The following is a 144,179-nucleotide window of genomic DNA, read 5'->3' as shown; positions in this document are numbered from 1 at the left end:
GAAACCTTTGCTATAGAATTATCTAGATTAAAGGAATCCCATGATAGAGTTCTTGAGGTGGCTAATTATTTTAGAACTAAAAACAATAAGCTTGAAGTTGCACATGCTAAACTCGTTGAGGACTATGAGCACCTCAAAAATGGCTCAAAGGCTATTAAGAGTTCGCTCATCGAACTCACCGAGTCTCATGCTCAACTTGAAGCTTCATATGCTAAAGAGCTTGCCAAGTTTCCTTCTCCTCTTATTGTTAATAATGATGCTTGTGCTACTAATTCTACTTCTTGTGAAGCATCCATTTTAAAGGAGAATGTTGATCTAAGGGCTCAACTCGAGTTGCTATCTAGCAATTATGGGAAAATGGAAGAAAGTCATGTAATGCTCACAAGCTCTCATGATGATCTTCTAGTATCCCATAATGTGCTAAAATTAGCTCATGAGGCTATTACTACCAAGGTAACATCGAGTGAGCCTCATGTGGACATTAGCACTACTTCTTGTCAAAAAGCTATATTGCCATGTGCTAGTCATCGTAATTCATCTACTCACAATGTTGCTACATCTTGTGATGAATTACTTTCCATGCCTTGTTGCTCTAACAATGAAGCTTATACTTCCTCTAGTACATGTGTTCATACTAACCATGTAGAGGAAATCGAAGAGCTCAAGGCCCAAGTCACTTCTTTGAAGAAAGACTTGGAAAAGAGTCATGAAGGGATGTCCACACTCAACAATGTCTTGTGTGGGCAAAAATCCCCGAATGATAAAAATGGACTTGGATTCAACTCCAACAAGAAGAAGTCCAAAATATTCAAGAAGAAGGGCCAAGAACAAGTCAAGAATTCGGCCAAGATTATTTGCTTCAAGTGCAAAATTGACGGGCACCATGTTAGATCTTTCCCACTAAAGAAGAAGCCCCAAAGTCACAAGCAACAAGGGAAGAGGCCACAAGTGCACTCACATACTCAACTACAAGTTGAAGAAAGGCCCTTCCCAAGAAGACCCAAGACAACACTCCTCATGTTGAGAAATCAATAGGGAATAAATTAAAGGGTAGATGTTGCTACTTATGTCGTGAGAAGGGTCACTTCGCTTCTTCTTGCACGAGAGGTAATTTATCCAACCCAATCATTATTGATGATATATATTCTCTTAGGAAGGATAAGGTTGGCAATGTGTTTGCCAAGTTTGTTGGTACTCAAAGTGGTGTCAAGAAAAGTACCATTTGGGTTGCCAAGCCTATTTTGACTAACCTCTTAGGACCCAACGTGGTTGGGGACCAACATGCTCAAACTTGATCAATAGGTGAATCTGGAGGACATTAGAGACTTGGATACATAATGAAGAATTAAGGGGTCTTCATGAGTCATATTATCTCAAGCCAAGTCATTTGGATTATCGAGTTTCTATCTTATATCCAATGTGCCTCCTTACGGTAACTTGTACTTGAACTGTTTACATTATTAGTTGCTTTCCCCTTTGCATGTTGTGGTTTTGTAACTTGCATGTGTTTGTACATGTTGTGATTCCAACTTGCTTATGTTGAGTAATCGAGTATGTGTATGTTGGTTTGCATACCATGTACATGTGAGTCTTGTATTGAGTCTTATTGCATCTTGTTTGTATCCTTGTTGGCTCTTGTGAGACATTAATGGATTATTCCATTGTGGGGTAGTGATGTGCTTTGCACACCTCACAATCCAATAAATGTGTATACATGGGGAATACCACTTAGTATTGATATTTCAAGATTATCTAGTTTCTATGTGGTATGTCTTATTCATGAGAAATTCAAATTCTATATGGTCCATTAATTATCTCTTATTGGTTTTAATTTGCCACTTGTTAAAATTGTTGGGTTATCACATTATGGGGAAGTAATATGCTATGTGCATATTACAAGCCTAGAAAATTTGTACATTTGAGGTATTGCCACTTAGTGTTGATATTTTAAATTATCTTGTTCCTAGGTGGTATGTTAGCTCTACAAGTGTGATTTGCTTTCGTTTTATGGGTAAAGATGATGTTGGATATATTTTCAATCTACCAATGAGTATTATTTCCAAAATACTTTTTGTCCTTAACAATTGGTATTCCCATCATGTGGTAGGAATTGCTAATCGTCTTTACGTTGTATTTTTTGTTTCGTTTGTCTTCGTTGCCTCTTGTGGATCTTTGTTTTAACATGTCTAGTGTTTTTATAGATATAGAGAAAGTGATGATCCCATCTTGTGCATTTTGTATTTAAATGCAAATTCTTTATAGTGCACATCTCTTGGGGGAGCTATCCTATTTTCTTTAGAACACTCTCTTTACACGCCCATCATAAAATCTTTTGATCCCCATCAAGTGGGTGTTGATGAGAGGCAAGTTTTGCTCTTTATGATGCTTTGTGCCATCATGAAAATTTGTCGAGGGTTTGGTTTGTTGGAACCTAGCTCTCTTTTGGAAACTAGATACCTCGTGCTTGTTTTCCTTCGATTGGTATCTTGTTTCCTTTTATTTGGCATGTGTCAATGGATATCTCATACCTTGAGGTACCTTTTAATTGATATATTTCAAGTGATGGTTTTTCGTTTGGTATCTTATAATCACTTGATACCTTGTATTTTGGTGTATTATCAACTTTGTGTTGAGTTGATTCTTGAAATCCTTGAGCATGCACATTTACTATATATAGCTTCTTTTGCTTGCTTTCTTTCTTTGACCCAATATATAGGGCAAACTCCACCTTGTCATAAATTGGCTAAAGTGTGCATGAAATTCAAATTTATATCTATGTGCACATATGTATGTGGAGTTTTTCCTATGTATTGTTGGTTTTCTAACTCTTTGGTCCCAATGAGTTTGGGCACCATTTTGTTCGTTTTGTTGTTCCTGGAACAATTGGAGATGCATTGGATGCTCGGCTCACCTATAAGGAAGGTGTTGAGACCATGTGATTATTGGATCCAAGTTAGGATGATCAACGAACAACTATCTACTACATCAATCCAATGTTGTCTCGGTAACAAGTATCTACTTCATGCATTCTTTTCTTGCAAAGGCCCAAACCTGTCTTTTCTTTTCAGGTCGCATCATGGCATGAATCTATTGATTCGTTCTTGTACTACTTGTTTCCTTTCTCAAAGCATCTGAACGATGATGTCTTATTACTAGTTGGGATGTCTTTGATGTTCGTATGTTGGAAGTTCATATTGCACAATAAGAAAATATTAGGCCATGTGTTATGCTTCCAAGCAAAGATCTTATTGATATATGTATGACTTCCTTTTGGATATCTAGTTTGTTCCTTCTTGTAACCATTTCATGTGTACATCCTTCTTTGTGGATATATATCATCATGATTGTCTTCTACTTAGAATCTTTTACGCATGAGAGAAGTTACATCTCTTATTGATATCCTCTTTTCTTTCACGTCCACCGTTGCATTTCCTTTTTCAGTTTTTGTTGGCTTCATGAAAGGATTTGTCTTGAGTGCGTATCTTATTTTCCTACATCTTGATGCACTCTTTGGCCATGAAGATTATTTTTCCTCATGCTTGTCTTGATGAGGGTTTTGCCATTTCGATTGGTATCCCTCCTCTTGACAAGGTTCTTACTTCCTATCTTCACCATGGGTTGTCAATAGCGTTGGTTCTTATTTTGTTTATTAGTAAGCTTGTGAACCCATTTCCTAGTATGTATGTGTGGGAATGATATGTCTTGCACTTTGTGTCTCATTTCATCAAGACTATGCTGATATGTAATGCTCATCCTTACCTTAGTCTTCTCAAGTGCTTTGCCATGACTAACACACATTATTTTGGTTGAGCCTATTCTTAAGTTGCTTCTTTTACATGTTGCTCAACCATTTGTTTTGTGCAATTGATATGCTTATTTTCTCATCTATCTTCTTGCACTCATTGTGTGTTTTTATTAACTTTGGGGGAGCAACGATCCTATTTTTTCCACTTGTATCAAATACAAAAATCTCGTATTAGTGCACAAATCATGTGGAGCTTCTCTAGTTTTGATAAAACACTTTGTTGCCTTTATCATAATATCTTTTATTCATGTGGTTCGAAGGACCATATGATTGTTTGTTCCATCTGGTATCTTTTGATTGCTTGCCTCTATTTTTTGTATGTCTTTGTGGCATACGATCATTTTATTTGCAATCTTTGGGTCCTTAGTATAGTTTGTTTTCCTCCAACTACTTATCATTGTATTTGTGTATTTCTTTGCACTCATTTGCTGATAGGTACACACTTTTTGGAGGACCACCTACTATATTGGCTTTCTAAACTTTTTGTCCATTTTGGCAATCGATGCCAATGGGGGAGAAGTTTAGAGAGTTTACTTTGGATATATTTAGAGGGTTTTGCTTTTATTGCATAAGCATTTACATCTTGCACGCATGCATTATTGCTTTGTATGTGTGCGCTTGGTTATGCTTATTTCCTTATATAAACTCTCTTGAAGTGGTTGTCATCAATTACCAAAATGGGGGAGATTGTTAGAACATATATATCCATATGTGGTTTTGATAATTGATGTCAATTCCTATGGACTAATGGTTGCCTTAAGTTATATTTATAGGATTTGTCCATAGGAACTTCTTGAAGTCCATCTGTTGGGTTCAAGGAGTTTATATGATGACCAAGATGGTATTCAAGGTATTATCCAAAGAATGTTCATAGAGACAGAAGGTTGATCAAGATCTCAGACAAAGAGTAAATCAAGATGATCAACACACAAAGCGTACAAGATGTACCGAGAGGAATCAAGTGATCCCATGGTATGGTAAGCATTGTCCATTACGTGTTTGTGTACTAACCCATGGTCTTTGTGAGAGTTCTATGTGGGGCTAAGGTGTGCTTCCATGGGCTTGCGTCAAAAGGAAGATCTCATACAACCCATGAAGGATGACGTCAAGTGGTGATCGTCATCAAGATTGCGGTGTGCAAGTTCAAGTGGATCAGCACGAATATATCATGCTTTATTCTTGTCGTCCAATGTGGTGTCAATGGACTTGTGAAGATATGCTGAAGAGCGGCTCACCCATAGTGTGTATGGGGGAGCAATCAACTAGTCTTCATCAAGCCAACGCAATCAAGAAAGGTGGTCCATCTTGAGGAAGCCAAGATCATCGTCATCTAGTTCAATAGGACGAGGTGCAAGGTATAAGTTTGCCCTTGATAAGTTTTCTGTTTTAGGATAGATTGTCGTACTGTCAAGGGGGGCTCTCAAGTGAGTAGGTTGATCGTATCGTTCGTTGAGAGCTCAAACCATTTGCATCCTTGCATCATACTTCTTGGTTCTTGTTTGTTGTTTCTCTTTGTGAGTTTTAGAGCTTATGTTATCTTCATGACAAGCTCTAGTTCATCGAAAACGGAGTCCATATGCATCTTCTATGATGTTTTCGATGTTGGGAGTTTTTACCGGTCTTATTCGAAAAAGGGTTCTCACCATTTTATTATGGGACTTTCTCACTTGCTTATTATTGACATTTCTATCAAGATTGTGTTAGCCCATGTCGTTAGCTTTCCAACAAACTTGGTTTCGTTGAATTCGGAGTCCGTATGCGAAAGTTACAGCAGTTTCAGTATCCACCGGTAGTACCGCTCCTCGTGCCAGCGGTAGTACCGCTCTTGTAGCGGTAGTATCGCCCCGGAGCGGTAGTAATTTTTTACTACCGCTCCCTAGCGGTAGTACCGCTCCAGGAGCGGTAGTACCGCTCCGTCGGACCATTTTTTGCATACTTTCTGGCCTCAGCATGGTTGGTGAACCTACCGAGGGGTAGTACCGCTTTGTGCGGGTTGTGGGGCTTAACGGTTGGATTTTTCCCCGCCTATAAAAGGGGGTCTTCTTCCCCATTGAACCTTATCTCTCATGTTCTTCCCCCATTGTTGACCTTCTTCGATCTTGCTAACTCTCAATCCCTCCAATGATTCTTGCTAGTTCTTGAGGGAAAAGAGAGAGGAGATCTAGATCCACATTTCCACCAATCACTTTCTCCTCTAAGTGAGGGGAACCCCTTGGGTCTAGTTCTTGGAGTTCTTCGTGTTCTTCTTCATTCTTCCTCTCATTTTCCTCCCTAGCATTAGTTGCTTTGGTGGGATTTGGGAGAGAAGGACTTGGGCACTCCGTGTGCCCTTGCCATTGCATTAGTTGCATCGTTTGAGTTCTCCACGGTGATACGTGGAAGTGAAGTTTGAGAAGCTTATTACCGTTGGTACTTAGTACCCTAGATATTGTTCTTCGTGGATGCTTTGGCGTCCTAGAAGCTTGGTGGTGTCTCGGAGCTCAATCATTGTGGTGTAAAGCTCCGGGCGAGCGTCGGGGTCTCCAATTAGGTTGTGGAGATTGCCCCGAGCAATTTGTACGGGTATCGGTGACCGCCCCCAAGGTTTGCCATTTGTATGGGTTCGGTGACCGCCCTCAAGCGTCCCTTAGTGGAATCACGGCATCTTGCATTGTGCGAGAGCGTGAGGAGATTACGGTGACCTTAGTGGCATCTTGGAGAGCATTGTGCCTCCACACCGCTCCAACGGAGATTAGCATACGCAAGGGTGTGAACTTCGGGATACATCATCGTCTCTGCGTGCCTCGGTTATCTCTTACCCGAAACCTTTACTTATGCACTTTACTTTGTGATAGCCATATTGTTTATTGTCATATATCTTGCTATCACTTAGTTGTTTATCTTGCTTAGCATAAGTTGTTGGTGCACATAGGTGAGCCTAGTTGTTGTAGGTTTTGTGCTTGACAAATTAAATGTTAGTTTTATTCCGCATTTGTTCAAGCCTAAACCGTAATTATTTTAAAGCGCCTATTCACACCCCCCCTCTAGGCGACATCCACGTCCTTTCAATGTTCTGAGATTGATGTTGCTACTACTTTGCCATGCTTAATGCTTGTCACTAGGGCCCGAGTGCCATGATTCGAAATCTGAAATTATTATGTTGTCACCAATATATGTGTGTTTTAGATCCGATCTTGCAAGTTGTAGTTACCTACTATGTGTTAAGATCTGGCAACCCCGGAGTGACAATAACCGGAACCACTCCCGGTGATGACCATAGTTTGAGGAGTTCATGTGTTCACCAAGTGCTAATGCGTTGGTCCGGTTCTTTATTAAAAGGAGAACCTTAATATCCCGTAGTTTCCTTTTGGACCCCGCTGCCACGGGAGGGATGGACAATAGATGTCATGTAAGTTCTTTTCCCTAAGCACGTATGACGACACACGGAATGCATGCCTACATCACATTGACGAACGGGAGCTAGCCACATATCTCTCCGTGTTATAACTGTTGCATGACGAATATCATCCAAACAAATCACCGACCCATTGCCTACAAGTTTGTCCTACTGCTGCTGATACTTGTCTTGCTCTACTGCTGCTACTACTGTTGCTACTGCTGATACTTGTCTTGCTCTGCTGCTGCTACTACTGTTGCTACTGCTGTTACTTGTTTTGCTCTGCTGCTACTGTTGCTACTGCTGTCACTACCGTTGTTCCTTGCCACTACCGTTACTCGCTACTTTGTTGTTACTACTTTGCTTGTAGATACTAATCTTTCAGGTGTGGTTGAATATGATAAATTCAGCTGCTAATACTTGAGAGTATTCTCTCACCTCCCGTCGTGTGAATCAACAAATTTGGGTCGAATACTCTACCCTCGAAAACTGCTACGATCCGACGCGCTGGTGGGCGTCAACAACATTCTTCTAGTTTTGATTGCCTGAGAGTGCTAACAGCATTCTTCTGGTGCCACTGCAAAGGGGAAGAACAGTTGACATCAAGCATTTTTCTGGCGCCGTTGCCGGGGAGGTATTGCTATATTCTCTGAGTCACTTGGGATTTATATCTGCTGATCACTATGAAGAATCAGAAGGATCCGAAGACCAAAGTCTTGCCCTCAACTACGAGGGGAGGTAAGGAATTGCCATCTAGCTCTGCACTTGATTCACCTTCAGTTATGAGTAAGTTTGCGACATCACCTCCTGCTAGAAATCTTGATATGTCGCCTGTGCTTGATGATGCTTATGATGCTACTGCTAGAGATGCTATGCTTGATACTATGCCTGATGATACTATGCTTGATACTATGCTTGATACTATGCCTGATGCTATGCATGATACTGCTAGAGATGTTATGCTTGATACTGCTAGAGATGCTATGCTTGATATTGCTTTGCCTGATGATGCTAGAGATGCTATTTTGCCTGATGATGTTATGCTTCATACTGCTAGAGATACTACTTTGCCTGATGTTCCACTAGGGATGTTCCTTGATGCTCATATTGCTAGAGTTACTGCCAATGCTCGTGATGCTTCTGATGCTGCCGATACTATTGAGATAGAACCTGCTTTTGCTCCTGCTAGATCTAGCTCTCCTAGATATGAATTGCCTGATATACCTGAGGGTTACGTTATGGAGGGAGAGATAGCTGAGGATTTTCTTGCGCGTAAGGATGCCTATGACGCTGAGAAATTACTTCTCAAGTGGAAGGAAAAATCTCGGGAAGCTAGGATGAAATACAACCCGAAGTTTTCCACTTCACCTATCTATATCACCGATAAGGATTATGAATTCTCTGTCGATCCTGAGATAATCTCTCTAGTCGAATCTGATCCTTTCCACGGTTATGAGTCTCAGACGGTCGTAGCCCATCTTGCCAAACTACACGATATAGCCACCCTTTTCACTAATGAGGAGAAGATCCGCCACTACTATAACCTTAAGTTGTTTCCTTTCTCTCTAAAGGATGATGCTAAAGCCAGGTTCACCTCTCTTGATCCTGGATGTGTGAGTAGTCCCTAGGAGATGGTTTATTACTTCTGTGAGAAATATTTCCCTGCCCATAAGAAGCAAGCTGCCTTGCAGGAAATATACAACTTTGCTCAACTCCAAGAAGAGAGTCTTCCACAAGCTTGGGGGAGGCTCGTCCAGCTACAAAATGCTTTGCCTGATCACCCTCTTAAGAAGAACGAGATACTTGATATCCTCTATAACGGACATACCGATGCCTCTAGAGACCACCTAGATAGTTGTGCCGGTTGTGTTTTTAGGGAACGAACTGTAGAACAAGATGAGACTCTACTGAATAACATCTTGATCAACGATAATGCTTGGACTATTCCCGAACCACCTCCTAAGCCAACTCCTAAGCAAAGAGGTATTCTATTCCTCAGTCCCGAAGATATGCAAGAAGCCAAGAAATCTATGCAAGAGAAAGGCATTAGATCTGAAGATGTCAAAAATCTACCACCTATCGAAGAGATCCATGGTCTCGATAACCCGATACAGGTAGTAGAAGTGAATTCTCTGCGTAGGTTTGATGAGAGTGATATTCCTTTTGATAAACCTGCTAGCCTATGCTTTGATGAATTTGACAACTTTGTTGCCAAACAACAGAGTTTCAATGATTATGTTAGCAGACATTTGGAACAAAGTACTCGTATGCTTAGCCATTTAAGTGCTTGTGTAGACAGAAATGTCAACGATCTGAAGCTTCTGAGTAAACATGCCTCTATGATTACTACTCAGGTAGAACAAGTAATTAAAGCTCAGAATTACTTGCTCAATGAATTAAATGACAACTCTGTCAGAGTCATTACTAGAGGACGCAAAATGACTCAGGAACCTTTGTATCCTGAAGGTCATCCTAAGAGAATTGATCAAGATTCTCAAGGAACCAATGTTGATACACCCAGTCATCCTAAGGAGAAGAAGAAGGATGCTAGAAACCTACATGCCAGTTCACCAAATACTGTCACACCTGAAGAACCTAATGATATTTCTGCATCTAATGCAGAAACACAATCTGGTGATGAACATGAACCAGGTAACAATATGGACAGTGATGTTCATAATAATGCTCAACCAAGCAATGATGAGGATGTGGAGATTGAACCTACGGTTAATCCTGATAACCCACAACCTAAGAAATACGATAAGAATGACTTCACTGCTAGGAAGCATGGTAAAGAAAGAGAGCCATGGGTTCAGAGACCTATGCCCTTTCCTCCTAAGCCATCCAAGAAAAAGGATGATGAGGATTTTGAGCGCTTTGTTGAGATGATAAGACCCATCTTTCTGCAGATGCGGTTAACTGATATGCTCAAGATGTCTCCATATGCCAAGTACATGAAAGATATCGTGACTAATAAATGGAAGATACCAAATCTTGAGATCTCCACCATGCTTGCCAAATACACTTTCAAAGGTGGAACTCCTAAGAAACTTGGTGATCCCGGAGTGCCCACTATACCTTGCTCTATTAAAGGAAACTACGTAAGAACTGCCTTATGTGACCTTGGAGCCGGTGTTAGTGTTATGCTGCTCTCTCTCTATCGTAAACTTGAGTCGGATAAGTTGACACCCACGGAAATTTCTCTGCAGATGGCCGACAAATCAACTGCTTTCCCTATCGGCATTTGTGAGGATGTGCCTGTTGTGGTTGCTAACACCACTATCTTAACAGACTTTGTTATCTTGGATATTCCTGAGGACGATGCCATGGCTGTCATCCTCGGAAGACCCTTTTTAAACACGGCAGGGGCTGTTATAGATTGCAACAAAGGCAATGTCACTTTCCACGTCAACGGTAATGAGCACACAGTGCACTTTCCGAAGAAACGATATCCAGTACATTGCATCAATGCTATCGAAAAGACTTCATCGATTCTCATTGGGAGCTTTGAATGCCCTATTCCTCGTGTCAAGATGAAGTATGATTTTCTTGTTGGGGAGATACATATCCCCATTGAGGTGACTTAGTGGCTATTCGAAAATTCTCCATTCTCTCTTGCGATTCGAGAAGGCTTTGTCATGAGGACTTGATCAACCCCATTGATGGATTTCTTTCGATGACCATGAAATGGATGAATCAAAGAGTCACATACCTCTGTTTTAAGCTTTCATTTTCTGTTGCTTAGAAGAAAAATGATAGAATTAGTTTAGCTTTTCCTGTTTTCTGTTTTAGCGTCCCGGAGAAAAATACCTCGAAAATATAAGTTCTCCGATGGTCCTAAAATTTATATGATTTTTTCTGCAATTTTTTAAAATTACTGGGTTTGAGAGCTGGCCTGGGGGCCAGACCAGTGGGCCACAAGCCCTGCCACCACCACCTACCCCCCTGGTAGCGGAGTGCAAGCTTGTGGGGCCCACAGGCACCCCCTCCACTCATTCCAGCTCTCAGCCTCTTCTTCCACCTCCAGAAAAAATTGTTTCGTAGCTCAAACCCGTGTTCTTGCTCATTTGGCTGTGATTTTCGATCTCCTTGCTCAAAGCACCATTCTCCGAACCGTTTTGGGGAAATTACTCCTTGGTAAGTGACTCCTCCAATGGTCCAATTAGTTTTTTGCTCTAGTGCTTTATCCCTCGCGTATTCTTGCTACCTTGGTGACCCTGTTCTTGAGCTAGAAATGTTGATTTTAGCTGGTTCCAAGTAGTTTTAGCGCGTGATACGGTCTCTAGGCACTAGTAGGAGTAGTTTCTACAAGGTGTGGTGGGTCTTTATTCACTTTTCTCTTGAACCTCAAAAATTTCAGCAAAAGGAAATTATGTTCAGGAGGAAGTTTCATGGTGGTTCCTCAAGTAAGAAGGGTCCTCATCTTTCTTTTCGGGAGCCCGAACCTTTTCAACTAAGGGACGCACCGGCACAACCATGTGAATGGCCTTCCGATGAGTTCATGATCGAAGCAGGTTTCAAGGATGAGTTTGATACACTTGTCCGCAATGCCGGGTTAGAAGAATTCCTCTGAGATAAATGTGAACAGTATGCTATGCTCACTGCCTCTTTCGTGCGTAGATTTAAATTTTCAGTTGGCCGTGACTCATCCATACTGTTTGATCTCTACGATAAATCCTATACCGTGGATTTGGAGGATTTCAATAGGATTTGCAAGATGCCCGATGGGGGTAGTATTAATGATCCTTCTAAGTCTTCGGTCAGAGACTTTGTCTCCGGTATAAATGTTGGAGAAACCAGAGATATCACGCAAGACACCATAGGAAGCATCCATTTCCCTGCCTTGCACTACCTTGCCCTCTTCATGGGTAGGTGCATTAACAGCAAGGGTGCACATTGTCACCTATGCGCTTCCGACCTTAGTATCCTTAAGAGCGCAGTAACAGGTGACAGGAGCTTCAATATGGGAGATATAATAGCAAGGAGGCTGAATAAAAATGCCAGTGAGGGGGATTTATTTGGTGGAGTTTATGCTACACGCTTAGCAAATTTTCTTGGAGTATCCATCCGTCCAGAAGACCCTCCTCTCCGTACAGCCTACCTTGATCGTGTCGCTCTAACACGCTACCAGTTCCTTGAGAGAGATCATCGATCCCTCCTATACCGCTTGATATTTAACCGGCAGCGTGTTTTCCATATTACCCTTCCTGCTCCTGCTTTCTTTGACTTTTAGGTAAAACGATGATACTACATAACCATAGGAGAGGCAGAGGAGTATGAGAGGGAGGCGACTGCTGCTCGACTTCGTGAGGCAGCTATTCAGGCAGTGGCTGCAGCACTCCCGTATAACACCCATTATGATTTTGGGTTTCGCCAGGACCATCCATGGGAGTAGACCAAGCTAGACCAAAAGCCTAAGCTTGGGGGAGTACGTGTTCTCACCGACTTTACATTCATGCTTATGCTTTCGCTTTATTAGCCGGTGTTTACACTTTGCCACTGTATTATCCATGCTAGTTTATTTTCGTTTTCTTGTTTTGTGTCCTTTTGAGAAAACCAAAAAAGATTTTTATTTCTTCTTTTGCTTGTTGGGAGCTTTCCCGTGTAAATAGTTTTCTTTTTCTTTGGGTCAAGGTAGAAGATATTGGTTACAATGTTTATTGGTTCTTGCGTCCTTACCTGTTTAGCTTTCAAAGAACCATATTACTTTGTCTTCTCCTTTGTGTTTGCCTGTAGATTCAGCTTAGTCCAATGCGCTTATTATCGTTCACATCGTTCGATCGTGCAAATGAAAGGCAACAATGATGATATATGATGAAGTGCTTGAGACTAAAAAGCTGGTATGAACTCTATCTATTTTGTTTTTGTAAATATGACTGGCTTGTCAACCCAGATTTAGCCTTGTTGTGAGAGAACCATGTTTGCAATGACAACTTAGAGATCATAGTTTTTGATGCCATGCTTATTTAGCTAGGAGCTTATAATGGTTTGTCTTGAATGCCAACATAGATTTTGAGATGACTATGATGTAGTATGATAGGATGGTATTCTCCTTTGAATGTTTCAAGTGGCTTGACTTGGTGCATGTTCATGCATGTAGTTGAAACAAAATCAACATAGCCTCTATGATGTTCGTGTTCATGGTGATTTATATCCTGTTCATGCTTGCATTTAATGTTAGTCAAACTCATTGCGTCTTGATGATTGTTGTCGCTGTCTAGTTGGTCGCTTCCCAGTCTTTTGCTAGCCTTCACTTGTACTAAGCGGAATACTGCTTGTGCATCCACTTCCATAAACCCAAATTTTTTTCCATGAGAGTCCACCATACCTACCTATTTGCGGTATTTACCTGCCGTTCCAAGTAAATTTGCATGTGCCATTCTCTAAACCTTCAAGAAATAATCTGTTTTGCATGCCCGAACCGCTCATGTGGTGACAGGAGGCTATTGGTATCTTCCATGCTATGAGTGTTATCCTCGACATGTGTTTATTCACAGTCATTCACGAGAAAGGGGCCGGTAATTGGAATGACCAATTCCACGCTTAAATCGAAAACATAATTGTAAAACAAGACTCCCCCGGATTGATGTTAGTATGGACGGTACCCGAGGATTCGGCTAGCCGTGGAGTGTGATTGATTGGTGGTGGGGGAGTTAAAACTTTACTTTTCTGTTTGGGAACCGCCTATAGCATGAGTAGCATGGAAGATATTGAGAACTCTTGGTCATTTCGTTGACAATGAAAGCATGCCACCCAAAATTATTATCTCTGTTTTCAAAGCTTGAGCTCTGGCACCTGTGCAAATCAATGCTTCCCTCTGCGAAGGGCCTGTCTATTTATTTTCCTGTTGAGTCATCCTCCTCTTATATAAGCACCAATTAGAGAACACCTCTGTCATTTTTATGCTTTGCTTTTGATTGATATTGAGTATGACTATGACTGGATCTTCGTTGCTATGAATTACAATGTTTAGTCAGCCCTTGATCTTTGAAAGTGCTCTGCATTTATGTTTTGCGGTCTCAGAAAGAGCTAGCGAGATACCACCTATTCATATTGCTTCATGCTTGTTTTGATTGAAGTGTTGGTATTTGAAACTCATTATTATTTGCTCGTTACCTGATTATGCCATTGATATTAGTTTACCGTGAGACCTTTGTGTCACTTGCTTATGTGGTTAACCTGTGATCTTGCTGAAATTCTGGTTATGAGTTAGACATAGTTGCAACAACAAGATCAAACAGAGTTTGTCAAAGTTTTTCTTTTGTCTCTCTCAGTTTGTCAATTGAGTTGCTTGAGGACAAGCAAGGTTTTAAGCTTGGGGGAGTTGATACGTCTCCATCGTATCTACTTTTCCAAACTCTTTTGCCCTTATTTTGGACTCTAATTTGCATGATTTGAATGGAACTAACCTAGACTGACGTTGTTTTTAGCGGAATTGCCTTGGTGTTATTTTTGTGCAGAAATCAAAGTTCTCCAAACGTCCTGAAAATCTACAGGGAGCAGTTTTGGAAAATATAAATAATATATGTGCCAAGTTCCACCTGAGGGAGTGGGCCAATGGGCCACAAGCCCTGGCTCCGCCACCACCCCCCTCGTGGCGGTGGGCAGGCTTGTGGGGCCCACATGGCTCTGCCGCCCCAACCTTAGGTCTATAAGTTCACTTTCGTCCTAGAAAAAATAAAAAGAGAAGTTTTCATCGCGTTTGCGATACGGAGCCGCCGCCAACACGTGTTCTTCATCTGGAGGGCAGATCTGGAGTCCGTCTTGGGCTCCGGAGAGGGGAAATCGTCGCCATCGTCATCATCAACCTCCTTCCCTCTCCAATTCCATGAAGCTCTTCGTCGTTCGTGAGTAATATATTTGTAGGCTCACAGGGCGGTGATGAGTAGGATGAGATCTATCATGTAATCGAGTTAGTTTTGATGGGGATTGATCCCTAGTATCCACTATGTTCTGAGATTGATGTTGCTACTACTTTGCCATGCTTAATACTAGTCACTAGGGCCCGAGTGCCATAATTTCAGATCTGAAATTATTATGCTGTCACCAATATATGTGTGTTTTAGATCCGATCTTGCAAGTTGTAGTTACCTACTGTGTGTTATGATCCGGCAACCCTGGAGTGACAATAACCGGAACCACTCTCGGTGATGACCATAGTTTGAGGAGTTCATGTGTTCACCAAGTGCTAATGCGTTGGTCCGGTTCTTTATTAAAAGGAGAACCTTAATATCCCGTAGTGTCCTTTTGGACCCCGCTGCCACGGGAGGGATGGACAATAGATGTCATGCAAGTTTTTTCCCTAAGCATGTATGACGACACACGGAATGCATGCCTACATCACATTGACGAACGGGAGCTAGCCACATATCTCTCCGTGTTATAATTGTTGCATGATGAATATCATCCAAACAAATCACCAACCCATTGCCTACGAGTTTGTCCTACTGTTGCTGATACTTGTCTTGCTCTGCTGCTGCTACTACTGTTGCTACTGCTGATACTTGTCTTGCTCTGCTGCTGCTACTACTGTTGCTACTGCTGTTACTTGTCTTGCTCTGCTGCTACTGTTGCTACTGATGTCACTACCGTTGTTCCTTGCCACTGACATTACTCGCTACTTTGCTGCTACTACTTTGCTTGCAGATAGTAATCTTTCAGGTGTGGTTGAATCTGATAAATTCAGCTGCTAATACTTGAGAGTATTCTCTCACCTCCCGTCGTGCGAATCAACAAATTTGGGTTAAATACTCTACCCTCGAAAACTGCTATGATCCCACGCACTGGTGGGCGTCAACAAAATTCTTCTAGTTTCGATTGCCGGAGAGTGCTAACAGCATTCTTCTGGTGATGTTGCAAAGGGGAAGAACAGTTGACATCAGGATCTATGCCACTCACATAGCAAATTTTCTTGGAGTACCCATCCGCGAAGGAGATCCCCTGCTCCATACAGCTTTCCTTGACCGCGTCGCTTTGACACGCTACCAGTTCCTTGAGAGGGATGATGAATCCCTCCTATACTGTTTAATATTTAACAGGCAGCGTGTTTTTTAGAGCATATATCTACATATGTGGTTTTGGTAATTGATAACAATTCCTATGGACTAATGGTTGCCTTAAGTTATATTTATAGGATTTGTCCATAGGCACTTCTTGAAGTCCATCTGTTGGGTTCAAGGAGTTTATATGATGACCAAGATGGTATTCAAGGTATTATCCAAAGAATGGTCATAGAGACACTGGGTTGATCAAGATTTCAGACAAAGAGTAAATCAAGATGATCAACACAGAGAGCGTATAAGATGTACCGAGAGGGATCAAGTGATCCCATGGTATGGTAAGCATTGTCCATTACGTGTTTGTGTACTAACCCATGGTCTTTGTGAGAGTCCTATGTGGGGGTTAGCTGTGCTTCCATGGGCTTGCGTCAAAAGGAAGATCTCATACAACCCATGAAGGATGACGTCAAGGGGCGATCGTCATCAAGATTTTGGTGTGCAAGTTCAAGTGGATCATCACGAATATATCATTGAAACTATTGTTAATGATCATGTGTTGATAAGGACAAGCTCATGTGCTAACAAGGACAAGATCAAGATAAGCATTCCTGAGCACTACATGCTTGATTCTTGTGGATGTTCACATGGTGGACAAATGAAGATGAATACATAAGCTAGGCTTTCCACATTGTGTATGGGAGAGCTACTTGAAGATTTCATCATGTCTTGCTTTCAACTTGAGCCAAGAAGGAACAACAACATCAAGCTCAAGTGAAAGGGCTAACTCAAAGGTATCAGTTCCTTTGACGTTAGTTGTGCGGGGTGATGATCAGCGAATTAAAGTATACACTCAAGTATGGATCATTAGTACCCCTTTTATGATTCTTGAGTCTTTAGGGATCCCGCACTATTAAGAGGGGATCACAGGTTTTGCGATGAACTTGCTCAAACTACATCTCCACTGTTCTGCTCAAACCACATCTCGACTGCTCTGCTGTTATCTGAAAACAGAACCAGTGCCTTGGACATCCGGCTTCCTCCGCACGTCTGAGGGCCGGACGACCGACTGCTTCGGAAATCCAGAATCCTATACCAGAGAAATCAGAGCCATATAACTCGGACTTTCGGCTCCCTCCGAACGTCCGAGGCCTGGATATCCGACCAGCTTCGGAATTCCGGAACCCTGCACCAGAAGAACTTGAGCCCTATAACTCGGATTTCCGGCTCCCTCCGGACATCCGAGGGCCGGTCGACCGACCAGCTTCAGAAATCCGGAGCCCTGCACTAGAAGAACATGAGCTCTATAACTCGGATTTCCGGCACCCTCCGGACGTCCGAGGGCCGGACGTTCGTCCCCTTTCGGAAATCCGGAACCTCCCACCAGAAGAAGTTGAGTCGAATAACTCGGATTTCCGGCCTTCTCCGGACGTCCGGTCGCTGTTCAATTCACAGTATTTTCAGTGATATCTACAGGCCTCGGACGACCGACCCATGTCGGACGTCCGACCCCTCGCGGACGCCCGGACTTCCGGAAACTGTCGAACGTCCGGACCCTGTGTGACTTACAGTGTCCCCAACGGCTGTTTTTCTCTCCCCACTATAAATACCCCCTCCCACTTCGTGAGAGGGCAGCCCAACACAGCCTTATCCTCATAAGAACACACTTCTACCTCACACACATTTGCTCACACCAAATCTTAGATCCCAAGAGCATTTGTGAGCCCCTTTGAGAGTTGTTCCAATCAAAAGATAGATCGTCTCCCTCTCCTCCTCTCAACCCAAGCTATTTGAGATTTGAGCAAGTTTTGAGCATTCCCCATGATCTTGTTACTCTTGGAGGTTGGAGACTCCTAGGCGGTAGGAGTTCTTCGGAGAGGAATCAATCCGTGTGATTACCCCCCAGAAAAGTTTGTGAGGGTTTGGAAGCCACCTCAAAGGCTTACCACTAGTGGTTGAGAAACGCCTTCGTGGTGTTATCTCAAAGGGAGAATAGGGTGAGCCTTCGTGGCGTTGGTGTGCCTTCGTGGTAACATCCACCTCTCTAACGGTGACTAGCTTCCCTCCAAGGAAGTGAACATCGGGATATATCTTCGTCCTAGTGACCTTGGTTATCCTTAACCCTAACTCCTTACTTGTGGTTTACTTGTGTTACTTGAGCATACATACATTGCATATTGTTTGTGCTCATTATATTGTGTTGGCTATTTCTTGTACAAGATTAATCATTCAAGCATACCCTCTATATCCACACGTTCATACTTGCAGCCTTTGATATATCGTGTGATATAGTGTGATCTAGTATCTTGTGTTGTTCACCTACTTGTCGTGTGATATAGCTCAAGTAAGTTTGTGTAACTTACTTGTGCTTGTTAGTAACTGTATTGTGTCCATCTTTAATTAGGTTTCACGACCTAGAGAGTATCGATGTCGACTATTGGATTAGTGCACAATGGCATCTTTGACTTTGATGGCACAAATTATACCCTATGGAGAATTCGTATGTTACATCACCTTCGGGCCATGGGCCCAAATACTTTACGAATTGTTCTTGTAGGGATTGCCGACAAAAAGGGTGATGCATCTTCATCTACTAATGAGATGTATCTTGATTGTGAGGCTTTTCTTGCCATTCATCGAACCATAAGTCCTGAAGTGTTTAAGTCTATCTCGACTTGCAAGTCAGCTCATGAAGTTTGGAATAAACTTGAAGATATATATGGTGGGTCCAATCTTGATGAAGACGGTATTATGATGAAGGAGTTGGTGCATGAGCTCTACACTCTTTTCGATCTTAAAGAGTCCACCACTACTTCCATATCCGATTGCTTGCACACCTCAGCATCTTCAATCTCACAAGGTAATGACATGGTGAGTGAAGAAATATATGTTGATGAAAATGTCTGTGGTGATATGCCTGCTTCCTCGTGTCGTCTTGATCAAAATATCTTGTTTCTCCCTAGTTTCTCTATGACTAATCATTTAGGGGAAATCAAGAAATATGAAGTACCTTTGACTAATGAAGAATCTGATTCACCAAAAGAATCATCATCAACTCCTCCAGTTCACGTGTGCCTCATGGCAAGAGGTAATAATGAGGTATCATCTTCCCTGTGCAATAACGATGATATTTGCGATGAGGATGATGATGATGATTTGACTAAAAATATCTATGTGATCAGTAAAATTCTTCATAAAGCTAAAAATAACGCTCTTCAAAGATTCCAAGATGTTCTTGCTTACTTTGAAAATTGTAATGATTCACTTAATCATGAACAAGCTAAAAGTGAACAACTTGAACATGAACTTGAGAAGAGTCATCAAGCAGGTAGAGACTTAAGATCTTCAAAAGGAGAGATTGAAGTTGCTCATGATAAACTTAAAAAGGATTTTTAGGTCCTTCTCCTTGAATGCAATAATGTCAAGGGAGAGCTCATCAAAACCTCTAAGATCTATGAGGAGCTTCAATCTACTCATGAGAAGTCTCTATTTGCTACTTACTCCTCTCATATTGTTGATGATACTTGTACATCTAACTCTACCTCATTTGAAGTATCAACATTGAAGGAGAATATTGAGCTACGTGCTCAACTTGATTTACTAACTAGCAATTATGGGAAGTTGGAAGAAAACCATGTAATGCTCACAAGCTCTCATGTCGATCTTCTAACATCCTATAATGTGCAAAAGTTAGCTCATGAGGCTATCATCACCAAGGTAACATCAAATAAGCCTCATGTGGACAATGGCACTACTTCTAGTCAAAGTACTATATTTCCATGTGTTAGTCCTCGTAATTTGTCTACTCATAATGTTGCTACCTCGTGTGATGAATTACTTTCCTTGCCTTGTTGCTCTAACAATGAAACTTACACTTCCTCTAGTATTTGCATTAAAACTAACCATGCAGAGGAAATCGAAGAGCTCAAGGCCCAAGTCACTTCTTTGAAGAAAGACTTGGAACAGTGTCATGAAGGGATGTCCACACTCAACAACGTCCTGTGTGAGAAAACATCTCCGAATGACAAAAATGATGTTGGAGTAAACTCAAACAAGAACAAGAGTGGCCTAGAACGAGTTAAGAATTTGGCCAAAATCATTTGCTTCAAGTGCAAAGTTAAAGGGCACCATGTTAGATCTTGCCCTTCGAAGACGAAGTCTCAAAGTCACAAGCAACAAGGGAAGCGGCCACAAACTCAATCACACACTCAGCTACAAGTTGAAGGAAGGCCTCTTCCCAATAAGACCCAAGCCAAGACTCCCCAAGGTGAGAAATCAACTGGGAAGAAAACAAAGGGTAGATGTTGCTACTTATGTCGTGAGAAGGGTCACTTCGCTTCGTCTTGCACGAGAGGTAACTTATTCAACCCAAACACTATTGATGATATCTATTCCCTTGGGAAGGATAAGGTTGGCAATGTGTTTGCCAAGTTTGTTTGTACTCAAAATGGTGTCAAGAAAAGAACCATTTGGGTTGCCAAGCCTATTGTGATTAACCTCCTAGGACCCAACGTAGTTGGGGACCAACAAGCTCAAACTTGATCAATAGGTGACTATGGAGGACATTAGAGACTTGGATACATAATGAAGAATTAAGGGGTCTTCATCATTCATATTATCTCAAGCCAAGTCATTTGGATTATGGAGTTTCTATGTTATATCCAATGTGCCTCCTTACGGTAACTTATACTTAAACTGTTTACATTGTTAGGTGCTCGCCCCTTTGCATGTTGTGGTTTTGTACCTTGCATGCATTTGTATATGTTGTGCTTCCAACTTGCTTATCTTGAGTAATCGAGTATGGGTATGTTGGTTTGCATATCATGTACATGTGAGTCTTGTATTGAGCCTTTTTGCATCTTGTTTATATATTTTTTGTTGGCTCTTGTGAGAGATTAATGGATTATCCCATTGTGGGGGAGTGATGTGCTTTGCACACCTCACAATCCTATAAATGTGTATACATGGGGAATACCACTTAGTTTTGATACTTCAAGATTATCTAGTTTCTATGTGGTATGTCTTACTCATGAGAAATTCAAATTCTATATGGTCCATTAAGTATCTCTTGTTGGTTTTAATTTGCCACTTGTTAATGTTGTTGGTTTATCACATTATGGGGGAGTAATATGCTATGTGCATATTACAAACCTAGAAAATGTGTACATTTGACGTGTTGCCACTTAGTGTTGATATTGTAAATTATCTTGTTCCTAGGTGGCATGTTAGCTCTGCAAGTGTCATTTGCTTGCGTTTTATGGGTAAATATGATCTTGGATATATTTGTGATCTACCAATGAGTATCACTTCGAAAATACTTCTTGTCCTTGACAATTGGTATTCCCATCATGTGATAGGAATTGCTAATCATCTTTACATTGGATTTTGTGTTTCGTTTGTCTTCCTTGCCTCTTATGAATCTATTTTAACATGTCTAGTGTTTTTATAGATATAGAGAAAGTGATGATCCCATCGTGTGCATTTTGTATTCAAATGCAAATTCTATATAATGCACGTCCCTTGGGGGAGCTATCCTATTTTCTTCAGAACACTCTCTTTATTTACCCATCATAAAATATTTTGATCCCCATCAAGTGTGTGTTGATGGGAGTCAAGTCTTGCTCTTTATGATGCTTTGTGCCATCATGAAAATTTGTCGAGGGCTTGGTTTGTTGGAACCTAACTCTCTTTTGGAGACTAGATACCTCGTGTTTGTTTTCCTGCAATTGGTTTCTTGTTGCCTTCTATTTGGCATGTGTCAATGGATATCTCATTCCTTGAGGTATATTTTAATTGATATCCTTCAAGTGATAGTTCTTTTTGTTTTAGGATCTTATTATCACTTGATACCTTGTCTTTTGGTGACTTATCAACTTTGTGTTGAGTTGATTCTTGAGAGTCTTGAGCATGCGTATCTAGCTACTATATACAACTTCTTTTGCTTGCTTTCCTTCTTTGACCCAATATATAGGGGAAACTCCACCTTGTCATAGATTGGCTAAAGTGTGCATGAAATTCAAATCCATATCTATATGCACATATGTATGTGGAGTTTGTCCTATGTATTGCTGGTTTTCTAACTCTTTTGTCCCAATGAGTTTGGGCACCATTTTGTTTGTTTTGTTGTTCCAGGAATAACTGGAGATGCATTGGATGCTCGGCTCACCTATAAGGAAGGTGTTGAGACCATGTGATTATTGGAGCCAAGTTAGGATGATCAAAGAACAACTATCTACTACATCAATCCAATGTTGTCTCGGTAACAAGTATCCACTTCATGCATTCTTTTCTTGCAAAGGCCCCAACCTGTCTTTTCTTTTCCACGTTGCATCATAGCATGAATCTCTTGATTCGTTCTTGTAGTACTTGTTTGCTTTCTCAAAGCATCCGAACGATGATGTCTTACTACTAGTTGGGATGTCTTTGATGTTCGTATGTTGGAATTTCATATTATACAATAAGAAAATATTAGGCCATGTGCTATGCTTCCAAGCAAAAGATCTCATTGATATATTTATGACTTCCTTTTTGGATATCTAGTTTGTTCCTTCTTGTAACCATTTTGTGTGTATATCCTTCTTTGTGGATATATATCATCATGATTGTCTTCTACTTAGAATCTTCTACACATAAGAGAAGTTACATCTCTAATTGATATCCTCTTTTCTTTCACGTCCATCATTACATTTCCTTTTTCAGTTTTGGTGGCTTCGTGAAAAGATTTGTTTTGAGTGCGTATCTTATTTTCCTACATCTTGATGCACTCTTTGGCCGTGAAGATTATTTTTTCTCATGCTTGTCTTGATGAGGGTTGTGCCATTTCAATTAGTATCCATCCTCTTGATAAGGTTCTTACTTCCTACCTTCACAATGGGTTGCCACAAGCGTTGGTTCTTATTTTGTTTATTAGTAAGCTTGTGAACCCATTTTCTAGTATGTGTGTGTGGGAATGATATGTCTTGCACTTTGTATCTCATAATATCTTCTATTCATGTGGTTTGAAGGACCATATGATTGTTTGTTCCATCAGGAATCTTTTGATTGCTTGCCTCTATTTTTGTATGTCTTTGTGGCATATGATCCTTTTATTTGCAATCTTTGGGTCCTCAATATAGTTTGTTTCCCTCCAACTACTTATCATTGTATTTGTGTATTTCTCTGCACTCATTTGCTGAGAAGTACACACCTTTTGGAGGACCACCTACTATACTGACTTTCTAAACTTTTTGTCCATTTTGGCAATCGATGCCAATGGGGGAGAAGTTTAGAGAGTTTACTTTGGATATGTTTAGATGGTTTTGCTTTTATTGCGTAAGCATTTACGTCTTCACGCATGAATTATTACCTTGTATGTGTGCGCTTGGTTATGCTTATTTATTATATAAACTCTCTTGAAGTGGTTGTCTTCAATTACCAAAATGGGGGAGATTGTTAGAGCATATATCTCCATATGTGGTTTTGGTAATTGATGACAATTCCTATGGAATAATGGTTGCCTTAAGTTATATTTATAGGATTTGTACATAGGCACTTCTTGAAGTCCATCTGTTGGGTTCAAGGAGTTTATATGATGACCAAGATAGTATTCAAGGTATTATCCAAAGAATGGTCATAGAGACACTAGGTTGATCAAGATCTCAGACAAAGAGTAAATCAAGATGATCAACACACAAAGCGTATAAGATGTACCGAGAGGGATCAAGTGATCCCATGGTATGGTAAGCATTGTCCATTACGTGTTTGTGTACTAACCCATGGTCTTTGTGAGAGTCCTATGTGGGGGTTAGGTGTGCTTCCATGGGCTTGCGTCAAAAGGAAGATCTCATACAACCCATGAAGGATGACGTCAAGTGGCGATCGTCATCAAGATTGTGGTGTGCAAGTTCAAGTGGATCATCACGAATATATCATTGAAACTATTGTTAATGATCATGTGTTGATAAGGACAAGCTCATGTGCTAACAAGGACAAGATCAAGATAAGCATTCCTGAGCACTACATGCTTGATTCTTGTGGATGTTCACATGGTGGACAAATGAAGATGAATACATAAGCTAGGCTTTCCACATTGTGTATGGGAGAGCTACTTGAAAACTTCATCATGTCTTGCTTTCAACTTGAGCCAAGAAGGAACAACAACATCAAGCTCAAGTGAAAGGGCTAACTCAAAGGTATCAGTTCCTTTGACGTTAGTTGTGCGGAGTGATGATGAGAGAATAAAAGTATACACTCAAGTATGGATCATCAGTACCCCTTTTATGATTCTTGAGTCTTTAGGGATCCCGCACTATTAAGAAGGGATCACAGGTTTTGCGATGAACTTGCTCAAACTACATCTCCACTATTCTGCTTAGACCACATCTCCACTGCTCTGCTGTTATCTGAAAACAGAACCAGTGCCTCGGACATCCGGCTTCCTTCGGACGTCCGAGGGCCGGACGACCGACTGCTTCGGAAATCCGGAATCCTATACTAGAGAAATCAGAGCCATATAACTTGGACTTCCGGCTCCCTCCGGACGTGCGAGGCCCGGATATCTGACCAGCTTCGGAATTCCGGAACCGTGCACCAGAAGAACTTGAGCCCCATAACTCGGATTTCCGGCTCCCTCCGGACATCCGAGGGCCGGTCGACCGACGAGCTTCAGAAATCCGGAGCCCTGCACTAGAAGAACATGAGCTCTATAACTCGGATTTCTGGCTCCCTCCGGACGTCCGAGGGCCGGACTTCCGTGCCCTTTCGGAAATCCGGAACCTCCCACCAGAAGAAGTTGAGTCGAATAACTCGGATTTTCGGCCTTCTCCGGACGTCCGGTCGCTGTTCAGTTCACAGTATTTTCAGTGATATCTACAGGCCTCGGACGACCGATCCATGTCGGACGTCCGACCCCTCGCGGACGCCCAGACTTCCGGAAACTGTCGGACGTCCGGACCTTGTGTGACTTAAAGTGTCCCCAATGGCTGTTTTTCTCTCCCCACTATAAATACCCCCCCTCCCACTTCGTGAGAGGGCAGCCCAACACAGCCTTATCCTCATAAGAACACACTTCTACCTCACACACATTTGCTCACACCAAATCTTAGATCCCAAGAGCATTTGTGAGCCCCTTTGAGAGTTGTTCCAATCAAAAGATAGATCGTCTCCCTCTCCTCCTCTCAACCCAAGCTATTTTAGATTTGAGCAAGTTTTGAGCATTCCTCGGGATCTTGTTACTCTTGGAGGTTGGAGACTCCTAGGCGGTAGGAGTTCTTCGGAGAGGAATCAATCCATGTGATTACCCCCCGGAAAAGTTTGTGAGGGTTTGGAAGCCACCGCAAAGGCTTACCACTAGTGGTTGAGAAACGCCTTCGTGGTGTTATCTCAAAGGGAGAATAGGGTGAGCCTTCGTGGCGTTGGTGTGCCTTCATGGTAACATCCACCTCTCTAACGGTGACTAGCTTCCCTCCAAGGAAGTGAACATCGGGATACATCTTCGTCTCAGTGACCTTGGTTATCCTTAACCCTAACTCCTTACTTGTGGTTTACTTGTGTTACTTGAGCATACATACATTGCATATTGTTTGTGCTCATTATATTGTGTTGGCTATTTCTTGTACAAGATTAATCATTCAAGCATACCCTCTATATCCACACGTTCATACTTGAAGCCTTTGATATATCGTGTGATATAGTGTGATCTAGTATCTTGTGTTGCTCACCTACTTGTCGTGTGATATAGCTCAAGTAATTTGTGTAACTTACTTGTGCTTGTTAGTAAGTGTATTGTGTCCATCTTGGTAGATCGTATTGTTGATACACGTTGCAGTGCCTAGTGCATTTAGGATTTGTGCTTGACTAGTACCCTCTTAGTTTATTTCCGCATTAGTTTCAAGCCAAATCCGAAGAAGTTTTTAAATAGCCTATTCACCCCCCCCCTCTAGGCGTCATCGAGGTCTTTTCAGTGTTTTCCATATTACCCTGCCTGCTCCTGCCTTCTTTGACTTTCAGGTAAAACGGAGATATTACATAACCAAAGGAGAGGCAGAGGAGTATGAGAGGGAGGCAAAGGTTGCTCGTCTCCGTGAGGCAGCTATTCAGGGAGTGGCTGCAACGCTCCTGTATGATCTCCATTATGATTTCGGGTGTCGCTCGGACCATCCTTGGGAGTAGACCAACTTAGGCCAAAAGCCTAAGCTTGGGGGAGTACGTGTTCTCACCTACTTTACATTCTTGCTTATGCTTTCACTTTGTTTGTCGGTGTTCACACTTGGCCACTCTATCATCCATGCTAGTTTATTTCTTTTTCTCGTTTTCTTTTCATGTGTATGTCTTGTTTGAGAAAACCCAAAAAGATTTTCTTTTCTTCTTTTGCTTGTTGGGAGCTTTCCCGTGTAAATAGTTTTCTTTTTCTTTGGGTCAAGGTAGAAGACCATGGTTACAATGTTTAGTGGCTCTCGCATGCATATCTATTTATCTGTTAAAGAGCCATATTACTTTGTCTTCTCCTTTGTGTTTGCCTGCAGATTCCAGCGTAGTCCAATGCACGGGCACACTTATTATTGTTCACATCAATCGGTCGTGCAAGTGAAAGGCAATAATGACGATATATGATGAAGTGACTGAGCCTGGCAAAGCTGGTATGAACTCGATTTATTTTGTTTTTGTAAATATGACTAGCTCATCGTTCCTGATTCAGCTTTGTTGTGAGAGAAACATGTTTGCAATGACAACTTAGAGATCATAGTTGCTGATGACATGCTTACTTAGCTAGGAGCTTATAATGGTTTGTCTTGGATGCCAACATGAATGTTGAGATGACTATGATGTAGTATGATAGGATGGTATCCTCCTTTGAATGATTCAAAGTGGCTAGACTTGGCGCATGTTTACGCATGTAGTTGAAACAAAATCAACATAGCCTCTATGATATTCATGTTCATGATGATTTATGAACTACTCATGCTTGCACTCAATGTTAGTTAATCTCAATGCATTTTGATGACTGTTATCGCTCTCTTGTTGGATGCTTCCCAGTCTTTTATGAGCCTTCACTTGTACTAAGCGGGAATACTGCTTGTGCATCCACTTCCATAAACCCAAAGTTGTTCCATATGAGTCCACCATACCCACCTATATGCGGTATCTACCTGTCGCTCCAAGTAAATTTGCATGTGCCACTCTTTAAACCTTCAAGAAATAATCTATTTTGCATGCCCGAACTGCTCATGTGGTGACAGGGGGCTATCATTACCTTCCATGTTAGGCTTGTTATCCTCGATATGTGTTTATTCACTATCATTCACGAGAAAGGGGCCGGTAATTAGAATTCCCAGTTCCATGCTCAAATCGAAAAGATAATTGCAAACAAAACTCCCCCTAGATTGATGTTGGTATGGATGGCACCCGAGTATTCGGCTAGTCATGGAGTGTGATTGATCGGTGGTTGGGGAGTCAAAACTTTACTTTTTTGTTTGGGAACCGCCTATAGCATGTGTAGCATGGAAGATGGTGAGAACTCTTAGTCATTGCATTGACAATTAAAGCATGCCACCCAAAATTATTATCTTTGTTTTCAAAGCTTGAGCTCTGGCACCTCTGCAAATCAATGCTTCCCTCTGCGAAGGGCCTGTTTATTTATGTTCCTGTTGCGTCATCCTCCTCTTATAAAAGCACCTATTAGAGAGCACCTCTGTCATTTTTATGCTTTGCTTTTAACTATGTTGAGTATGACTGTGACTGGATCTTCTTTGCCGTGAATTACAATGTTTAGTCAGCCCTTGGTCTTTCAAGGTGCTCTGCATTTATGTTTTGCGGTCTTAGAAAGAGCTAGCGAGATACCATCTGTTCGTACTGCTTCATGATTGTTTTGATTGAAGTGTTGACGTTCGAGACTTATTATTATTTGCTCGCTAGTTGATTATGCCATTGATATGTGTTTACCATGAGACCTAGATATCATTTGCTTATGTGGTTTGCTTGTGATCTTGCTGAAATTCTGGTTATGAGTTGGATATAGTTGCAACAACAAGATCAAACAGAGTTCGTCAAAGTTTTTCTTTTGTCTCTTTCAGTTTGTCAACTGAATTGCTTGAGCACAAGAAAGGCTTTAAGCTTGGGGGAGTTGATATGTCTCCGTCGTATCTACTTTTCCAAACTCTTTTGCCCTTGTTTTGGACTCTAATTTGCATGATTTGAATGGAACTAACCCGGACTAACGCTGTTTTTAGCAGAATTGCCATGGTGTTGTTTTTACGCAGAAATAAAAGTTTTCGGAATGACCTGAAATTTATGGAGAATTTTTCTAGAATATATGAAAAATACTGGCGCAAGAATCAGCGGAGGGAGTGGAGCTGTGAGCCCACAAGCCCACCAGGCGCGGGCCCCCCTGGCCGCGCCTGGCAGGCTTGTGGGGCCCACAACGCTCCACCGCCTCCAATCTCAGCTCTATTTAGTCCGTTTCGTCTGGAAAAAAAATCAGGAGAAGTGTTCACCGCTTTTTACGATACGGAGGCGCCGCCACCTCTTGTTCTTCATTTGGAGGGCAGATCTGGAGTCCGTTCTGGGCTCCGGAGAGGGGAGATCGTCGCCATCATCATCATCAACCTTCCTTCATCGCCAATTCCATGATGCTCTTCATCGTTCGTGAGTAATCTCATCGTAGGCTTGCTGGACGGTGATGGGTTGGATGAGATCTATCATGTAATCGAGTTAGTTTTGACGGGGATTGATCCCTAGTATCCACTATGTTCTGAGATTGATGTTGCTACTACTTTGCCATGCTTAATGCTTGTCACTAGGGCCCGAGTGCCATGATTTCAGATCTGAACCTATTATTTTGTCACCAATATATGTGTGTTTTAGATCCTATCTTGCAAGTTGTAGTCACCTACTATGTGTTATGACCCGGCAACCCCGGAGTGACAATAGCCGGAACCACTCCCGGAGATGACCATAGTATGAGGAGTTCATGTATTCACTAAGTGTTAATGCGTTGATCCGGTTCTTTATTAAAAGGAGAACCTTAATATCCCGTAGTTCCCATTAGGACCCCGCTGCCACAGGAGGGATGGACAATAGATGGCATGCAAGTTCTTTCCCTAAGCACGTATGACTACATACGGAGTACATGCCTACATTAGATTGACGAACTGGAGCTAGTTACTTATCTCTCCGTGTTATAACTGTTACATGATGAATAGCATTTGGCATAATCATCCATCACCGATCCAATGCCTATGAGTCTTTACTACTGGTCCTTGCTACGTTACTCTGCCGCTACTGCTGTCACTGCTGCTACTGTTACTCTGTTGCTACTGCTGTTACTATGTTGCTACTGCTGTCACTTCGCTGCTACTGGTTACTGTTGCTACTGCTGCTATCATACTACTTTGCTACTGATACTTTGCTGCAGATATTAAATCTTTCAGGTGTGGTTGAATTGACAACTCAACTGCTAATACTTGAGAATATTCTTTTGCTTCCCCTTGAGTCGAATCAATAAATTTGGGTTGAATACTCTACCCTCGAAAACTGTTGCGATCCCCTATACTTGTGGGTTATCAGGTATCTCACTATCATTTTCACAACCAATAGATGACACTCCTTTGGTGTTGCTTGGTATTGGGCACACATACAAACACTCAGCATGATATCAGGACGGGAGGCACATAAATATAGCAATGAACCAATCATTGATCGATAAACTATTTGATCAGTTGGTTTGTCCTCCTTAGTGAGGTCAAGATGTCCACTCGTATGCATGGGCGTTCTCATACCTTCACATTCTTGCATGTTGAACTTCTTGATTAAGTCCTTGGTGTACTTGGTTTGAGAGATAAATGTACCTTCTCTCAATTGTTTGATTTGCAATCCAAGGAAGAACTTCAGTTCACTCATCATGGACATCTCAAACTTCTCTGGCATCAACTTTCCAAACTTTTCACTAAAATGTGGGTTTGTAGAACCAAAAATAATATCATCCACATATATTTGGCACACAGATAGTTCTCCATTAACTATTTAGTGAATAAGGTTGCATAAATTTTACCAATATCAAAACCCTTTTCAATGAGAAACTTTGTTAGGCATTTGTACCAAGTTTTAGGGGCTTGTTTTAGACCATATAAAGCTTTGCGAAGTTTGTAGACATGATCAGGTTTCTTAGGGTTCACAAAACCAGGAGGTTGTTTAACATAAACTTCTTCCTCAATTTCTCCATTGCGAAAGGCACTTTTAATATCCATATGGTAGAGAGTTATATCATGGTGATTGCCATAAGCTAGAAGAATGTTATTGGCTTCAAGTCTAGTGACAGGAGCATAAGTCTCACAGTAGTCCATACCTTCGACTTATGTGTATCCTTGGGCTACGAGACGTGCCTTGTTGTGTACAACTTGTCCGTCTTCATCTTGCTTGTTCCTAAACACCCATCTTGTTCCAATGATATTTTGCTCGCCTTGGGTCTTTTCAACAAGTGTCCATACTTGGTTCCTCTCGAAGTTGTGTAGCTCTTTGTGCATGGCATTCACCCAATCCGGATCTTCAAGGGATTCTTCAACCTTCAAAGGTTCAATGCTAGAGATGAAAGAATAATGCTCACAAAAGTTAGATAAACGAGATTTAGAGTGAGTGATTCTCCGAGTTTTTATGTTGCCATAGATTTGATTCGACGGATGATCTTTGTCCACTCTTGCTCTAACTCTTGACATCTTCTTCTTGTTGGATGGTTGAGCTTCTTCTTATTCTTCATCATAATCTTGCATGTTGTCTTTGACGTTGTCATCTTCTTGAGGTGGTCGTGAGGAAGGTTTAGGTGGATCATCATGTTGTACTTCTTCCTCTTCTTCATCATGTCATGTACCTCTTGTGGATGCTTCGATGTCGTTTCGTGGTTTGCCTTGATGCAAAGTAGGAGCTTCCACTTGAATTGATGAAGTGCTTTCTTTCACCTCTATGGGATGAATCTTGTCAATGGACAAGCCTTGGATAGCTTTCGAAGGTTCCTTATCTCCTACATCAATTGGCAATTGTTCGACTTGCGAACTTTTAGTCCCATCAAACTTCACATCTACCGTCTCTTCAACTTTTCGAGTGAAGTTGTTGTAGACACGATAAGTGTGAGAGTTCCATATGTAACCGAGTAGGAAACATTCAAAATATTTAGGTGCAAATTTAGATCGACGATGCTTATCAAGAATATAGCATTTAGAGCCGAATCCCCCAAAGTATCCAACTTGGGGTTTGTTACCGATGAGTAGCTCGTATGCCATTTTACCGAGAAGCTGGAGCAGGTAAAGTCGGTTTTTGGCATGTCAAGTTGTTTCCATGGCCTCTTCCCAAAAGTGTCTTGGAGTCTTGTATTCACCAAGCATCGTTCTCGTCATCTCTATGAGAGTCCGGTTCTTCCTCTCAACAACTCCATCTTGTTGAGGTGTGTACGTTGCCGAGAACTCATGTGAGATACCTTCTTCGTCAAGAAAAGTACCCACATTCGTGTTCTTGAACTCCATTCCTTTATCGCTCTGAAGCTTCTTGATCTTCACTTCAAACTGATTTCGAGCTTTCCGAGCAAAGTTCTTGAAGATCATTTGTACTCGTGACTTATCATTAAGAAAGAACACCCACGTAAATCTGGAAAAATCATCAACAATGACTAAATGATAGGAATTTCCACCGAGACTCTTGTAAGCATTGGGACCAAAGAGATCCATGTGAAGCGGCTCGAGTGGTCTTCTAGTAGTCATGATGTTCTTCACAGGATGACTTCCACCAACTTGCTTTCTTGCTTGACAAGCACTAAAAAGTCTATCTTTGTCAAATATAACATATTTAACACCAAGAACATGATCACCTTTGATAAGCTTGTCTAGATTACGCATACCAACATGCCCTAGCCTTCTATGCCATAATCAACCTTTAGAACATTTTGCAATATGACATATACGGGGTTTGGATATCTTAGAGAAGTTAACAATGTATAGATCAGCTCTACGGAAACCAGTAAAGACAATGCTATGATTGTCACTACGAAGCACTCGGCAGTCAACTTTCGTAAATAGCACATCGAAACCAAAGTCTGCTAGTCTAGATACGGAAAGAAGATTGTAGCCAAAGGATTCGACAAGCATGGCATTTCGAATGAAAATATCATGAGATACAACCACCTTACCAAGACCAAGTACCTTACCCTTGGAGTTATCTCCAAAAGTGACATACCTTCAAGGTCCACGTTTTGGTGTAATCTCATGGAACATGTATTTATCTCCAGTCATGTGATCGGTGCATCCACTGTCGAGAACCCACTCCTTTCCACTGACCATGTAGTCTGTAAGGTTCTCCATAAGACTAAGGTTCCTCATGGTCTTCCCATACTCGATCTCAAAGTCCTAATCTTCATCGTAGTAGCCATGCTCCGATAACCATCATCGGATGAAGTTCCCTCATAAGAAGTAAGAGTTTCATCAGAATTTTGACTATGACAATGTTCATGTTTATGCATTCGAATGGATTCAACAATGATATTGTTAATAGTAATGACATCTTCTTTGGCACGCATGAGGTCACGAAGCTCAAATAGGCATTTATCAAAGTTAGGATCGGTTGACTTCATTTTGTGAAAAGCAATGTTGTGGACAATGATATCAAGATTTTTCAAGGAATAATCTGGATATCTTATCTCTAAGTCTTTCCACAAGGTATGAGCACACTAAAAGTTCTGCAACTGATTAAGCACATTTCTTGATAATCCTCTAATGATTAGATTGCAATGTTAAGATTACCAAGCATATCAATTTCATCATCATGAGAAGGATGTATGGGATTAATGGGAGGCGCATAGGGATATTCAACATACTTGTGCAAACGGAACTCATCAAATATATCAAGCATTTTATTTTTTTTCATTCTCTAAAGTACTCCCCATCAAGAATGGGCACTCTACAACTAAAAATCTCGGAACTAGTCACACTCATCTTCCTCCAACGGTGATTAAACCAAGGTTTTGGAAACCTTGGTCTAATACCAATTTAGGGATCGATAGAATATGTGTCTAGAGGGGGTGAATAGACTACTTGTCAAGATAAAATTCCTAGCCTAACCCAATTCCAAGGAAGGCAGAAATTCAGCAGTTCTAACAAGTCTAGTGCATCATACACATGCTAGTCAACATAAATGGCAATGGAAAAGTAAAGACTTTGCACATGTAAAGGAGTATAGATTAGGAGATCAAACGCAAAGGTTGACACATCGATTTTGGGCATGGTTCTGATAGGTGGCACTATTGTACGTCCATGTTAGTGGAGACTTCAACCCGCAAAGGGTAACGGTTGCGAGAGTCCATGAAGGGCTCCACCCACAAGGGGTCCACGAAGAAGCGGCCTTGTCTATTCCACCACGACTCTTGCCCACGAAGGACTAGCCTTACTCAAGGTAGATCTTCATGAAGTAGGCGATCTCCTTTCCCTTACAAACATCTTGGTTCAACTCCACAACACGAAGTAGGAGGCTCCCAAGTGACACCTAACCAATCTAGGAGGCACCACCCTCCAAAAGGTAATAGATGGGGTAGATCAATGAACTCCTTGTTCTTATGCTTCTAAATATAGTATCCTCAACACTAAATCACTCTCTCACATAATATGCATGGGTAGGAGAAATTGATTTGGTGGAAAGCAGTTTGGGAAGGCTAGAGATCAAGTTTCAAATGGTTGGATTGGAATATCTTGGTCTCAACACATAAGTAGGTGGTTCTCTCTCAGAAAATGGATCTGGCAATGAAGTGTGTGTTTCGAGTGCTTCTCCCACGAGTGAGAGGTGGGTGAAGGGGTATATATATGCAACACACAAAATACAACCGTTACACCTAAAGTGGCAAACTTGGTGACACCGGAGTTACAAACTCGATGGTACCGATTAGCACAAAAGGTAGAAGTTTTGAATCTCGGTGGGACCGGTATACACAACTCGGTGGCACCGAAATGGTGGCTAATGGTTAGATGCCAAAACTCGGTGGCACTGATACTCAAACTCGGAAATTCCGATTTTTTGTATCTTGGTAACAGAATGTTGGTCACCCTAAACTCGGTAGCACTGATATGTATTCGGTTGCACCGATTTGGTGGGAATGGCTAGGGTTTCTAACTGATGTCAAACTCGGTGGGTCCGAAATGTGGAAGTTGGTGACACCATATTTGAGTATGTGGAATTTGACGGAATGGATATGTGGGAAAATGACTGAGTATCTTGGTGGCTAACTTTGAGCACTTTGAGCAATCAGTTCATTTTACTACCTCACCCCCTTTTAATAGTATTGCCTTTCCTATGGACTCAAAAGTGATTTCTCACAAATATAAAATGAAGAGTCTTCTAGCTTGAAGCTTGAGCCAATATTATTTATTTCTTGCATCAAGGGGCATCTCCACATAAATCTTTAGCCAAAGCTCTCCATGGACTAAACCTAAAATATCTAGGTAAAAGTATTAGTCCAACAGACAATGTATGTTGTCATGAATTATCAAAACCACCAAGGGATCATATGTGCTTTCACAACATCAGACACCTTCCATTTCCTTGCACGATCCTTAGTCTATTGGTCCTCAAAGAAGTGGAACTGCATGTCACTTTGCACTGCCGAAGCTGAGTACATTGATGTTGGTTCGTGCTCTACTCAATTGCTGTGGATGAAGCAAACCCTCAAGGACTACGACATCTACATGAAGAATGTGCCACTCTACTTCGACAATGAGAGTGCAATCAAGGTTGCATACAACACAGTACAACACTCAAAGACCAAGCACATCCAGATTCGTCATCATTTTCTTCATGGTCATGTACTCAACGGCAACATCATCCTCGACCACCTGAAGACTAAAGAACAACTCGCAGATATCTTCACTAAGCCCTTGGATGAAAAGAGATTTTGCAAGTTGCGGTGTGAGATAAATATCATAGAATCTTCGAATGATCTACGAAAGGACACATATCCTAACACTTATGCAAAATTGATGACTTAGATTTGCAACACACGAAGTAACGTCTTTCTTCAATCAATGAAGTATAACACTCTAAGTGTGAAGAAATTAATGAAGAATTTTATTCTCAGGACCCTATGACAGTTGTACGCGGTGTATGAAATCATCATTCTTATACGGTGGGTCACGTCACCAACCAAACTTGAAATTGTTCAAAGTTGAGATTTTTGCAAATTCTTCAAATCTTCAAAATATTCAAATTTTCAAATTCCTCAAAATATCAAATTCTTCAAACTTCTCAAAATGTGTTCTTCATTGACTATATACTTATTTGGGAGCTTTCAGTGTCCTCAACGACATTCAATTATTGCTAAGTCTTCATGTTGCATTTTTCCTCTAAGTGAATGTGATCGGACCCGTTTCCCCCTTTATTCTAAGCTCAACCCAGTCTATTCTCAAATTCTTCATATGCGTTCTATTTGAAACTCGTTCAAAGTCTTCACTAAGTCCTTGTCAGTTGAAGAATTTGCGAACTAAGTCCTCAAAATTTATTTCAAATTTTTTGAGCCATTACCACTCAAACCGCACTCACTACCCTCGATTTGATAAGCACGATCTACATGATCTCCACTAACTCCACCGCTTAATACGTGAGTGCCACATGTTGAGCGGAGAGGAAGAGCCATGGGCAATCTGGTCCAAAACTTCGGGCCAGACCATTTTCACCTGGGCTATAAATACCCCACTCTCACCCCTCGGTCACTTTCTTCCTCTCGTTTCCACTTCTCATCGCTTGAAGCCAGACCTAGCGCTGCCGCTAGAAATCATCATCGTCGATGAGGAAGAGCTTCACTGCAACGACCTCATTGTCGTTGTACTCACGCCGGCCATGGATCTCCTTCCTCCGCTGTCGCCATAGGTGTCATCAACCGCCAAGTTAGGGTGCTGAAGATCTGAACTGACGAGCTTCTATTTCACCTTCTACAGTTCGTCGTGTTCTTCGTATTCTTCAGCCAGGGTAATTAAAATCTAATTTTACTGCCCATGTATGTCTTTGTGTTTCCGCAATATCTTCAAAAAGTGTTATTACTCAGCAAATTCATGAGATGAACACTTCCAGGCCTAGAACACTTCATGGATTTCACTAACTTACTCAATTATTCAAATGATTTCTAGGTTGTGTGAATTTTTGGATCTGCACAACTCTGGAACCCAAGACAAAAACACTTAGCGAAATTCCTCAAAAACAGTATTGGTTAATTTCCTCAACTTGAGTCATTTTTGAAAATCTTCTGAGAACGCATATGACCTCTTCAAATCCTTCGCACCTACATTCTGCTCACAGGTACAAAATGTGTGCTGACGAATCACTAGGTTCTCATCAACTTCACTCATTTGTAGCATTTCTTAAAGAAAAATTGCATACTTCATCACATTCCTCAAAAGTTCATATTCCTCAAGTGAAGAAAATGGCTGAAGAGAAGAAACAACAGAAGGGTGGAAAAAGGGCTAATACCAACACTTCTTTTGAAATAACTGCAGACATATATGATGAATAATGCACCCCTCATGAAGAAATTTATGGTAAAGAGACAAAAGAAAAGCGGAAAACGCGCGTGTAGAAAATTGAGAGGAGATGGGCCAGGTGAAAGTGCATGCTATGCCCCTAATCATCTTTTGGTGTTAATGACAACACATACATAGGAAACTAATCCTATTTGTTGAGTGTATCTCAGGACGGCAAGTACTTTAGTAGATTGAGATTTATGTGCCAAAGGCTGCCTGAAAAGATTGGTGATTTATATTTCGAGAAGGCTCGGGATTAAGAAGAGATGTTGTAGAGTAGTCTTTTGAGTTTACTGATATTGAGTATAGGGATCCCGCACTATTAAGAGGGGATCACAGGTTTGCGATGAACTTGCTCATACCACATCTTTACTTTCATACCAAACACCACATACTCTCCTCCCTGTCTTCAATTCAAAACATGTCCATTGCCTCGGACATCCGGCTCCCTCCGGAAATCCGAGGGCCGGACGTCCGGCTGGCTTCGGAAATCCGCAGCCCGTCACCAGTAGTTTGTGACGCATATAATTCGGAAATCCGGCTCCCTCCGGACATCCGAGGGCCGGACGTCCGGCCAAGCTCCGGAAATCCGGAAGTCTACACCAGTAGAATTTGTGTTCTATATCTCGGAAATCCGGCTCCCTCCGGACGTCCGAGCGCCGGACACCCGACCCCCATCAGAAATCCGGAAGCCAGCACCAGTAGAAATTGAACTCCATAACACGGATTTCCGGTCCACTCCGGACGTCCGGACACTGATAAATTCAAATAGGTTCTGTCGTATCTACAGGCCTCGGACGACCGACCCCTGTCGGACGTCCGGTCGCTGATAAATCCAAAAGAGTTCCAGTCGTGCCTACAGGCCTCGGACGACCGACCACTCTCGGACATCCGGTCCCTCGCGGGCGCCCGGACTTCCGGCAAGTGTCGGACGTCCGGACCATGTGTGACTTAATGCAACTCCAACGGCTGGATTTCACTCCACACTATATATACTCTTCTGCCACCTCGTGAAAGGGGGTTCAACACAGCTAGAATACATCCAAGAACACCTTTCCTCTCACTCACTCTTGTCTACACCAAATCCTAGATCCCAAGAGCATTTGTGAGTCCCTTTGAGTGTTGTTCCAATCAAAAGATAGATCGTCTCCCTCTCCTCCTTCCCACCAAAGTGATTTGTGATTTGAGCAAGTTTTGAGCAATCCCCGTGATCTTGTTACTCTTGGAGGTTGGAGACTCCTAGGTGGTAGGAGTCTTCGGAGAGGAATCAAACCATTGTGATATCCCCCGGAAAGTTTGTGAAGGTTTGGAAGCCACCTCAAGGCTTACCACTAGTGGTTGAGAAACGCCTTCATGGAGTTATCTCAAAGGGAGAATAGGGTGAGCCTTCGTGGCGTTGGTGTGCCTTCGTGGTAACATCCGCCCCTCTAACGGTGACGTAGCTTCCCTCCAAGGAAGTGAACATCGGGATACATCCTTGTCTCTCTCGGAGTTTCGGTTATTCCTAACCCTAACTCTCTACTTGTGTTAATCCTTATTACATACGTGTACTTGATTATTGTTTACCGCTTGTCTTACTTCACTCCAAATAGCTTACTCTTTGTGATAGCAATTATTAGGCTTACACTCATATTTCGCACTTTAGCCTAAAATTGCTAAGTAATTATTAAAATTTGGATTTGTACCTATTCACCCCCCCCCCTCTAGGTCCATATCGATCCTTTTCAATTGGTATCAGAGCCACGTGCTCTATTTGTGTGGCTTATCCACCCTAGAGCGAGATGGACGTGAATCCAGCTACGGTAGCTCCAGTGCAGAGGGACGGGACTTCCTCGGAAGCCAAGTCTTTCACCTCTAAGGACCTGGAACGGGCCCTTGCCAAGCAAAAAGAGGAGCATGATGCTTCTCTTGAGACCATGATCCAAATGAGACTAGCATCACTAACCACGGGGACAATCACGTCCCCGAGGGCCTCAGGGCCCCACGTTCACGGTACTTCATTTGGCCAACCTCCTCCGGAGAGGAACCAAACCAGTGTTCCATGGCTTTATGCTAGATCTCAAATTGAGAAACCTAAGTACAATCCTGGAGGAAAACCTCCCTTGCTTGATGACAATTTCGATTTTGCTTTGTGGAGAGTTGGTATGCAGGATCATCTTAGGTACGCCAATGATGAGATGATGGACATTCTCGAGCATGGGTACAATCCTGTTGATCCAAGATGCCTCACGCCCAGAGAAACTTATGACAAGCATCTCAATGGCACTACGATCATGTGCATAAGAAAAGGAATGAATGACAAGCAACGAAGACCTTACATTCACATCACAAGTGCCAAGGAATTGTGTGACAGCATCATAAGGACCAAGACCGGTACCTCCACTCTTCGGCTTGCTCAATATGAAATTGCCAAGGGGCAATTACAGAATTTCTGTATGGAAAAGGGTGAATCTCCCAAGCAACTACTAGAACGGCTCATGACTCTCGCTGCAGACATTGAGTCATGTGACTGTGACAAGACGCAAGATGGTTTCAATCTGACCAAGAGATTTCTTGTGGACAAGTTACTTCACGCTCTTGCTCCGTATCACCATCAAATGGTATGGGACATGAGGCAGCATCATGGTTTCAAAGAAATGACTCCGGATGACATCATATCCACCTTCCAATTATTTGAAGAGTCAAAAGCAAATGCAACAAAGCACCTAGCCATGCATGGCACTTCAACATCAAAGATCAATCTTGCTTTGAAAGCCAAGCATGAGTGTGACGAAGAAGAAAGTGAAGAAGAAGAGGGTGATGATGACTGCGAAGATGGTGATGATGTTGACTCTGATGAAAGCCCATCTTTTGAGGACATTGCTCTCTTTGTAAAGAAGTTCAGTGCAGGGAAGTTCAAGGGAAGATTCCCAAAGAAGAAGGTAAGGAAATGCTATAACTGTGAGGAAACCAACCACTTCTCCAATGACTGCCCTTATGAGAAGAGAGAAGACAAACCAAGGTTTCCAAAGACCTTTGTAAAGAAGAAGCTGCCAAACCCTATGAACTCCAAGTTCAAGAGGACAGATGGAAGAGCAATGGTTGCACAAGAAGAATCAGATCCAGAAGATGTTGGTGGAGTTGCCGGAGTAGCTCAAGATACACAGAGCACCTTGAGGCTAGTCAAGAAAAGTGGTGATGTTGTTCACTACAACTATATGAAGGACTACAAGGGCAACGCTCACAATTGTTTGATGGCAAAGACTGCCATGGGAGATGGGGAAGACCAAAGCTCCTATGATAAGGTTAAGGTAACCCCACGGTTAAACTCCTTCAGTCTAGTTTCTACTCCTTCTGATGAGTATCTTGATGCGGAAGATCACTATGAGGATAATGATCTAGATCATCCCATGTTTGCTAAAATAAACAAATTTATGTGCTCTATTAAAGGAAAGAAGCTCACTATGTTTCGCATACTTATGGAAATGGTGAGTAAGCACACCAATACCATCAAGGAACTCGAAACCCTCGTCACTGAGGAGAAGGAGAGAAACGAACTCCTTGAGCAGAAAGTCCTGTATGAGGAAGCACAAAATGATGCGCTATGTTCAAAAGTAGGTGAAAATCTTGATAAACATGCTAATGATCTTGCCTCCTTGAAAAAGGCTGAAAATGTGTGCGGAGAGTTACTAAATGATAAAGACCGACTTGTGAACTCTCATGCTTCTCTTTCTAAGGACTGTGAGCGTCTATCCTTGTCTCTCAAAGACAAGGAAGAGAAACTCACTGTTCTTACAAAGAGCTTTGAGGCACTTGAGGTCACTTATCTTGATACTCTAGCTAAGGCCTACTCCTCACCTATTATCAATGTTGACACCTGAACTACTAACCCTAGTAGTGAACTGACATCTATCCTTGAGGAAAACTCTTCGTTAAAGGCACGGCTAGACAGAGGTCTCATGACATGTGCACAAGGACAAAAGACTCTCAATGAGATCTTAAATCGACACAATGGAGGTTTCGCCAAGGAAGGGCTTGGGTTCAACCCAAGCACTGCCAAGAAAAGTGCATCTCCTCTCAAGTGTACCACTCCTCTTAAGGAAATATTTGTACGAGAGGGACACACGGAGAAAGGTAAGGTTGTGAGTGGATCGGCCACTAGGGGTTCGTCTACTCACAACAAGATAACCGAATTCATGCCTCCATCCTGTGTACTATGCAAATCAAAGGAAGGAGAGGTCTATGCCAAATTCGTTGGTCCCCGTAATGCATTTCGATTCTATGCTATTTGGGTCCCTAAGACTCTTGTAACTAATGTGAAAGGCCCCATGACAAAATGGGTACCTCAAACCAAGTCTTAATCCGTTACAGGCTGTTTTCTCCGGTGGAGCCAAATGGGTGATCGAAAGTGGATGCACCAATCATATGACCGGAGATAGTAACTTGCTCTATGACTTCATGCAAGCCATTAGACCATACATGGGCATTGTATTTGGTGGAGGGTCGAATGGGCAGGTAATTGGGTTGGGCAAGGTGGCAATCACTAATGACATGTCTATTGCAAATGTCATGCTTGTCCAATCCCTTCAATATCATTTACTTTCAGCTTGCCAATTGGCTTCCGTCGGTTATGACACATTATTTGGACTAACGGATGTGAAAGTCTTTAAGAGAGACACTCTCGAAGTGGCCTTTGTTGGAGAGTTGGATGGCAACCTTTACACGGTTGATTTCTCGATAGAGAGCACTTTCCATACAACTTGTCTAATGGCCAAGGCCGACATGGGATGGCTATGGCATCGCCGGCTCGCCCATGTTGGCATGAAAAATCTTCAAAATCTCTTAAACGGCAATCACATCCTTGGACTAACAAATGTATCTTTTAAGAAAGATCGTGTGTGCAGTGCATGCATAGCTGGGAAACAACATCAATCAAGACATCCACCCAAGAACATTGTATCCACTTCGAGGCCGTTAGAGCTCCTTCATGTGGATCTCTTTGGGCCTCCTTCATGGGCAAGTCTTGGAGGGAAAAAGTATGGCCTAGTCATTGTTGATGATTACTCAAGATATACATGGGTGTTCTTTCTCAAGTCCAAGGACGAGACGAAGATCACTTCCATTGACTTTGCCAAACAAGCCCAGCGAAAGTTTGACAAGGACATCAAGGCAGTAAGAAGTGATAATGGCTCTGAGTTCAAGAACTACACCCTAGAAGAATTTCTTAGTGATGAGGGGATTGAACATCAGTACTCCGCACCTTACACCCCTCAACAAAATGGTGTGGCAGAGAGGAAGAACCGAACACTTGTGAAAATGGCAAGGTCCATGTTAGATGAATACAAGTAACCACATAGTTTTTGGGTTGAGGCCGTCAACACAGCATGTCATGCATCAAACCGGCTCTTCCTCCGATCAATATTGGAGAAAACTCCATATGAGCTCCTAACTGGGAACAAGCCCAATGTTAAGTACTTTCGTGTGTTTGGATGCAAATGCTTCATCCTCAACAAACGGGAACGGTTAGGGAAATTTCAATCCAAAACAACTGAAGGGATTTTTGTTGGCTATGGGTCAAACTCTCACGCCTACATAATCTACAACAAATCCACTGGATGTGTTATAGAAACCTGTGACGTGACGTTTGATGAATTTAACCGCTCCCATGGGGAGCAAGTTGATCTAAATGATGCAGGTGAAGAAGACTCCCCACAAGATATCTTAAACATGGGTGTAGGTGCACTCGTGCCTATGGAACAAAGACCCCATGATGATGATGAAGATGATGAGAGTATCTCGCATCCTCAAGACAGTTCACTGCCCGTACCTCCACAAGATATTAGCATACCCATCATGCCAGTTGTTGAGGATCAAGTGGGAGAACATGTCTCTCACCCTGATGACACTCAAGAACAAGTTGATCTTCACGAGCTAGACCAAAGTATGGGTATGTTTGATGATGAACCTCAACAGGTGCAACGGGAAGAGGAATATCTACCTCCGCACATAAATGATCCATATGTTGAGGACGTTGATGATGGAAACGAGGTTGAACCTCGTGAAACCTTGACCTCCATCATGCCACGTGTGGCCGGTCGTGTTGATATTGATCAAATCCTCACAGGCGTGTCGGAAGGTAGAGTGACTCGTAAACAATTAACAAACTTCTGTGCTCACTTTTCGTTTGTCTCTAGTACCATGCCACACAGGGTTCAGGGTGCATTATGTGACAATGACTGGCTACTTGCTATGCAAGAGGAGCTAAATAGTTTTACACGCAACGAAGTATGGTCATTGGTAGAACGACCAACTGAGGAACATAATGTCATTGGAACTAAATGGATTTTCAGGAACAAGGAAGATGAGAACGGGACTGTCCTACGCAACAAGGCAAGGTTAGTAGCACAGGGGTACTCCCAAGTTGAAGGTTTGGACTTTGGTGAAACTTTCGCCCTTGTTGCTCGTCTTGAGTCCATTCGCATTTTGTTGGCCTATGCTACTTTCAATGGTTTTACTTTGCATCAAATGGATGTGAAAAGTGCTTTTCTTAACGGTCCTCTACAAGAAGAGGTATATGTATCACAACCACCTGGGTTTGTTGACCCTCATCACAAAGACCATGTATATAAACTTCACAAGGCATTGTATGGTCTTAAACAAGCACCCCGTGCTTGGTAGGATCATCTTAAGAAGATCCTACTCGATGATGGCTTTGTGGTGGGGGTGATCGATCCCACTCTTTTTACGAAGAGGGAAAATGGTGATTTGATCTTATGCCAAATCTATGTAGATGACATCATTTTTGGTTCTCCTAACATCCATTTGTGCAAGAAGTTTGCGGCCTCCATGACCAAGACCTTTGAGATGTCACTCAACACGGACTTGAAGTTCTTTCTTGGTTTTCAAATACAACAATTTCAAGAAGGGATTTTCTTGTCTCAAACTAAGTACCTCAAGGACATTCTTGAGAAATTTGATATGACAAATGCTAAACCAATGAAGACACCTATGGCCACCGATGTAGTTCTAAATGAAGACTCAAACGGTATTCCTTTTGACCCATCTACTTACCGCTCCATGATTGGTTCGCTGCTTTATCTTTGCGCATCTAGACCGGACATCATGTTAAGTGTAGGAATATGTGCTAGATTTCAAGCTTCCCCTATGGAAAGCCATCACACGGCGGTTAAGCATATTCTTAGATACCTTGTTCACACCCCAAAGTTAGGCTTATGGTACCCTAAGGATGCAAAGTTTGATCTTATTGGGTATTCCGATGCGGATTGGGCCGGTGATAAAGTGGGACGGAAATCCACTTCCGGTGCATGTCAGTTTCTTGGACGCTCGTTGGTAAGTTGGTCCTCGAAGAAGCAGAACTGTGTTTCTCTCTCCACGGCCGAGGCTGAATATATTGCAGCCGCAAGCTGTGCTACGCAACTGCTATGGATGAGGCAAACACTAAAGGATTATGGTATCACGTATCGACACGCTCCTCTTATCTGTGATAATGAAAGTGCCATAAAGATCTCCGTGAACCCCATTGATCAATCTCGCACAAAACATATTGATATTAGGTATCATTTCTTGAGAGACCATGTGCAAAAGGGTGACATTGATATTACCCATGTGGGTACTGACATGCAGTTAGCCAACATTTTCACCAAGCCACTTAGCGTAGCTAGGTCCTGTCAACTTAGGCGTGAACTTGGTATCTTGGAGCTTGACAACATATCTTGAAATCTTGCACACATACACACACTCACATTATGGTTGTGTCTTGATGTGCGCATGTATTTAGGGGGAGTGAGTCGTAATTCTATACTTTTAAGCTGACAAAGTACACATAGATCAATTCATGCATGTAATGCTTGTAGGAAAACCATGTTCGTATTTTCTTTTTGTGTGCGATACCATGCAAGTCATCATCATCAAAACAAAAAAAAACAAAATCAGCCTCTGTCTCCACTTCCTTCTCGGACGTCCGACTAATCTCGGACGTCCGGCGGCAAAATCCTCCGGTCGTCCGACCAATGTCGGTCGTTCGACGCCAAAATAACCTCCGGACGTCCGACGCCTCGGGGCCTATATATATAGCTGGGCGCGGGGCTGGGCTTTTACCCTAACCCCCAGCGCCCCATTTTCCCCCAGCCGTCGCCGCCAGCTCGAGGAGCTGCTCGAAGAGCTCCTGCCCTGCGCCGCCAACCTCGAGATCAGGCCGATCTCCTCCGCGGATCCCCCAGTCCTTCCTCCGTATTCTTCGCGGGATCCATCCTCAGGTGTTTGAGCTCCATGGGCAAGACCAAGCACACCGCTCGGAAGACCATGGCCGACTCATCCTCTCGCACCCCTATGAACACAGGGTCGGACTCGGATGAGCCAATTCGTCCCTTCAAACGGACTGCCCGGCGTTCTCCGGCTCGGTGTTCGCCGTCTCCCTCGTCGTCTGATGGTGCTGACCCCGACTTCGAGGAGGAGCTTGCCACCGAGGACCTTCCTGAGCACGTCACTCGAAGGTCCAAGCCAAAGCCCGGGACTCGCAGGGCGTCCTACATGCCACAACCTCCTCCTGCCCAGCCCACAGGTGAAGCTCGCCGCATTTCACTAGAACCTCCTGCCACGTTAGGTCGTGCTATCACAAATTTCACCACACTTGGCGCAGCTTCATATCTCACTTTCCGCCGCGACATAGATCAATACGAGGTCGCACGTGACTCTACGGACTCACGTTTCCGCACAAACGTCCAGGCAGACATCTTTACCACAGTCATAGTTCCTAAGGGGTTACCTATTCATCACTTTATTGATGTTGAGCATATTCGCATGCACCCGGCGAAATATCCGGGTGCCATTGAGCTTATTGAGGCATCGGGGCTTGCCGCCCCGTTTGCCTTTCATTGCGACTTTAATGCTGCTGACATTCACCAGTTCTATGCCACATGCCATTTTAGCTCCGACAACACTGTCAGCTGGATCACCTCTGACGTTCGCTTCGAAGCTTCTTATGCTACATTTGTTGCCGCACCGGGTTTCCCCAATTCCGGTTTCAAAATACATAGGGATGACCCTAACCATGCGCCTAAGTCTATTGACGTGTGTGGACATCTTCTCAAGCCACTACGTGAGCTTGATGCGAATGAGCGCATGAAGGACCTTAACCAGGTATCCATCTGGCGCTCACCTTACTTCATTATTTTTCAGTGTCTCATCCGCACCATCTATCCCAAGATGGGTGATAAGGGTTCTTGAAGTGGCTATTGTATCGACATCATGTATCACTTGTTCGAGCACCCCAAGGGAAAAATCAATGTGCCCCATTTTCTATGGCATGAGATTCGGCTTGCTAGCTTTCAGTACAAGCGAGCCATTCCTCACGCTCCTTTCATCCAGGCACTTATTAACCATGTTGCTGATTTCTCTGTGGCTGTCACTCACACCCATTGCAAGTGGGTCATTCCCGCTCACATGGCGGATGACTTTGCTCCAAAGAAAGCCCCCTCATCCTCCACATCCACTCGCCGCACTGCTGCACGGGCCGCCACCCCCTCATCTAGCTCCGCTCCTCTCGGTCGCATTGCCAAATTCCTTGGCAAGGCACATTCTGCGCTAATGAAGGCCGTCTCTTTCCAGTGTGGTCAAACCCATGATGTGGTTTCCCGCTTAGTCTCCTCCAAGAATGCCCTCAAGGCCCGTCTGAGAGCCTCGGGCGCTCTTGATGTGAGTGATGATGAGGCCCCTCCTGCTGCTCCTCCCACTGATTTTGGCTTCCCTTCTGGTCCTGAGTGGTCTGATTTCCTTGACGAGGCTGGGGGCAGTGGTTTGGCTCATGATGCTGATGATGATGGTGATGAGCTTTGAGTTTGATTGGTGCTGTTGATGGCTCCCTTTTTGGTACTTGGTGCCAAAGGGGGAGTAATGTATCGTAGTTAAGCTTTTATTATCGTCATTTTTAGTCTTTGGAGATTTAATGTAATGGATAAAACTCATGTATGGCTACCTATGAATGGTTGTGACTTGCTATGATATCATCATAGACTATTATGTCTTGCTTCCTTATTTCTATGATGATTTATTATCTTTACATGTTGATCCATTGGAGCTTCGATTTCTTTATCATGCATATCTTAAGGGGGAGCTCCGTACTAAATATCTCCTAGACTACAATGTATGTTAAATATTTTTGAGACCTATGTATATGTTGACATCAACTACCAAAAAGGGGGAGATTGAAAGTGCATGCTATGCCCCTAATCGTCTTTTGGTGTTAATGACAACACATACATAGGAAACTAATCCTATTTGTTGAGTGTATCTCAGGACGGCAAGTACTTTAGTAGATTGAGATTTATGTGCCAAAGGCTGCCTGAAAAGATTGGTGATTTATATTTCGAGAAGGCTCGGGATTAAGAAGAGATCCTGTAGAGTAGTCTTTTGAGTTTACTGATATTGAGTATAGGGATCCCGCACTATTAAGAGGGGATCACAGGTTTTGCGATGAACTTGCTCATACCACATCTTTACTTTCATACCAAACACCACATACTCTCCTCCCTGTCTTCAATTCAAAACATGTCTATTGCCTCTGACATCCGGCTCCCTCCGGACGTCCGAGGGCCGAACGTCCGGTTGGCTTCGGAAATCCGCAACCCGTCACCAGTAGTTTGTGAATCATATAATTCGGAAATCCGGCTCCCTCCGGACATCCGAGGGCCAGACGTCCGGCCAAGCTCCGGAAATCCGGAAGTCTACACCAGTAGAATTTGTGTTCTATATCTCGGAAATCCGGCTCCCTCCGGACGACCGAGCGTCGGACGCCCGACCCCCATCGGAAATCCGGAAGCCACCACCAGTAGAAATTGAACTGCATAACACGGATTTCCGGTCCACTCCGGACGTCCGGACGCTGATAAATTCAAATAGGTTCTGTCGTATCTACAGGCCTCGGACGACCGACCCCTGTCGGACGTCCGCTCGCTGATAAATCCAAAAGAGTTCCAGTCGTGCCTACAGGCCTCGGACGACCGACCATTGTCGGATGTCCGGCCCCTCGCGGGCGCCCGGACTTCCGGCAAGTGTCGGACGTGCGGACCCTGTGTGACTTAATGCACCTCCAACGGCTGGATTTCACTCCACACTATATATACTCTTCTCCCACCTCGTGAAAGGGGGTTCAACACAGCTAGAATACATCCAAGAACACCTTCCCTCTCACTCACTCTTGTCTACACCAAATCCTAGATCCCAAGAGCATTTGTGAGTCCCTTTGAGTGTTGTTCCAATCAAAAGATAGATCGTCTCCCTCTCCTCCTTCCCACCAAAGTGATTTGTGATTTGAGCAAGTTTTGAGCAATCCCCGTGATCTTGTTACTCTTGGAGGTTGGAGACTCCTAGGCGGTAGGAGTCTTCGGAGAGGAATCAAACCATTGTGATATCCCCCGGAAAGTTTGTGAAGGTTTGGAAGCCACCTCAAGGCTTACCACTAGTGGTTGAGAAACGCCTTCGTGGAGTTATCTCAAAGGGAGAATAGGGTGAGCCTTCGTGGCGTTGGTGTGCCTTCGTGGTAACATCCGCCCCTCTAACGGTGACGTAGCTTCCCTCCAAGGAAGTGAACATCGGGATACATCCTTGTCTCTCTCGGAGTTTCGGTTATTCCTAACCCTAACTCTCTACTTGTGTTAATCCTTATTACATACGTGTATTTGATTATTGTTTACCGCTTGTCTTACTTCACTCCAACTAGCTTACTCTTTGTGATAGCAATTATTAGGCTTACACTCATATTTCGCACTTTAGCCTAAAATTGCTAAGTAATTATTAAAATTTGGATTTGTACCTATTCACCCCCCGTCTAGGTCCATATCGATCCTTTTCAATTGGTATCAGAGCCACGTGCTCTATTTGTGTGGCTTATCCGCCCTAGAGCGAGATGGACGTGAATCCAGCTACGGTAGCTCCAGTGCAGAGGGACGGGACTTCCTCGGAAGCCAAGTATTTCACCTCTGAGGACTTGGAACGGGCCCTTGCCAAGCAAAAAGAGGAGCATGATGCTTCTCTTGAGACCATGATCCAAATGAGACTAGCATCACTAACCACGGGGACAATCACGTCCCCGAGGGCCTCAGGGCCCCACGTTCACGGTACTTCATTTGGACAACCTCCTCCGGAGAGGAACCAAACCAGTGTTCCATGGCTTTATGCTAGATCTCAAATTGAGAAACCTAAGTACAATCCTGGAGGAAAACCTCCCTTGCTTGATGACAATTTCGATTTTGCTTTGTGGAGAGTTGGTATGCAGGATCATCTTAGGTACGCCAATGATGAGATGATGGACATTCTCGAGCATGGGTACAATCCTGTTGATCCAAGATGCCTCACGCCCAGAGAAACTTATGACAAGCATCTCAATGGCACTATGATCATGTGCATAAGAAAAGGAATGAATGACAAGCAACGAAGACCTTACATTCACATCACAAGTGCCAAGGAATTGTGTGACAGCATCATAAGGACCAAGACCGGTACCTCCACTCTTCGGCTTGCTCAATATGAAATTGCCAAGGGGCAATTACAGAATTTCTGTATGGAAAAGGGTGAATCTCCCAAGCAACTACTAGAACGGCTCATGACTCTCGCTGCAGACATTGAGTCATGTGACTGTGACAAGACGCAAGATGGTTTCAATCTGACCAAGAGATTTCTTGTGGACAAGTTACTTCACGCTCTTGCTCCGTATCACCATCAAATGGTATGGGACATGAGGCAGCATCATGGTTTCAAAGAAATGACTCCGGATGACATCATATCCACCTTCCAATTATTTGAAGAGTCAAAAGCAAATGCAACAAAGCACCTAGCCATGCATGGCACTTCAACATCAAAGATCAATCTTGCTTTGAAAGCCAAGCATGAGTGTGACGAAGAAGAAAGTGAAGAAGAAGAGGGTGATGATGACTGCGAAGATGGTGATGATGTTGACTCTGATGAAAGCCCATCTTTTGAGGACATTGCTCTCTTTGTAAAGAAGTTCAGTGCAGGATAGTTTGTGAAGGTTTGGAAGCCACCTCAAGGCTTACCACTAGTGGTTGAGAAACGCCTTCGTGGAGTTATCTCAAAGGGAGAATAGGGTGAGCCTTCGTGGCGTTGGTGTGCCTTCGTGGTAACATCCACCCCTCTAACGGTGACGTAGCTTCCCTCCAAGGAAGTGAACATCGGGATACATCCTTGTCTCTCTCGGAGTTTCGGTTATTCCTAACCCTAACTCTCTACTTGTGTTAATCCTTATTACATACGTGTATTTGATTATTGTTTACCGCTTGTCTTACTTCACTCCAAATAGCTTAGTCTCTGTCATAGCAATTATTAGGCTTACACTCATATTCCGCACTTTAGCCTAAAATTGCTAAGTAATTATTAAAATTTGGATTTGTACCTATTCACCCCCCTCTAGGTCCATCTCGATCCTTTTCACTAGGGAATGGAAGGAGTACATGTATGTGACTCCAAAATACATGAAGAAATTCGCTTTGAAGCCTCCATGTCAAAGGCCTCCTCTGGGAAATCAACAAGTTGCTGATCTGACAATCCTTGCGACTGATGAAGACTACCTTGAAGAATGGGCAAAACAACAGGCCAAACTGCAAAAAGTTGCAAAACATGTCGTTAAGAGATTCTGCTGATGCAGCTGCTAGTGCCTCCTCCTCTGCTATTGAGGCCTCTGGTATCGAACCTGCTCCAAAGCGAGCTTTGTTGAAGAAATCAGTTGTCAAGCCAAAGTCCTCAACTGCAAATACCTCACAGCAAATTTGTTAGTCAGCTCCTAAGGTGGCAGCAAAGTCCTCACCAACTGCCACACAGTCCTCACCGCCACTGAAACTGGCTACAAGTCAGCATCGAATGGGGACTTCAATTCCCTTAGGACCTTGTGCTTCTGGCTCTGCACATACTTCTTCAAGTGCAAGATAGTCCTCAATATTCCTTCTCGATCTGAAGAAGAAGAAGAAGTTGATGATGAAGTACTTGTTGCAATCATCAACAACAAGCAGGAGAGGGTTGCACAGGCCAAAGGCACCACAATTCCTCTCATGAAGGATCCAAAGGTGTTGTTAGACTTCATTGATCTCTGGTACAAAGATCTTCAAACACCTATTGATGACTTGAAGCTTCCACTTGGACCGAGTCATATGTTGACTGCCTTCATAAATGAAGAAAAATGGAACGTTGAGAGGGCTAAATGGGCCAAAAAGCACAAACTCAGAAAGAAAAATTTCTAAATAAAAACATTATGTCTTTAACCCGTGATCAACTTCTATCCATGCAAACTGAGATCAAAAACCTCAGTGAAGAATATAGTCGCTTTCATGCGGACCAGATGGGTGCAAAGGTCAGATTCGTCAATGTGGCGACAAAAGTCATCACAGACCACAACAAAAGGGTTGCAGCCTCAACGCAACCACAAATTACTCATGCCATACACTGTTGAACTGCGTGAAGACTTTGACAGGGATGAAGAAATTCCTATACCTGACGAACCTGCCAGGGTAGCTGAAGAAATAGTTGCGCCTGAAGAAACTGCTACTGCCCGCACGGCTGCACTAGCCGTGCGTGAAGTATCTGCTCCGGCACCAAAGTCTTCAAAAGTGAAGAAAGTGACACTTCCTTGTGCATGAGAAGTGAAGAAAATGAAGGTTGCTAAAAAATAAGCAGCTAAGAAGAGAAAGGCATCAACAAGTTCAAAGTCCTCTGAAGCAAATCACTTGAGGACTTTGACAAGTTCCTCAACTGCACCTATTGACACCACTCCTATCAACAGGGTACCCTCTTACGAGGTGGTACCATTTGGTGTCGAACACGTCATCCCAGAAAGGAATGAAGAAATGGAAGATACTCGATCTGCTGCTTCCATAGAGGAGGTTGATGAAGAAATTGAAGCAGAACCAAATCCTTCAATTCCTCAAGTCTCATCTCCTAAGTAGAGAACATATGCACGAGATGAAGAAACAAACGACGAAGTGGACATTGGCAGAAGAACTTCGATCATCAATGACAAATATCGGGAAGAAGCTCATCCCAACTCACCAATGACAACTCCACTTCCACAAATTCCTCAGTCCCCTCCAGTCACTAAAGAAATTCAAGCAGGGTCTAATGACAAAAACACTCTGATGCAGTCTATTCCGGAGAATGAATCAGCTGCATCAGCTGAAGGAACTATGAATCAAACAACCACTGACAAAACTACTGCACCAGAAATTGATGAATCTGCACAACATATTCCTCACACTAATAAAAATGTGGTTGAAGAAAATGCTCCTCCTCAAAGTGAGGACACTTCCGAACCTCATGTTGAAAATCCTCACTCTGAAGTGGTCGTAGCTCACATTACTCAGACTGAAGATATGGAAAACATTCCATGCTTCAAGCCAGTCCTCAGTGTTCTGTTCGAAGCTGGCCTACTACCATTCTGCATGGACATGTGCGACTCGAATGAAGAAATAATTCTTCAATTTTATGCTAATTTGCATATCTCAGGTGATGCATCAAATGTCAACACTTGGATTCTAGACTGGATGACCGAAGACACTCATTACACAGCTCCTGACACGAAATTACTTGTGCAGTCCCAATTCCAATTCCCTCGAAAGGAGCCAGATGCATCTATGATGAAACTAAGCTGCCCAATCACCTAATGCAAGTGCTAATGAAGCCTTTGGCTCCTGGCAAGCCGATAAGAACCACATTCCTCGTCAAGGAATTGCTTTGTGTGCCCAGGACAGTATACTGCATCTTGACCAAAACCCTCAGTCCTATCAAGGGCCACAACCCTAAAGAAGAAGACGTTGTGGGAATCATGAAGAATTTGCTATTGAATATCATCCATGGGATTCCAATAAATATTCACGATTTCTTCACGAGGACTTTGGCCAACAATGCTCCGTCACCTTTTGACATGAAGCCTTATGCACCGTGGATTATGAAATTCATGAGGGCCAGATCCTCAATTCCTTACAAGGCATACTTTCAGAATCACCTTAGATATTTGCCCCCACTTGAAGTTGTCAAGAAATCCTTTGAGCTGATTGAAGGAAAGGGAAAATCAGTGATAGATGAGGGATATCGGCCCCTTGATGGCCAATTTTCCAAGGTTGCATCCTACTCCACAAATAATGACACCGCATCACAAGACCCAACCGCAAGAGCTAAACCCCTCGCGAGTCTGCCCTGCGTGTGATGACTGACCGTGAGCTATTGCTTAGTCTTCATCAAAAGGTTGATCACAACCACAAGTGGGAAAGAGTCAGTTTGGAGCCATTGTGCGTGATCTAAATGCAACACAAAATGTTGTGAAGAAAAACCACTATTATCTTCATGAAATCTTCAACCGCACATTGGCCATTCTGTCTCACCGCAAGAAAGAAGAGGAACTTGCTGAAATGGACTTCCAGCAAGATTTTGATTAGTCCTAGCCACCCAAGAAGAAATTCAAGAAAGTTCTAGTTCCTCACTTGGTGGACAGTTCATATTCTTCATCATGCAAAACTGATGAAGCTGAAGATCTTGACAACACAGCTGCGACGAACGACCCCAAGAACTCTAGCGCTCTTCCTCCATCAACAAGTTGATATTCTTCAGGGGCGTTAGTCCTCAGTTTTGTCCCTTTTCAACACTTGATGACAAAGGGGGAGAGATATGAGTTAGCCTTCAAGCGGGTCTACTTTATGGGATTTTGAACTATATTTTTAAGTTGCAACTCTCGTTCTTCTAAAGTGTTTGGTTATATTTTCCTGGTGGTGGTCTAACACTTCTGAACCGTTTTTCCTCGCATGCTTATTCCTCATGTTGATTAATGCACGCATGCTGAAATTCGTGAGACCGCTTTCCATCATGCATTTCAATTTCCTCATGATATATGTCAAATGCTTGCATGGATTACAAGATATAGGAGGAGATCTCCATGGCGTAAATCCACAATGTGCACTTGCAGTCCAAAGCAAATTCCTCAAATATGCACATCTTCACGGGGGGTTTCTCTATATCTTGTAATCAAATTCCTCAGACATTATACTTACACTTTATATTATTATCCCTATTGAAAACTTAACATATTTGTAATCAATCACCAAAAAGGGGAGACTATAAATGCATCTAGTGCCCCTTAGTGATTTTGGTGTATTGAAGACTTATAGGTTAAGAGACTTATGTGTTTGTGAGTGTACACATGCTCTATAAGTTGCTGAGGAGTTTGAGTTATTCAAAGAATATCGACCCTAAAAATGTATCTCTTCGGTTGAAGACTTTGGTATCTCCTCAAAGACTTTGAAAGTGAGGAAATTGATGTGTCCGTGAAGAAATTGATGCGAGGACTTTGAAGCGTGTAGACTTTTGTTTTCGTAGTTTCATTTCCTGTATTTTGAGTCATAGGATCATCGTACTGTTAAAGGGGGTAGAGGTAAAATTAAGGAAAAGTTTCCAAGTGATGCTCATCTCAAAGCCTACACATACAAATCCTTCGAGTGAAGCCTTTGGAAATGTTTTACAGTTTGGTCAAATACTTGAGTGATAGAGACGAAGATCTTTTGGTCTGAGGAATTTGCACTAACAGAGGAGTTAGGTTTTCGTGAGTGCGTATTACCTACCACTGAGAAAAATGAGTGACATGAGGACTTTCACAATTGAAATGTTCCGACCATTGCTGTGTCGCACGCCAGTTGTCCCCAACCTTATCCACATAATGGTCATATCATTAGGGCATTTATGTCAAATCATGTTGGGATTGTTCCCCGACTATAAATAGTTGCCCCCCATAACCACTAGCTGGTTGGATGCTCCGCGAGAGAAACTGACACTGGTCATTTGAGAGCAACCCATTCCTCGAAGACTTTAAGAGAAAATCATCAGTGAGGAAAAACCCAAAACACCCAAACCAGAACCCACAAACCCCAAAGTGATTGAGCATCACTGAAGAGATTGTTCCTGTGTGAAACCGACACTTGTTACCTTTGAAGACTATGCATCCTCCAGACGGTTAGGCGTCATGGTCTAGAGTATCCAGTAGTAAATTGTGGATCGTCGGGTGACCGAGTTTGTGAGGGTTTGGAAGTCCGCCCTGAAGACTTACCACGAGTATTGGGCGAGGGTTCTGTGTACTTAGCTCGAGGAGAATACGGTAAGGACTGTGTGTTGTGGGACTATGTGTCCTTTGGTTTAAATACCAAGACACTCCAAACCAGATGTACGACTGTCAGAGTAGTTGGAACTGGGTCATCAAGCCACTGTCTTCATCGAGTACCTGGTTCTATTTCCTCAACCCTTTCATTTCCTTAGTTGTATGTTGATGAAATTGATCGTTGCTATTTGAAGAATTTGACTAAAGACTTCCACAATTTCCTCACCCCAAAATCTTCACTTCACTTTTTCTTTGCCTGCATATCCTGAACACACTACTTGTGCAAATCGAATGTTTAATTTTACTCTAAAGACTATGCTATTGTTGTTTCGCATACTTGCCTAAGTACTTAATCCGTTGCACGCAGTTCGTGACTGAGGAATTTCCTCACAAGGAATTTCCTCAGTGACGAATTCATAAAAATCGCCTATTCACTCCCCTCTAGTCGATATAACGCACTTTCACTAGGGGAAGCTTGCTAAGCATCACTACCCCGCAGTCTGCCTACTCGTCGTTGACTACCTTCGGCTTGGCGTTGAAAACTTTCAACCACAAGCCTAATTGGGGTTGAACCCATAGAAAGGCCTCACAGACAGTGATAAAAGCCGAAATATGCATAAAAGAGTTCAGGGGGAGGTCATGAAAATCCAACCCGTAACAAAACATCAAACCCCATACGGAAGGGTGGAGAGGGAAGCCGAGGCCTCGAAGGAAGTGGGGGGGATGAACACCACCCTCTCACCTTATTTTGGCATGGGGATGACTTGGCCCTTCTCCGGACTGCGACGAACAATGTTCGTTGACAGGTAGTCAGCGTGCTTCAGCTCCAAAATGTTATTGTTGGTGACGCAGGTGGCCCCCCACTTGCCTCTAGAACCCGAGCCGACCATGGCCGAATTTGTTAAAGGGTCTAAGGAGATCGGGGGAGGTTGGATCTTGGAAGCTTGGATCTCACGGGATTAGGGAAGATGATGGCGATGCGAGATCTGAGAAGTGTGCGAATGCTATGGTGGCAGTTTCATTTTGATAAGCTAATGTAATACCAAGAGCCCCTCTGTTGCGCCGCGGACCTCGCCACTTTCCGATTAATCATGCAGTTATGCGTGCATGTGATAACCCAAATCATAAACCATATCCCCTAAAAAGCGGGACATGATCTCCGTATTGATGTAACGTGCCAATGAAAAAACTACCTCGAACCGCGAATCAATTTTTTTCATGGGTCAGTGGTCATGACTAGCCGCGACTTTTCACTAAAAAATTGTCAGACACAAGTGTTGCTCACACTCGAACGATTGGCCTTCGAGGCTAAGTCACATATATTGTTCGGAAACAGGGAAGTCATCGATGGCCGAACTATTACCGGTCGAATATAAATGGGGAGAGGAACTCGCCCCGCAAGCCGGAGACCTTAGACACAAGAAGCTGCAAGGAACCAAGACTACGACTTTGGAGGCCAATTTGGGGGCTACTGAGGGAGTCCGGGACTAAGGGGTCCTGAGGCCACTGACCTATCTTCACAGGCCGGACTCATGGGCCGCCCTATGATTGTCATTGAAGGGTTGAAATACAAGATGACACCGTATCAAGAACGAAATATTTCAAAACCTTGGTGTATGTTCCAAGTTACGATGATGGATTCGACATGTTTACCCCCTGATGCAACCGATATTATGTAACCCTAGGAACCCCTGGTATCTATATAAACTAGAGGGAGCCCGTAAGGTAGATTAAGATCAATACTCCTAGGGTTTAGACCACAACATATGATCTCGAGGTAGATCAACTCTATACTCGATACTCCATCATCAATATAACCCAAGAGCAGGACGTAGGGTTTTACCTCCATCAGGAGGGCTCGAACCTGGGTAAACATCGTCTCCCCTATTTCTGTTACCCATTGATCCAAGATCCACAGTTCGGTACCCCCTCCCTGAAATTCGTCGGTTTTGACACCGACACCCCCCTCTAGACATACTTTTGATCCTACACAAAGTCAGGTCAATATATCTGATTTTGAATTAAATAGAAAAATGGAAATAGTTCAATTGGAATACGCTTTCTGGCATAGGTCGCGTACTATGGAAAAGATGGCCTCCACTTAAACAACGTTGTGTTTTCCTTGGGTCACTGAGAGTGGGTCTCATAGGCCCATTGGTCAGGTTTGACCAGGTCCACCACGTCCTCTCTTCCTCGTCCAAACATAGTAGACGCTCCGACACTTCTCATGAGCGAACAACGACACCCACAGGTTCCTGGTGCGGGGATGGGTCTAGGGGACCATCGCGGTCCTCTCGATGGTCGCCACGGTCGGTGAGGCGACCGAGGCTATCAGTGGTGCCAATCCCGGCAGATGATGGTGTCAGGAAAAAGGGGAGTTTTGCCCAGGCTCATCCAAGGGTCAAATTGGAGTGCGGGATGGATGTGTGGGGTTTAGGAGAATTTACCAATGATGATGTGCTCAAAATTTTCAAAACACCAAGATGGGGTTTTGCACAAAAGTTATCTATAGGACCATGAGGCTCGCCCCCAAATTTTGTAGAATTATAAAAGAATTATTTAAAATAATATTAATGCATCAGGGACATTCTGAAGTTTGAAAATATTAATAAAATAATTATTTTGAGGCCAAATAATGATGAAAATAATTCTTACTAATATTTATAATATAATTAAAAAGGACTTCATTTTTTTCATCACCTATTCCAATCACCAAAGCAAAAGAATTGCGCCAAAAATAAATTGAGATTCATGGTTTTGAACGTCATGCCCTTCACCGAAACCCAAGCATTGCGCATAGCCTTGAATATGGCAACGTGGCTAAACGCTTTGGACGTATAAATCCTAAAGATTCCAACCCACCTTGTTTTTTCAAGCAGTCATTCGACCTCATCTGTCAAATCCAACTCTTCTTCCTCCTCACCATAAAGATTCGGTCCCTTGAACTTATCTTTCAGATTCGACACATGGGCATGACCAACGTCATTGTTTTCACTCCTTGCCGCGTCGACCGCAATCGATGGTAGTATCTCTCACATGCAAGACAACCAATGAGCAACCTATGTTACCAGGATCACGCCGCAAACCTTTCTGTGAGACTTTGATCTGAGATTTGGGAATAAATGGCTCGTAAATGGGACCCACGTGGACGCCGAGTGAGGAAGTTGGGGAATTGTAGAATCTAAGGCTGGTCGTAATGGTAGTACCATAGCTAGTATCATGCATGTCAACTAAGCAATTTTGATGAGGTAGCATAGAATTAAATGAAGAAAGAGGGGATTGAGTATCATATTATGATATCATATCATATTAAATGTTGCGCTACTATGTGTCATGCATGACAATAAATGATCTATCCTATGATACTAACATATGATACTATGCGTTACGGATGTAGTATCATACATTAGTATCATATATATGATACTAGTATATGATACTTCCCATTACAACCAACCTAAGGCCTTATTCGGTTCTTTTAAAATTGAAGGGGTTTGGAAGGGATTGGAAGGGATTAAATCCCCTACAAGTCAAATTCCACCTCAACCCCCTTCAATCCTCTCCAATCCCCTCCTTGGTGGGATTAACCGAACAAGCCCTAAGGCCTCGTTTGGTAGAGGTGGGTCGAAGGGGTTTCGAAAGGATTTTCCTCGGGTGGACCAGAATCCTCGCTAATCCCGTTTCACCCGTTTGGTTCGCGGGGGTCCGGCAGTCCAACCCCCTCCAATCCCCTCCTATACCCTCGTTTCCACGCGGTTCAGAGCCCTCGAGGGTGGCCTCGTGGATTCATCGCCCGACCTCCTCTGGCGACCCCAACTGGATTTTCCCCCGGTAGCAAGTCATTGTCGCCCCTCCCCTTCTGCCCCTCCTCCCCCTCCTGTCCCGATCTACGTTCAATCTGCGTTCGATCCGTTGATTCCGCGGTGGGTGCTGCGGAATCCGACGGACGGATCGGTCTGGTCCTCCGCCGGTCCAGGTGTCCGTCGCGTACAATAATACAAAATCAAGGAATCGTCGGGAGGTCGATGATGCACCACCACGGGCAACAACAGTGAGATCGAAAGGTGCAAAGAAGAGGGTGGGGAGAAGGATTGAGGTGACGAGGAATCAGCTGGCGGTCTGACGGTGACGGTGTGTGTTCACTCTAACGGTGATGGTTTGATTCCATTGGGATCTGGTGATGGTGTGTGTTCACTCTGACGGTGAGTGTTCATTCTGATGGGGGCCTGCACTATGGTACAAGATACAAGATGCATGCAACATTTAAAGTGGTGTGCTATTTTCTGGAGAACTGGCAACAAACTGAATTGAATTATCAGAGATGCTGATCCCTTCATAGTACATCCTTTGATCCATGTCCATCTTGTCGTACTTTTACCCTGCCTTCATCAAAGTTGGATTTACCGATTAGGATATGGTTTAGGGTGTATTTTTTCTATGTTATTGATCGTCTTTGGTTGACCATCTGAAAGAGAGCAGAGCTGGTTTTGGAGTTGCAAAAGAAGCATAGTAAGATATCATACGTTCTTGTGATTGTCTGCTTCGATATGCCATATATATGTTTTCCTTTAATTAGGAATATACCTAGTGTGATCCTCCTTGTCTTTTCCTGTATAAAGTATGTGTGCAAATGTAGAGGCCGAGCTAGCTTAACTAGATGAGCTATTAGTCTTGGATTTTTTAGGGAGTCAAGTATGGGGCTGAACACTGAAAGATATCACTGTTTTTTTGAGACAATGATCTAAGTGAGATGTAGTGGTTTTGTTTTGAGATATCACTGTTTTTTAGACAAGCAGTGCACATGCAGTGGGAAGGTGGGAGTGACCTTTACAAAGAATGCTCTTATGTGGTTTGGGATTAAGGTCAATATTTTGGGGTATGTGATCTTGATGAAAATGTATTCGGTGCACACAATAGTTTGATCTTTGGTTATCTTGGTGAAAATGCTATTTGATTCACTAATCCATGGCTGTGTGGTGTTCTGAGTTTCCTCTTAACCTTGTTTTTATTTTAACAGCCTGCCGCTCGGGTTCTTGTTGGGGTGGATGAGTTGCCTCCATCTCGGGATGCAGTTGTGATGCCTAACTTTGGTACTCCTTGGCCTCTTATGATTTTCTATCATGTCTCTATGAAAAAATTGCTTCAAGTCAAGTAAACCGTCAAATGTATTTCTTATTTCTTGCATGCTTATTCTAATTTTAGTGTCGAGATGAATTCCCAAATCGTCGACCGAATTCGGAAGAGAAGAAGAGAGGATGATGAAGACCTGATGTCCTTCATTTGGCCCGTATTGCATCGAATGCGTAAAAGAGGATTAATCGAGAGAAAGAAACGACATGGCTCCATCCTATATGGAAAGAAGCGTGTCCATGATATTCTTACAGGGCATATTAAAAATTGTCTCGTACCTTATAGGATGGATCCACATATCTTTAGGGCTTTGGCATCTTACCTTAGAAGAGAAAAGTTGATATTGGATACAAGAATTAAGGTGGAGGAGAAGTTGGCCTTTTTTTGTACATGGTGTCCCACAACACGTCTTATGAAGTTCTCCAGTTCGAATTTCAACATAGTGGTCAAACATTCCATGGGTACATCAACGAGTTCTTCAACATTATTCCTTTATTAGCTAGTCGATTTTTGAAGCCTCCCAGCATTGATGAGCCACATCCAAAAATCTCCACCGACCCAAGATTTTATCCCTATTTCCAGATTTCCTTCAGTAACAATTCCACAATTTCTTGACTTATCTAACTTGAAGTTCTTCATTGACCTTCAATCCATTTATTTTCAGAACTGTTTAGGAGCCATTGATGGTTCACATGTACCTATAACTGCAACACCTGGGATTGCCGCTCCATTTCGGAATAGGAAGGGCACCCTCAGTCATAACATCATGATTGCATGCGGCTTCGATCTATGAATCACTTTCATATCATGTGGATGGGAGGGTTCAACAACAAATGCCAGAGTTCTTTAGTCTGCGATGTTGACATGATTTAGAGTACCCGAAGGCAAGTTTTACCTAGTTGATGGGGGTTATGCAAACACTCAGTCATTTCTGGCACCTTATCGGGGTGTCCGATATCATTTGAAGGAATTTGATCATGGACACGCTCGGCCACAGAACCACATGGAATTGTTCAACCATCGGCATGCTATTCTACGCAACCATGTGGAAAGGTCCCTAGGAATTCTTAAAAAGCGCTTCCCAATTCTTCATGTTGGCACACTACATACAATCGAGAACCAAGTGAAACTTCCTCCTGCTGCTGCAGTTCTTCACAAATATCATCAAGATGCATAATGGAGACGAGACTTGGCTTGACAACCAGCCCAATAACATAGCGCCAAATGATTTTGTTGATCTCCCAAATGGTGATGAGAATAACTATGGGAACAATGGCTTAGGGAACGCTTTGAGGGATGAAATCGCAATGCAAATGTGGCAGGCATATCATCCTGAATAACCAACATTGTGGTGTGTTTTTTAATCATATATACATATGCATTAATCAACTTATGTCGTCTTCATCATCTAACAATGTAATCCTTGTTGAATGCAGATATGTATCCAAAGGGGTCTCCAAAGTACAATCTTATGAAAGCGACTGGAAAAAAGGCTTCACACGGTGCGAAGAAGTTGACACCTAAAATTAAAAAGACTACTCCAAAAGGTATTTTAATGCTTCATCTCCGCTTGTTGAATTATAGCAACTCTTGTCATGTTGAGTGTGATCAAGTATTTTACTCTATACATTTGTGCTATGTGTAGTTAAGAAGCCTAGAGCTCAGTGGAACCCGGCTCTTGAAAAGGCTCTGGTAGATTTACTTGATGAGCACAATAATCCATATCATAGAGGTCAAAATGGTTGGTCTGCTGAATCTTGGAACAGAATGACAAAAATATTCCATGAGAGATATCCCCATACAAATTTCACAAAATAACAAATCCAAGAGAAACAAAAAGAGTTGAAGAGTCAATACAGGCTTATCAAGGATGCTCGAAAGCAAAGTGGTGTTAGCTGGAACTATCATACACACGTGATAGAGGCTGACCCACATATTTGGCAGAACTTGATTAATGTAAGTTTGATAATATACAATGCAACTTGTTTTCTCTTGTTTTCGGGTGATCTAGGTTTGATAAATCATTTCTCTTATATACAGTCCTGGCCAGACATAAGCAAGTTTCAAACAAAGCCATTTCCTCTATATGACAAGCTAGGTGATCTTTATGATGGTGAGTTTAATGTATTTTCATTTGCTACCTTTTTCTTACCTTTATAAAGAATTTCTATTGCTATGTGACCTTTAATGAGAACTTGGGTGCTTGTGCAGGACACATAGCAGAAGGTAATTTCAGTTTTACATCAATTGAGGCTACACAAGTGATTGACGATGATCCTGAAGTTGAAAGAGATGAGACTGGGTTCTGTTTTGATCTGAATTAGTGCGAAGATGATTTACTCATGTATGATGATCCAAGAGATGCGGCTCAAAGTGATGGTCCAAGTGGAGCTACTCAAAGTGATGATCCAATAGATGGTACTCAAAGTGATGTTACTCGAGCAGGTGCTCCTGGTGGTTCCAATAAAAAGCCAGTGAAGGAGCCCAAGAAGAAGAAGCGGGATGATCCCATGGTGGAAGTGATGGCGAACTATGTGGAGATCAAACAGAAGCAAGCAGAGGAGGAGTCTGCTTTGTTCGCATGGTCAAAAAATGCCCAACAGTTCACCATCACCAAGTGCATTGTTGTTCCGCACAAGATGGAAAGCATCTCGCATGGAGAAAGAGCCACTGCATACAAGGTGTTCAAAAATGCTGAGAATCGTGAGATTTTCCTCAATGCCGCCGCCGCCGAAGATGAAGTGAGCGCCGCCGTGTTCCTTCGGAGTGAAATGGCAGACTTACCTCGGGGTATCTAAGGTAAGATTATCTGTCGACATTGAGCACCTCTTGTTATTCCTTTCCTACATGTGCATACTTACTACATGGTGGAATTCGTGCCGATGCCTTTATTCGTTTTGGCAATATCTCATGGATTCTTGAGCTCCACTAGTTGCTACGTAACTTATAACTGAAGCAATTTAAGCTTGTTCTGACTTCTCTAACAATTATTTTGTCTTAGTCTGTAGCTTTCCTGTATATCTGGTGGTTAGGATTTGGTCAACATGACTTCGTAAACATTTTGCTGATTTGATTCCAATGAGCCAGCAGCCGGCTCACTGCTGAAATTTGGTCCTGGTTTGCATCCTGTAGGGGTCCTCAGAGTCATGCAGTTATTGCTTATATAGTTGGCATCTTCTATAATTTTTCACCGGGTTGCCAATGCTGCATTGTCCCTTCCCACTGATTGCAGAAAACTGGTGCCATTATTGGCTATGATTTTGATGCAGTTTATGAGCTCTTTCTTTTACTTGCTAGAGTCTGTTGTGTTAAAATTTTGTTTTTGTGTAAACTGCTTCAAATTCAGTTGCTTCCAATCCCAGATCACCCTCTTAACCATTGGGACAAAATGGCAAGCCAGCCGTGCTATGCATATACCATCCTGTTAGCAGCAGCGAGTTTGCTCGCGGCGAGCAATACGAACTGTATTGTTAATATCTTGATCTTGTGACTATTTTTTGTGCCGAGAAAAGGATACAATGGTTGTATCAGAATAGTTAGCCAGCACCATTGGTAAATTATAAAAGTCGTTTGGAGCCTTTGGTGTAGGAGTTTGTACGCATTTGTATCTTCCATAATGACGCGTCTGGTTTTGACATTTGTTTGTTGTTTTTTTGGTAGGGAAGAAGATAACTTTCGGTGATGACTGAGCTTGGTGATTCCCCTTGAAACCGAGCAGAAACTCCAACTCACCCCTAGTGAAACGTGAAACTAGTGAAATGCCAAACATTTTCTTTTTTGCTTGGAGATTACTTCTATTTTTAAATTATCTTATTATTATTGTGGACCTGGTGGTTATCTGCCAGACAATATCGACTGTTTTGGAGATTTATATTATACCCGTGATGAATTTTGGTCAGATATATTATCTTATTATTATTGTGGACCTGGTTTTGTGTTCATGCTTTTACATTTTAGTTCACTATTTCTCACGATTTGTGAACCATTTGGTTTTGGAATCCAATTCTATATGGTGATTCGTGTAGTATCTTCTTTTGAATAATAGTATACTCATGTGTACGAAGTTGAAGTTGTAAAAATTATATTTTCAATTATACTATATTCTTGTATATGAATCTTTTTGTATGATTCCCTGTATATCAAATAGAAAGGATGTGAGAGGATTGGGTGGAAGGAAGGGATTCATCCAATCCCGTGAAATCCCTCCCTTTCAAAACTTTCCCAATCCCCCTTAACCAAACGAGGCCTAAGGAGAAAAAAGTTCAAAAAATCTTATCTCACTCCACGTAGAAAGTAACGTACCGCAGCACATGTGATTTGATTCCGTTGGCGTTGTTTGATTGGATAATCACATCGCATATGGCGTGATCATCTCATGTCATGTCATCCTCCTCGTATCATTAGCACTGCCGAACAGAGACAAAGAGAACCAGGGAGGAATACGCAAACCAGGACGGAAAGCGTAGTATAGTTACGAAGGCGGGTTCCGTGGAATGGAATCACAAAACGGACGGCTCAAATAGCAAGCAACAGAGAGGCCGCGCGATAGCGTAAACCCCCGCCCCTGAGCTACTACCTTCGCCATGGCCGCCGCTGCCTCCTGCCGCCTTCTCCGGCTGGCACCACACTGTCTCCGGAGCCCGAGGCATTCCCTCTTTCCTACGCCACTCGCTCTCTCCTTGGGTTGGCGCCGCTACTGCGCCGCCGCGCCCCCCGTCGCGGCCACGGCGATGCCGACGGGGGACGCCGTGGGGGAGTTCCGGCGGAGGATCAGGGTGGCTGAAGTGAAGGGAGGGGAGGACCAAGGCACTTCCTGGGTCGGGAAGGAGCTTACCGTGCGCGGGTGGGTGCGCACCTGCCGTGCCCAGAGGACCGTCACATTCGTGGAGGTCAGGACACAACACAGTCTTGCTGCTGTCGTCGATTTCCATGGTCCATTTTCTATAGTTTCCAATTGCCATGGACTGGCTCAAGTCTCCAGGCGTATAGTTAGCAAATTTGTTTCTGCGGAAATGTTGATGCTATTACCAGCTTTGCTTGATGATCCAAGACTTCCATAGTTGAGGAAAGTTCTATGTAGTTTATATGTCATTAACTTTGGATAGCTTGGTTTCACCTGTTGTGGTGCTGTATATGACGTCTTGAACTGACCATGGTGTCCCTGTGTTTCCTGGAAAAAAATGGATTCTGAGCTTAGAAATATATTTTCCAGAGATTGGGTCACAATGGTTTCTCCCAATAAGATTAGGGGCCCTTATATAGGCACTAGCAAACAAGAGTAACTCTAGCAGATTCCCTAAAATTTTGGCCTTTAAAATCCTCTTGCTTCTCCCTTTATAATTTTTGAAAGACTCTCGAGGTTCTGTGCAAAGTTAGAGTCTGTAAAACCAAGCCTTTGTAAATTTGAGCCCACATGTCGGTGGGAGGGGATTTTTTTCCATTCTTCGACCTCTCCACGAGCCTTCTCCCCACTACAACGACAACAGTCGAATAAGCGGCTACAGGCAGGAGGTAGTTGAGGTGAAATTTCCTTGCCCCCATCCACAGGAAGATATAAAGTGTACTCTAAAAACCAAGGTTGGAAAAGCGGTAGGCGTAAGCGAGGCGGTTGGCCTTCGCCTAGTTCGCCTAGTGCCTAGGCGGTGCTTAAGCGCCCTAGACCCGGCCTTGACGATAATATAGTTTCTACTATTAGGGTGTATCTGTGGTCATTATATGTGTATTATCTTAATTTAAGGCATATATATAAGTTAACTACCAAGTACTGCCATTGGAATATGGCTCGCTTGGCATATTAGTGCAATATGGCATGATTTCTCTCTAGGTTAGAAAATTTCTTGCTTGCCCTGCCTAAACTATCGCTTATGCCCTAGGTGAGGCGTTTGGCCATCGCCTAGTGCCTAGGAGTGCCTAAGCGCCTCCTAGGCACTGCCTTTTCCACCAGAGCTAAAAACTCCTCCCCGGCCTCTAAATATAAAGGTTGGTGGGCTGTTTTAGAGTGCCTTATTTTTTTTTGAAGGATAGAGTAAGGTATAGGGAATCTGCTAGAGTGGAAAATTGCCCTCTATTCTTTATAATAGCCATTATTTTAAAGATGGGGGGAATTTAGGGAATCTGCTAGAGTTGCTCTAACACGTTTAGACTGTGTATTCTCTTTCCACCACGTATTGGATAGCTAACCTGAGTCCTGACTGCCACTTGTAGGGTTTCTTAGGTGAGTTACGAGTTTAGAAAATCTTTCCTTGGCCAGCCTTGTGTTAGTCACGAAAGAGACCCTCATCCTCATGTGTATAAACTTTTCACCCCATATTTGATAACTAGCCTGACTGCAACTTATTGGGTTCCTTAGGAGAGTTTAGAGTTTGGAAAATCTTTCTATGGCTGGCCCTGTGCTATGACGAGAGAGACCTTCGCCCTCATGCAAATTCTCTTTCCACTACATATTTGATAACTAGCTTGGCTGACATTTATAGGGTTTCTTAGGTGAGTTAGGAGTTTTGAAAATCTTTTTGTTGACAGTCTTGTGTTAGTCATGCGAGAGGCCCTCATCCTCATGCACTAGTAGAATGATCATACTGGTCTTTGTATACATGATATAACGAATACAAAGTTCCTCTTACCCTATCAGATAAATACATCAGTATGGAGGCTAGACATTTCTCTAGCAAGAGCCCACTCCCGCACTCTAGGTGAATCTTTGTGGGATTCACTTGGTTAACCTTTTGAAACATGAGTAAAATAATGTATTTGGACTTGCAAAGTACTTTGAGAATATTTAATTTTGTTCATTTGCTAGCATGATTATAAAACTTGGCCAATGTGTTGCATTAGTGACTGAAAAATTAAAGTAACTTATTTTTGTCAACGATGAAGTATTATTATTTTTCTTCAAGGGTCTAATAAATCTTGAAACTCTATTATTTAGGTTAATGATGGATCTTGCTTGTCCAATATGCAATGTGTGTTAACTCCTGAAACAGAAGGCTATGACCAGGTATGCATTTGTCTACTTACTGGATCTAGAAGTTAGAACGTGTTGTATTACTAAACTGCAACCGTTTGGAGGTGCATAGAGTCTAAATGCTGTTTACGCTATGCATCTTCCATTATTCTTATTGTCAGGAAAATTATGTTGATCAATCCAATTGTTACATTGTGAAAACAGATGCGCCCACTCTGATATTTGCTCTATGCCACCAACAAATCTTAATCATATTGGCAGTACTTCTATTAAATATTTTAATATTCAATTGGACAAGGATACAGTAACTTAAAGAATAAAGAGTTACTGACGTGCCTCCAGCACCCACCTCAACTCTGGGCTTGTTGTGCATAGTAAACTTTATTTGAATGGGTTAAAGTAGTGAAGAGTTACCCATAATTTTGGATGTTGTGATATGCCAATTTTTACTATGCTGCTTAGAAGTAGTACCTGTTAACGCTTAAATGATTGTAATACATTTCACTGGTCAATCTTTTCGATGATGGATGTCAGATAGACTCTATCACTACGGGGGCCTCAGTTTTAGTGGAGGGAGTTGTAGCAAGCAGCCAAGGCGGTAAGCAGAAAGTGGACCTAAAGGTTTCAAAGATCATTGTGGTATGCGTTTCATTCTGCTAATTTTTCTTTACTTTTCCCTTTAAAGTGCATGCCTCCAAAGTTTCGGCCTAAATTCTGCATTTTCTTCTTAAATGTCAATACTTCCTATTTTGCACGGGAAATAGTTGCTAAGTACTACCTCCGTACAGATTTATTAATCCACATCGTATTTTGGGTCAAAGTTTGACCATATATTTGACTGCAAAACTTTAATGCATGTCAAAAAATATGTTTTTGGATTATTTGAATCTAGTTTCCATTTGATATTACCTTTGCTACATGTAACTTATATTTTATTAGTTAAAAAGTTATGGTCAAAATGTGACCCAAAATACGTGGGGGACTAGTAAGTTACGATGTCTCTTTTGAATGGTAATGTCACTAATAAGGATTGTTACAACCAAGTTGTTACATGCGCAAATACAAAATTAGGTAATATTCTAGTAATAAATATGTAATTTATTTAAATAGGGAGGAGAGTTATTTAGATAGGGAAGAGAGTTATTTAGATAGGAAAGAGAGAGGATTAGAGTTGGAGATCAGAACTGTATCCTTTGGTTGTTACTTAGGGCTCAAGTTGTATGAGGGACATCTGACAGGCTCTACTAGTCCGTCGATGAACTACTTGGTGGATTTAACAAGAAATAGCCAAAATAGAGGATGATCACGAAAGATTTCCGTCACCTTTAGATACACGTTTCATGTGAGCCAGAACATGTCGGCTAGGATTTATACAAGAAGATGAGCTCTACCTGCCCAGATCCGCAGCTTGAATAACCTACAAGCAGTAAAAGAAGAGAAATGCACTCAAAAGTAAAAGTGGAGCTACAGTGCTCGTTGTCGGATTTTAAACAAGGACTGGTGAAGTCTTGTGAGGGTGGAGGAGCATAGTAACTCTCGTCGAACCCATATTGTTATGGTTGCTAGGGTTTGAGCGGGAGAGAGAGAGCTGCGAGGACCCCCACGGCCGGGCAAGAGGGAAAAGGGTTTTCCTTCTTAATTCTTGCCTGATTAGATTGATACATCTCCTCTCCATATATAGAGAGGTTTACTTGACTCCCAAGTAAGGCTTACTTGACCCCTAAGCAAACCCTAAGACTAACGGGCCCAGGCCCATCACGTACTCTAACACTACACCCCACCAGGACATGCAGCTCGTCCTCGAGCTGCAACCGAACGACGATTCGACCCCACACAACCCTAACGCCTAAAAAATAAGCCTTTTACATCTCGACCTATTGTATTGACCTGAAATAAGCTAACCCGAATGAGACTCCGACTCTTTATTTTTGACTCCAAACGATAGACGAGAATCCTCCGCGCGCCGAACTTGTGCGTTTGCAGCCCCCTGGATTCCCAAGGACACCATCGGGACCAAGGGAGCCCTCGCGGCGGCTGGCGGCGGAATGCAGTGGTGCTACGCGGTGCGCTCCTGTCGGTGACACCATGTCTTCTCCCCGCCGGCTGACTGTCGATGTCGCAGACTTGGAGGTCGTTGCCCGTGGGAAAAACAGCATGCCCGCCGCCCGTGGGGGAAACCGCATGCCCAAGACCCCCCACGCAGCGGAGGAGATCGAGGTCCGTTGCACCGCGAAGCGCAACTTGGAGGAGCTGCAGCTGCAAATCACGCATCTCCCGCACATGTCGACGCGCTAGGAGGCCGCGCGCAGCAGCCTGCAGACTCACCGCCGCCGACACGTGGTGGGTAGCGATCCAAGCCGGAAGCGGTGCCGGCGACGACTGGAACTTGATCTGTTGGATGGGATTGTCCTGGGACGGCGGTGGCGCTGCTGGGAACGAGGTCGTCGCAGTCCCGTCGTAGGGCATCCCATGCTGGAACATGATGACCGGCGCCGTGGTCGCAGCCGAGGGCGGCGGCGGCGGCCGTGCGGGGGTCGGCGCCGGTGCTGTGACCATGGAGGACCCCCCGTGGAATGGCGCACCGTCGGGACTGGTGAAGCGGGAGGGCCCGCCGTACTGTTGGGGTGGCGCCAGTGGCGACTGGATGTGCGGCGGCGCCCAGGCCGCCGTATAGATCGGCCCAGAGACGGGGAGCGGCAGCGGCGGCTGCAGCAGCCTGGCGTCGAGTGGCGGCGACGACAACAGCAGCGTCGGCTGCCGCGGCCCGGCAATCGCGGCGGGGGCTGCCTGGTGCGGCGGCTGCCACGGCAGCCGCGCCGGCCCGTAGGCGGCGACTGATGGCGCGGCCGGCGGCGGTCCGTAGGGACCGGCCAGGAAGAGGCAGATCCCTTGGACGGCGGTGGTGAGATCGCGGATTGCTCCGGCGATCTCCTCCGGGGTGAGGGCGACAGGAAGCGGCGGCGACGGGGTGAACATGATCGAGCCTGAGAAATCTGATACCAGATGTTATGGTTGCTAGGGTTTGAGCGGGAGAGAGAGAGCTGTGAGGACGCGAGAGAGCCGACCGTGGGGGTCCTTTCCCACGGCTGGGCAAGAGGGAAAAGGGTTTTCCTTCTTAATTCTTGCCTGATTAGATTGATACATCTCCTCTCCATATATAGAGAGGTTTACTTGACTCCCAAGTAAGGCTTACTTGACCCCTAAGCAAACCCTAAGGCTAACTGGCTCAGGCCCATCACGTACTCTAACACATATGCTGTCATTGGATGCTAATTGGACAATATAGGTGAGTCGAAGATGGTGCGCTCCAGCAGGTGTCTATAATCTCCAGTCAGAAATAGTAAAATCGTCGAATTCTTCAGTCAAGATCGCATGGGCCTGGCAATTCCCCCTTCTTCAGCTCAGACTTGTCCTTAGGCTGAAACCCTGGAAAAGCCTTATGAATGAAAGTTGAGTCTGTTGGAAATATGCAATTTGTATGATTAGGAGGCCAAAGCCAACATTTATACATGTACAAGAGAATGCCAAAAGGATAGAATACAGAAGGCCAAAGGCCATCATCAATATAACTCTTAACACCCCCCTCAAACTCATGGTGGATCCACAACACTGAGTTTGGAGAGGTGAAAATCATGTTGCGTTCTAGTCTGGGCCTTCGTGAAGAAGGCCGCTAGCTGTAACTTGGAAGGCACATACTGAAGAGAAATAACATGATCCTGCACATCAGCGCTATGCTTGGTAAGCTCATGGTTCACGGGTTCCCACACAATACTGAAAGCACCTGTACTGCCGGTCAAGAGGGTGGTAGGTGTAGTAATAGAAACACCAAAATCCTCTAGCAACCATCGTAACCAAGTCACCTCTGCCGTTAGAAGAGCCATAGCCCGCAACTCGGCCTCTGCACTCGAATGGGAAACTGTAGTCTGTTTCTTCGTCTTCCAGGCAATGAGAGAACCACCAAGAAAAACACAGTAAGCTGAAAGTGAAAGGCGATTCGAAGGATCACTAACCCACGTAGCATCCGAATAGGCTTGGAGCTGTAATGAGCTGGAACGGGAAAAAAGAGACGATGAGAGATCGTGCCACGAAGATATCGTAGAACACGAAGAATGTGACTATGTGAACTGAAGTGGGAGCAGAAACAAACAGACTCAAAATATGGACGGGGTTGAAACATCCGGACGAGTGATAGCAAGATAGACAAGACTCCCACATGATGATGATAATGCGTCCGATCAGACAAGAGCTCACCATCAGAAGCGCGAAGGTGAACATTGAGCTCCATAGGAGTCTCAACAGTGCGCTCATTACTAAGAGCTGCACGAGCAAGAAGATCCTGGACATACTTTTCTTGGGAAATAAAAAAGCCATCGGAGGTGGAGGAAACCTCGATCCCAAGAAAGTAACAGAGAGGACCAAGATCAGAGATAAGAAACTGCTCATCGAGACGGGCCTTGACAAAGGCAATGTACTCAGAATCGTCACCAGTGATTATCATGTCATCAACATATAGAAGAAGAGTGCGACCATGAGCAGAAAGGTGGACAAGTAGCGCTGGATCATGAGCACTTGGCGAAAAAACCAGCTGCAGTGACCACAGAGGCAAAACGCTCAAACCAAGCGCGGGGAGCTTCCTTAAGGCCATAGAGAGAGCGACGAAGATGGCAAACCATGCCATCGAGAAATGAATACCCGGGTAGTGGCTGCATATAAACCTCCTCACGCAATTCACCATTACGAAAGGCATTTTTAACATCAAGCTGAGACACGAACCAGTGGCCAACAAAGGCCACGGCGAGAAGTGTGCATATGGGATACAAGAGCAAATGTCTCATAATCACGACCATGCTCCTGCTGAAAGCCACGAGCCACAAGACGAGCTTTATAACGCTCAAGAGAACCATCAGAGCGAGTCTTAATCTTATATACCCACTTTCAAGTGATGGGACGAACACAGAGAGGAAGAGAAACCAGATCCCACATGCCGGTACGCTCCAGGGCAGCAATCTCCTCTGGCATCGCAAACTGCCATTCAGGATGAACTGCATCTCGATAAGAAGTCCACTCAAGAATGATCCAAAGACCATAGCAAGAAGGAGAATATCGCTCAGGGGGCAGACAAGGCCAAGAACGAAGACCATAAGTCGGTTGAGAGGAGGAAGACGACATACTAGAAGTAGAGGGCACATCAGTAGACTCATCCACAACACGTGGGCGACGAGTATAATGGAAAGGAAAGGAGGGAAGAGATGGAATCACTGGTGGAGACGGGGAATGTAGTGGTGATGTAAGTGGAGAAGGGAAAGGTATCATTGATGAAGGTGGAGAGTCATGCGAGGAGGGAGAAGAAACCGTAGGAGAGGATGACGTCGGATCTGCAACATTGGGACGAGGAGTAGGAATACTAGGCACAGATGGAGGTGTATCTGGTAAGAAAAGAGATGTCCTCCGTGGAAAAGGTCGAGGAGCGGGTAGAAGGGACGAGACTCATCAAAGGTCACATCCCGGGAAATATCCATTCGACGGCCGACAAGATCCCAACACAGATAGCCCTTATGCTCATCAATGTATCTGAGAAAGGCACACTTAACAGACTGAGCGGTCTGTTTGGTGCGTTCGCGAGGGGAAAGCAAAACATAGCAAACACAGCCAAACAAACGAAGCGCGAATAATCAGGAGAACAACCAGCAAGACGCTCGAGAGGAATACTACCCTGTAGAGCAGCATATCGCTGAATGTTGATGAGATAGGTGTAGATACCATTATCAACTCAGAAGTGAGGCAGAAGAGAGGCGGCGATCATCATGGCACACGCCGTCTCAAGAAGGTGACGATGCTTGCGCTCAGCCACATCATTCTGAGCATGAGCATCAGGGCAAGAGAACTCAGTAAGAGTACCCTGCTTAGCAAGGAATCCTTGCAGCGCATAGGAGATATACTCACCAGCTGAATCTGTGCGAAAAGCACAAATAGGAGTGGAAAACTGGGTATGAACCATGGCAACAAGTTTTTTGTACATAGATAAGACCTAGCTACGAGAAGACATGAAATAGATCCAAGTGTACCGAGAGAAATCATCTATAAAGATAATATAGAAACGATGACCCCCTTTCAAAGCAAAGGGAACCGGACCCCAAACATCAGAGTGAACGAGATCAAAAGAGCGCTTGGACACGGACTCACTATAAGGATATGTTAGCTAAATCTGTTTTCCAAGACTACAACCCAGACAATCCAACGTAGCATTACCGGAGATAGGCCCCAGAACACCGCGATGAACCAAAGACGGGAGACGAGAACCACATAAATGGCCAAGACGATGATGCCACTCTTGAAAAGAGCTGGTAGCTGCAGCAACAACACTGTGAGGCTGGCGGAGGTGGCAGTGGAGGGAAGGCGAAGCCAGTCAAGCTCCTAGAGCATCAGAGTGTCAAGGGCCAACACCAAGCAGAGCGCCCGTGCGGCGATCCTGAACAGAACACGAATCAAAGTCGATAACGACCCTACAACCAGAGTCAACAATCTGAGCACCAGATATGCGTTGCATGGTAAGTTGAGGAACATGAGCGACAAAGGGAACATGAAATGAAGGAGTGCTAAGAGTGCCTCGACTAGCTACAGGGAGGGAGTGCCATCAACGATAAGGATACGAACAGGAGACTCGACAGGTCGAACGGAGGTCAAACTGGAAGAATCATAAGTCATACGAGAAGACATTCCAGTATCAAGAATCCATGGGGATGTATCTGAATGAGTAGAAGGTGGTTCCTCAATGCCAGAAGAGTCAGTCACGGAACCTGCAGAACCCATCGGTGAAGAATTCCATGCAGCAAGCAGGCATCACAGCTGCGCAATCTCACGCGCAAACAGGGACATGGCGGAAGAGGACGAGGTAGAAACACCTGCTGACGTTGAGCAATCGCCATCACTCGTGAAAGCCGCATGTAGAGTCGACTGAGAGTAGCGAGTCGATGTAGAGCCGCATGTGAAAGCCACTAGGGGAGTCGACGTAGAGCGGTCACCGCTGTTTTCGGAAGCCAGAAGAGCAATCAACATAGAGCGGTCACCGCCGCGTGCCGAAGCCGCGAGAGGAGTCGACGTAGAGCTGGTACCACCACCACGCGTGGAAGCCGCTAGAAGAGTCGACGTAGAGCGGGCATCACTACCACGGGCAGGCGCCGCGAGAAGAGTCGACGAATAGCAACTAGCACATCCCGCTGAACAACATCATAGACGACGAGCACCAAGCAGTGAGCGACGACCTATGTGCGAGACGGGGTCAATGTAGGGAACACCGTCGGAAATCACCAGAGAGCGAGGATGAAAGACCAACCCTGACGAGAGCATATTTTTTTCAACCGATCTGGATCGGGTCAACCACACCAGAAAAGCCCCATTACAAACAACTGAACACCAGATGGGCCTGGACGAGAGTGTTCAGGAGCAGCGGCATATCAATCTAGACGGGAGGCCAGTCGAACGGAGACCAGATTGACCCAGAGGGGCGGACCCAAGTGAGCGCTCGATCTTATCAAAACAGGCTCGATCGATATTGAAACAGACGCAACAACGAAAGACCAGGCGGAGCAGCGATCGGGAAGGAGCTGCTGGTGGGACGAAGCAGAGGGCGTTGACCAGCGGGAGTGGCAGAATCCGACGGCGGAAGGCGGGAATCGGCGGCTAGAGTTGGTCCGGCTGCTGGTGGCTGTTGGATGGGCTGCGGCTCGATCTGGTGCTCGGGACGGACGGGAGCGGCAAAGATCCAGCGATAGCTGCTACTCCCACGAGCGGATCGAGCTGTAGTACACGGCAACACGAAGCAGCACGCGGGCTCGTGCGGGAGGCTCCCACGAGTGCAGCAGCTCGGGGCGAGCGTGTTGATTAGGACAGACACAGTCTAGGAGGTGGCGGCGTGTATTGAAGGAGATCAGGGCAGCTCGATGTGGGCAGATGAGCGGATTGGATTACGAACAGCAATCGGCCGGAGAGAGAGGAACAGCGACAGCCGACGCAGGAATTTTGGATCAGGAGAGCACAAGTTGCGCCTGTGAAAAAAACCTAGAGCTCTAACACCATATTGGAAATATGCAACTTGTATTACTAGGAGGCCAAAGCCAACATATATACATGTACAAGAGAGTGCCAAAAGGCCAAAGGCCATCATCAATATAACTCTTAACAGAGTCTTCCCAAGTAGCTTGTTCTTGAGGCAAGTTCTTCCACTTAATCAACCATTGCAGCACTAAATATGCTGATTTCTCCCTGCACCCTTGGTATGAGCTTTCTCTCCAGCAGAGCTTCAGGCTCAATGAGAATTGTGCCATCTGGGTTGAGCAGGGGCAGTTATGGGTTTTGTACAGCTGCTGTGCCAATGTGCTTCTTTAATTGGTGTCATGTAATTTGCAATTATCTGGAAGGAGTAACCTATAGGAGACAACACCCACTTTTGTCAGTACTCTAAATGGCCCATAGTTCTTGGAATATAGCTTCTAAGTGTTTGTGAATGCTGAGGTGTGCCTGTAAGGTTGGAGTTTTATATAGACCATGTCTCCCATGGACAGCACTCTTTCCACTCTTTTCTTATCTGCAAAGCATTTCATTCTTTCAGTAGCTTTAAGCAGGTTTTGCTTGTTGGCAATTTCTTCCTGAGTGAGAATAGAATTTGGTGTTTGCTCAGGAGGATGTAAGACTGCTTCAGCAATCATATTTGAGGTCTACCATACACAGCTTGGAATGGTGTCATTTTGAGGGATGTGTGGTAGCTTGTGTTGTACCACCACTCAGCAAGAGATAGCCAGTTGTTCCACTTAGTTGGCTGTGCAAAGGCCATAACCTTAAGTAATTTCCCAAGCATTGGTTCACTCTTTCTGTTTGACCATCAGTTTTTGGATGGTATGATGTATTGAAGTGGAGTTTGACATCCATGGCTTTAAACATTTTCTGTCACAAATCACTAGTAAAAATCCTGTCTGTCTGTCGCAATCACACGAGGAAGCCTATGTAATTTAAAGATGTTGTCAATGAAAGCTCTTGCCACAGATAGGAGAGTAATTGGGTGAGTCATTGCCACAGATAGGACATGACTTACCCAGGTTTGGGCCCTTCGGGCGGAGATAAGACATTACTCCTTCCTTTGGTGGTTGTATTGCTTGAGTACTCAATGACAATCGGGAGGATCGCCGAGAGATCAGTTTCCTGGGTTAAAACCTCTCGACCTTGGCACGGACAGGAAGAGGATGGTGGTAGGTGAGAACCCTAGCTCTAGGATGATCTGGAATGTGTTGGATCCCTTACAGAAGGTCCCCAGCTCGCCTTATATACCTGGCCGAACTAGGGTTACATAGCGGGGGTCGGATGGCCGGTGGGCTCGCGCCCCTTGGTCCCGCCGGACTATGCCGTGCGCTAGTGATCTCCTGCTTCGGTGTCTCCCAAGTTGGTGCGGCCTGGGCTGATGCTTGGGCCTAAGGGGCTGACTCGGCACCTTGATAGAAAAGGCATGGACGCATGGTGCCTGGCTGGGGTCTCCACTGGCATGCCCGGGTGGCATCCCCTCATCACTAGCTATCAGTATATCATCCCCCTCATTTGTCCTCCTTAACCAATGTTCTACTACCCAATTTACTAGGCTGCACTGTCTGCCCATCTTTACCCAGTCTGTTTCACAAGGGAAGCCTCCTAAGATGAATATTTTTTTAATGGGTAACATACATGCCAGGAAGACTTTGTCCTCTTTGCTATCTTTAGGAAACTCTGATGAACTGATAATGTTGATTGTGCATCTGCAGTTGCCTTGTTGTTTTGTCAGGCTGTAGACAGAAATGACACATAAACATACTTCTGTTTTTATTTTATTTTGTATTCTGATATAGTTTCTTTACCTTTTCATCTTGCAGATTGGGGAGAGTGATCCCACATCTTTTCCTATACAGAAGAAACGAGCATCAAGAGAATTTCTGAGGACTGTGGCACACCTCCGTCCTCGGACAAACACTTTTGGTGCCGTATGGTCTTATTCATTGCTTGCTCTTCCATTTTTCTGTTTCTTTTCCTTATTCTTGAGGAATTACCAAGTTTGATAATGTTTTGAGTTTTGAGTTTAGCTTAGAGATGCATAAGCCATGACTCGTGGATATTATTTATGCCCTTTTGTTCCATTACTTGACCACAAACTTGCCTGCTGTTTCTATTAAATCAGCGTATAAGCTAGCATGCAAGTTACCAAGTTACCAAGTTATAGCATGGTTGGTTATGCAAAGAACTCAGAATAGGCGACTATAGAGCCACTGTAGGACTGCAGCAGACTATAGAGCCATGTAGACATGGATATGCCAAGGCAAGGTGTGTGATTCTCTTGTTTTTATGGACATGTTGATAGTTTTATGTGTCAACACAAAATGAATTCTTGTTTGGAGCATGTCTTTCCTGTGATGCAGTTACAAATGTAAGATGCTAGCTAGGGCTTATATGCTTCTTCCCTACCATATAAATATCTAATGTGGATTTCTTACCGACCTTTGGTGCTCATTTAGGTGGCAAGAGTAAGAAATGCTCTGGCATATGCAACTCATAATTTTTTTCAAGACAATGGATTTATTTGGGTATCAAGCCCTATTATTACTGCCTCAGATTGTGAAGGAGCGGGGGAGCAGTTCTATGTCACTACTTTGGTTAGTACTTCTTCAATAAGCTTTTGTAGATAGATTAGGCATGTTTTAAACTTACTTGTCGTGTGGAATGTTGCTCACCATGTGTTTCTGAGTGTTGATTTGTTGTGTTCATATCTAATATGTAGCAACAACAACAACAACAATAACAACAACAATGCCTTTAGTCCCGAAAAAGTTGGGGTAGGCCAGAGGTGAAACCCATAGGATCTCGCGACCAACTCATGGTTCTGGCACATGGATAGCAAGCATCCACGCACCTCTGTCTATGGCTAGTTCTTTGGTGATGCTCCAATCCTTTAGATCTCTTTTTACGGACTCTTCCCATGTCATGTTCGGTCTACCCCGGCCTCTCTTGACATTATCAGCATGCATTAACCGTCCGCTATGCACTGGGGCTTCTGGAGGCCTGCGCTGAATATGCCCTAACCATCTCAGACGATGTTCGGCAAGCTTCTCTTTAATTGGCGCTACCCCAACTCTATCTTGTATATCATCATTCCGGATTCGGTCCTTCCTTCTGTGGCGACACATCCATCTCAACATGCGCATCTCCGCTGTCGGCGTTCTGGGAATGGGGGGGTACCCAGACCTGCCTGCTTGCGGCCCAGGGCGGGCCCACTTCGTCGACACAAGATCGGCAAGGAACAACACCACCCTGAACAAGGCCCTCGCGAGGAAGAGCGACATCAGGACCCGCAGGGGCCCTCCTCAGGACCCCTCTGGAGCGGCGGATATTTCAAGGCAAGATCGGGCCTCAGGAGTCAAGGATGACGCCATGGAAGGGCATGCGATCAGAAGATGGCAGGACATGACAGTTCCCCCTTTAGTGCAAAGAAGGTGGGAGCGAATCAGGACTCCAAAGGCATCTCCTAAAGGTTTCCCTTCCGGTGCAACAAGACCATGGTCGCTTGCCGGCAGGACGAACGTCATCCCTGTGCTCACCTCTGTGGCGCTGGCAGCGACTTTGCAGGCGAAGACCACTTTTGACAGTGGAAGCATGTTCCCTTGTCTCCCGCTGAAACTGGCCGTTGTGGGATCCCTTCCCGCCTACGATAAGGGAAGAGGACCCTGGCTTCCACTATAAAGAGAGATGGTAGGATACTTGGCAAAGTGGGGATGAGATCATCGTAACCCTAGAGCAACACACCAAGCCACTTGGCCTTCGGAGGCTCAAGAGCACTGTACTAGCTAGTTCATCAACCTCCGTGAGAGGCAATCCACCAAAAGCAGGAGTAGGGTTTTACGCGCAGCGGCCCTAACCTGGGTAAACTACTGTGTTCTGAGTTCACCTCACTCGAGTGAGTTCTTCGCCGTTTCCATCGAGTAGCGGGCTAGGCTAGGTCAAGCCGAGAGAGATCGCCGTACACGCCCCTGTGTTCGAATCCTTAGGGTTTTGCGGAGCCTGAAATCCGACATCCGCCACACCCAGCTGTTGCATATTCGCCTTTTAGTCGGCCAACACTCAGCGCCATACAACATTGCGGGTCGAACCGCCGTCCTATAGAGCTTGCCTCTTAGCTTTTGTGGCATCCTCTTGTCATAGAGAATGCCAGAAGCTTGGCGCCACTTCATCCATCCGGCTTTAATTCGATGGTTCACATCTTCATCGATATCCCCATCCTTCTGCAACATTGACCTCAAATAACGGAAGGTGTCCTTCTGAGGTACCATCTGCCCATCAAGGCTAACATCCCCCTCCTCCTCGTGCTTAGTAGTACTGAAAGCGCACCTCATGTACTCGGTCTTAGTCCTACTAAGTCTAAAACCTTTTGATTCCAAGGTTTGCCTCCATAACTCCAACTTCCTGTTGACCCCCGTCCGACTATCATCGACTAGCACCACATCGTCCGCAAAGAGCACACACCATGGGATATCTCCTTGTATATCCCTTGTGACCTCATCCATTACCAAGGCAAAAAGATAAGGGCTCAAAGCTGACCCTTGATGCAGTACTATCTTAATCGGGGAGTCATCAGTGTCACCATCACTTGTTCGAACACTTGTCACAACATTATCGTACATGTCCTTGATGAGGGTAATGCACTTTGCTGGAACTTTGTGTTTCTCCAAGGCCCACCACATAACATTCCGCGGTATCTTATCATAGGCCTTCTCCAAGTCAATGAGCACCATATGCAAGTCCTTCTTTTGCTCCCTATATCTGTCCATAAGTTGTCGTACCAAGAAGATGGCTTCCATGGTCGACCTCCCAGGCATGAAACCAAACTGATTTTTGATCACGCTTGTCATTCTTCTTAAGCGGTGCTCAATGACTCTCTCCCATACCTTCATTGTATGGCTCATCAATTTAATTCCACGATAATTAGTACAACTCCGAACACCCCCCTTGTTCTTGAAGATTGGTACTAATATACTCCGCCTCCATTCTTCTGGCATCTTGTTTGCCCGAAAAATGAGGTTGAAAAGTTTGGTTAGCCATATTATCGCTATGTCCCCGAGGCCTCTCCACACCTCAATGGGGATACAATTAGGGCCCATCGCCTTGCCTCCTTTCATCCTATTTAAAGCCTCCTTAACCTCCGACTCCTGAATTTGCCGCACAAAACGCCTGCTATTATCATCAAAGGAGTCGTCCAGATCAATGGTAGAGCTCTCACTCTCCCCATTGAACAGCTTGTCAAAGTACTCCCGCCATCTATGCTTAATCTCCTCGTTCTTCACCAGGAGTTGCTCTGCTCTGTCCTTGATGCACTTGATTTGGTCAACATCCCTCGTCTTCCTCTCTTGGATCTTGGCCATCTTATAGATGTCCCTTTCGCCTTCCTTCGTGTCTAATTGTTGGTAGAGGTCCTCATAAGCCCGACCCCTTGCTTCACTCACAGCTCGCTTTGCGGCCTTCTTTGCCATCTTATACTTTTCTACTCCCTCCGTCCCAAAATAACTGTCTCAAGCTTAGTACAACTTTATACTAGAGCTAGTACAAAGTTGAGACACTTATTTTGGGACGGAGGGAGTATGTTGTCTATGTTAGACCTTTCAGCCCGAGCATTGATAGTTGTGGATGACACTAGGAGAGTTGGGACAATTTTCGTTGGTTTATTTCTCACACAATGCCATGCCAACCTGAGGGGTTGGGGATACATATTTATAGGCTGCTAGCCAGCCAAGCATATGCTATGATGCTAGTCTAAGATGCTGCTAAGATGCTAGTCTAAGATGCTATCCTAACTGCCAGTCCTTGATGGTCAAGGATTCTATCCTAACAGCCACAAGGACCATGTGCTGCAGCCCCACAAAGGACTATGTGCTGCAGCCCCACAAAGACCATAGTACATAGACTTATCCATCATTCTCCCCCTAAGTCTTGTACGTCGTCTTGTGGGAGAGTCGAATCATCCCAATCCTGGAGCAGAGTTTGAGGAACTTGATCCTCCCAAGAGGCTTGGTGAGCAGGTCTGCGAGCTGGTCCGTGGTGTTGATGTAGCTCGCCTCGATGCTCCCTTCTTCCAAACAGCTGCGAATGAAGTGATACCTCAGTCGGATGTGCTTGCTCCGTTCGTGGAAAACGGGGTTCTTTGCTAGGGCCAGGGCGGACTTGCTGTCCACTAGGAGTTGCACCGTTCTGGTGTCTCGGACGAGGAGATCACCAAGCAGTCGAGCGAGCCAGAGCGCCTGAGTGCAGGCGGTGGAGGCCGCTATGTACTCGGCCTCACAGCTGGACAGGGCCACCACCTGTTGCTTGACCGATTGCCAGCTCACGAGACACTTGCCGAGGAAGAAGAGGATCCCGCTCGTGCTCTTGCTGGTGTCGATGTCGCCGGCGTGGTCGCTGTCGCTGTACCCGACGAAGTGTGCCGCCCCCGGACACCTAGGGTAGTGGAGGCTGTGGTCGAGTGTCCCTGCCACGTAGCGGACGATCCTCTTCACTGCCTGCTGGTGCTTCGACGTCGGTCGCTCCATGAACCGACTAACATAGCCCACGGAGAATGCCAAGTCCGGCCGTGTGTGGGCGAGGTAGCGAAGGCTCCCCACAAGGCGTCGGTACTGCGTAGCGTCCACTTCCTCCGTCGTGCTGTTGCGGCTCAGTTTCAGCGTCTCCTCCATCGGAGTGAAAGCTGGGTGGCAGTCGGTGAGCCCAGCTAGCTCAACGATGCGCTTGGCGTAGGCAGACTATCGAAGCGCGATCCCGGAGTGATCCTGGTGCACCTCGATCCCTAGATAGAAGGAGAGGAGCCCCATATCACTCATCTGGAAGGTGGCCTTCATGTCTTCCTTGAACGCCGCCACCTCTGCATCTTTGATGCCGGTGATCACCAAGTCGTCAACATAGACGCCCACCAGCAGGGCATTTCCTCCACTGCCCCGTCGGTAGACGGCCGCCTCATGCGGGCTTTGCTCGAAGCCCATCTTCTTTAGCGTGGAGTCCAGCTTGGCGTTCCAACATATCGAGCAAACACTTCACCAGATTGATTTTTGAACAGTTTATAGTTGGAGTCAAATGACTCATCTGAGGAAGAGGATAATTCACATGAAAAGCCAGTTAGATTGGATGGATCAAAAGGAGGCCCAGTAGCAGCAACCCATGAGGTTTTGGGATACTGCTCAGGTTTCCAATAAGATCCATCAGCATTCAATTTCCTCTCAAAGGCAATTCCTTATTTCCTCGGGTTCCTGTTCAAGATCTGCTTTTTGAGCACATCACAAAGGGTTTGATGTCCTTTCAGACTTTTGTATATGCCTGTCACATACAATTCCTCCTGCCCTGCATTTTCATCAGTGACATTTGTGTTTTCCTCAAGTGAGGAATTTGACACTACAAGAGCAGTTGAAGAATTTGTAGCAATAGAAGCATTTGATGATTCTGGTGAAGAATTAGCAGTTTCACGTTCAATGCATTTAAGACATGGAGGAATGAATTCAGCTTGAGCAGCGCTGATCTGTTGAGCTAGTAATGAATCATTTTCCATACGAAGATCATCATGAGAAATCCTTGGGCTAAGAACACACGGTCCCGGGACACACAGTCCCTACCGTATTCTCCTTGGGCTAAGAACACACAGTCCTCGCTCAACACTCGTGGTAAGTCTTCAGGGCAGACTTCCAAACCCTCACAAACTTGGTCACCCGGCAATCCACAATTGACTGCTGGATTGCTCTAGACCATGACGCCTAACCGTCTGGAGGATGCACAATCCTCAAAGTTAAAAGGGTTCAGTCCCACACAGGAACAACTTCTTCAGTGATGCTCAATCACTTGGTTCTCAGTTTATGGTTTGGTGTTTGGGGTATTTCCTCACTGATGAATTACTCTAGAAGACTCTGAGGAATTTGGGTTGCTCTTATGACAAGTGTCAGTTTCTAACGGAGCAACCAACCAGCTAATGGTTGTGGAGGGTGGCTATTTATAGCCTGGGAGCATCCCGACATGATTTGACACTAATGCCCTTAAATAATATGACCGTTGGTGTGGATAAGACCAATGATGTGGCGTGGCTATCGAAACGGTCGGGACCCTCAACTGTGAGAGTCCTCATGTCACTCATATTCCTCACTTGAGGCTTTTGGTAGGATTAGGCTTGGGTTGAACATCATGAGGAAATTCATTCCAATGTGTTACCTTAACCCCTTTTAACAGTACGGTGTTCCTATTACTCAAGTGTGAAGAAAACAAAACAGAAAGAGTAAATCTTCATGCTTCAAATTCTTCAGATTGATTTTCTTCACGACACACCGAATTCCTCAATTTCAATATCTTCACGAGGAATATCAATTTCATCGCAAATTCTTCACGATTCAATTCTTCAGTTTCAGACCAATTTCTTCAACCGAAGATATACATTTTTAGGGGTCGATCCTGTGTACACTCAAAAACTCCTCAGCGACTTATAGATCCTGTGTACACTCAAAAACACATTAGATACTTAACCTATAAGTTTTCAAACCACCAAAATCACTAAGGGGCACTAGACGCACTTACATAGATCTTTCCCAAGAGCATTCACAATAGAAGTGTAAGATAATCACTGAATGAGTGCACTAGTAGATCATTGGGTATTTGTCATTTGTTCATTTTTGAATTAAATCCAAGTTCTCAGTTATTTTTTCAAGGATACGTCAAAGATTGACGTATCGAGATCATAGATAGAAAGTGCCTAGAAAGGCGAGACAGTTTACAACTTAGCCACGGCTATCATAGCCATTGTTCAACATGCTGATTACTCACTACTATCCCACTCATCTACTCTCATCAGGAGCGATCCTCCCTCTCGCAGCAGCCCTGCCAGCCTCCAGTCTTGTCCTTCTAAATCAATCTTATTGAGAAGCTCACTTGTGGAAGGAATCGCTCCATTGAACACCACATCGTTCCTGTGCTTCCACAACATCCAAGTCACCAGCGCAATTACGGTCCATGTCTCCTTCCTAAGCTTAGGCTGTGGATTAATTGTAGTCCACCATTCCATCAGACTGGCTTCCGCGCTTGGCAGCCAAGTTAGCTTGTCCCAGTGGTCTAGGATGGAGAGCCACACTTGTCTAGCAAAGACGCAGCCGAGGAGTATGTGATTGATTTTCTCCGGTGCTTGATCACAAAAAGGGCAAGTCGGAGGGTGTGGTAGGTGTCGACGCGCTAGCCTCTCTGCCGTCCAGCATCTCTCCCTAGCCGCCAGCCAGGCGAAAAACTTGCAAGTCGCCGGCGCTCTCGACCGCCAGATTTGCGCGGCTTCATTGGCCTCCACTCTCCAGCAAAGAACGCCCGGTAGGCCGATCTCTGTGAGTAGCATCCGTTTGTCTCCCAAGCCCAAACCAGTCTGTCCTCAATCCCATCCATGAGCTGGATGTGCTGAGTTCTGTCTACAAGCTGTAGGAACTCACTCAATGCTTGGGGGCTCATGTTAGGCGACACGTCTCGCCACCAACCGTCGGTTATTGCTTGTCTCACGGTCCTCTTCCGCGCTCTCGTCAGTCTACACATATTTTGTTATCCATATCTGAAAAGATGGTTTTCGAATGATGAGACGCTCTATAGTTTGGCATTTTACTACTTGTTTTTCGTCATATAATCTTGTTTAAATTGTTCGATTTTATTTCCTTCTGTATTGCAGCTTTCAAATAGTGCTGAAGGCGGCTGCCTAGTCAACAGCATTCCTTCGAAAGATGGAAGGGTCGATTGGTCACAGGTAGTGGTCAAATGTGAAATACTCTCGAGTCCCTATAAGCAATTTTTTATCTGTAATCATTTTGGTGATGTATATGCTACTGCACATGCTGTTTGATTTAACTACTGTTCATTTAATCTTAATGCTTCCTATGTTTTGTCTTTTCCTTTAACATTAGTTATTAATTGCATCCACATGCTAGGATTTCTTCTGCAAACCAGCATTTCTGACGGTGTCTGGACAACTGAATGGCGAAACATATGCTTCAGCCCTTTCTGATGTAACTTCTGTCTGCCTGATTTGTTCGAAACAGCTAACCCTGTAGTTTTTACCAGCTGTAAACCAATCTTCTCATTTCCTTGCGGTCATCCCTTTCTACAGATTTACACATTTGGTCCCACATTTAGGGCTGAAAATTCAAACACTTCAAGGCATTTGGCTGAATTTTGGGTATTTAAACATTCTTCTACATTTGTAATTTGAGAATCTTACATTTGTGAGCATTGAATTTACAGTTTTTTTTGGTCATGTGTTCTGGGGAAGATGATTGAGCCTGAACTTGCCTTTGCTGATCTAAATGATGACATGGCGTGTGCAAGTGCATATCTCCAGTATGTAGTAGGTGCCCTTGTCTATCGCATGTTGCTTGATACTTTGTGCTTCAGTGATATGGATGCTCCATGTTTATTTTCAAGCGGATATCTACACTTACATCATTTACCTAATTACTGTTCTGTTCGAAGCAGGTAAAGTACATTCTTGAGAACTGCAAAGAAGATATGGATTTTTTTGATACGTGGGTTGAGAAAGGGATCATAGATAGACTAAATGTATATATCTAATTTATAGTTTCCTTCTGTTGTTGCATATATGGAAGTGGTGTGTATATCTTTGGTTATGACTGCTGAAGTATTGATATGTTTCTTGTTCGCAGAATGTAGCTGAGAAAAACTTTGTTCAGATGTCATATTCTGATGCTATCAAGCTACTTATTGGCTCCAACAAGAAATTTGAGTTCCCGGTAATTCACGACTTCTATCAATAGTATTCTCATTGTTACCTACAGTACAATTTTGGAACTTTGATTTCATTGATGTCTATGAAGTTTGAGCAAATGCTTTTGTATAATTAAAAATTGGCTGCATACTTTGCTTGTTTATTGCCAACTCATGGAATACTAGTTGGGGTACACTATCTTTCTGGCTTCAGTGTTGGATGAAATCTCCATGTTAATGTTGAATGAACAAATTTTGATTGCTTATTATTGAGGATGATGTGTTTCATTTGTATTAGCATGTAGAAAATTATCCGTCTTCTTTCTGCTTGTACAGACTTAAGCTCCACATACTGCAAAGTTTTGTTGTATCTTGTATGTTTTGAATACCTTTCCCTGAGCAAGCAACAGTGAAAAGCAGAAATGCTAATGATTATTATTTTCTATATCTAAAAAGGATCTTTCTGATTCTTCTGAAATATCTTCCACAGGTGAAGTGGGGGTTGGATTTGCAAAGTGAGCATGAAAGATATATCACAGAAGTCGCATTTGGCGGGCATCCTGTAATAATTAGAGATTATCCAAAGGTTTGTAATGTACACTTTGCAGTACTTAACCGGTTCAGAAATAATTTAATAATATCTTAAACTAACTGGCATTGTCTTTAGGAAATTAAGGCTTTCTATATGCGACAAAACGATGACGGGAAAACGGTTGCTGCAATGGACCTATTGGTTCCCCGGGTAAGCCCATAGGCAAAGCCTGAAACACGGCATCCTAGTAAACTAGTTAGTATATGAACGAATCAAGTATAAGGCAAGTTTTTATGAATTTAAAAGAATAACTTTGTCATCATATTTTATGTCGTATTCACATTCAGGTAGGTGAACTTATTGGAGGAAGCCAGAGAGAAGAACGGCTTGATTACCTTGAAGCTCGGCTGGATGAATCAAATCTTAACAAAGATAGCTACTGGTGGTATTTGGATCTGCGGCGATATGGATCAGGTTAAGTATCGTAACCATGCAAAAGTTGATAACATCTGACAGTGCAAGTAACTTGCTTTTTGTTTGTTTAGTTGTAAGAGACCGTTCCAAAATTCTTAGGTAGCTATATCCTAAAGTGTAGCCTGCTTTTTGTTCTTGTCATGGGACCTAACGAACTTGAACCTTTTCTGTTATAGTTCCTCATGCTGGTTTTGGCCTTGGATTTGAACGGCTTGTACAGTTTGCAACCGGAATAGACAACATCAGAGATGCCATTCCATTCCCCAGGGTTCCTGGTTCTGCTGAATTTTAGCACTCGAAAAGTGTTCATGTATAATCTTTAGAAGCATTCTTGCCTGGGATTTGAAGAAGACCTTACGTTGATTTGTTGTAAAGAGTTTACCTGACTGATTTCACTGCATCAGCAAATTCCCCTGCAAATTCGTCAAATGCTGGGATTTTAGTTGATGAATTCTTTGTGTACGTTCCTATTCAGTAAACAGACAATTTTGCCTTGGGGACTGATACCAGACTCGTTATGATAGCCAGCTTTTACCCTGTGGTCTGGTTCTGCCATAACACTCAAAGATTCACCTTGAAGGAAGCATTTGTTTAGACTCTAGCTTTTCAGCAAGCTATTTATCTTTTTTCCGGTATGACAAACAAGGTTCAAGCTTGAAATTACTCTAGCTAGGCGCAATGCAACTTCAACGTGCTGGTATTCTTTTCATCTTACCTCTATCAGCGCTCTACAATTTGATACCACTCAGCTGCGTTCCTAACATAGTACGACTACTTGTTTACAAAAATCAAACAAAGATAACTATACAATCTTTGGTTTTTGCTCTACAGTCTGATGCTACTGAGCTGCTCGATCCTATCGCAGTATCTCGTCAGTACATAGTACTAATTGATTACAAAAATCAAACCAAGAGAACTATACAATCTTTGATTTTTGCTCTACGAACCATGCCTGTCTAGATATTAGAACCATATACTTAGAGAATCCTGCTAGCGTGGAAGCAAGAGTGGTTTCTCTATATCGTCTGCCGTTCCATCTGCCACGACCCTGTCTGCAGGAGGAAGAACTTGGCCTTCTTTCTTCTTTGCCCACAGAACTGCATAGAGGCCAGAGAAAAGAAATACCATCCCTAGTATGCTGCAGAAAAAATAAAATAAAATAAAAATATCAGCCTATTCCTTGCCATGTTGCCATGGAAAACATGAAAACCCAATTAAAATTGTACTCGTTCTTATCTCGGGGTTGTGACATGGAAACACATGCAATTTGAAGGGGAAGCATTCCTTTGGACTCTAGCATTCCCAATAATATATACTCCTACTTTTCTCTCAGCATGGATGCATGCATGAACTCTTATTTCAGGGTATGCATGTTCTCGCTCGGTTTTTATTTACTCTTCATATTAGATTTGACTAAAGTCAAACTTCATAAAATTTAAACAAGTTTATATAAAACAATATAAGCATTTACCATAACAAATACTCCCTCCGTTTCTAAATATAAGACCTTTTAGAGATTGTACTGTAAACTACATACGGATGTATATAGACATATTTTAGAGTATAGATTCATTCATTTTGCTCCGTATGTAGTCTTCTAGTGAAATACCTAAAAGGTCTTATATTTTGAAACGGAGGGAGTATATATGATGTGAAAGTACATCCAATAATAAATCTAATGGTATTGATTTGTTATTGTATATGCTAATACTTTTGTTTATAAAGTCTGTCAAAGTATCATTTAAAAAAAAGTTTATTAAAGTTTACAAAGCTTGGCTTTGACCAATGAAAGCATATGTATATATATATATATGCTTGTACGTACCTTGCTGGTTGCACCACTCGTCCCAAGAAGAGGGCCGAGAAAGAAAAGACAAGATGTGAGGTAGAGTGGGAGCATATATATATGACAAATTTTATCTATCACCGGTGATAGTTACCACCACTTGTGTTTTGTATGTTGTATGTAGTATCTGTCAAATCGAAGAGTATGTACGCGTAGTATGTAGTATATAATAATATTTAAGTAGTATATATACTATTTTTTAGGTAGTATGTATCATATTTTATGTACTTTTTTACGTACAAAAATATGTGTATTTCACAAATATAATAAAAACTATGGGCTAACTTATAATTTTTTCATGTAACTCACTTTGAAAATTTTTATATATAATATAAAAACATAATAAAAATGATAAATTAATATATATATACTATCGCATGATAGTATATGAAACATGTGGGGTAACTATCCCTGGATGATAGGATGTATTTTTCCTATGCTTATACGTACCTTGCTGGTTGCACCACTCGTCCCAAGAAGAGGGCCGAGAAGATTGCCGAACCCACAGTCTGCGTGGGGCTAAATAGTGAGACGACCACAGGGCCCTTCCTCTCTAACACCCACGTCTGGTACATGATGGACACCGAGCTCACCAGACTACCCTGTTATGTTGTTAATGTAGGTTCAACCTCACTACACTATAATGATTTTCCCTAGCTAGCTAGTTTTGGCAAGCAGTACGCACCACAAGCACAAGGGAGAGGATTATTCCGATGCTGATCTGGGGCGTCCCAGGGCCGAGCCTCCCTGTGGTGACCACCTGGAACATCCCTGTCAACGAGGCGCCGATGAGTGAGGTCATGGCGCAGAGCGTAAAAGGGGCTGGGAAACGGATCAGGGTTGCTGCCTGCAATTGCATGCATCAGGGCCAAGACATGCAAGACGTTAAGAGAATGGAATCTAAATCGTACGTACTACTTCCTTCGTTCCTAAATATAAGTCTTTTAAGAATTTCTACTAAAAACAACAAATGAATGTATATAAACATACATTAAAGTGTAGATTTACTCATTTTGCTAGTCCTCTAATGAAATATGTAAAAAGACTTATATTTAAAAACTGAGGAAGTACCTCTGTATCATAATATATGACGTTTTAGCAGCTTAAATGAACTGCTAAAACGTCATATATTATGATACGGAGGGAGTACATAGTTACTAAGTTGTTTGTGAGGATGGAAGTGAACCTGCAGGATTATTGTACCCGAGAGCACGAGCACTGCACCCAGGAGGCACACGCAGCCGACGACCCAGGCTGCTAGGTCTGGCGATCTTTGGCCCGGCGGAGCGGCGGGGCTCTGCAGGATGCTCATGGTGATGGCTCCCCCCAAGCACAGAAGGGTCCCCACTATCTTGGCTCTCGTGTACCGGCACTTGAGATCAACCCTCTCAAACCTTTGTACAATTATTTATTTTCAGATCACACTCGCTGCATGCCCTCGAAACAGAATCATAAATAATATACTCCCTCCGTTCAAAATTACTTGTCACAAAAATGGATGTATCTAGACGTACTTTAGTTCTAGATACATCTATTTTTTTCATTTTGGCAACAAATAATTTCGGACGGAGGGAGTATGAGGTTTTAGCAGTTCATTTGAGCTGCTAAAACGTCATATACTTTCTCTATTTTAAATATAAGACCTTTTAAAGATTTCACTATGGACTACATACGAAGCAAAATGAATGAATCTACACTTTAAAATATGTCTATATTCATCCGTATGTAGTCTATAATAAAATTTCTAAAAGGTCTTATATTTTGAAACGGAGGAAGTATTATATTATGATACAGAGGTGGTAGCAGCAGGCGACAGCAAATAAATACCCGAGGCAGCCCGCGACGACGAAGATGAATCCCGGGGCCAGGTTCAGCATCGCGGATGCGATGGCGGGGGATGTCTTCTTCATGCCATCCAGCATGAGGGCTTGGAACGCAGTCACTCTGTAAGCAATTTATTAATAAAACGCACATACATATATACATACATACTCCTTCCGTCCGGAAATACTTGTCCTAGAAGTAGATGTATCTAGACTTATTTTAGTTATAGATACATCAATTTTATACATTTCTAGAACAAGTATTTTCGGACGGAGGGAGTACATACAGTACTATGTTGCTTAATTAGTTTCTTACCCTCCCAGAGACAGCACGACCAACTCAAGGATCAACCTATTGCTCAGCTCCGACGGCCATTTGTTCCTGCCACACATGATGAAAGCAGGAAGGTGGGCTAACGAATTGTTCAATGCATATGTATTGCTTGCACGCGAGAGGTAGATACCTCCTACCTGTCCAGGTTGAGGGCGAAAGGGAGGGTGAGGATCCCCGTGGAGAGGCTGCCGAAAGTCACTAGGAAGAGCGGGTCCAGGCCCAGCGCCAGGACCGGCGTCAGCACCACCATGTACGCAGCGCCGGCAAGCTGCACGGCCACCATCCCCACCGAGATCGCCGCGTCCTCCCACCACCGCGCGGCCATGGCGGCGGCCATGTATGGCTGCCGGCCGGCCGGCCGGGGTGCTAGCTCTATACCTAGGCTAGCTAACTACTCGCTCGGTCGGTCGTCCAAGGCTGGTTGCCGGCCGGCGGTTGTTTTTCTCGTCCTTCCCCTTCTCTTGGCGTTCGTGGTGCATGCGAGCGGGTGCCCACTCCCTGCTGCGCGCGTCTCGCGCTGTCTCTCGCCGTCACTTTCCTGTTTGCTATTTTGAGGCGAGACCGCGAGAGCCTGCCCTCCCTGTCAGGCCTGAGGTACCTGTTGCTCAAGGAAAATCCTTCTTTCTTAAAGCATAGACTTTATTTCACAGATGATCGATACTTAATTTACAAGAGTTTTTTTTTCTGAAAATAATTTACAAGAGTTTGAGAAATAAAATCAGGGATTATAGAGTCCTAGAACGCAGAACATTTTCAATAAAAGAATTCTACGCTAACACATCAGCAACTTCATTTGCTTCTCGAAGACCGTGAGCATATGATACTCTCACCATCCTAATAATTTGTTTAGAAATGAATGTATCTAAATACTAAAATGTGATTAGATACATTCATATCTAAACAAATCTAAGACAAGAATTTTAAGACGGAGGAAGTATATATCTTTGCAAAATCCAGGGCTAGCTCCTTGCATTTGAGCACTATAGCCACATCCCGCATGGTCGCCTTCGTGCTCAAGTGCCTCCACTACGAAATTGCTGTTAGATTCTACTCCTTCCGTTTTTAAATATAAGTCTTTCCAGAGATTCTATTATTGAATTACATACGGATGTATATATACGTATTTTAAAGTGTAGATTCATTCATTTTGCTTCGTATATAGTCCCCTATTGAAATGTCTAGAAAGACTTATATTTAGAAACGAAAGTAGTATTATCAACTTTGTAGAGACTTAGGTTTGGGATGTGCAATTCTCAATATATTGATTGGGTGCACTATAGGCACGCATATATAAGGTACAAGATGGAGCTCAACCTTAACTATACAGAAAACTAGAAGGTGGGCCTACGACACAATATACATGCACAAATATATTCAACACCCCCCGCAGTCGAAACGTCGCCAGAGACACAGAGACTGAAATGAAACTCCTCAAAGGTGGAAGTATGTAGTCCCTTAGTCATCACGTCGGCGAACTGTTGTGTGGTCAGAACATGGAGAACCCGAATGCGTCCAAGGGTCACCTGTTCGTGCACAAAGTGGATATCAAGCTCGATGTGCTTCGTCCGACGATGATGAACGGGGTTGACAGAAAGGTACACAGTGGAGATGTTGCCGCAGTTGATAACCGCGGCCTTGGAGACGTCGTGACGCAACTCCTGAAGTAGCTGTCGAAGCAAGGTGCACTCAACGACTGCATTGGCCACCGCTCGGTACTCGGCCTCCGCGCTAGAGCGCTACACAGTGGGTTGTCGTTCGACGACCACGAGACGAGGGAGGGGCCGAGTAGACACAGTAGGCAGAAGTGGAGCGACATGTGTTAGGACAGCCAGCCCAATCAACATCAGAATTGGCCGTCATCTCCATAGATGCGGATGTTGTGAGGGTGAGTCCGAGAGACATCGTTCCACAGATGTAGCACAGAATCCGCTTCGCGAATGTCCAATGGGAGTCACAAGGGGCGTGCATATGGAGACACACCTGCTGGACAGCATACTGCAAATCTGATCTGGTGAGCGCCAGATAGTGGAGAGCACCAACAATGGACCGATAGAATGGGGCGTCCGACGCAAGAGAACTTTCCAGAGCAGAAACCTTGCCCTTCGTGTCAACAGGAGTAGCAACAGGATGACAGTTAAGCATACCAACGCGCCCAAGCAACTCATGCACATACTTCCGTTGATGAAGAAAGAAGCCGTCTGGTCGCCGAACGACCTCAAGCCAAGGAAGTAATGGAGAGCACCCAAATCCTTGATGGCAAACTCGTCGCGCAATCGGAGAGTAATTTGCTGAAGGAGGGCTATAGTGGAGGCCGCCAGGATGATGTCGTTGACATAGAGCAACAAGTAAGCCATCGTATCGCCATGGTGATAGACGAACAATGAGGCATCCGAGCGGGTGATGCAGAAGCCCAATGTTTGCAAAAAACCGGCGATATGCTGGTACCAGGCGCGGGGTGCTTGCTGGAGGCCGTAGAGAGACCGAGACAACAAGCACACATGGCGTTGACAAATCCAATGGGTTGCTCACAATAGACCTGCTCAACAAGGTGACCATGAAGAAAAGCGTTGGAGACATCCATCTGATGAACATGCCAGCCACGAGAGACCGCGAGTTGGAGAACGGTGCAGGTCGTGCCTGGTTTGACGACCGATGCAAACGTCTCGGTGAAGTCAACCCCATCGTGCTGACAAAAACCGCGGACCACCTAGCGAGCCTTGTAGCGCTCAAGAGTGCCATACAAGCGGGTCTTATGATGAAAAACCCACTTGCCACTGATGACGTTGGCGCGTGGAGGCTGGGGAACCAATGTCCAAGTGCGGTTCCGTCGAAGAGCGTCGAACTCTTCCTGCGGCAAGCCAGTGACGATCACGGAGGGCTGCTTGGGTGGATACAGGAATCAGTGACGACTCGGAGGTGGATGCAGCAAGGAGATACTCGTCGCTGGAGTACCGTAAGCTCGGCCGATGGACGCCGGCCTGAGACCGCGCCAGAGGTCGAGACGACAATGCTGGTACCGCGGTAGGCGTATGTGGCGAGGACGAGCCTGCCATGGTGGAGGACCGTAACAACACAAGTGCTTTTCCTTTCCCTTTTGTAATCCTTTCCATGTTTGACAACTATGTTGAGGCAATGTTATGGAGTTGAGGCTTGTGGCATTGTCATTTCATGTGCATCTCATGCATTATGCATATTTTATTTTCTTTCCCCTTTTGCCTTGATGGTTTGATCTTGTGTGTTGTGCCACCTTGATGATCATGTGGTGATGTGTGGTTGTGATCTTGTGCATGTGAGTGGGTGCATCAAAGCCATTCAAAACCTTTGAAGTACCATGGTTCAAACCCTTCCTATTCAAATATGTGATTACTTGTGTTTTTCAACTTGTTTTAAAAATCCTACAAAAATGTTCTATATTTCCTCTCAATTCTTGTGAGTGAAGAAGTGGATCTCTTTTATTTTTCTCCAAGCACCGGCATTAGTTTTTGTTGCAAAAAAACCTAGGTTTAATGATAAAGCAAATATTTTACCTTGCCTAAAAATAGTCAAACCTATTTTATTAAATAGGTTAAAATATTTTGGTTAGCAAAGTATTTTTATCTTGTTTAAAACCCCCTTCTTATTTTCTGTGGGAATTGTGTGGTTGTCTGTTTATATAATAAATAAAGTCAGAGGGTTATTGTTTCTGTTATAAGTTTAGATAGGGTCAGAGCAGCCTTCTAGGCCTAGTAGCTTCATTCTGCGTCCCTCGTCTCCTTACGTCAGCAGTATGACACCATGGCATCCCCAGATCTTCTTCTCCCTCCCATCAGACGGCCACCAGAGCACCTCCCCACCTATTTAGCCCATGCCAGCACCCTAGGGTTCTCCCTAGCTCCCCATTTCTTCCTGCTCCTCTTCCCTCGCGCCGTCAGGAGAGAGCCATCGTCGCCGACGCCATGAGAGGGCTCAGGTGAGCTCAACCCCCGGCAGCAGATCGGCCCTTCTTCTTCCACTCCGTCAGCACCAGGAGAAAGAGGACACTCGGAGGGTTCCATTTTCGCGAAGGGATCAGCGCCAAGACCTCCACCTCGACGTCCACGAGGGCGGAAACTTCTTCAACTCCAGCGGGTCTTCTACCACCCCGGCTCGTCGCCCTCTTCATCTCCGGCGTAGGATCGTCTCTCTGCCGCTAGGTGAGCGAGATTCCGCTCTCCTCTCCCATTGTCCCTCTCCGGCCGAGGCTCGTGTCGAGTAGAGGCCACGACCGCCTGTGTTCTTCTGTTCTCGAGCAGCAACAGCAGTTTCAGTACCAGCAGAGCGCAACAGTAGCAGTAGCTGCAGTAGATAGCAGCGACAGCAATAGATGTCATCAGCAGCAGCTTGCGTAGATGTAGTCCAGCGCGCATGAGTAGCGTAGGCACAAACAGCAGTGTCGTTGCACGGGGCTTCCCCTTGTGTCGTCGGTGCACTGCCCTGTCGCGCGAGCAGTAGCACGCAGTAGAAGCAGCATCTTCAGTAGAAGTAGAGGAAGTAGGTGCAGATGCAACGAGTTCCCCTCTCGCCGTGTTTGCGTCGGGAATGGAACCCCCAGGGGTGCCGCATCATCCGCCGGTGTTCTTCCCCATCGATGGTAGCCTGTGTGCTCGCCGGCGTTCACCTTGGTTTCGGTCGCCGGAGAAGCAGTGCATTGCCGAGGGGCCTGCTTAAAAGTGCAAGACCCCCCTCTCTGTTCACAATCGTGAGCGTAGCCCAGTTGTAACACCCTCGGGGTGCAACCAGAGAGGTTGAGGGTTCGAATCCCTGCCCTTTTATTTCCCTGTTTTTCTTAGTGTGGTAGTTTGCATGCAGTTTAACCTTACCTGTAGGATGTCTTTGTTAGAGCCCGAGTGATGGGGGTAGCTAGTTCCACGAGAGAGGTGGTGGGTTCTAATTCCTCCTGGCTCTTTCCCCTTTTATTTCCCTGTTTTTCTTCGTGTGGTAGTTTGCATGCAGTTTAACCTTACGTGGAGGATGTCCATTTTATTTCCCTGTTTTTCTTCGTGTGGTAGTTTGCATGCAGTTTAACCTTACATGAAGGATGTCTTTGATAGAGCAGCTAGCACTAGGTAGCCCAGTGGTGGGGGTAGCTAGTTCCACGAGATAGGTGGTGGGTTCGAATTCCTCCTAGCTCTTTCCCCTTTTATTTCCCTGTTTTTCTTCGTGTGGTAGTTTGCATGCAGTTTAACCTTACCTGGAGGATGTCCCTATTATTTCCCTGTTTTTCTTCATGTGGTAGTTTGCATGCAGTTTAACCTTACATGGAGGATGTCTTTGATAGAGCAGCTAGCAGTAGCTAGCCCAGTGGTGGGGGTAGCTAGTTCCACGAGAGAGGTGGTGGGTTCGAATTCCTCCTGGCTCTTTCCCCTTTTATTTCCCTGTTTTTCTTCGTGTGGTGGTTTGCATGCAGTTTAACCTTACCTGGAGGATGTCCCTTTTATTTCCCTGTTTTTCTTCATGTGGTAGTTTGCATGCAGTTTAACCTTACATGGAGGATGTCTTTGATAGAGCAGCTAGCAGTAGCTAGCCCAACGGTGGGGGTAGCTAGTTCCACGAGAGAGGTGGTGGGTTCTAATTCCTCCTGGCTCTTTCCCCTTTTATTTCCCTGTTTTTCTTCGTGTGGTAGTTTGCATGCAGTTTAACCTTACCTGGAGATGTCCCTTTTATTTCCCTGTTTTTCTTCGTGTGGTAGTTTGCATGCAGTTTAACCTTACATGAAGGATGTCTTTGATAGAGCAGCTAGCAGTAGCTAGCCTAGTGGTGGGGGTAGCTAGTTCCATGAGAGAGGTGGTGGGTTTGAATTCTTCCTGGCTCTTTCCCCTTTTATTTCCCTGTTTTTCTTCGTGTGGTAGTTTGCATGCAGTTTAACCTTACCTGGAGGATGTCCCTTTTATTTCCCTGTTTTTCTTCGTGTGGTAGTTTGCATGCAGTTTAACCTTACATGGAGGATGTCTTTGATAGAGCAGCTAGCAGTAGCTAGCCAGTGGTGGGGGTAGCTAGTTCCATGAGAGAGGTGGTGGGTTCGAATTCCTCCTGGCTCTTTCCCCTTTTATTTCCCTGTTTTTCTTCGTGTGGTAGTTTGCATGCGGTTTAACCTTACCTCGAGGATGTCCCTTTTATTTCCCTATTTTTCTTCGTGTGGTAGTTTGCATGCAGTTTAACCTTACATGGAGGATGTCTTTGATAGAGCAGCTAGCAGTAGCTAGCCCAGTGGTGGGGGTAGCTAGTTCCACGAGAGAGGTGGTGGGTTCGAATTCCTCCTCGCTCTTTCTATTTTGAGTGTGAGATGTGTGTAATTGCTGTGTGTGTGTATGACAGTGGGCCCTCTAGACCCACATGTCATCCAGTGAGGGTCACTGGCAAGTGGGTCCCCTCCTCATAATATTTTCCCTGTCATTTTTATTATTGTTTGTGAATCTTCCTTGTTCTAAATAGGTCATATTTCCATTTCTGGAAATGTCCAGATATGGACTTGCGAATTTGGGCTGGCTCAAGAACAGTTCCTCTTCTTGACTATATGCTGTAGTTTGATCATGTGCTATTTTCTTTTACTATTTGTGGATTTTAATATGTATGCAAATATGGCACTATGATATATGGATTTGGGGTAGAAAATCCCAATGAATCCAATGGTGTTGTTGGTTTCTGATTTTGAGCATTTCTATAGAAAATCCCCTTGTGGTAAGGTGGCAATAGTTTTATTGATGTAGGGTTATTTTATGAGCTTGTTTGGAGCAGTGCCCTTTTTATTTCCCTATTTTTCTTCGTGTGGTAGTTTGCATGCAGTTAAACCTTACCTGGAGGATGTCACTTTTATTTCCCTGTTTTTCTTCGTGTGGTAGATTGCATGCAGTTTAACCTTACATGGAGGACGTCTTTCATAGAGCAGCTAGCAGTAGCTAGCCCAGTGGTGGGGGTAGCTAGTTCCACGAGAGAGGTGGTGGGTTCGAATTCCTCCTGGCTCTTTCTATTTTGAGTGTGAGATGTGTGTAATTGTTGTGTGTGTGTATGACAGTGGGCCCTCTGGACCCAGATGTCATCCAGTGAGGGTCACTGGCAAGTGGGTGCCCTCCTCATAATATTTTTCCTGTCATTTTTATTATTGTTTGTGAATCGTCCTAGTTCTAAATAGAGCATATTTCCATTTCTGGAAATGTCCAGATATGGACTTGCCAATTTGGGCTGGCTCAAGAACAGTTCCTGTTCTTGGCTATATGGTGTAGTTTGATCCTGTGCTATTTTGTTTTACTATTTATGGAGTTTTTATGTATGCAAAAATGGCACTATGATATATGGATTTGGGGTAGAAAATCCCAATGAATCCAATGGTGTTGTTGGTTTCTGATTTTGAGCATTTCAATAGAAAATCCCCTTGTGGTAAGGTGGCAATAGTTTTATTGATGTAGGGTTATTTTATGTGCTAGTTTGGAGTAGTGCCCTTTTATTTCCCTGTTTTTCTTCGTGTGGTAGTTTGCATGCAGTTTAACCTTACCTGGAGGATGTCCCTTTTATTTCCCTGTTTTTCTTCGTGTGGTAGTTTGCATGCAGTTTAACCTTACATGGAGGATGTCTTTGATAGAGCAGCTAGGAGTAGCTAGCCCAGTGGTGGGGGTAGCTAGTTCCACGAGAGAGGTGGTGGGTTCGAATTCCTCCTCGCTCTTTCTATTTTGAGTGTGAGATGTGTGTAATTGCTGTGTGTGTGTATGACAGTGGGCCCTCTAGACCCACATGTCATCCAGTGAGGGTCACTGGCAAGTGGGTCCCCTCCTCATAATATTTTCCCTGTCATTTTTATTATTGTTTGTGAATCTTCCTTGTTCTAAATAGGTCATATTTCCATTTCTGGAAATGTCCAGATATGGACTTGCGAATTTGGGCTGGCTCAAGAACAGTTCCTCTTCTTGACTATATGCTGTAGTTTGATCATGTGCTATTTTCTTTTACTATTTGTGGATTTTAATATGTATGCAAATATGGCACTATGATATATGGATTTGGGGTAGAAAATCCCAATGAATCCAATGGTGTTGTTGGTTTCTGATTTTGAGCATTTCTATAGAAAATCCCCTTGTGGTAAGGTGGCAATAGTTTTATTGATGTAGGGTTATTTTATGAGCTTGTTTGGAGCAGTGCCCTTTTTATTTCCCTATTTTTCTTCGTGTGGTAGTTTGCATGCAGTTAAACCTTACCTGGAGGATGTCACTTTTATTTCCCTGTTTTTCTTCGTGTGGTAGATTGCATGCAGTTTAACCTTACATGGAGGACGTCTTTCATAGAGCAGCTAGCAGTAGCTAGCCCAGTGGTGGGGGTAGCTAGTTCCACGAGAGAGGTGGTGGGTTCGAATTCCTCCTGGCTCTTTCTATTTTGAGTGTGAGATGTGTGTAATTGTTGTGTGTGTGTATGACAGTGGGCCCTCTGGACCCAGATGTCATCCAGTGAGGGTCACTGGCAAGTGGGTGCCCTCCTCATAATATTTTTCCTGTCATTTTTATTATTGTTTGTGAATCGTCCTAGTTCTAAATAGAGCATATTTCCATTTCTGGAAATGTCCAGATATGGACTTGCCAATTTGGGCTGGCTCAAGAACAGTTCCTGTTCTTGGCTATATGGTGTAGTTTGATCCTGTGCTATTTTGTTTTACTATTTATGGAGTTTTTATGTATGCAAAAATGGCACTATGATATATGGATTTGGGGTAGAAAATCCCAATGAATCCAATGGTGTTGTTGGTTTCTGATTTTGAGCATTTCAATAGAAAATCCCCTTGTGGTAAGGTGGCAATAGTTTTATTGATGTAGGGTTATTTTATGTGCTAGTTTGGAGTAGTGCCCTTTTATTTCCCTGTTTTTCTTCGTGTGGTAGTTTGCATGCAGTTTAACCTTACCTGGAGGATGTCCCTTTTATTTCCCTGTTTTTCTTCGTGTGGTAGTTTGCATGCAGTTTAACCTTACATGGAGGATGTCTTTGATAGAGCAGCTAGGAGTAGCTAGCCCAGTGGTGGGGATAGCTAGTTCCACGAGAGAGGTGGTGGGTTCGAATTCCTCCTGGCTCTTTCTATTTTGAGTGTGAGATGTGTGTAATTGCTGTGTGAGTGTATGACAGTGGGCCCTCTGGACCCACATGTCATCAAGTGAGGGTCACTCGCAAGTGGGTCCCCTCCTCATAATATTTTCCCTGTCATTTTTATTATTGTTTGTGAATCTTCCTTGTTCTAAATAGGGCATATTTCCATTTCTGGAAATGTCCAGATATGGACTTGCCAATTCTGGCTGGCTCAAGAACAGTTCCTGTTCTTGACTATATGTTGTAGTTTGATCTTGTGCTATTTTCTTTTACTATTTGTGGAGTTTTTATGTATGCAAAGATGGCACAATGATATATGGATTTGGGGTAGAAAATCCCAATGAATGCAATGGTGTTGTTGGTTTGTGATTTTGAGCATTTCTATAGAAAATCCCCTTGTGGTAAGGTGGCAATAGTTTATTGATGTAGGGTTATTTTATGTGCTTGTTTGGAGTAGTGCCCTTTTATTTCCCTGTTTTTCTTGTGTGGTAGTTTGCATCCAGTTTAACCTTACGTGGAGGATGTCCCTTTTATTTCCCTATTTTTCTTCGTGTGGTAGTTTGCATGCAGTTTAACCTTACATGGAGGATGTATTTGATAGAGCAGCTAGCAGTAGCTAGCCCAGTGGTGGGGGTAGCTAGTTCCACGAGAGAGGTGGTGGGTTCGAATTCCTCCTGGCTCTTTCTATTTTGAGTGTGAGATGTGTGTAATTGTTGTGTGTGTGTATGACAGTGGGCCCTCTGGACCCAGATGTCATCCAGTGAGGGTCACTGGCAAGTGGGTCCCCTCCTCATAATATTTTCCCTGTTATTTTTATTATTGTTTGTGAATCTTCCTTGTTCTAAATAGGGCATATTTCCATTTCTGGAAATGTCCAGATATGGACTTGCCAATTTGGGCTGGCTCAAGAACAGTTCCTGTTCTTGACTATATGCTGTAGTTTGATCCTGTGCTATTTTCTTTTACTATCTGTGGAGTTTTTATGTATGCAAAGATGGCACTATGATATATGGATTTGGGGTAGAAAATCCCAATGAATCCAATGGTGTTGTTGGTTTCTGATTTTGAGCATTTCTATAGAAAACCCCCTTGTGGTACGGTGGCAATAGTTTTATTGATGTAGGGTTATTTTATGTGCTTGTTTGGAGTAGTGCATACATGCATCATATTGTCTGTTGCATTATTTGTTGCTGGTGTTTATTAGATGTTTGTTTCTTTTGGGTAGTTAACGGGACCGGAAACGAGTTCGAGGAGTCCGGAGAGTTCGTGTAGGAAGGATAAGATCAGTTCCAGTGTGAAGAAATCACACGCAAGATGATCGTGACCTTGACACCGTTTTTAGCTTATTTATGCTTAGTGACTTGTTTCCTTTGTTACATATCCGCTGCCTACCACATGATATATAGGCCATCAAACATTGTCATGAAACCTTAAACACCTCCCCTCCTAGCAAATATTATTTGGCTAAGTTAGGCTTGCTCAACCACTAATTGATAACGTTGCTAGTTGCAGGTGCCATCTGGTCCATGTGATAACATGGGAAACTTGTTATCATCTTATATAATTGTTATTTAACTAATGCACCTATATACTTGGTAAATAACGGAAGGCCTAGCCTTTTGCCGGGTGTTTTATCCATTGTTGCCGCCTTTGTTTCGGCTACCGATGTTTTATTCCATAAGGCCTCGTTTGGTTAAGGGGGATTGGGGAGGTTTTGAGAGGAAAATCCCCGGGAGGGCCAGAAACCCCCCAGATCCTCGGGCGCCCATTTGGTAGGAGGGGTTTGCTTAGCCCAATCCCCTCCGTTCCCCTTCAATCCCTTCGTATCCATGTGTTTCAAAACCCTCCTCGGGGGACTAGTGGAAGCAAAGCCCCGGGGATTTGAGAGGATTGGGTGGAACAAAGGGATTCACCCAATCCCCTGAAATCCCTCCCTCTCAAAACCTCCCCAATCCCCCTTAACCAAACGAGGCCTAACTGAGCGCTCCTAACAAGTTCGGGGTTGTTATGGGGACCCCCTCGTTAAATCGTATAGTGTTAAGACTTGTCTGCCATGACCTAACTTTGGTGTTAATTTGCTAATAACTTAATAATAAAAAAGCATAGGTAATAGCTACCCCGAGGAATTAATCAACCCCCCGGGCCAGTGCTCCTCATGAGCGTTGGTCCAAACATAGAGCACCGTGCGAGGCCAACCCGGGGCAACTCGGGTGATCTCTATCAGGCCACTGTACGCTTCGCTTATCCGGCGTGTCCTGAGACTGTGATACGCGGCTCTTATCAGGGTCGTCGACACGTCGGGAGGTCTTGCTGTACTTGTCTTACCTTAGCGATATATCTTGCACATTGGGATTCCGGTGAGACTTTGGGTCTTCTCAGAGTTGAGGTTTTCCTCTAAGGAATCCAACGAGATCACGAGTTTTGTGGTAGAGGATTACTATGCGTCTTGTGGTAATTTGTGATGGACTAGTTGGAGCACCCCTGCAGGGTTTAATCTTTTGGAAAGCCGTCCCACGGTTATGTGGCAAACATGGATTTTTTGTTAACATCCGGTTCTAGACAACTTAAAGTAATTCTAATAAAAACTTGCCAATTGAGTGCGTAACCGTGACTGTTTCTTTCAGAGCTCCTTCTCTGATCGAGAACACGGTGGGGTTATGAATGACGTAAGTAGGTGTTCAGGATCACTTAGTGATCATTCTAGTCTTCGACCGTCTTACGTAGACCACCTCAAGTTATTTTTGTTCATCGTAAGATAGCCACCACATATGCTTAGGTTCTGCAAACTCAAATACTTAACCTTCCTCACCCACTTAACTTAGTTAGACTCGATACCAAGGTCATGAGATTGGTGAGTCCTCGTGTCTCACGGTTTACTACAAACACCCACAGGTACAGGTACCCCTGATGTAGGAGTTTGCGATGACATCCAGTTGAAGTGGGAGTTCGATGAGGACAGCGGCACGCTGTATGTGACTTATCCCGAGGACTAGAGGCCGTGGTCGTGATCGTGGGACCAGCATGCAGGATATCATAGCTTTTGCCGTTTATCTTGTCCGTAGTCGGACCATTCCATGTGTTGAATAATGTATGACTGCATGACTATGTATTTTATCAGATGGCAAGTGTATGCCCTACTTGTCACTCTTTCAGTTATTTACATTGCTATGATTATCTTGCTTGCGAAACGCGTAGATGCGCCTCTTTCCCCTTTTGAGGCCTCGCCCCCAAATAAGGAAAGGGTCGCATCTTAGTCATTACAAGTTGGTAATCAGAGCCTTACGACCATAGGAGCCTTCGTGTGATCGAACTTGGCTGAGTCGAGTCTAGCAAAAACTATTTTGAGTCTTAGTTATATCGGAGAGTAGGTTTCTTTTTTATCCTCTTCTATGCTTTGGTGCGGTTCACGACTTAGGAAATTTTGATTCTACTCCTCTTCTCGATCAATTTTTTTAGGATCACGCGGCTATTTTTGGAATCTATATGATGTCGATGTGATAGAGTTTAGTCTTGGTGCCTTGTGTCTGACTTGATTTCTTCCGGGGAGTTGAGCTCCAGGGGATTCTTGAGCACATCGCTATCATTCAGATTTCTTAATATCTTAGGATAGAGGATGTTCGAAATTGCTTCAATACTAGTAGTGACGAGAGGAATCCGGCTTCCCGAGTACTGGTGCAGATAGTTCTGGATGTATCGCCACACTTAGTATCGTTGTGATTACGAGGGTCTGAGGTAGATGAAGTTCCGAGATTCTGGTTATGTGTTGACGGATGTGATACACTGGACAGGTTATTATATGAGTTGAGTGATATATTACTCCTTGTATCCGTGGACTAGATTGCATGACCATAAATTTCGGGAGTTCTTAGGTGGGAACTCAGGTGGTTACTTATAGGACAATCTTTCAACAGATGCATGATGTGAGGTTGGGATTCGACATTCAGTGGATCCGCTTGTTTTCGGTCATCTTACAGTGGTTCTCGTTGTGTCTTAAAGAGTCCTTGTAGCTTGCTACGACTCGGGGATGCTTCGTATGTCGTGTGCACTACCTTGTACATGATGGCTACTGTAGGATTGAGCCCATGCGATCATATCCACAAAGATATCGGATGGAATCTCTGTCATACATTTGTTCCGAGAAATCCTAGCTCATACTTCATTTGCGAGTGGCTTTTAATCAGATGTGTCGGCAGTTACTTTGAGGAAGAATTCTTACTAATTATTGTTCGAATGCAATTGCTAAGTATTCTTGTTTAGATTTTTCTGTCTATTGATTCAGCTTAACGTTTGAATGTTAATCTCTGGTCTAACGTGTTGTCCGTCTCCAGGATGGCTCCACCAACTCGCCAGAATCCGGGTCGTGAGGGTGCTGATCCTCCACCACCTCCTCCTCCGCCACCTCCTTCATCGCCGTCTCCTCCTCCAGAGGCATGGCAAGCGGTGATGGCTGCAACAAATGCTAACAATCAAATGTTACTTCAGTTGTTGCAAGAGAGGAACAATCAACAGCAGGGCAATTTCAACCATGGTCATCAGTTTGCAACTCTAAATCAATTCCTCGCGAACGAGCCAAAGTCCTTCACGTCTTGTGACCAGCCATTCGAAGCTGATGACTGGATTCGTGACATGAACAAGCACTTCAAGTGCAGTAATGTGCGACCAGAGGACTTCGTCAAGTTTGCAACTTTTCAACTCAAGGGTCAAGCGGCAGAATGGTGGCAACAGTTGAGGGACTTCAGAGGCGACAGAATGATCAGCTGGGATGATTTCTGCAGAGATTTCAGGGCTCACTATATTCCGTCTAGCTTCATGGAAGAGATGCGTGAGAAGTTCATACGCTTGAAGCAAGGAGGATCTTCTGTGTACAAGTATAATGTCGAGTTCCATGAGCTGGCTCGGTGGGCTAAATAGGACATCCCAGATCAAAAGAGTAAGATTTATCAGTTCAGAGGTGGTCTGAAGGAAGACTTGGAGTTGGACCTTGCCTTGCACGATCCCGGTGAGTTCGATAAGTCCTACAACTTGGCTCTCAGGGCTGAAGCAACTTTTCTCAAAGTGGAGAATTCAAGGAAGCGTTTCAGAGATTCCAGTTCCTCATCCTCAACTCAGGTGGTCCAGAAGCAGCAAAAATATTGGGTGTCTCCTCCTCCTCGGCAGATTCAGCGGTTCAAGCAGTCAGGTGGTCGTGGTTCTCCCTACCCACCCAACCCAGCTTCCCGGCAAAGGTTTCAGCAGCATAAGCCAGGAAATCCTCAAGTGCAATTCTGCCCGCTGTCAGAGGTGACTTGTCACAAGTGTGGGCAGAAGGGTCACTACTCCAACAAGTGCACCACTCAGCAACGTCTTCTGCCCCTCCTCCTGTGAAGCCTCCAGGCAATGCAATGATGAAGTTCAACCCCAAGTCTGCGAGAGTCAATATGGTGAATGCAGCAGAAGTAGAAAACTCATCAGATGTGATAATGGGTAACCTTTTGGTTAATGACTTTCCTGCAAAAGTCTTGTTCGATACTGGTGCTTCGCATTGCTTTATGTCAAAGTCATTTTTCATCAAGCATGATTTCCCCTCTGCAAATTTGGATAGACCGTTGGGTATTGTTTCTCCGGGTGCGCAAATGGCATCTATTGATTGTGAAGCAAAGGAAGTCAAGTTGACTCTTCCTTCGGCAGACGGGCTTATCTTTGCTGCACGCGATGACATGATCCGTCTGTTTTCCTTGAATGAGAAGGGTGAGATATCTGCAATTTCTCAAGTTCGAGTGGTCTGCGAGTATGAAGATGTCTTTCCGGAAGAACCACGAGGAAGGCATCCGCACCGGGCAGTCGAGTTCGTAATTGAGCTTGAACCGGGAACTGAACCAGTATGCATCCGTATAAACTGGGTCCAGAAGAGCTGAAAGAGTTGAAGAAGCAGCTTGATGAGCAAGAGCGTCTGGGTCTGATCAGACCAAGCTCATCTCCGTGGGGTTGTGGAGTTCTTTTTGTCAAGAAGAAGGATGACACAGACCGACTTTGTGTCGACTATCGTCCATTGAATAAGAAGACGATCAGAAACAAGTATCCCCTCCCCAACATCAATGAGTTGTTCGAGCAGTTGAAAGGGGCTAAGATCTTCTCAAAGCTTGATCTCAGGATGGGCTATCATCAGATTTGCATTCGTGAAGAAGACATTCCCAAGACTGCCTTTAGGACAAGCTTTCTCTCGTATGAGTACACATTGATGTCTTTTGGTCTCGCAAATTCTCCACCGATCTTCTGTTGGATGATGGATTATATCTTCTCCCCATTCAAGAATGAATTTGTCTTGTTGTATCTTGATGACATTCTGGTCTTTTCTGAAACCAAGGAAGAGCATGAAGAACATCTCCGGCTTGTGCTTGATAAGCTAAGAGAGCATAAGTTCTATGCTAAGTTTTCCAAATGTGAGTTCTGGTTGAAGGAAGTTGTGTACCTTGGGCATATCATCTCTGCCGAGGGCATCAAAGTTGATTCGTCAAAGGTGCAAGCCATTGTTTAGTGGGAACCTCCTTAGAATGTGAAGCAGCTTCGAAGCTTTCTCGGGCTTGCAAGCTATTGCAGAAGATTCGTTGAGAATTTCTCCAAGATTGCTAAGCCTCTCTCAAGGCTTCTTCAGAAGAGTGTGAAGTTTGTCTGGTCTCCAGAGTGTCAGTTGGCCTTTGACACACTCAAAGAGAAGCTCACTTCTACTCCATCTTGACTCCTCCTGATGATTCCAAGTCTTATCAAGTGTTCTGTGATGCCTCTCTTCAAGGTCTTGGTGCAGTTCTGATGCAAGAGAAGAAAGTGGTAGCTTATACCTCGAGGCAGTTGAAGCCAAGTGAGAATAATTACCCCACTCATGATCTTGAGTTGGCGGCAGTGGTACATGCTATGATGACTTGGAGACATCTCTTGTTGGGCAGACAGGTTGAGGTCTACACCGATCACAAGAGTCTCAAATACATCTTAACCCAGCCTAGTCTCAATCTGCGGCAAACTCGTTGGGTGGAAATGATCCAAGATTTTAATCCGAGCATTGACTACACTCTAGGCAAAGCTAATGTCATTGCAGATGCTTTGAGCAGAAAGGCTTACTACAACAGTCTCATTCTGAAGCCTCTCCAGCCTAATCTTTGTGAATCTTTGAGGAAGCTCAACCTTTAGTTAGTACCTCAGGAATTTCTTGCTAACCTCCAGATTTATCCTACCTTGGAAGACCAAGTCCGACAAGCTCAACTTCTTGATGTGATGGTGAAGAAAGTTAAGATTGGCTTGGCAAAGAGCATTCCGAAATATAAGTGCTTCCGTGTTGATGACAGACATAGCTTGTTCTTCGAGGATCGCCTTGTCGTTCCGAAAGGGGAGCTCAGGAAGGTTATCATGGATGAAGCCCATAATTCCCTTCTCTCGATACATCCAGGAAGTTCCAAAATGTATCAGGATCTGAAGCAGACCTTCTGGTGGACTCGCATGAAACGTGAAATTGCTCAGTTCGTGAACGAGTGTGATGTGTGTCATAGAGTGAAGGTGGAGAATCAATGTCCAACAGGTCTTCTGCATCCCTTGCCTATACCCGAGTGGAAATTCGATCATGTTGAGATGGATTTTGTCACTGGGTATCCGAAGTCCAACAAAGGCAACAATGCCATCTTTGTCGTCATCGACAAGTTGACCAAGGTTGCTCATTTCCTACCGCTCAAAGAGTCTATCTCGGCATCTCAGCTGGCAGAGTTGTATACGTCAAGGATAGTCTCGTTGCACGGTGTTCCTATGCTCATTTCTTCAGATCGTGGAAGCATATTTACTTCCAAGTTCTAGGATTCATTTCAGTATGTGATGGGTACTAAGATCCGATTCAGTACGACTTTCCATCCTCAGACAAGTGGGCAAGTTGAGCGAGTCAATCAGATCCTTGAATATATGCTCAGGGCCTGTGTGATTTCTTTTGGCATGAAGTGGGAAGTCTGCCTACCATTTGCCTAGTTCTCATACAACAAGAACTTTCAGGCAAGCTCAGGCAAGGCTCCATTCGAGATTCTATATGGCACGAAGTGTTGTACCCCGCTCAATTGGACAGAGACTGGTGAGCGTCAGATTCTTGGGAATGACATGATTGCTGAAGCAGAAGAAATGTGCCATGTCATTCGGGAAAATCTCAAAGTAGCACAGTCCCGTCAGAAGAGCTACTATGATAGCAAGCATCGTGACATGAATTTTTAGCTCGATGATTTCCTGTATCTCAAAGTGTCTCCCATGAAGGGCACTCAGTGCTTCGGCATCAAAGGGAAGCTTTCTCCTCATTTTGTTGACCCTTTCAGAATTGTTGGCAAGAGAGGCGATCTTGCATATCAGTTACAGCTTCCTTCCAACTTCTCAAATGTGCATGATGTGTTCCACGTCTCTTAGCTTCGGAGATGCTTCAAGGCTCCCGAGCGCACAGTTGGTCTCCAGCCCGACCTATCCTACCATGAGCATCCGATAGCAATACTTGAAGAGACTGAGTGCAAGACCCGCAATAAGTTAATCAAGTTCCTCAAAGTGCAATGGTCACATCACTGAGACAAAGAAGCCACTTGGGAGCGTGAGGACCACCCCCGTTCCGAATTTCCACAGTTCTTCCAGTCCTAGATCTCGGGTCGAGATCCTCTTGTAGTGTGGGAGAGTTGTAACAGCCCAAGTGCTTTTCCTTCCCCTTTTGTAATCCTTTCCATGTTTGACAACTATGTTGAGGCGATGTTATGGAGTTGAGGCTTGTGGCATTGTCATTTCATGTGCATCTCATGCATTATGCATATCTTATTTTCTTTCCCCTTTTGCCTTGATGGTTTGATCTTGTGTGTTGTGCCACCTTGATGATCATGTGGCAATGTGTGGTTGTGATCTTGTGCATGTGAGTGGGTGCATCAAAGCTATTCAAAACCTTTGAAGCACCATGGTTCAAACCCTTCCTATTCAAATATGTGATTACTTGTGTTTTTCAACTTGTTTTAAAAATCCTACAAAAATGTTCCATCTTTCCTCTCAAATTTTGTGAGTGGAGAAGTGGAGCTCTTTTATTTTTCTCCAAGCACTCGCATTTGTTTTTATTGCAAAACAGACTAGGTTTAATGATAAAGCAAATATTTTACCTTGCCTAAAAATAGTCAAACCTATTTTATTAAATAGGTTAAAATATTTTGTTTAGCCACGTATTTTTATCTTGTTTAAAACCCCCTTCTTATCTTCTGTGGGAATTGTGTGGTTGTCTGTTTATATAAATAAAGTCAGAGGGTTATTGTTTCTGTTTTAAGTTTAGATAGGGCCAGCGCAGCTTTCTAGGCCGAGTAGCTTCGTTCTAGCCCAGTAGCGCGTCCCTCGTCTCCTTCCTCTCAACTTTAGCAGTATGATGCCATGGCAGCCCGAGATCTTCTTATCCCTCCAATCAGACAGCCACAAGAGCGCCTCCCCACCTATTTAGCCCATGCCGACACCCTAGGGTTCTCCCTAGCTCCCCATTTCTTCCTCCTCCTCTTCCCTCGCGCCGTTAGGAGAGTGCCATCGTCTCCGGCGCCATGAGAGGGCTCAGGTGAGCTCAACCATGGGCAGCAGATCGGCCCCTCTTCTTCCACTCCGTCAGCACCAGGAGCAAGAAGACACTCGGAGGGTTCCATTTTCGCGAAGGGATCGGCGCCAGGACCTCCACCTCGACGTCCAAGACGGCGACAACTTCTTCAACTCCGCCGGGTCTTCTATCGCTCCGGCTCGTCGCCCTCTTCATCTCCGGCAGATCGTCTCTCTACTGCTAGGTGAGCGAGATTCCTCTCTCCTCTCCCGTTGCCCCTCTCTGGCCGAGGCTCGCGTTGAGTAGAGGCCACGACCGCCGTCATTCTTCTGTTCTCGAGCAGCAGCTGCAGTTTCTGCACCAGCAGAGTGCATAAGTAGTAGTAGCTGCAATAGATAGGAGCGACTGCAGTAGATAGCAGTGGCAGCAATAGATATCATAAGCAACAACTTGCGTAGATGTAGTCCAGCGCGCAGCAGTAGCGTAGGCACAAACAACTGCGTCGCTGTGCGGGGCTTCCCCTTGTGTCGTCGGTGCACTACCCTGTCGCGCGAGCAGTAGCAGGCAGTAGAAGCAACAGCTTCAGTAGAAGTTGAGGAAGTAGGTGCAGATGCATGGAGTTCCCCTCTCGCTGTGTTTGCGTCGGGAATGGAACCCCCAGGGGCTACGCATCATCCGCCGGTGTTATTCCCCATCGATGGTAGCCTGTGTGCTCGCTGGCGTTCACCTCAGTTTCGGTCGCCGGAGAAGCAGTGCAGCGCCGAGGGGCGTGCTCAAAAGAGCAAGACCCCCCTCTCTGTTTAGATCCGTGAGTGTAGCCCAGTGGTAACACCATGAGGGTGCAACTAGAGAGGTTGAGGGATATTTTACTGCAACCCCTTTTTATTTCCATGTTTTTCTTCGTGTGGTAGTTTGCGTGTAGTTTAACCTTACCTGGAAATGTCCAGATATGGACTTGCCAATTTGGGCTGTTTGCCAATTTGGGCTGGCTCAAGAACAGTTCCTGTTCTTGACTATATGTTGTAGTTTGATCCTGTGCTATTTTCTTTTACTGTTTATGGAGTTTTTATGTATGCAAATATGGCACTATGATATATGGATTTGGGGTAGAAAATCCCAATGAATCCAATGGTGTTGTTTGTTTATGAATTGGAGCATTTCTGTAGAAAATCCCCTTGTGGTGAGGTGACAATAGTTGTATCGATGTAGGGTTATTTTATGTGCTTGTTTGGAGTAGTGCATACATGCATCATATGTTGGGGAACCTCACATGGGAAACAAAATTTTTCCTACACGCACTAAGACTTATCATGGTGATGATCATCTACGAGAGGGAGATTGGATCTACGTACCCTTGTAGATCGCTAAGCGGAAGCGTATGTAACGCGATTGATGTAGTCGAACGTTTCCGCGAATCAGATAGTCATAGTCGTACTATCTCATCACGATCTGTCCCGCGAACTTGGAGGTGGAGGAGTCCTTATCCAATCCTACTTGCAGTAGGATTGCACCTTCCCACTTGGAATCTCTTTCCACCTTGTGTTTTTTCTTTCTCAAACCTTATGGGCCTTAGTGGGAACTTATTCCAGCCCACGAGGGGCTGGTTTATCTCTTCCCATAGCCCATGAGACCCCTTGGGGCGTGACACCCCTCCGGATGGTCCCCGACACCCCTCCCGGCACTCCCGGTACACTACCGATGAGCCCGAAACTTTTCCGGTGACCAAAACAGGACTTCCTATATATCAATCTTTACCTCCAGACCATTCCGGAGCTCCTCGTGATTTCCTAGATCTCATCTGGGACTCCAAACAACTTTCGGTTACCAACACCTATAACTTAACTGTACCGAAACGTCACCGAACCTTAAGTGTGCAGACCTTGCGGGTTCGAGAACTATGTAGACATGACCCGAGACACTCCTCGGTCAATATCCAATAGCGGGACCTGGATGCCCATATTGGATCCTACATATTCTCCGAAGATCTTATCGGTTGAACCTCAGTGTCAAGGATTCATATGATCCCGTATGTCATTCCCTTTGTCCTTCGGTATGTTACTTGCCGAGATTGGATCGTCGGTATCCGCATACCTATTTCAATCTCGTTACCGACAAGTCTCTTTACACGTTCCGTAATACAAGATCCCGTGACTTACACTTAGCCACATTGCTTGCAAGGCTTGTGTGTGATGTTGTATTATCGAGTGGGCCCCGAGATACCTCTCCGTGACACGGAGTGAAAAGTCCCAGTCTTGATCCATACTAACTCAAGGGACACCTTCGGAGATACCTGTAGAGCACCATTATAGTCACCCAGTTACGTTGTAACGTTTGATGCACACAAGGTATTCCTCCGGTGCCAGTGAGTTATATGATCTCATGGTCATAGGAACAAATACTTGACACGCAGAAAAAATAGCAATAAAATGACACGATCAATATGCTACGTTCATAGTTTGGGTCTTGTCCATCACATGATTCTCCTAATGATGTGATTCCGTTATCAAGTGACAACACTTGCCTATGGCCAGGAAACCTTGACCATCTTTGATCAACGAACTAGTCAACTAGAGGCTCACTAGGGACAGTGTGTTGTCTATGTATCCACACATGTATTTGAGTTTCCAATCAATACAATTCTAGAGTGGATAATAAACGGTTATTATGAACAAGGAAATATAATAATAACTAATTTGTTATTGCCTCTAGGGCATATTTCCAACAGTCTCCCACTTGCACTAGAGTCAATAATCTAGTTCACATCACCATGTGATATTAACGAATCCAACACCCATATAGTTCTCGGGTCTGATCACGTCTTGCTCGTGAGAGAGGTTTTAGTCAACGGTTCTGAATCTTTCGGATTCGTGTGTGCTTTACAAATCTTTATGTCATCTTATAGATGCTGCTACTACATGCTATTCGGAAATACTCCAAATATCCACTCTACTATAAGAATCCATTTTATTACTCATAGTTATTCGGATTAGTGTCAAAGCTTGCATCAACGTAACCCTTTACGACAAACTCTTTAACCACCTCCATAATCGAGAAAAATTCCTTAGTCCATTAGTTGCTAAGGATAACTTTGACCGATGTTCAGTGACTCAATCCTAGATCACTCTGTGTACCTCTTAACAGACTTGTGGCAAGGCACACATCAGGTGTGGTACACAACATGGCATATTGTAGAGTCTACGGATAAGGCATAGGGGACGACATTCGTACTTTCTCTTTCTTCTGCCGTGGTTGGGCTTTTGAGTCTTACTCAAATTCACACCTTACAACACAACCAAGAACTCCTTCTTTGCTGATCTATTTTGAACTCCTTCAAAAACTTGTTAAGTCATGCATTTCATTTGAAAGTTCTGTTTAGCATTTTGAGCTACCTCCATAGATATTGATGCTCAATGTTCAAGTAGCTCTATCTAGGTCTTCCTTTGAAAACCCCCTTTCAAACAACCTTTTATGCTTCAAAGAAATTCTACATTACTTCTGATCAACAATATGTCAAGCACACATACTTATCAGAAATTCTATAGTGCTCCCACTCACTTCTTTGGAAATGCAAGTTTCTTATAAACCTTGCACAAACCCAAAAGCTTTGATCATCTCATCAAAGCGTATATTCCAACTCTGAGATGCTTGCACCAGTCCATAAAAGGATCGCTGGAGCTTGCATACTTGTTAGTATCCTTAGGATCGACAAAACCTTCTCGTTGCATCACATACAACCTTTCCTAAAGGAAACCGTCGAGGAAACAATGTTTTGACATCCTATGTGCAATATTTCATAAATAATGCAGAAACTACTAACATAATTCCAACAGGCTTTTAGCATCGCTACGAGTGAGAAAGTCTCATCATAGTCAACTCTTTGATCTTGTCGGAAACATCTTTGCGACAAGTCGAGCTTTTCTTAATGGTGAACAGTCACCTTCATCGTCTGTCTTCCTTTTAAAGATCCATCTTTACTCAATAGTCCTACGACCATCAAGTAATTCTTCCAAAGTATACACTTTGTCTTCATACATGGATCCTCTCTCGTATTTCATGGCCTCTAGCCATTTGTCGGAATCCTGGCCCACCATCTCTTCTCCATAGCTCGTAGGTTCATTGTTGTTCAACAACATGACCTCCCAGACAGGGTTACCATACCACTCTGTAGTAGTACACGACCTTGTCGACCTACGAGGTTTGTAGTAACTTGATCCGAAGCTCAATGATCACCATAATTAGTTTCTACTTCAATTGGTGAAGGCGCCACTGGAACATCTTCCTGCGCCCTGCTACACATTGGTTGAAGTGAAGGTTCACTAACCTCATCAAGTTCCACCACCCTCCCACTCAATTCTTTAGAGAGAAACCTTTCCTCGAGAAAGGACCCATTTCTAGAAACAAACACTTTGCTTCCGGATCTGAGATAGGAGATGTATCCAACTGTTTTGGATATCCTATGAAGATGCATTTATCCGCTTTGGGTTCGAGCTTATGAGACTAAACTTTTTTCACATAAGCGTCGCAGCCCAAACTTTCAAGAAATGACAGCTTAGGTTTCTCCAAACCATACTCTATACTGTGTCATCTCAACAGAAATACGCGGTGCCCTATTTAAAGTGAATGCGGTTGTCTCTAATGCATAACCCATAAACGATAGTGGTAATTCGATAAGAGACATCATAGTATGCACCATATCAAAATAGGGCGTGGCTATGACGTTCGGACACACCATCACACTATGGTGTTTTAGGTGGCATGAATTGCGAAACAATTTCCACATTGTCTTAACTGTGTACCAAAACTCGCAACTCAGATATTCATCTCTATGATCATATCGTAGACAGTTTATCCTCTTGTCATGACGATCTTCACTCTGAAACAACTTTGAACTTTTCAATATTTTAGACTTGTGATTCATCAAGTAAATACTCATGTATCTACTCAAATCGTCAGTGAAGTAAGAACATAACGATATCCACTGCGTGCTTTAGCACTCATTGGACTGCACACATCAAAATTGTATTACTCCCAACAAGTTACTCTCTTGTTTCATGTTACATGTTTTGCATGTCTCAAGTGATTCAAAATCAAGTGAGTCCAAACGATCCATCTCTATGGAGCTTCTTCATGCATTTTACACCAACATGACTCAAGTGGCAGTGCCACAACTAAGTGGTACTATCATTATTACATTGTATCTTTTGGCACCAATATTATGAACATGTGTAACACTATGATCGGGATTCAATAAACCATTGAGGGTAATTATTCAAGAAAATAGAATAACTATTATTCTCTTTAAATGAATAATCGTATTGCAAAAACACGATCCAATCATGTTCATGCTCAACGCAAACACCAAATAACAATTATTTAGGTTTTACCACTAATCCTGATGATAGAAGGAGCGTGTGATGTTTGATCACATCAACCTTGGAAACACTTCCAACACATATCGTCACCTTGCCTTTAGCTAGTCTCTGTTTATACCGTAGCTTTCATTTCGAGTTACTAATCACTTAACAACCGAACCGGTATCCAATACCCTCGTTCTACAAGGAGTACTAGTAAAGTACACATCAATATCATGTATATCAAATATACTTCTGTCGACTTTGCCAGCCTTCTTATCTACCAAGTATCTAGGGTAGCTCCGCCTCAGTGACCGTTCCCCTCAAAACAGAAGCACTTATTCTAGGTTTTGGGTTCAATCTTGGGTTTCTTCATTAGAGCAGCAACTGGTTTGCCGTTTCATGAAGTATCCCTTCTAGCCCTTGCCCTTCTTGAAACTAGTGGTTTTACTAACCATCAACAATTGATGCTCCTTCTTGATTTCTACTTTCGTAGTGTCAAACATTGTGAATCGCTCAAGGATCATCATATCTATCCTTGATATGTTATAGTTCATCACGAAGCTCTAGCAGCTTGGTGGCAGTGACTTTGGAGAACCATCACTATCTCATCTGGAAGATCAACTCCCACTTGATTCAAGCGATTAGTGCACTCAGACACTCTGAGAACATGCTCAATGATTTGAGTTTTTCTCCTCTACTTTGTAGACAAAGAATCTTGTCGGAGGTCTCTCACCTCTCAACAAGGACACGAGCATGAAATCTCAATTTCATCTCCTAGAACATCTCTTATGTTCCCCGATGTTTCAAAATGTCTTCGGCGTCTTGCTTTGAAGCCATTAAGTATTACGCACTGAACTATCACGTAGTCATCAAAACGTGTATGTCAGATGCTCGCAACATCCACAGACGACGCTCGAGGTGCAGCACACCGAGTGGTGCATTAAGGACATAAGCCTTCTGCGTAGCAATGAGGACAATCCTCAGTTGTACGGACTCAGTTCGCAAAGTTGCTACTATTAACTTTCAACTAAATTTTGTCTAGGAACATATAAAAATAGTAGATCTACAACGCAAGCTACATCATAATTCGCAAAGACCATTAGACTATGTTCATGATAATTAGTTCAATTAATCATATTACTTAACAACTCCCACTCAAAAAGTACATCTCTCTAGTCATTGGAGTGGTACATGATCCAAATCCACTAACTCAAGTTCGATCATCACGTGAGTTGAGAATAGTTTCAGTGGTAAGCATCTGTATGCTAATCATATCAACTATATGATTCATGCCCGACCTTTCGGTCTCATGTGTTCCGAGGCCATGTCTGCACATGCTAGGCTCGTCAAGCTTAACCCGAGTGTTCCGCGCGTGCAACTGTTTTGCACCCGTTGTATGTGAACGTTGAGTCTATCACACCCGATCATCACGTGGTGTCTCGAAACAATGAACTGTCGCAATGGTGCATAGTCGGGGAGAACACAATTTCTTCTTGAAATTTTAGTGAGAGATCACCTTATAATGCTACCGTCGTTCTAAGCAATATAAGGTGCATAAAAGGATTAACATCACATGCAATTCATAAGTGACATGATATGGCCATCATCTTGTGCTTCTTGATCTCCATCACTCAAGCACTGGTATGATCTTCTTGTCACCGGCGCCACACCATGATCTCCATCATCATGATCTCCATCAACGTGTCGCCATCGAGGTTGTCATGCTACTTATGCTATTACTACTAAAGCTACGTCCTAGCAATATAGTAAACGCATCTGCAAACACAAACGTTAGTTTAAAGACAACCCTATGGCTCCTGCCGGTTGCCGTAGCATCGACGTGCAAGTCGACATACACTATTACAACATGATCATCTCATACATCCAATATATCACATCACGTCATTGGCCATATCATATCGCAAGCATACCCGGCAAAAACAAGTTAGACGTCCTCTAATTTGTTGTTGCATGTTTTACGTGGCTGCTATGGGTATCTAGTATGATCACATCTTACTTATGCAAAAACCACAACGGAGATGTGAAAATTGCTATTTAACCTCTCCAAGTACCGCCTTGGTCAAAACCAATTCAACTAAAGTTGAAGAAACCGACACCCTCCAGTCATGTTTATGCGACGAGGTTGCATGTCAATCGATGAAACTAGACTTTCATAAGCGTACGAATAATGTCGGTCCGGGCCGCTTCAATCCAACAATACCGCCGAATCGAGAAAAGACTAAGGAGGGCAGCAAATCAAACATCACTGTCCACAAAACCCTTTGTGTTCTACTTGAGATAACATCTACGCATGAACCTAGCTCATGATGCCACTGTTGGGGAACGTCACATGGGAAACAAAAATTTTCCTACACGCACGAAGACCTATCATGGTGATGATCATCTACGAGAGGGAGATTGGATCTACGTACCCTTGTAGATCGCTAAGCGGAAGCGTATATAACGCGGTTGATGTAGTCGAACGGTTCCGCGATTCAGATTGTCGTAGTCGTACTATCTCGGCACGATCTATCCCACGAACTTCATCACGATCCGTCCCACGAACTTCATCACGATGCTTCCCGCGAACTTCATCACGATGCGTCCCGCGAACCTCATCACGATCCTTCCCGATCTAGTGCCGAACAGACGGCATCTGCGCATTCAGCACACGTACATCTCGATGACGATCTCCACATTCTTGATCCAGCAAGAGGGGGCGGAGAGGTAGAAGAGTTCTCTGGCAGCGTGACGGCGCGCCGGTGGTGGTGATGATCTACTCCGGCAGGGCTTCTCCTAAGCTCCGCAGAAATACGATCTAGAGGAAAAACTCCATGGTATAGTGTCGAGCAGCACGTGGCAAAGTTGTGTCTCAAGAACCCTAAATACCTCTAGTATATATAGGAGGGAGGGAGGGGAGGAGGCAGCCTCAAACCCTCAAGGTTTGGCCGAAATTGGAGGTGGAGGAGTCCTTATCCAATCCTACTTGCAGTAGGATTGCACCTTCCCACTTGGAATCTCTTTCCACCTTGTGTTTTTTCTTTCTCAAACCTTATGGGCCTTAGTGGGAACTTATTCCAGCCCACTAGGGGCTGGTTTATCTCTTCCCATAGCCCATGAGATCCCTTGGGGCGTGACACCCCTCCTGATGGTCCCCGACACCTCTCCCGGCACTCCCGATATACTTCCGATGAGCCCTGAACTTTTCCGGTGACCAAAACAGGACTTCCTATATATCAATCTTTACCTCCGGACCATACCGGAGCTCCTCGTGACGTCCTGGATCTCATTTGGGACTCCGAACAACTTTCGGTTACCAACACCTATAACTCAACTATACCGAAACGTCACCGAACCTTAAGTGTGCAGACCTTGCGGGTTCGAGAACTATGTAGACATGACCCGAGACACTCCTCGGTCAATATCCAATAGCGGGACCTGGATGCCCATATTGGATCCTACATATTCTCCGAAGATCTTATCGGTTGAACCTTAGTGTCAAGGATTCATATGATCCCGTATGTCATTCCCTTTGTCCTTCGGTATGTTACTTGCCCGTGATTTGATCATCGGTATCCGCATCCTATTTCAATCTCGTTACCGACAAGTATCTTTACTCGTTCCGTAATACAAGATCCCGTGACTTACACTTAGACACATTGCTTGCAAGGCTTGTGTGTGATGTTGTATTACCGAGTGGGCCCCGAGATACCTCTCCGTCACACAGAGTGACAAATCCCAGTCTTGATCCATACTAACTCAACGGACACCTTCGGAGATACCTGTAGAACACCTTTATAGTCACCCAGTTACGTTGCAACATTTGATGCACACAAGGTATTCCTCCGGTGCCAGTGAGTTATATGATCTCATGGTCACAGGAACAAATACTTGACACGCAGAAAAAAATAGCAATAAAACGACACGATCAATATGCTATGTTCATAGTTTGGGTCTTGTCCATCACATGATTCTCCTAATGACGTGATTCCGTTATCAAGTGACAACACTTGCCTATGGCCAGGAAACCTTGACCATCTTTGATCAACGAACTAGTCAACTTGAGGCTCACTAGGGACAATGTGTTGTCTATGTATCCACACATGTATTTGAGTTTCCAATCAATACAATACTAGCATGGATAATAAACGGTTATTATGTACAAGGAAATATAATAATAACTAATTTGTTATTGCCTCTAGGGCATATTTCCAACATCATATTGTGTGTTGCATCATTTGTTGCCGGTGTTTATTAGATGTTCATTTCTTTTTGGTAGTTACCGGGACCGGAAACGAGTTCGAGGAGTCCAGAGTGTTCGTGCAGGAAGAACAAGATCAGTTCCAGTATAAATAAATCACATACAAGATGATCGTGACCTTGACACCGTTTTTAGGTTTGTTATGCTTACTGATTCGTTTCCTTAGTTACATATCCGCTGCCTACCACATGATATATAGGCTATCAAACATTGCCATGAAACCTCAAACACCTCCCCTCCTAGCAAATATTGTTTAGCTAAGTTAGGCTTGCTCAACCACTAATTGATAGCGTTGCTAGTTGCAGGTGCCAGCTGGTCCATGTGATAACATGGGCAACTTGTTATCATCTTACATAATTGTTATTTAACTAATGCGCCTAATACTTGGTAAATAACGGAAGGCCTAGCCTTTTGCCGAGTGATTTTTTCCGTTGTTGGCGCCTTAGTTTCGGCTACCGGTGTTTTATTCCATAACTGAGCGCTGCTAACACGTTCGGGGTTGTTATGGGGACCCTCTCGATTAATCGTATAGTGTTAAGACTTGTCTCGAAGGACCCAACTTTGGTGTTAATTTGTTCATAACTTAATAAGAAGAAAGCATAGGGAATAGCTACCCCGGGGAATTAATCAACCTCGCCGGGCCAGTGCTCCTCATGAGCATTGGTCCAAACCTAGAGCACAGTGCGGGGCCAACCCGGAGCAACTCGGGTGATCTCTATCAGGCCACTGTACGCTTCGCTTATCCGGCATGTCTTGAGACTGAGATATGCGGCTCTTATCAGGGTCGTCGACACGTTGGGAGGTCTTGCTGGACTTGTCTTACCTTAGCGATATATCTTGCGCATTGGGATTCCTATGAGACTTTGGTCTTCTCAGAGTTGAGGTTTTCCTCTAAGGAATCCGACGAGATTACAAGTTTCGTGGTTGAGGATTACTATGCGGCCTGTGGTAATTTGTGATGGACTAGTTGGAGCACCCCTGCAGGGTTTAATCTTTAAGAAAGCCGTGCCCGCGATTATGTGGCAAACATGGATATTTTGTTAACATCCGGTTCTAGACAACTTAAATTAATTCTAATAAAAACTTGCCAACTGAGTGCGTAACCATGACTATTGCTTTCAGAGCTCCTTCTCGGATCGAGAACACGGTGGGGTTATGAATGACGTAAGTAGGTGTACAGGATCACTTAGTGATCATTCTAGTCTTAGACCGTCTTACGTAGACCACCTCAAGTTATTTCTGTTCATCGTAAGATAGCCACCACATATGCTTAGGTTGCTACAAACTCAAACACTTAACCTTCCTCACCCACTTAACTTAGTTAGAGTCGATACCATGGTCATGAGATTGCTGAGTCCTTGTGGCTCACGGTTTACTACAAACACCCACAGGTACAGGTACCCCTGATGCAGGAGTTCTCAATAACAACCAGTTGAAGTGGGAGTCTGATGAGGACAGCGGCATGCTGTATGTGACTTATCCCGAGGACTAGAGGCCGTGGTCGTGATCATGGGACCAACATGCGGGATATCATAGCTTTTGCCGTTTATCTTGTCCGTAGTCGGACCATTCCATGTGTTGAATAATGTATGACTGTATGACTATGTACTTTATCACATGGCAAGTGTATGCCCTACTTGTCACTCTTTCAGTTATTTACATTGCTATGATTATCTTGCTTGCGAAACGCATAGATGCGCCTCTTTCCCCTTTTGAGGCCTCGCCCCCAAATAAGGAAAGGGCCGCATCTTAGTCGTTACAAGGACGACGAGGCAGCAGAGGCCCCGGCCACACCGTTGGCCGAGGAGGCATCCGTGCTCGAGTCGTGCCTGAGGCCGAAGGGGTGGGTGGCGCCATGGCGCTAGTCATAGCCAGTGAGGAGGGCGCGAGAGACTCCAAGCGCGCAGAGTCGGTCGCCCCGGAGCCCAAACCACCGGGTGTCCAGGTGGTGTGGCCGGAGTTAGGAGCCACAACGCGGCCCATGGCGTGAGGAGCGCCAAAACCACATGGTGGGCCAAGGGCCAAACAAGGCCGTCTACCAGACGAGGTTGCCGAAGGGGTGCCGGTGGCCGGCGGTGAGGGTACGACAGCATGGACCTGCTGAAAGGGAAACACCTTCTCATCAAAGTAAACGTGTTGCAAGGTGAGGTATCCTTTGGTGTTAGGTGGTTTGCCGAGAAAGATGCATGCAACAGATCGAGGTGCAAGCTTATGAGGCGCGGTAGCGGCGATGCCGGGGTAGCAATGACATCCCATCATAAGAGGGTCGTGAACCAAAGAGGAGATGGTGAGGTGCAAAGTTTCCGCGAGTGTGGAGGGCCGAATGTTGAGGAGGAGTGATGCAGTGACAAGGGCGTCAGGCTAGAAGCGCGGAGGCACATTGGCATGAAAGAGAAGCATACGCACACAGTCATTAAGAGTGTGAAGTACGCATTCAACACGACCGTTTTGTTGCCAAGTATAGGGGAAAGTGAGGCGAAATGTCGTGCCATGTGTGGTGAAGAGAGTGCGAACAGCCATGTTGTTGAACTCCTTCCCGTTATCTGTTTTTTACGCGAGAATGGGATGCCCAAACTATATGAAAACATTGGAGTAAAAGACAGCGAGAGTCGATATGGCATCGGACTTGCGTCGCAACGGAAAGGTACACAAATAATGCGAGAAATCGTCAAGAATGACAAGATAGTACGAATAGCCCGCATTACTCGCAACTGGAGAGGTCCATACATTATTATGAATTAACTCAAACGGGTACGATGCAACATGAGAAGAAGCCCTAAAAGGAAGCCGAGCATCTTTTCTGAGGCGACAAGCTTGACAGGAGTGATCATCGATCTTATTACACGTGAATGAAAAACTCTGAAGAATGTGACGTAGGGTGGCGGGGTTGGGATGACCCAAGTGAGCATGCCATAGGTCCTCCCCGGTGGTGAGGGCGACAGGAGCAACAGAGGTGGTGGAGCGGACTCGGTAGAGGTTGACCGGGCTGTCACATCGGTGGAGCACCATCCGGGCACGCGCGTCCTTGACAGAGAAACCAAACATGTCAAATTCAATGGTGACTGGATTTTTACGAGTAAAATAACAAATGAAAACAAGGTTTTTGATAAGATGAGGTGAAATTAAGATGTGTGACAAAGAAAACGGCGTAGATGTAGAAGGAAAAGATGCATGTCCTATGTGGGTAATGGGAAGAGAGGAACCTTTGCCGACGATGATGGGAGTATAAGTGTTGACGGGATAAGAGGTGTGGAGGGTATCAGGATGAGCATCCATGTGAGCTGTAGCTCCGGTGTCCATGTACCAGTCACCACAACTGGCATAGTTTGACAGATCTGTTGGTGTATCTGCCGTTAACACTTAACGGGACCATTGGTGTATCTGCCGTCCCATTTAATTTGCCGTCTGCCCCCTCATGGCAAAGATTCTTTGCCGTCCGCTTTAAAAAAGCAGATGGCAAAGAACCTCTTCACCAGATTTTTTTTCCGTCTACTTTGCCGTCTGCTGACCGACGACAAAGCCTTTGCCGTTCGTGCTTCCCCCCTTTGCCGTCAGCCATGGTAGACGGCCAAATTATAAATTCCAGTAGTGAGAGTGGGATTAGAGTGCAGAGCCACCAGCAAGGCCGGGTCCCAAGGCACCGGGGAAAGCGTGGGGGCCGGTGGTTGTGGCAGGGCCATCACGGGCAGCGGCGGCAACCGTCCTGGCTGCAGCGGCTGTCCGTAGGAGAGAGGACCATATGGCGCCACATAGGGTTGGGGCACGGTGTAAAACGCGTGGTGCGAGGGAGGTTGGGTGCCGAGGATACCGGGAGCAGGTGCACGTGGGACCGACATGGAGTAAGCATGCACGACGCTAGTCCACTGGTTTTGTCCGGTATACCATAGAGCCATCTGAAGCTGTTGCTGCTGAGGACGGGCTGCTCCTCCCTGAGCACCGTTCAACTGCTGCTGATGTTGGCGTCCACCACACCGACCCCTGCGGCGACGGTTGTTGGCAGGTGGGCCCGGCTACTACGACGGGAAGGGGGCCGACGCCTGCGGGAAGGCAGGCTGCTGCCAGAAGGCCGATGCGGGGCGCGACTCAGGTGCGGGCACCGCGGGTGCCGGTAGTGAGAGTGGTGTGAGTGGCCCGTATCCGCGCCATCTTCATCTGCCGCTCCTCAAGCTTTAGGTATGCCACCACCTTAGCAAAGGTCGGCTCCGGGATGAGAGTGAGGTTGGAGGCGGCGTTCCCAAAGTCTTTGTTAAGACCGGTGGTAAGGGTGCCGATGAGGAGCTCATCGCCGATCGTCTCGCCAAGATCACGGAACTCATCAACAAGCTTTTTGAGGCGCATGCAAAGAATCATCTACAAATGAATCAAGCTGCTGGCACCCGTAAAACTCCGTCGTGAAGAAGGACCTTGTGCTGAAGTTTATTGTCGGTGAAGAGGCCGTTGAGCTTGGTCCAGACAGCGTAAGCATCGTCCTCGTCGCGCACCACCGTGTGGAAGAGGTCCTTGGAGATGGTGAGGTAGAACCATCGGATAATGGTGGCGTCGAGGATCATCCAGTCCTCGTTGTTCTCCATGAGGCGAGAGTCCACTGTGCCATCGACATGGCCGTGGGCAAGTACTCACGGAACACCAAGTTGAAGTACCTCTTCCAGGAAGAGTAGGAGGCGGTGGACTCAAAGTTGTCGGAATCGCGATTCTGAATCGGATCGGAACTCTGTTGTTAGGATCATGAATCGTAGAATCACAACCATCAGGATCGTGGTAACTTAGATTCTATGAGCAAAATCGTAGAATCGGAGGGGCTAGTATGGATCGTAAGATCTTAAGATTCCAAGACTTGAGTCATGATTCTGACAACTTTGGGTTGACTGATCAAGGGTCACCGTAACATGGTCGAAGATGTTGAGATTGTGAACGAGGGGGACGTCTGGACCGGCGAAAGGGTTGCTGCCAGTGGAGATCAAGGAACTCGGAGACATCATTTGACCGGGCTGTCCGGCAGGAGGGAAGGCAGGATCGTGGGAGAGGGTAGTAGGAGCGGCGGGTGCAGAGGAGGAGGGAGGCGACGTCTGCTACGGTGGAAAGGTGGCGGAAGAGGTTGGACGGAGGCGGCGATGACAAGCAGAGGCGGCGACGGCTGAGGGGAGCGGCGGTGACAGGGGTGTGTGAGGGTAGCCGGATGCGGCGGCGGCGGCGCGATGGAGGGTGTGGTGGCGACGGCTAGGGTAGGATCGTGGAGGAAACTGATACCATGTAGAGACTTAGGTTTGGGCTGTGCAACTTTCTGTATATTGATTGGGTGCACTAGGCACGTATATATACGGTACACGATGGACCTCAACCTCAACTATAGAGAAAACTAGGAGGTGGGCCTACAACACAATATACATGCACAAATGTATTCAACAAACTTATTACACCTGATTCGTCTTGTTAAGTATAATCCGATCCTGGTTGTTGTTATCTCTGATGCATCTGACATAACCCATATGTGGAAGGAATCAATTAGCTGCAGCTATAGAATTTGCGTTGGACTTGAGGACATCCAACATACTTTATTCAACTCCCGTCGAGCTATGGACGTGTGTATAGACCTGGGAGTACATAAAATATTAACTGATGATGTGAAGGAGGATCGGTCGGGTTATGTGACAATGGAGATCCTGGCCAGAATTCATCCGGTCCTCGACGGATTACCTATAGAAAAATTGATCATGATAGCTTCTTGGTACATTTGGTGGCAACACCGCCAATATGTGCAAGGCAAAATAGTTCAAGCACCTGACAGAACAATAGTTTCTATTAAAGTACCTGGTGTTAGAGTTAATCCCGTGTCCGGCTTGTATGTGTGCGTCTCCATGTAGGATACGTAAACCTAGTCCGTTTGGGTCTAAGTCTAGCCTGATAGTATATATACATGAACACCCGCCCTTTTTTTGAACATCTCGCCACATCTTTATTAGCTAGTAATAAACACATTGTCTCTTACAAGTAGTGAAATGATGGCACTAGGTGGCTCATCAAACCACGAGTTTGGGATTTTTTTTTGCAAATCCTAGCTAGTTCGTCGGCAACAGAATTAACCTCTTTGTGGCAATGGTCGTACCACACATGGGTAAAATTCCTAGCCATATGATAGCAATCATCAAGAATAGTTGCAGCTGTACCAGAGGAGTTACCTCCTTCTTGCATTGAAGCAATCACATGAGTGTTATCCAAGTTAACTATGAGCTTGTTGCAACCCACTGACGTAGCCAGGTTTAGACCAAACCTAATTGCAAGAGCTTCAGCCATGAACACGTCCAAGCAACCACCAACAACAGAATTACTTGCTGCTATGAACTTGCCTGCATTATGACGTAAGGCAGGGCTAAGAGTGCCTTGGAGTAAATCTGGATCAAAAGAAGCATCTACATTTAGTTTGGTATATCCCGATGGAGGTCTCGTCCATGGGTTCCTTCCCCCCTTCACAGATTTGTCCGACGCTGTAGCAAAGTTTTCAGCTAGGGCACGAACTGAAAGAGCAATCTGGGATGCTCCATTTGTGTGTGTTTCCCATGCAGCAACTTCCTCCTTTCCGACCATAAAAACCAGCAGGTAATTGCAATAATCAAGTTACCCATTCGTCTCACCAAGCACCTGAGTTTCATCTACCGGAAGGGACAGAAGGTGCTCCGACACTGCTTCCCCTACACGATCAACCATACATCCACTCTGAATAATGCTATCTATGCCCAACTTCGTCCATACTTATTTTGCCTTGTTGCATTGAAACAACATGTGCTTTACACTTTCAGCATTTTCGCACGCCGAGCATTTGGTTGTAATCTTCACATGCCGATCTGCAAGATTGATGTGACACGGGAGAGTTCCATGAAGCGTTCTCCATAGGAAAATCCTTACCTTAGTAGGAGAAGTTAGTTTCCACATGTACTCCCAGATTGGATTAGGCGCAATAGCACCCGGAGCTGATCTCATTGGGGCTTTCAACTCATAGTGGCTCCGCCATATCTCAAGATAAGCCAACTTGACAGAGAAAAGACCATGTTTTGATGGGTGCCAAGCAACAAAGTCCAGCATATCAAAGTAAGGTAAAGGAATACTCAGAATCCGATGAACATCAACTAACCAAAATGTTTATTCCACTAGTAGAGCATCCCACTAGCCTGTTGCAGGGTCAATCAGATTAGAAACCTTGGATAGAAGATTGTTACCTCTTGGAGTGATTAGTAGTCTTGTAGGTGACTGAGGAATCCAAGCATCCGACCAGATATTGACTTTGCTTCCAACTCCGATATGCCATATGTGACCAAGTTTTAAAGTTTTAACGCCGTCCATAATACTCTACCAAGTATAAGATGATTTCTTCTTCAAAGGTGCATTAAGCATATCTCCATTCAGATAATACTTAGCCGTGAGAATGGTTGCACAAAGGGAATCTTGGTCATCCAATAAACGCCATGCTTGTTTTGCCATCAGAGCCAGACTAAAGCAATGGATATCACGAAAACCTATTCCACCTTATTTCTTGGGAACACAAATTTTCCACCAAGCAAACGAGTGCATCCTCCTGTGATTGGCATCATCACGCCACCAAAATTGTGTCATCGCGTCTGTTATTCCTTTGCAGATTTTTTAGGAATTTTGAAGACCGACATTGCATAAGATGGTATGTCTTGAGCCACTGATTTGAGGAGTACCTCTTTCGTGCCTAGTGATAGAACCTTTTCTTTCCATCCCATAAGTCTTTGAACAATCCTGTCAATAGGTAGTTGAAGCAATCACTCTTGTCCAGTCCAATAGTGGCTGGAAGCCCCAAGTATTTATCATTTAAGCTTTCAGTCATAATCTCCAGAGTGGTACATATATTCGCCCTGGTTTCAACAGGTGTGTTCGGGCTGAAGAAAATGCTTGATTTATCTACACTCACTTTTTGTCCCGATGTCGAACAGTATGTATCAATGATCCTTCTTAAAGTAGCTGCATTCTGAGCGTTTGCTTTCATCAAGATTAGTTAATCATCTGCAAATAAGAGGTTAGTTACAGCCGATGCATATTTACATACTTTAACCCCTTCAAGTTGTTCTGAATTTTCAGCGTGTGAAAGTAGAGCAGTCAAGCCTTGAGTGTACAAGAGAAAGAGGTAAGAGGAGAGGGGATCCCCCTGTCGCAAACCCCTAGTTAGTTTGAAACTTTCCATCTCTTCAGAATTGAAGCGCAGTCTCTATTGCACAAATTTTACACATTGCATAACAAGTGCCACCCAATTCATATTAAAGCCTAGTTTTACCAAAATAGCGTCCAGGAATACCCATTCGACACAGTTATAAGCCTTGTGCATATCAAGTTTCACTGCACACCATCCTTCCTTCCCCTTCTTTCTGTTTTTTATGGCATGCAAAATCTCATACGCAATGAGTACATTATTAGTTATAAGTCTCCCAGGAACAAAGGCACTCTGAGTAGGAGAAATAATCTCTGGGAGCAAACGTTTCAGGTGTGTGGCAATCATCTTAGAAATGACCTTGTAGACTACATTGCAAAGACTAATTGGGCGAAGCTGTGTTACCTTCTCAGGATTTGTATTCTTAGGGATCAGGACAATGAATGTAACTTTCCACCCAGGAGGAAATGTGCATGTATTAATAGCTTGGAGTACTTCCTGACTAAATCATCACCAAGCATTGGGCAGAACCTTTTATAAAAAATGGAATGAAGACCATCCGGCCCAGGGGCCTTGAAATCTCGAATATCAAATAAGCCTTTCCTCACCTCTTCTGCCGAAAAAGGTGCCATCAGAACATTGTTCATTTCATTGTTAACACACTGCTGAATCTTCAAAAAAATACCAGTATCTGGATCAAACACTTCAGCATCAAAGAGCTTGACAAAGTAGTCCCTAATAATACTATTCAACTCATCCGGACCTTGGTGCCATACACCATTGTCATCCATCAACTTCTTAATTTGATTACGCTTCTTTCTGGCAGAGGCAACCTTATGAAAAAAACATGTGTTTCTGTCCCCATGGAGTAGCCAATTGGTATGCCCTCTTTGGATCCAGTACATCTCCTCTTGGTCCAAGAGATTCTGTATCAAGATTTGCACTTCTTTTAGTCTCGCCCGATTAACAGAGTTTGGGGTCTCGCATTTTAGCTTCTCCAACTCAAATTTAAGATTCTTAATCTGTTTCTTTGGTCCTCTCAAAGTATCCCGATCCCAAGTATGGAGGTCAGCATGTACAACCCGCGTTCTTTCAGCCAAAGAAGGGCCAACGCCCCTAAGCTTTACACGTTCCCAGGCTGACTTTTCTATTTCCTCTACCGTGCTTTCTTGGAACCACCTGGCCTTTTCTTCAGCTGCTGCCCATCATAGTATTTCGTGTCAAGTAGCACATGTCTATGCTCAGAGTGCACATGCGCCTCGTGAATTACCGCAACAAGTGGGAATTTTTCATTCCATGCTTCATTACAGACTACACGGTCAGTTCTTTCTCGTATCTCTCCTCGCCTCCAAGTGAATGTATCTCCAATATAATCCATGTCATTGAGCGAGCATTTTGCAAGATAGTGCTCGAAAGCATGCATCATTTGCCTTGGTCTGGGGTTTCCCCCATCCTTCTGTGAACATACCAAGATTTCATTAAAATCACAAATGGCCATCCATGGTGCATCAGTTGTTCCTCTAAGATCAGATAAATATTTCCATGACAAGTGTTTCCTGTCCCAGGCTGGCTCCCAATAAAAGCAAGTTAAACACCAACTAATTGTATTCTTGGGTATAAGGAGAGCATCTATGTAATTTTCAGTCAAAAAATTCACAACCACTCGAGAGCCATTATTGCGGAAAAGAACCAGGCCTCGTGACTGCCCATCACTCGCCACTATATGAGCCATATCGAAGCCCAAATTCACACGAAGCTCTTGTGCTTTACCAAATGTGATTCCGAAAGAAAAATAACATCCGCCCCAACCCGCCCTTGGAGTTCCAAGAGCTCGCGAACTGCCATGGCTGCTACCGTTCCACAACAGTTCCAAGATAGGACTTTCATTCGTCCCGATGGTCCTCTGAAAAGGAGGCCACTGATTCAAGGATTGAACCATTTGGGACTGCCATTCCATCGACACCGCACAACTTCTTCCTTTTTGCATTTTCTGCGGGGTGGTTGCTTGTTCAGATATCATAGTACGTACGTCAGAATCCCCTTCAAACAGATTAACTTTCTCCGCAATAGCCCCTGAGTTCCCCGTCTCATTGCTGGGTTGCCCCACAAACGGGGCTAGTGCAGTGTTTACAATTGTACTATCATCGCTCTGAGTCGCAACATTTACATCAGTTGCATTACTATTAGTAGAAATACATTTCCCAAGGATGTTCTTAGCCCCATCCATCATCCTCACATCTTGACTTGAGGATTTGCCATTCCTATTCTCCTCGACAGTAACAATGTCTTCTCCTTCATCAACATGAAAGGTAGAATTGAAGCGCCAGCTTTGAGGCTTCAAATTCCCATCATTGGCGTAACTAGCCCCTGCCGTAGACTCATGTTCATTACGCCCTTGGCCAAGTCTAGGATCATGACCTCGACCACGACCACGGCTAGTATGATCTTCATCCCTACCTCCACCGCCACCCGAGTTATGGCCTCCTCGGCCACTCCCTTGTCATTTCCTAGATGCCATAATAAATGGCCCCCATTCAAACTTCTCCACATCATGCTCCCCTGAGCCACATTCCTCATGCCAGTGTACCATCAGGCTGCAAGCATTGCAGAAGGTAGGACGTTTTTCGAACTTTACCAGATATTTCTCAGTAACACCCGCTTTGGTAACGCCAACAACACGGGTAAGTTTCTTATTCACATCAAGTTTAACTCGAACACGAATAAACTCTCCAACATACCCACTTGGAAGAGTTACTTGTACCTCCTCAACCTGTCCAATTCTCTTAGCCAAATTTACCAGGGCAGAATTGCTTTTGAAAACTCCATCAGGGAGGCCATGGATTTGGCACCAAGTTCCTAACGTGTCCAGAGTGACTTTTTCAGGTTTGGAGAAACCATCATATTCTGCCAGGATAAGAGCCAGGCCATGAAAATCCCACGGCCCCTCGTGCATTGCTTTGTTCCAATCTCCAAGGCAATTAAATTGGATGGTGAAAAGATTGGCGTTAATCCTCCTCCAGACCACTGATGGCGCTGGATTCCAAGCAGCTTTCATGTCTGCAATAAGCGCACTTTGACTGAAAGATTTCTGTGTCAAGAGGCGCTCGATCGCTAGTCACTTGGGTTTGATTTCCTCCACATCTAATTCCTCTTCCCACATGAGATCGCCTTCCTCATTTTCCTGCAGGTTCATCTTCTCAATGAGGCGACTAATCTCCTCGATCTGATGGTTCCCTCGATCACCCCTCGATTGGGAAGCCGCCGCCATACTTAGTAGATTGAATAAAAACCCTAAACCCTCCGAACCCCAGAGGACTCTCCTGACAAGGGAAATAGGGCGAAGGGACGAGGGAGGGAGACGGTAGCAACAAAGCGCATCAACATGCTCCGGACAACCCAAGTCACGGCTATGTCGCCGAAGGACAGGTAAAACCCTCGTCGCCTAGGGCTATCTCGCTGGAGACGTAATACGTGTCAAGGAGTTTGATCGGATATTAGATGAACACCCCGTTCTTGTAACGCAATCAGATCAGAAAAGATCAAAGCAATACAGAAAAACAACAAGCTGCGGCCATCCAATTCAGCAATCTGTTTAGTTTCACAAGTTACACGAGGTTCCGCCGAGACTGTCGAAAGCTAGCTGTCTACGTATACGTGTGTGTTCTGCTGCTAAAGGAATCCATCAAACTGCTTGGTTGGTTGGTTGGCTAGCTTTTCACGTATGTCGCGTAAGAGATTCAAGCCATGGTTCAAAACCAACAAGGGAGATCCGGGACGACACGACTACCTGCTGCTGGTCCGACGGTGGTTTTGGTCACCGAACCCAGGTTTCTGCCCAAATTCCTCACCTTTCTGTTGCACGATGGAAGGTCATTCATGGCTAGCGTCAGCGCATGTTGCTACTTGCATTCTTGTCGCTGTCTGCTTTTACTTCGTTGCGGTGCTTCCTTCGCCGTCGCGTGCTGCCGCTCGAGCTCCACATAAATCCTTCCTCCTTGCCATCTCTAGTGCGCTAGATGAGATGAAGTAACTGTCTGAACCTGTGGTAACCTGCTCCTTTTGCCATTCAAAATGCAAGATCAAAATATTGTTTGTTTTCTGTGGTATCTCTGCAGTTACGGTCAAGCCAAGCAATCTTTAGCAAGAACTGTATCCACTGATCTGGTATAACTTCCGCTGATGAAATTCTGCATCCACATCTTTCTCTGTGTCCGTGAAAGCCCTTGCTGAATTTGTATGGCAAGTGTGGTACCTCCTGTTACATACATTTCATTGGTACTAAATAAATTATTTTCTGGCTAATTGTAGTAGAATTTAATTACGAGGGCAAATAATTATGGGTGATAACTACTTAGTTTATTTTTGTACTCTTAGAGTCCTGTAAGATTTTTAATTGGACTGAGATTTGTTGTGTCAATCCGATTTTTATTCTTAAGAATGTATGTCCATGAACACCATCCGCTGTTCGCCATGCTCCAAACTTTGTCGGCAAACTTGAGGTATGTATGGAGCTAACTGTGGAATTTCCTGATGGTCGTCTACATGCCCATATTTTCATACTGCTTTAGTATAGGTGTTTATTACCTTTTTGGTGGGAGGATTGACGATGTAATCTTGGTGATGCTCTTCCCTTAACTTACTTGCCCCAAATTTTTTTAACCTAATCTTTGCTATGGATACAAAAAATAATAACAAGGTTCGTTGCAGGAACGTACCGAAAAAAGTGCAGCAACTCCTGAGCTAATCCATAAAATGGAGTTACCCCACGATAAGCCTGCCGAATGAGAAAGGTAGAGAAATTAGTAATATTCTTACAACCAGATGGTTATGGTCGCGGGAAGGTGCTAGATGTCAACTTTAGTTTCAAAAATGTGTGCAACCCCAAGCATATGGTGCGCATGGTTCATCATCGGGTCTGGTAGTTGCTGATTTCCGAAGTATGCACTACTTATCTATGGTATCTATGGTATAAAAAACAACCCAACCACTAGGAGTCCAGTTTATTTTATTTTTCTTCTTACTTGGTGAACATGCGTTTGTAAGCTCAGTCCATATGTAATAACCACATGCCATCTGATTCTGACCGCGCAGCTCTACAACGATGGATCAAATTGATTGATGGAATTGATTGGTGAAATTGAACTTCACTATTCTTAGTATGCGTCAGTGTTTAGTCTATACCAAGGTTTGTAAACATTGGTTTAGTTAACGATGGTACTATGTTGTCCATCACCTTTTCCAAACTGATATGTAGCTTATGCAATAAGTGAACAAAGAAAAATTGCAGCAAAAAAGTTTTTAAATAGGCACACGGATGGGCCATGAATTGAAATAGAGGATGCAGATATATGATGGGTCCTATGCCATGTATATTAGGTTGTAGATATGTCGTTTTGATCCATTGCAACGCAGGGGCATGTGTACTATTTTTATTCAAGTGATGACACCGGAAGAACACATAGAAGACAATGTTGGAACACTCCAGAAACCTAAAAATGAGTTGGTATGTGATAGTAAACCGACTCCAAAAATTCCATCAAAATATATTGTGACAATTTTGGAATATAAAAAATACAAATAGACAAACCAGCCGAGGGGACCCACGAGGGAGTCCCGAGCCAACAGGGCGCCCCCCCCCCCCAAAGGCTTGGGAGCTCCTCGCGTGCCTCCGTAACTCTGTTTTCTTTCTGGACACATATTATGACCTAGAAATATCTTATTATACATACTCGTGTATGTTTTGACCATTGCATCATGTGTTTCTTCTGTGTCCTTATTTCGTGTTGTTTTTCAGATAGATCTAGAAGCTATATGTCATCTCAAGAGTCATACGGAGAGAGAGCTATGTTTGCAACCTCATCGTCAGTCCCCCAATATATGGGGATATCGATCCTTATGGGTGGTCTACGGAGGAATAGGTGGAGGCTGATCTAGAAAGGATTGAGCCTTCAAGTGAGGAAGAAGAAGAAGAAGAAGTACCCCTACCTCAACCCGAAGACATGCATGTGGAGCTCAAAAAGTCGATCTTACCAAAACAAGGTTACACCTTCCATTACTTGATTGTAGATACTACTACTGCTTCCACTAGCAAAGTCCATCCTTTGATGGAGGGAGCAATGATGATCACCAATAAACTTCGCAAGGACAACCTAGACCTTAAGCGAGAGCTTGATAAACTTAAGGGAGATATCCATGTCTTAAAGGGCATCATTGCTAAGAATATCATGTCATCACCGCCATCACCCAAGAAGGACACTTGATAAGCTTAAGATAGATACTATAACGCTTTCACTAGCAAAGTCCATCCTTTGATGGAGGTTCCCCGGTGTCTTATCACTATCACTGTTACATCATCATCTATCTTAGTTCGATCCTTAGCTAATTCGTTATTTAGAAGAATAAAAGATTAGTATTGTTTTGCTTTGTTATCCATCTATCCCTGTAATCGAGTGTGAGAGTTACATAATAAAGATTAGTTGGAATTTGTTTGCTTTACTCTCATGCATCAATCCTCGCAATGGAATAAAAATAAATAGAAAGATCATATGCTATTGACATGGGGAGTAATGACTTCACATAGAAAGAAGTGTGCTCGATAAAAGTTGTTGGAAGTTAACAAACATAGTGTTAGGCATTGATACAATTCATGCAAAAAATATGAAAGAGGAGAGGAGATGCACATACAAATATACTATCTTGGACATCTTTTATGATTGTTAGTCCCCATCAAATATTTTGTACATGACCGAATAGTTGGTGTTGGACAAGGAAGACAGCGAAATGAGTTATGTTTGTTTACAGTCAAATAGGAGTTATAATGTTATGGATCCTCTAACATGTGGTGCTTGTCTAGGATATTTTTGCTAGCCCAAAAATGCGCACTAAGTAGATATACTACTTGTGCAACCATATCCCTTAAACTCAGTTTCTTTCCATGAGAGTCCACCATATCTACCTATGGATTGAATAAGATCCTTCAAGTAAATTGTCATCGGCGCATAAAACAATAAAATATTTTATTGTAATGGAAAATAAGCTTTGTACGATCTTGTGAAGGAAAAGAAATAAAAGCGACAAATTGATGCTATCAGAAGGGGCAACATAAAAAGACGTCCCTTTACATTAAGAGTTCGCACATCCTAAATTAAAAAGCGCATGATAACCTATGCTTCCCTCTGTGAAGGGACTATGTTTTACTTTCATGTATTCGCTTTTCTGAATGTGTCAATAATGTTCATCCCTATTCCAACCTATTAATTCACTAGTTTGCAACCATCATGTGTTAGGGGTAGATACATGCATATATATCCAATTAGATGTAGGTCATCATGAGTCATTATTGTTGAGATTATCCTTAAGGTAAATAAGTTGGGCCATGGAAATAGTAAAGCCCCTATCTTCCTACCTGTCTAGCGAAAATGTTTGCTCCAAAATTTGCATTGAATGTATGCAATACTAGAAGACTAAATCATAGTTGAGTATGCGAACTTGTTAAAATGAAATCTCTTATATATAATCTTCTCTGAAATATGATGAATTGTGATTGTCTCAATGACTAATAACATAGTTTGTTGCTTGACAATATAGTCTATGCTTCATACATTAATATTTGTGTATAGATTCTTACTTGTTTATGAGAAGCTATATGATGAAAACTGACTTCTATGTTAACGATAAAGATTCTCTCATGTCCGTATTTTGCTTTTATTGACCTCTCTCTCTCTCTAATTATGTGGACATTATTATCGAGTTCGGCATTCGCTTGAGGACAAGCGAGGTCTAAGCTTTAGTGAATTGATGCGTCCATTTGGCATCATGATTTCTTATTGATATTTATATTGTTCTTGCTCATTATTCCAATTTGTGATACAATTCTAATGCCTTGTCTCTCTTAATTTTCAAGATCTACACAAAGGGGGAAATTACGGGGAACTGGAATTCTGGACCTGAAAGCCATGGAAAAAGTTGAAACATTTTTGGAATCCAAGTGACGTGAAACTTTGCAAGGAATTTTTATGGAATATATATTATTCAAGTGAAAAAATACGAGAGGAGGGCCACATGTTGGTCCCAAGCCAACAGGGAGCGCCCTGATGTCTTGGGAGGCCCATGGGCATGCTTGGGTGCCCCTCTTCTACTATATGAAGGGTTTCGACGTGGAAACAATCAAGAGGATACTTTCAGGAAGAAGCGTTGTCGTCTAGAGGCGGAAACCTCGACAGAGGCCCTTTTGCTCTCCAGCGGAGCGATTCTGCCGGGGAAACTTCCCCGTGTGAGTGGGAAATCGAAGCCACCATCATCACCAACACTTCCTCCTTCGTGGGAGGGCCAATCTTCATCAACATCTGCACCATTACCATCTCGTATCAAACCCTAGTTCATCTCTCGTGTGCAATCTTTGTCTCAAAACCTTAGTCTGTTACCTCCGGTTTGCTAGTAGTGTTGATTACATCTTGTAGTTGATGCTTGTTGGTCTACTTAGTGGAAGATAATATGTTAAGATACTGTATCTTATTTATTATACCTCTGATGTTGAACATGGTGATGATTTGCGAGTAGTTTCTCTCGATCTCGAGGACAAGGGAGAAATATTTTCATAAGTAATCATGTGAAGTTGATATCCATTTGATATTTCAATAATATCTATGTTGTGGCTTCCTTTAGTGGTGTCTTGCGAACTTCGACTACATGACACTTCATAATACTTGGGCCTAAGGGAGGGCATTGTGGAGTAATAAGTATATAGGAAACTATGTGATATCTTAACACACGAATTATACAATATTGATCATGCTAGCGTGTGCCTAGCAGCTCTCAAATTTGAAGAGGGTTTTGAAGGACTTTGCCTTGTCTACTAGACTTAAAATTAATTTCCATAAATCTTGTTTGATCCTAATTAATGTGGAGCGACCCAAAACTGAGGAGTTGTCTACTCTTTATGGATGTCAAATTGGAAAACTTCCCTTTACTTATATTGGATTTCCATTGGGAACAACACAACCGACAATGGATGATTTGCTTCCTCTTGTCAATAGAGTTTAAATGCGCATGTCCAGTACCTGCTATCTACTCTGCCATACTTCTAGAGTTACATTGGTAAACTTTCTAGTTACCTCAATGGCCAATCATGCAATACACAAGAGTCAGCTACATCCCAAGTTCAATGAATACTTTGATAAACTTAGAAGGAGATGCATTTGGAAAAATATATTAGGAAAGGGATTCCAACAACTCGATGGTTGCATGGAACAAAGTTTGTTTCCCTAAGAAGAATGGTGTCTGGGGGTCATCAATATTAAAGTTAAAATTCAGGCATTGCTTTTTTTTTTGGGATCAATCTTATAACCATGCTAATCTTCCTTGGATAGACTTGGTATTGGAAACATATTGTACTCAGCCAATACCTCATACCAAACATGGTTGTGGTTCCTTTTGGTGGTGCCAAACTTCAAAACTAATACCAACATTTCATGGAGTTGCCACACCAATTGTCTGCAGTGGTAACTATATTGATCTATGGCATGAAAATTGGAATGACACTGACTTATCTAAAAGGTTTGAGTGCCTATTCTCCTCTGCAATTAATGAGGATTGTTCAGTGCATGATTTATTTGCCTCAAATAATCAGCTTGCAATGTTCCACTTACGATTATCTCCAGAAGACTGTGAGGAACTTCAGGTGCTGCTCTCTTTGAATCCATTTGCTAACAACACTTAGTCAAGGGAGGACGCATGGACTTATAGTTGGAGACACAAATTTTTGGCCAAAAAGTTTTATGATTTATGTCATAGAGACATTGTGCTCCCTATACATTATGCTTGTATATGGGCATCAAAACTTCACCTGAAGCTAAAGGCTTTCATGTGGTTTCTATTGTCTGATTGGCTTAACAAAAGAAAAATGTCGAAAAGAAGACACTATCACACCCGGATTAACTTTGCAAGTGTCCTCTGTACATCCATGAGAGAGGAAGCCATTGAGCACATCATTTTATTCTTTCAGTTCAATACTCACTATTGGTCCAAAGTGGGAATAAGTTGGAACTCTCATCTGTCTAGATTGAGTGCTTTTCAAGAAGAAAAGTTCGCCTTCTCTAGTGATCTATTCTTTGGAATCGCTTGTATTGTTGCTTGGAACATTTGGAAGGAGCGCAATAGTTTTGTATTCACACACATTACCCCTGATCACTCATCCTGAATGCAGAGAACTAGAGAAGACATTCTTTGGTTAAAGTGTAGTATAGACCCCAAGTTTTAGGAGTACATTACTTTACTTGCCTTTTCCTTATAACTTGGTGGTTGCACCAAGCTTCGTTTGACTTATGTAGCTCTTATTCAAGTGTTGTAACTATAATAAAACCTCACAAGGGGTGACCTCTGGGTCATCCCAGGATATTCTAAATATTGTGAAAAAGTACAGGAATCAAGCGGCGGATTTCGGCCATAAGACCGACTTCTGGTGCATCCAACAACCGAACGATAGTAAGGCTGATGGATTCTACCTCATGCATCACATGATCGAGTATAGAAGGGATTGACAATGCCTTCGTATGTTAGCTAATTCTGGTGATGCCGAGATTGTCAACTGGGCCACAAGCATAGGAACGACACCGGATCATCGAATCTGAGCTGAGTTTTATCACATAAAGTGTGAACTTGCCCAAGTGATCATGAAGAGGTCGTCGAACAAGGAGGGATGTTCTTCCATGGTCCAATGAGGCGGGAGAATGTGTGAGAACTGCTACATGCTTAGCGTCTGGACCTAAAGCCTTTCAACAAGCTCGGGTCATTCATCCGTGACTATGAAGATTGGGGCGCCGACATGGAGGAGTGATTGACGATGACAATGTGTGTTTATAATTAGGACTACCAGCTTTCTGTGAACTAGCGTATACATCGCTCTAGTTAATTAGTTTATGTATGAGGAACTTCGTTATTTATGTTCACTGCTTGTATTCTGCTAACTATGGCTCTTTGTGTTTCTCAAGTACATTATGTTGCATATTATATATCGTTGTTAATCAACTTACGATGCAGGTACATAGATTGGAGATGGCAAAGGATTGCTACGCCGTATTCATTGGGAGGGTTCCAGGAGTGTACGACCACTGACCAGCCGCTCAGGCACAGGTGGACAGGTACCCGGGAGTTAGCCACTGAGGGTTCGACAGCAAAGCCGAAGCGGAAAAGAGTTACTTGAGGTGGATGCTACGGCAAGAGACGGAGTGAAACCGGTGCTTCAAGAAGTACTACATAGTCGCACTCTTGCTCATGCTGATCGCTCTTCTCTTCTACATGATGGTTTAGATAGGGATGATGAAACTTGTGGGTGTGCCATGACTTGTGTATATCGCTATTTTCGAGATTTGATGATATTTGTGTTGGATAATGATGATGATGGTATAAATGACGAGACTAATTTATGTGTATGATATGATGAGAATAATACAAGTTTATTATGATACAATGAAACTACTATTTAGAGCATGCACAAATACGTAGAGGGGCATAAATACGACGGGAATTAAATATTGAAAGTAGGAATGTTAGAAGTAGCGCTGGAATATTAGTAGTAGCGTTGGCTTAGCAGTAGCGCTTTATTTATTTTAGCGCTACTGCTAACGTAGATAATAGTAGCGCTTTAAATCCAGCGCTACTACTAACAGGTTAGCTGTAGAGCGTTAGCAGTAGCGCTGCCCCCAGTGCTACTGGTAAGTGAAAAACCAGTGCTACTACTAGGCTTTGTCCTAGTAGTGAAGTCTTGTAACTGTAATAAAACCTCACAAGGGGTGACCTCTGGGTCATCCGAGGGATATTGTAAATGTTGTAACACTGCTTAAATTTTAAATAGAGCACAGTAGGAGACTCCTCTACGGTTTTAAGATTAAATTTTTTTGATGATGGGATGCTAGAGTGGCAGAAACTTGAACCCTAGTTTTTGCATTATTTCGTAAGGGGCTAATTTGGACTCATATATTTCATGCTATTGTCAGAGTTATCTTTCTTCTTTCATAGTAGCGGATGATTGCGAGAGGGGGTAATCATAATTGGGTTGCTTGTGAATTAAGAACAACACCAGGCATCGGTCCACCCATATATCAAATTAGCAAAATAACGAATGGACATCAACTCAACATGATTAACTTGACTAGACGACAATTATCATGTGTCCTCGAGAGCACTTTACTTTTTATAATAGAACTTTCAGGGTTGTCTTTTGCTATAAAAAGGATTGGGACACCTTGCTGCACACTTGCTACATTTTTTACTTCTTACTTGCTACAAATTATCTTGCTACAAAACTATATATCAATGTTACTCACAACACTTGTAGAGAATACTTTGGTGAAAACCACTTGTTATTTCCTTGTGATCCTTGTTGGGTTCGACACTATTACTTATCAAAAGGACTACGACTGACCCCCTATACTTGTGGGTCATCAGATTACCTACCTTAGTTTAATGTCCACCTTATTTCTCAATCCCCTAGATATTGCCAAGAATCCGTCCTCCAATTTGTAGTTCGTTTAAAGTTGTTTTGGTTAGACACAGAAATGCATCAAGTTTGAATTAAATTCAAACATGGTTTATTTTCTATCTCTAAAAATGACCAAACCAGCTTTATTAAATAGGGCATAAATCTAGGGCCTCAAATATATTTTTATTCCAACCTTAAACCTCTCCATTTTCCCTGTGGCAATTTCCCTTTTGTTTTCTATTTAAACTAGGAAAAATGAAAGCAGAGGTGAGAGAGAGAGAGAGAGAGAGAGAGGCCCATCAGCCAACCCACCCGGCCCATCTCAACCATATCCTAGCAACATGCCTCATGCATGTGCTCCAGCCTTTTGTCACCCTCGCACGCACTTACCCAGCCGCAGATATGCCCACATGGGTTTGATGTCCCCACATGTCGGCATGTGGCTACAACCGACCAGCGCGACACATTTTCGTCCTTCTAGCACAAGCGCCATGGAGATCTCAATCCCGAGCAAATTGCTACTTCACCTCCTTGTCCATGCCATATTTAAACTCCCTTCGTGTCGCTGCGCATCCTAGAGTTCCACTCTTCTCCGCCCGTCGACCCCATGCGAGCATTGCTCACCATAGTAGTCGAGTCGCAAGTTTCTTGAATGGATCTGAGAGCACAACTCATCACTCGCATGCCCTCCTGTCACACCCTGTGCTTGTACCACTTTTGCCACATGTTGTTTTTATAAAAATTGGAGCCAACTAAAACTTTTTGCATGTTTGTGATGGCTGATTTTGTTGCAAATTGTTTGTGCGACTCATTGAGTTTTGAATCACTATAGTTGTTCTCCTCTCTAAAACCCACCTCCTTGACCCCAAGCCCTTCCCAATGATTATGCCATGTCAATAGAACCAGAAAATCATTTTTGCAAATTATTATTTTAACAAAAGGCACTTATTTATTTTAAGTTTGTTAAAACCCCTAATTTGGGATTTGCACTACAAGTCCCCAATTTAGGAGAGATGCCTTACCCCAAAATTTTTATTTGAAACCTATTATTGAAAAGGTTTCCCAAAACCATAAAATAATTATTTTAAAATTTATTTTTCTATGTTATTTGAACACACTTTTTTGGAGACAGAAATGGTATGTCATAAGGAAAAAATATTTTATCACTTCAAAAACATTTGAGAAAATTTAGGGAAACTCACCGGACATATATTTTCCATACATAAGAGTTTCAACACATGGTCATGTTCAAAATATTGGACAAAACCCCTCAAAACCCTTTTTGCCTATTGAAGATTTTGAAATATTTCCATAGGAATAATTCTCAATAATTCCAGGAAAATTCTAGTAAATAACACATGATAAATGTGGTGATCCTCCAAAGTTTCATCTCAATCCAAGTTGATTTGATGCACCCAATAATCCCAAAACCCTTTCTATCCAGAACCAAATTTGAGCAACATTATATTGCCAAGTTTATCCAATTGATCCAAACTTTATACGAGAGATCCAACCTCCAAATAAGGATGCTACACCAAGTTGTGCATTTGTGGGAGTTGATTTGATCACCCAAGTCCATAGAAATCTGATTTTGTCCATTTCTAGGGTTTTTCATGTTTACATTGTAAAATTTGCTCAAATGATCTCAAACTTGATGAATCCTACTGATTTTACCCATCAAATAATGATGTTAAATCTCACTGCAAGTGGTGAGATTTATCTTGCTCAAACAAACATCAAACACGTTTTGCTAATTTGGTAAAACTACCGCTTTCACCCCTTCTACCACTCCTTCACTCCAAATTCTTACCACAAGCAGTTACCTTTCATCTGCGGTAAAAGGATCCAGCTCAGGTTCAACATTAAGGGTGGGTAAAGACCCCAATTAACCCTCTCATTCACCCTGACAGAGGCTTTCTCCCACTCTCCCTTTGACCACTTCCTCTCTCCTCAGCTCCAGGGCATCCAAGGAGCATTTCCACTGCCCTCCAGGTGCTAGTGGACAAGGTGGATCATGCCAAAGCGCACCAGCATGCCGTGACATGCAAAAACTGTGCCTTGGACGCGCTACAGTATGCTCCTGCACTAAGGGTAGCCAGCCCTGACCAGCTCGTGCCCTCTTCGGCTGTCTCTCGAGATGCCCTCGACGACCGAGGCCTTGCGCCATGTCAGGCCCGTCCTCTCTCCCCTTCTCTCCCCCCTGCGACGCGTGTCCTCGGCAGCTCGACTCGGTGAGAAGGCGCCTGCCACCACAACAAGACAGGAGCTAGCTCCAGCTCCTCCATGTCCGCTTTCTGACCCCAGATTACATCCACGAGGACTGCAGATGCATCCCCAAGTCCTCCCTCTTCTTGTGGCAGTCGCCACGGTCTCGCCGGCGCACGAGCTCCCGGTGGACCGTGCCTCGACTATAAAACACCACCCGGGCCTCCATCTCAGTCCCTTCGACCTCATGCTACTCCTAATCGAGCTCCTAAACCACCCACTCCTCGCCATAGGCTCCCGAACTCGAGATCGAGCTCTGGATCCGCCGCATCGGGACTCCGACAATCTTCGGGTACAAGGTCGCTCCGGCCCTCCTTTCTCCCCATTTGGAACCGCCACAGCTTCCTGATGCTTCTCCTCCTCTCCCCCGTTATTTTTATACAGGATCGGCCCATGCGACCGCCCTCCCAAAGTACCTCGCGGGACCTTCCCCTGGTGACTCACTGCACCTCATCTCCTCCCTCCACCACCAACCGAACGGCGAGACGATGCTAGACTCATTCTCATCATCGCCGAGCCCAACTGTGCCCCATCTCGTCGCAGGTGGGCACTCCATCTCTCCCGTCGGGAGGTTGAAGACGACTCCGGCAGGGTCCTTCCTGTCATCCTCCTCTCTGCATCCCTCTTTTGCTAACCCCTTGGGCCCAGTTGTCAGGTTTGAACGCACCAGCATCTCATGCACCGTGTCGGCTGAAGGTGTAGAGCACCTTTGTGCCTTCGACGTGGCCGCTTGGCATGGGCTGGTTTCCCTCTGGTCCGACTCAGCCGAGCAGGTTTGGCCCATGGGGAATAGTGGCCCCTCTTCTTATTGTTTATCCAGAGTCTTTCAAAAACCACCTAGGTTTAAATGTTTGTGCAAATTCAGATAGTCCTCCACCAAAAATATTGTAATATTGTGTAGTATTTTAGGGTGCCACTTGTGTAATTATTACAATAGGTTGCTTGCAGTGTTTTATTTTAAAACCATGTTTAGGAAATTTTAACACTTTGTTAAAATAGTTGCTGCAACTTTTTACTGTCCAAAAATAAAAGCAAATAATTTTTACAGTACCTATACTCATCCTAGTATTTTACAAAAATGGTGTGACATTTTTCTTAGTATATTATTTTCTCTAATTTTGGTTGAGTGCTTATTTTTGCCCTTTGATATTGGAACGATGGATTGCATTGCTGACGAGGGACTTTGACAAGAGTACATTGAAGACCCCGAAGACCTTGTTGAGCAAGGCAAGCTGTCCCTTGACCATGTCTAAGAGAATACTTTCATGCATGTCATATTTAGCATTTTATTCCGATGCATGAGATCATGTTGAATCGATAACTACCTCAGTGGGATGTTTTCGATAGTTCTTCATTGACACTTGCACCTGGGCATAACCCTACCTACCTTTGAGGGTTGTGCGAGTGGGATGTAGTTAGGTTGCTAGTAGTGCTACGTATGGGATTGAGTACATGGAGGGTGACAATAAAGGAAGATGATTTCAAAGGTTTTACGAAAACCCCGTCGGGTGCCACAAATGCCCGAGGGACATGGTGTGAGCTAGGTAGACACTTGAAAAAGAAGTGGTATACCGAGGCTAGTGAGTGTGTGTGGTTTTCAAAATTGGATTGGTTTAAGTTGCGACCATTACTCCAACCTTACATGCATGACCACGATACCCCTGATGGGAGAGGGCTTTGTTGATTACTATGGTTGGTGCTAGTAGAGAGCCCGCATTACTAGTGGCAGGAGTGTCATTGTCATCCTCGAGACGGGATCGTGCCATGAAAAGGGTGACCATGGGCTGTTTTCACAAACACCGGGCACACCGTTTGGTTCCCTCGTGGATAATACGTGTGATTTACATCTTGAGGAGTTTCCACCAACGCATGGTCTCTTTGCTAGTATCATCATGGGAAAGGTGATGTTCGGGTACTTACCTCGATTGGAATAAACACCATGAGTCGTGTTTTGACATGGAAGTTTCCCGAGTCATGTGGGTAAAGTGTGCAACCTTTGTAGTTTCAAAACTATTCAAATAGTCGTGTCCACGGTCATGGACTGTTGGATGACCTCTCTTGGGATTCATACATGTTACCAAATAGTGTGCATGTGTGAGAAAGGTTGTATGTGAGTAATATGATACCTGGACTAAGTCGGATGACTGGGCATGATGGGTGAACATGGGTTGTTCAGCCCTCAGTTGATATTGATATATTTAACATGTTCACATGGTTGTCACTTACATTATGATGCATGCCCGCACGAGAAGTTGATCATGCTATTGCACTAGGGAAAAACTTGATTTCCACGAAATTTCCTACTTGTGTTATATCATGCTTCGTTATTGTCTTGTTC

The 144,179-nt window shown here is 44.0% G+C and overlaps 2 protein-coding genes and 1 pseudogene across 4 annotated transcripts; 2 read left to right on the top strand and 1 right to left on the bottom strand.

Moving 5' to 3' along the window:
• The first annotated feature begins 50,319 nt into the window (after positions 1-50,319).
• LOC123426249 lies at positions 50,320-62,757 on the top strand (annotated as a pseudogene).
• A 1,749-nt stretch (positions 62,758-64,506) lies between these two features.
• Positions 64,507-87,207, top strand: LOC123425975 (asparagine--tRNA ligase, chloroplastic/mitochondrial). 3 transcript variants are annotated; one of them, XM_045109751.1, is made up of 15 exons: positions 64,507-64,848; positions 66,885-66,953; positions 67,455-67,559; positions 76,814-76,921; positions 77,450-77,587; positions 84,649-84,723; positions 84,905-84,982; positions 85,084-85,152; positions 85,246-85,320; positions 85,449-85,532; positions 85,637-85,723; positions 86,188-86,283; positions 86,365-86,439; positions 86,577-86,703; positions 86,880-87,207. In XM_045109751.1, exons 1-15 carry the CDS (start codon positions 64,543-64,545, stop codon positions 86,993-86,995), a joined length of 1,608 nt encoding a protein of 535 aa, XP_044965686.1. In that variant the 5' UTR covers positions 64,507-64,542; the 3' UTR covers positions 86,996-87,207. The 3 variants fall into 3 exon arrangements, with proteins under 3 accessions (XP_044965686.1, XP_044965685.1, XP_044965687.1); XM_045109750.1 differs by having other exon boundaries at positions 85,446-85,532; XM_045109752.1 differs by lacking the exon at positions 85,449-85,532.
• A 259-nt stretch (positions 87,208-87,466) lies between these two features.
• On the bottom strand, positions 87,467-91,158 carry LOC123425977 (WAT1-related protein At5g47470-like). Its single transcript, XM_045109753.1, has 7 exons — positions 90,844-91,158; positions 90,689-90,754; positions 90,377-90,493; positions 89,736-89,943; positions 89,235-89,396; positions 89,000-89,151; positions 87,467-87,841 (listed from the first exon to the last, which is right to left on the bottom strand). The coding sequence occupies exons 1-7, from the start codon at positions 91,041-91,043 to the stop codon at positions 87,694-87,696; spliced, it is 1,053 nt and encodes a 350-aa protein (XP_044965688.1). The 5' UTR covers positions 91,044-91,158; the 3' UTR covers positions 87,467-87,693.
• Positions 91,159-144,179: the final 53,021 nt, after the last annotated feature.

This window comes from Hordeum vulgare, chromosome 2H (genome assembly GCF_904849725.1).
Source record: "Hordeum vulgare subsp. vulgare chromosome 2H, MorexV3_pseudomolecules_assembly, whole genome shotgun sequence".
Classification (NCBI taxonomy): Eukaryota; Viridiplantae; Streptophyta; class Magnoliopsida; order Poales; family Poaceae; genus Hordeum; species Hordeum vulgare.
The sequence above is the reverse complement of the archived record's forward strand: the minus strand, read 5'-3'. Positions and strand labels throughout refer to the sequence as shown.

Coding starts and splice junctions, on each gene's coding strand:
- LOC123425975 (XM_045109750.1), top strand. CDS start 64,543: ATGGCCGCCGCTGCCTCCTGCCGCCTTCTCCGGCTGGCACCACACTGT. Junction 85,533..85,636: donor GGATCATAGATAGACTAAAT/GTATATATCTAA, acceptor TCTTGTTCGCAG/AATGTAGCTGAGAAAAACTT. Junction 86,440..86,576: donor TGGACCTATTGGTTCCCCGG/GTAAGCCCATAG, acceptor ATTCACATTCAG/GTAGGTGAACTTATTGGAGG.
- LOC123425977 (XM_045109753.1), bottom strand. CDS start 91,043: ATGGCCGCCGCCATGGCCGCGCGGTGGTGGGAGGACGCGGCGATCTCG. Junction 90,755..90,843: donor TTCGCCCTCAACCTGGACAG/GTAGGAGGTATC, acceptor CATGTGTGGCAG/GAACAAATGGCCGTCGGAGC. Junction 89,944..90,376: donor GTCGTCGCGGGCTGCCTCGG/GTATTTATTTGC, acceptor AATTGTACAAAG/GTTTGAGAGGGTTGATCTCA.